The 144,179-nt window shown below is 37.0% G+C and overlaps 2 protein-coding genes and 1 long non-coding RNA gene across 7 annotated transcripts; 2 read left to right on the forward strand and 1 right to left on the reverse strand.

Moving 5' to 3' along the window:
• Positions 1–6,152: 6,152 nt before the first annotated feature.
• Positions 6,153–39,803, reverse strand: LOC134527660 (uncharacterized). Its single transcript, XR_010074240.1, has 2 exons — positions 39,548–39,803; positions 6,153–17,691 (listed from the first exon to the last, which is right to left on the reverse strand). It is a non-coding gene; the product is annotated as an uncharacterized LOC134527660 (long non-coding RNA).
• A 12-nt stretch (positions 39,804–39,815) lies between these two features.
• LOC134527659 (zinc finger MYM-type protein 1-like) lies at positions 39,816–82,978 on the forward strand. 5 transcript variants are annotated; one of them, XR_010074239.1, is made up of 3 exons: positions 39,816–40,221; positions 73,339–73,537; positions 73,698–82,978. XR_010074239.1 is itself a non-coding variant. In XM_063360531.1 (3 exons), the coding sequence occupies exon 1, from the start codon at positions 67,471–67,473 to the stop codon at positions 68,620–68,622; it is 1,152 nt and encodes a 383-aa protein (XP_063216601.1). In that variant the 5' UTR covers positions 62,951–67,470; the 3' UTR covers positions 68,623–73,537; positions 73,698–81,575; positions 82,429–82,978. The 5 variants fall into 5 exon arrangements, 4 of the variants coding, with proteins under 4 accessions (XP_063216601.1, XP_063216602.1, XP_063216600.1 ...); XM_063360531.1 differs by lacking the exon at positions 39,816–40,221 and having other exon boundaries at positions 62,951–73,537; positions 73,698–81,575; positions 82,429–82,978; XM_063360532.1 differs by lacking the exon at positions 39,816–40,221 and having other exon boundaries at positions 62,951–73,537; positions 73,698–75,006; positions 81,416–82,978.
• A 67-nt stretch (positions 82,979–83,045) lies between these two features.
• LOC134527661 (piggyBac transposable element-derived protein 3-like) lies at positions 83,046–87,235 on the forward strand. The gene is made up of 3 exons (XM_063360533.1): positions 83,046–83,892; positions 84,234–84,375; positions 84,552–87,235. The coding sequence occupies exons 2-3, from the start codon at positions 84,234–84,236 to the stop codon at positions 86,177–86,179; spliced, it is 1,770 nt and encodes a 589-aa protein (XP_063216603.1). The 5' UTR covers positions 83,046–83,892; the 3' UTR covers positions 86,180–87,235.
• The last annotated feature ends 56,944 nt before the right edge of the window (positions 87,236–144,179 follow it).

Here is a 144,179-nt window from a genome sequence, read left to right on the forward strand (position 1 = left end):
CAATATGTCTCTCTTCCGCATCTATGATCGTTTTCCATTGAAAGTTTTTGTGTCATTTTGGTCATATTACCGTGGTCACTGGATAAACGTATAAAATGCCGAAAGTTGTGTTTTCGAAAGAGCTGAAGGATTTTACGTAATCAGTAAAGAAAAAGGCATCATGATGTGCAAGTTCTGTAATGTGCAAGTCGACTGGCATATAAAATACACGTGTGAAAACACTGTAAATTTCGAGCATCGCACAAGGTGAACAAAGCATCGGGTTCTGGAACTAAGCGTCAAGTTACTCTAGAACCATATATTTCACGAATGAAAATTATTACATCCAGACGTACGCCTACTCAGTCTCCGTCGTCGCACACGTTCCTACGAGACGTAGAAGGCCATAAAACGGCAAAAATGACATTATTTTGCCGACCGCAAATGCGTCTGGTGACGCAATCGTCGATAGGCCTTAACTCAATCTTCGTTCCTTTCTCTGAATCGGCCAAACGCAGTCCAGAAAAATAGCGTCACTTCCATATTAGCCAATCAAATCATAACTTTCAAAATGTTAATTGTTGTATTTGGGCGTCCTAGCCGAGGCGACTATTTATTTTCGTAGTTGTCACGGCAATGCACGAAAATAAATGCCGGCCAAGAGTGCCAACATATACATGAACAAATACCGCACACGCAGTTGAGGCGGTGAAAAAGTAAACAAAAAAAAAAACAATACTCTGTACTGTTGAATAAGTACAGTGTTTTGGTGGGGACTAGTTTGCAGGAAACATATAATAGCTGATTTTCAGAGATAGGTAGTCAAAATGGACTTGAGCCACTAACGTTTATGATCAGTTTCCGATTTTTTTGTATGTAATCTTGAGAATTTTAATTACAAATGCAGCGTGCTAAATTTTAGATGTGAATGTACTTCAAAATATTGTTTTTGACAAATTTCGACCAAATAAAACAATTATTCCATCAAACATATACATGTGTATAAAATTATAATGACGAAATAGTTATTTTTTCTAACTAAACTATTTTTTTTTTCACCGAAATTTGGCACCGAAATAACTCTTTTTATTCACCGAAATGGGCCTTTTTTATTTACCATTTTTCATTGGCCCTACTCATCAGTGTGAAGAAAATTGACTTAGGATTTTGTACTAGAAATGCTTTGAAAAATTGCGAAGGCACTAAAGAACTGGAATTTTACAGTTCCGTAAAGACTGCCCGGCAAGTGCCCTTGGTATGTTGCAGAAGTTAATGGAACGGTCACCTCTTCCGTACAAGCTTACCGGAGCAATTTCTTTTCTTGATCCAGGCGTAATTGCACAAAGCACTTCGGTTGCTGAAGGGTGACTCACATTGTGCCTTGAAATAATGGTGGGAAACAACTGGTTGTCAGGCACTATAGCTGACAAAATTCAGCAAGAGTACAAGAAATTATGCTCATTACCTACTGTCATATCAGCAGTAAGATAGTATGACAGGAGTACTACACGACTAGATCACTTTTGGACAAATACTTTGCAGTATGCTGGGCAGCTATCGGGAAACCTCATATCTTTAGTTAAGATGATTTTAATCATGTCTCATGGAAATGCTTTCTTGGAGAGGGGTTTTTCAATTAATTCTGTATATATTTTGAAAAACCAATCTGAAGAAAGTCTTGTTGCACTTCGGCAAGTTCACGATGCAGTGACTGTGGCTGGAGGTGTTTCTTCAGTGAAAGTCACTAAAAGTTTAATACATACCACTCAAAATGCACATGCTCGCTATGTCGAATGTTTGGAAAAGAGAAACGATGAAGAAAAACAGCAGAAACGTGCAGTTGAAGAGAGGAAGATGTTAGAAGTGAAAAAAGCCAAGTTACTTAATGAAACAATGAAGGAAGTAGCACTAATTGAGGATCAGTTAAAGTCACTGAGTAGTTGACCGTTGATATTTTCATTTATGTGATTCTGGCTACAAATGTATAATATTGTAGTATTGTAAAGCCCTCCAATTAAATTAGTTTGTTTAAGTACATTTTTGTGAATACAGGTCGTTATTACGTGTGCAGTGTAAGTGGACACACAGAGAATGTCATGTGTTTTCTAATCAGTTTCTATTAGTTTATTTCTATGACAACATTGACTTTATGTAACATAATTGGGAACTGATTAGGTGCATATTCAATATTTTTAACTAGCAACCTGACTCAAGTTTGTGATTACGGTATATTGACTAAATCTACATGAAATTTTTATATATGGATTTTATTAGTAAAGGAGAAAAACTTCCAGATGCAGCTAAATGTTCCAAGATGTGGGAGTTAACTTTCTGCAAGTGCTACCAGAATTTACATTGGATAAAAAACATAACCTACTGGTGAGTACAATAAAGTTGATGTTTATCCACTTTTTTCCTCAGTTATGTCGTTTCAATTTTTCATTAATTTTAAGTTATAAACAATTTTCTTTTTAAATACAGAAATTTAACTAGATGACATGCATAAACTGAGACAATTATTGTAACGAAAACAAGTTTGCAATTTAATATTGAAAACCTGGAAACCACGTAAGCTTATAGAGTGGCCATCCTGAATATCTACCTCCTGGTAAGCCATTGAGATGCTGTCTATCAGCAACAAGTCCACATCTAGAATACTGGTTGGAAGAAACAAAGAGCAAAGTTCACAATTGGCAATTTTGCAAAGATCCTGCAGCGGAAAGCGTCTAAAGAAAAAAACCACAGATAATCCACCACCTTTGAAGCCTGCTAAGACACACAATACTCTCTCTCGCCCTACATCCCAGTGGGTTTGGATAACTTCCATTAATGCTGTTATATACATTTGGAAAGTAGTGTCTGAAGCAGGCTTTTCATATTTGCAAGTACGAGCTCTAAATCAGGATCCGCTTGAAAATCTTTTTGGTTTGATAAGTTTCTACTGTGGTGCAAACAGTAATCCCACGTTTATGCAATTTGCTTCTGCTTTGAAGACTGCTATTGTCAATGGTATGGCATTTAAAAGTTTTTCTGGCAATTGCCTATCATATGATGATAGTATTTTGAGCGATTTTCGTGGTTTTTTATCGAACAAACCTCAGAAAGACAAAAACATCTCATGTAATGAACTGAAAGAGTCTGTACATTAACATGATGTCACAGATAGAATTGAACAAGCTGTTGAAACTGGTGATGCATCAATTCTTCCTTCAGCATATGCTGCAGGTTTCATACTGTGGAAAACAAATAATAACAGTACAAAGTACCTAATTACTTCATGTTAAATCATTTATTTTTGTTATGATTATAGCTTTAATGAATAGTGAATGGAAGAACTTCAAAATAATTGTGTGTGTAAAATAGTCTCTTTTTTTTAACAAATAAATATGCTAACAATAACAATTCACTTTGAATTTCTAACAAAAAAGTGTCCTTTCCGTAGCTATATACTGTCTTGTTTTCCATGTGGAGGTTTATATTTTCTTAATTTAGCACAGCAATCCCTATGAGAAGTATGCATCTAAATTTTTTAACTTTGTATGTACTATCTATTATGTGCAAAGTCAAAAGCAGACCATTTCATTTGATAGTCCGTTGTTCCAAATTATTTAACTTTACAAACAAATTTGGTGTGTCCGTTCCGAAATAAGACATTTAGTGATATAGTTATTTCAAGTATTGATTTGGTAATGAGGTTTCACTAGTTTTTTTCTGCCTCATCTGTTCTCGAATATTTGAGTTAGTAATACTTGCTGCTTTGCAGACCTTGTAAGATGTTTTAAAACAAGAATTTCTACTACACCTCTTACAAATACACAGTTAAAATGTTTATGTTTTAATGAGTTTAGCACAAGTAGGTACACTCTCTGGCACAGGCCTGCCAATAGAAGCATACACAATTTAGAGTTGTGTATTTCCAAAACCGGCCATCTCCACAAATTCCATGGTAACCCAAAGTGAATAAGGAGCAGTTAATTACAAAAGTGGCCATATTCATTTAATAAACCGTCTTGCAATCCCTGGTTTAGTTCCACAACCGGCCATGTGTTACAATATATTAGTTCCAAAACCGGCCATGTGATATTTTCGCCAATTACAGTAAAACCCTGTTAAGAAGTTTTTCAAGGGACTGGATGCTTAAAACTTCTTGAAAGGGAAAACTTCTTAAAAGCGAAAAGTAATTTCCAACGTAAAAATCGATTTCACTCAAATGACATGTACTGTATTCACACAAAAATACACTTTCTATCATTCGCATGCTGGTATAACGGAATAACTAATAACATATTTTATATCAGTAAATTGAATTATTAAAACTGTATTTAATTTAATAAGCACATTAAAATTAGTATTATCAAAACACTAGCAAAAAAAGCAATAACTAACATTTATTGTTTTAAAAAATATACGCAAATAATTCAAAGAAAGTAATAGCTGGCAGTTTATGGTTTACTTTGTTTTCGTCACCTGACTTGAATTGGAAAATTGGTGTACTGATGGAACAGCCTTTAGTCCCTGATTGGTCGTGCGGCGTGCGGCACAGGTTTCGAAGATCGTTGGCATTTCTCATTCGTCAGTTAAGCAACGAATGGGGAAAATGTTCTGCAGGTGGAACAGCCTCTCAGTCCAAACAAACGAGGCATATGATTCGTCGAAATACACACAAGTAATAGCGTGTGGCGTGCGGCGCAGGTTTCGACGATCGTGCACGTTTCTCATTTGTCACTCGAAACGGCGCACAGATAGAACAGCGTGCGGCGCAGGTTTTTCGACGGTCTTGTTCTGTTAAAATAACTACCGTATTGGCCCGAATATAAGGCGACCTGCAGTTTCAAGAGGCCAAACAAATGTAAAAATAATTTTGTTATAAATTAATGTGAAAATTCATTAGACATACGTTTTGTGTTGATAAATCCTTTTTGCTTTTATGTATACCGCATTTAACTTTCCGTTTCACTTAAGCTACGTATTACTATTTAGTAGTGTGTTAAACGTAACAAAGCAAACAAAGAATGCAGCTTGCCGGAACAAAACAAGTGGCTAGCTGCCATGGTAAAGCATACGGCCATGAATAACTTCTGTGACATGACCGCGAATATTTGTCCATATTACTCTCTGACAGAGTCTCTGTCCTATGAATTTTAAAGAATAATCTATGATAATTATGTTGTTTGAAAGTTTTTACATAAATAAAGAGTGGATTACTGTGAAATTATTAAAATAGCTTTTGAAGCAACGTACCAAATTCCTGTAAATATGGCGTCTTTGTGCGTGTTCGGCAATGTTCGTTTTACAACAAAGAAATATTGTGGAAAGACAGTTGGCAGCTGTGAATTTCCAAACATTACATCCGAAATGTTCTTAACATTTTCTGTTTGTAAACATAAACAATCGTTCTGAAAATAGCTGTGATATATTAGTACAAATATTTCCGTTAAAAATCTGAAATTAAATTACCGTAAATGTTAACACGCGATTGTACACAAAGTACAAATATTAATTTTGTAATAAAAGGTTGCCATTTTGAGATGCTTCAACATTCACATTTTTACACAAGAACAAATATTTTAGTTTTCAACTTTAAACAATTGTGAATTACTGCAATATTGGGTGGATTTATCGTTTTCCCCGTGTGAGGTAACAATGTTTTAGTTAATATAAAAAATCGTGAACATTTTGTTTAGCAATGTTTCTACTGTAGCTTTCAGCTTGGAACTAATGTTTGCGGTGCTGACGTCTTGGGTGCGAAAATAAGGCGTCTTCCAATTTTCGCATCTCTCGTTTATGTAAAAATGGCCGCCTTATATTCGGACCAATACAGAATTAAACGTTTGGAAAAATGTAAATTTTTAAAATTAACCTTAAAAATTGTTCAAAAGCTTAAAGATAAACGATATTTTATTTTTTTCCCACAAACGCTGAACGTTATATGCAAGAAGCATATATAAAGACAAACGTTATGAAAGGGAAATATTAACATAGGGATATATGGAAGTGATCAAGGGAATAATTTTTTTAACTTAATAAACGGGAAAACGTGTTGCGCGGGAACGTTTTCAGCGAGTTTTACTGTAGTTCCAAAACCGGCCGAGTGATTTGCGCCACTGTCGTATTGTCTCAGCAAAGTCGCAGTTGCATACCAGTAAGTTATAGCTATATTATCTATGGAGTGATTGTTTTTTTTTTTTATTTAATATTTGTTGCATGCCTACCTACAGCGTATGGCCTTGGGTGGTAGGCATGATACAAACAACACAGATACATACAGACAGAACAAAAAATTACAAAATACAAGACAACAAAACAAAGCGATACACACAACATGCAACATTTAACAATTAGTAAATAATTTCTTTGCAAATTTTATAATGTAGGAAATAAGAATAACACAAAAAAAAAAACTAACTTGAAACAATATGATTATTAACCACAAGAAAAAATAATTAAGTTAGGAATAGTTGAATTTTTTTTAATTTTATTTTGCTATCTAATTCAGGAAATAACCTTGCATATTTATTGTAATATTTAGTTATTCCGTTTAATAGATCATTTGTTTTACTTAACGTACAAATTAAAGATTGACTACGACGATTGAAAGTAGGTATTGTGAAGAAAATAGTTACAATTAATTGTATTTTTGTAACAAATGTGTACAAATAATGCATCTAATATTTCTCTTCTTAATTGTAAGGAACCAAGAAGGGAGTGTAAATATACATTTAGATTAATGTTACTTTTTAGGTTTATAATTTTGATCAGTTTGAATTGTATTTTATCCAATTTGTCACTATCTGATTTATTAATGTTATTCCAAATCAAAGAACCATATTCAAATTTAGATCTCACCAAGGATATATAAAGACTAAGTGTTGAATCTAAATTAGATGCATTTAATGTGATATATTTAATCAATGCTAACATTTTATTAGCATTTGATCTAAGTGTTTCAATATGATTGTGAAAGAATAATTTTGAATCTAGCAAAATACAGTTTGATTTTGCAATAGTACGATTGTCTAGTTTATATTCAAATACAATAGGATGATATTTTCTTGAGAAGGTTATTGTGGTGGTTTTACTGTAGTTAAAGTTTAACAAGATTAGTCTTACACCATGCAACAACAGACGAAATGTCGTGTTGAAGTAAGTGACAGTCATTTAATGAAGTAATTTTTCTATATATTTTTAGGTCATCTGCAAATAGCAGACCAACAGAATAATTTAGTGCTTTGGTTATATCATCAATAAAAATGTTGAAAAGAAGGGGAGAAAGGGTACCACCTTGAGGTACTCCAGAGTTTGCCATATGTAAATCAGATTTAGTTTTATTAATAGAAACAAATTATTTCCTATCTTTCAGATAGCTGCCAAACCATTTGATATATTTGTCGCTCAATCCCATAGTGGATAATTTGCTGAGTAATATCTGATGGTTTACTGTGTCAAAAGCCTTTGCTAAATCAAAATAGCATGCATCCACTTGGCCTCGGGTTATCACTTCAGAATAAATTGGATTTATGAAAGTTATCAGATTGGTAGTAGTACATATGCCAATTCTGAAACCATGCTGACAGTCAGATAGTTTATTTTTGAGATTAAAATCAAGGTGCTTAAATATTATTTTATCAAAAACTTTAGCAAATCCATTTAAAAGAGAAATAGGCCTATAATTTGTGACATTAAATTTACTACCTTTTATATGTATAGGAATGACCTTGGCAGTTTACCATATATTAGGGTAGATGCTGTTTTTAATACTGCTATTGAATATAAACTGAAGGATAGGAACAAGAACCAGAGAGCATCCTTTTATTATGAAATTAGTAATACTATCTGGACCTGTTGACATAGTAGATTTCAAGTATTTGATCCCCCAAGGTAAAATACTCTCAGTAATAGTGGACATAGGAATGGAGCAAGCAGTATTATCAGATATCAAAGGAGTGCTGTTATTGGCTGGAGTTACATATACGCTAGAAAAATAGTTCGCAAATGTGTCATTAGTAACAGTATCATTGACCTTGAGAGAGCATAGCTGATTGTATCCTTCTTTCATGATTTTTATGTAACGCCAAAATTTTTGTCTCTTGAAATGAGATATTTAGCCTCTTTACGTTTCTGTGAAAATAGAGCATAGTAATAAGGATTCATGTTTCTTTTGTATAATTTATGAAAATGTTTATTATGTTTTAGTGTTCGTATAAGTTGCTTTGAGTACCAATGCGGGTAACTATAAGTAGTTTTCACAGTGACAGGAATGTAACTCATAATATATTGATTAACTGTAGTAGTTAGAATGTCTACCATAATATTCACGTCAGTAGTGTTATATAATATAGACCAATCATGATTTTTAATAGCATTATACAAACTTAAGTAGTCTCCTTTTTAATATTTTATAAAGGTTGAAGATGTATTTTCTTTTCTGATTGTTAGAATTATTTCAATATTAACAATAAGAGCCGAATGGAATGTGTCTTATTTAATTAATGACTCTAAGGCTTTACTAACCACACAATGCTGTAAATTAGAAAAACATAGGTCCAAAAGGTAGATAGGAGGCTGAGTGACGTTACATTGGGACAAACCCAAACCTGAGATAAAGTGGAACACAGCTTTAGCTTTGGATGTCATACCAATAGGATTTACATTTTTTGAATGTAAGTTGGACCAGTCAACACCAGGCACATTAAAGTCACCAAGAATAAGGATATTATCTTGACATGTGGTAAACCAACTTCGTTACCAGGAAAATGTTATAAATAGGAACATTGCATTAGCATTACACTGTATTCAATTCAGAATGATGCAACATACTATTTGTTGTTTAGTACCACCTACATCTCCATAAGGTGCAAATTTTCTGGAATGGTGAAAATCAAGAAAAAAAATTAAATGTACAATAAACTCCCTATTATCCGCACATGTTACAATAAACTCCCTATTATCCGCACATGTTACAATAAACTCCCTATTATCCGCACATGTTACAATAAACTCCCTATTATCCGCACATGTTACAATAAACTCCCTATTATCCGCACATGTTACAATAAACTCCCTATTATCCGCACATGTTACAAAAAATACAGCACATATGTAAATCTGTATTTTATTACAAGTGAGTAAATTTGAACTCTACTGACAAGTGTATTGTGTGCAGTATACAGTAAAACGCCACATGCCTTCTCGAAACTCACGCAGCAAGTACCAAGCACTTTTATGTTTACATTACTGAAATGTATTATAACTTTTACTGTACAAAAATATTTAGATTTTTAAGTTGAAATTAATGTTTCCTTTTTTGTTTCTCATTTTTTGCTGTTTTTCAGATTATCCGCGATTTTCACTATCCATGATGGCCCTACAACTTAATTTTGTGGATAATCGGGAGTGTACTGTATTAGTAAAAATTTATTTCTGAATACTATTGTAACCCATTGGACTTACCAACATTTTTTTACAATCTGTCAAGGTAACTGTTTTCCTATGTACTAAGTGTTTTCATAGTAGATTTTAAAATACAGGAAAATAATTATCATGGAGTCCCATACAATGCAAATATAATGAATAGTGGCGAATGCTTCACAGCTAAGGGAATAGTTTTGCATATTGCTATAAACTAATTTTGTAGGGAATAACACCTGAAAATTTTTAATTATATGCTATGTTAATGCCAGCACTCTTTCTATTAATTATATTGTAAAATGGGAAGGGGTATAGATAATTGATCTGAAGGCTTATTTTTCTAACAAAACAAACACACAAAGTTAGGTTGTAAAGCATTTTAAAATTTCATTATTGGATTTCTGCCTTTGTGTAAGAGGTACGTTTTAGGTATAGCAAGAAACGTTTTTTAGATTTAGCTTCAAAATTTATTAGAAATTTGACAATTTAACAATATTTTTTTTTTTTTTTAATTTTTTCTTTAAGTTCAAGTATTTGAAAAGCCTGCCAAGTGCGCGGTTGCTCGACGTAGCTACAAAAGTAGCCGCTATAATGTGCCCAAGATGGCGAATGTTACAAAAACTTCAGATGATGGTTCACTGATGGCAGCACATTTTCGATGTTGCTGCAAGGACAATAAAATAACATTTAGTTACCGCTCTTTATCCTTGTATGCTCCTTGCCTTGACCGTAGCAGGAGTATTTCCACGGCGCGTTGTACGTTACTTTTAAATACATCTGTCGCGAGTGAGCATAATTAATGTGTCATGGTATACAAGTGTTCTGTTCCACAATGTCGTGGAGATTATGAAGGTGGTCCGAAAGTTTCACATCTTCACATTTCCCAACAGTGAAAATAGTAAAAATGCGTGGTTAAAAACATTTCCACAGGAACACTTTATACCCACAAAATATTCCAGGGTAAGTTGTGCATTAACTCTTTCCAGTATTTATTTGCCTATAGTGCTAATATTCAGTTAGGGATTTTGCCATTTGTTAATCCGTGTTTTAATCACTCTGGTTTAAAATTTTTTAAAACATACAACATGTTTAGACAAATGAAATTACATCAAAATAGTATACAGCAATAAGCATGGTTTTGTACCATAATCATCCGCATAGTAAGATTATTCTTTAAAACGCACTTAATAAGTAATAATAAATAATATTACGCCATGTCCAAAACTGCATATTTTGTATAAAATGTAATGTGCCCAATTTTCAATAAAATAATTTGGAAACACATTTTAGGGTTTATTATTACATATTTTGTGTCTAGAGATGTAAATAAATTTAAGTCATCTCAAAACTCACGCTGTGTAATTTATAACTTTCAGAAACACGCGAAGATATTGTAATATGTTTAAAAACAAATAATTGCTTGTAATGGTCGCAAGAAATATTAAAAATAATTGGTAAATATTGCAATTAGCTTATATACTACTCATAATTAGAAAAAGATAATTTTTTGACATTTGTTGTAATAAGTCTATTTTGAAACATTTATAAACTTTGTTCTTTTGTATATTTGTAGATGTATGGAAATGTTTACTGACAACGGCCGAGTTTAATTACACTTAATAAAATTTCTACATAAAAATTAACCATTTCGATCACGGCCTAAAAGTACCAAGCATTAACACTGAATTCGTAGGTGTTTATAAAGTGGTTATGTTTTTGTTCTAATGAAAAAGCTCTCTATTGATAACAATACTATTGCCCATATGCATAAAATTTTTCTGAGTTGGATATTAGCATAGACATTTTATATAAAAAGACAGCAGAAACAGGCTGCACAAATACATTTCGTCATGCCAAATTCATCACTGTATCTTAATATAAGCTACATAATTTGCTATTTTATACACCTGAGTTATAATTCATGTCAAGTTAAACTACACTCCATGAAATCGTTCTAATTGTAGGAGCTGTCAAAAGTATACTACACACCCAGCATATCAATTAAACATGTGCAATGAGAAGCATTGAAGTTACTTTTAATTTGTTTGTTCTCAATTCCCTTCTTACATGTATATTATTTGTATCGGTATATTGTTTACCGATGTTGCTTTTGTCAAGAAATACAGCACTAAAATTTTTCTCCTGTGTGTGTGTGTGTCAAGAAAACTATTTTGTCATTTATATAAAAGACTTTTAAAATGTTTATAAATACAACTTTGTATAGAGTATACCAATACATCTACTGCAGTGTGTATATAATAATAATATTCTCTGCTGATTTAAGTGAATGTAGTTAACTTTTGTTAGCAATTATCATAATAGTCGTGCTTAATAAAATTTTGTTTACAAAATGTTATTTTTTATGAATATAGAACGGAACTGCGCAAATATTCTGAATAAAAAGTCATAGACATATAGCTTTTCTTATTTCAAATTCAGCATAAATTGTATACACCCAACAATTTTAGTAGTGTGTGTGTGGCTGTTTTTTAAAGAGTTCTGCATGTAATACATTCGCATGTAGTACAATGAAGCACTTCACTAGAGTTTTCCCTCAACAATACCACATTAAAGCAATTGTTTTACACTTGGCAACACTGCTTTGTACTCTACTACAACTGTTGCACAGATATAATTGGGGAAATTGTTTCACTTCTAAGCTACACTACAGTTATTACAATTAACCTAGTAACTTTGACAAATCAATCAATCACAGATAATGTACTACTAATTTTTAATTGACATGTTATGAAAAACTATCCACTGCATATGATGTAATTACTTCTACAGTCGGGAACACAGCAATGTAGGGCCTCTATCTCCTGAATCCACATCGATGTGCAACTTCAAATTTCACAATCCTAACAAACACCTGATGCACTAGGATGCATCGGAGGAATAATGCACTCAAATTTTTCTCGCTATAGACAAGTCTGGCGGTGTCGTGACACGTTCCCTAATGCATTCCTGACACAAAATGCTGTAAAAGATGTCCAGACGTTGCACACAGGTCTGATAACTGTTGCACATAAGTTTCCATGGACATCATATTGCAAAACTTAAACTCGTCGTAACATAACATTGCGATCCTAGCAGGCTGGTGAGCTTCTCAATAAAAACCTATGTATGATGCTTGGCCATCCCTCATACCTGCTCCAAGACCTTTGCCACTTCACATTAAGTTATCTTAACGTTACATGACGTTGATAGAAACAATAGGCAAGTTTCCTTGTGTGCAATGCCAGAGTCTGTGTATGTGTGTGTCTGTGTAAGTCCAAGAAGCTCGAACGTGATGAAAAGTATGATGTTATAAGCTTGACGCAAGTGTCAAGATGCAAAGCGCAACATGTTGTGCTTAAATGTCAATATCATATGTTGCATAAGAATTGCGAGCGACCATCGTTCGTCATACCCTCTCGGACAGCGAGATTACGGCGATGTAGCATGTAGGTACGTTCGGGAAGACCGTAGACCGGTTGCTCCGCAATTTCACAATGTTAAGATGCAGTTACGTTATTAATTAGTAAATTTTGTTTGTTGTTAGGTATTAAATTAAATGGCATGCCTAAAACAACAGCACCATGGGAAAAATGAAAAACATGTTATTAACGATAAATATTGTGGCATTTCGTATTTAAGTTAGGTATATCCCTACATGTGAAAATATTAATTGGTAGCTGCGATATCATGGGGAATATTTTTGTAAATTCTAATTGAATTTGCGTCACAATTATTTAATTAAATATACATAATAGCACACTTATCCGTATTTCCTTAGCGATATACCATACTTGGATGAGGATAAGCGATATTCTGGAATTTACCCTACCAACGCCCCGATAGCGCGCACTTTCTGCCTACTAAAACTCGGTGCCAACGATATGCTGTTGTACCGCGATGATGCACCTTCTAATGCAACTGCACCGTTCGAGAGTAACGATCTCGCCTGACTGACTCGAGTGGCTGAGCCGCGAGGGTGAAACTGGCCTTTCTGCACAATGTCGCCAAGTCGTTACGTGCATTGCGGCATGTTCTTCAACGGGCCACAGCCACGGATGATAGGCCGGCGAAAAATGCATGATTTTTTCTGCAACGATAGCGCAGTCAGTGCCCACTTGATTCTATTGTGTTTTACCGAGAGCTCTATTCATCGCCGGATAGTCACGTGTAGAGCGCTCTTATTGATAGCTCCGTATAATAGCACGAGGTCTCTAGGTTGCCTGTGAGCTAGTATCTCAATAAGTTCAACAAACAAATTAACGTATTAACATTTCAACGGTCAAAACAACTTATGAGTTACGAGCACGTCATGTGCGAGTTTACTGCGTAATCCAGATACAATTACTATTCTATGTCATTTAGTAATGAGGTATAGATGTGGAAGATACTCAATTGACATCAAGAGTCGAGGAAAAAATATTAGAATTGGTATTTAACGTTTTAACAATTTCGCAACGCATGACGTAATTATACATACCGATTATTATTGTTCCATGATAACAATTTGTGGTTTTATTTTATTTAAGGATTATTACCTAATTAGTATTTCCCTCAAGTGCATCATTCTATATTAATTTTAGTAAATATTGTGTTGTCCTGTAATTGGGAGGAAAGCTATATAAAGTCCCAAATCACCCTATGAAAAGCACTAGCTATCCGATAGCGGCTGTGTTTCAAGTACCTCTGAAGCAACAGTGTGAACCAGTGACTCAGTGTCCACTGTTCTACTTTTCATGTAAGTACTCCTTAATATTTTTATTCTTTTCTCAATTTTTATTTTGTATGTTCTAGGGACCGAGGTTCTGTTTTACAGCTGAAAAGTACATTTTCGTTTTTTTCATTTGCAGTTCGTGGACGTTGTGAAGTATCTTGCGAAATGAAGACTCTGAGGGTCCTGATGGTGTTGGTGGCGTGGAGCATTAGCAATGTCAAGGCGAGGCCCGATGTGACATTCATGAACGCCCATCATTCGATGGACGTGAGTATCTCTGTTCCGACAAACCCAGTTGGAACCTCTGAGCAATAGTGTTAATGTTAATTTTTTGTCTTTAGTACACGGACCCCACCAGGTCGCGTGCACAGGAGGAGATGGTGGAAACTTCTCCCGAAGAACAACTGCATCATGGGTATCAGAATTGGCAACCCCAGGAGCAAGATTCTCAATGATTATTGGAAATGTTAATTGTCCATTAACAATTTTTTTTTTTCATGTAATCGCCACCATCTATGAAGGCTATCGTTTATCTTGATTTTACTGAAATATTTTCGTTATGTATCGCTGGATTAATATCTTATACATTGTCTTTTTACTTTGTACGGGGAATTGTATACGTTTTAGAAGATAATCATGTCTTAGTTAAAATGCTTGACCGTTTCAGCTTCACCTTATAGTTTCTAAGCAGTCAATATTCATTATCGCCGCAAATACTTATCGTACAACGACCTACCTCATTTTATTAGTTTGTCATTTATAGTTTGTATGTCTTAGCTTATAGTTTCTAGAGTTAAAACATGGCATTGTAGTTTGTAATAGTGTGTCTTAGTTTATAGGTTCTACGGTAAGAACACATCAAAATATGTACTAGCTTCTAAATTTACAATTAACAGAGTAACAAAACGTGTCTTAGCTTATAATTTTAACGGTACATCGTAACATCATAGTTTGTAAGTGTGTGTCTTAGTTTATAGTTTTTAGCCTCACAGCACAACCACAAAGATTGTAATAGTCTGTCTTAGTTTGTAATTAAAAAAAAATAAAAAAAAAGGTATATGATAACTGTAGGTTAATTTTTCTATTTTCATGCTTATGTATCATGTATGTATGCTTAAGAACAATGCAACGCTTTATTCTTTTTGCCAATAAAAAAATCACCCACAATTTGATGTTTTTAATTTGAGATCAAAAGAGGTCACGCGATAATCCCGTAGAATAGGTAACGAGCTAACGAGCGCGCGTAACTAGCTGCGCTTAGGGCATACATTAGATGTTGGCTAGTCTGGCTGCACATGCAAAGTGCATACAGATGTGCATACAGATGTGCATACAGATGTGCAACAGAATGCACGTTGCGACTGGTCCGAGCGTTACAACGTTCGAATTGGTCCAAAGTGAAAGCCACGGCGTTAAGACGTTTGCATCAGAGCTCTTAGAGCTCTTAGACCTCTAAGTTTGAAAATACCAATCATCGATACCCCAAACGCTTAACTTTGAAGTTATAAGCAGCACATTCTTGTGTGACTGACTGTATATGCACAGCCAACATAATGATACACCAGGTTGCATATCTATGTCATATGTTCTTCGTGTTGAGTAATAAATAAAAGAATGTCTGCTTACGGGAATGCAGCTTACAAAATTGTTTCAATAGAATTTAAATAGGAAAGGATACCAACAATAAAAAATGTGAAAATGAATGGAAGAGCAATATTAGGTGGGAATCATGCTAGAAGGCCTGATAAAACTTAGCGTGTTACTCGTCCGTGTAAATAATAACTCAAAATATGTAACCGGTAATTTACCACAAACATCGCATATAAAAAGATACAATTTATTTTGTAGGTTTGCGGTCCATTTTTAGAGTCCTGAAGTACTGTGAGAACCAGTATACTTTGATGAGAAATCTGGGACAACTCTGACAGCACCTTTGGAAAGACCAAAACTGAAAGATGGTGCAGTTCCGTCAGTGTTTCCCAATTGCCCCTCCTATTTATCATCGGACTTGCAGTCAGTTCGTGATTCGCCAAGGAAGAAGCAGCAGCAGTCTAACGTTCTACTGCTGAAAGTTTACAAACCTATGCTTATTATGAAAGTAAACATGTGTGTAGTACTTATGACGAATTAGTTTTACTATGAAAAAGTGCTAAGACATAAGTTTTTGGTATCTTGTCAATCGTCCAGATAAACTCGCATAAGTCCACATCAGCTTTAAAGATGCTCCAGTTTTGATATATACTGTTACCATCAAAAGTGATATGACTTTAACATGATATTATCAAGGAGTGCAGTTAAAAAAATCTCTCAGTTAAATTTTTCATTGAAAGTGAACAACATAAACATAATCACAGATGTCCTAACAACAGTTGAAAATCTTCACCATGGTCAGTGTAAAGTAAGTAACAAATACGCAGTGGTGAAATCATTACTTGACACTATTAACAGTGATTATGAACACCAGAAGTTTGTTAACCTTTTATCTACCCAGTTAGAGTGATCCAGCAGCCGAAAATTGGACTTGTTTGTATTTGCATCACTTGTTTCTATAATTTCATCTCATACATAGAAGTTCATTAGAAGTTCAGGCAACATCATTCTTCAACATCTCAATACAATACGCATATTATGTTAATCCTTTAAATCTGGTCCAGAAACAGAGCAGTTGGAAGAAATTTTTTGTTCTATTTGAAAAATAAGGTATCTCAGCTTACACCCCAAGAACGTCATGTTGTTTTATGTTAAATGAAATCCATATTAAGCAGATTCTAGATTACAATGAGTGGAAACATAGTAGGTTCTAGCTTTAATTCTGAAAATGCTGCTTCCAGTGCCCACGTGATCATGGTTCAAAGTCTTTTTTCATCATATAAGGATGTTGTACACATACTTCCTGTGAACAGTCTTACAGGAGAAATCCTTCATAATGTACTAAGGAAGGTGATCGTAGGTCTTTAAACAGTTCATTTGAAGGTTGTGTGTGTAATTACAGACAACAACAGCATTAACAGGAAAGCAATGTCAATGTTTTCATGCCCACCAAAACTTAGCATAGTTTATCCACACACCAGTGACCCAACACGACTATTGTTTTATATCATTGATCTTGTACATATCCTTAATTGCATAAGAAATAACTGGCTGAATCAAAAAAAGAATGGTGTATGCATCACTTTCCTGAGCTTTGATGAGTCATCAGAAATGTTTACAGCTTCTATTGAAACTCTGAGAGAACTCTACAAATTGGAATGTGACAAGTGTTGTCGAAGTTTGGCTATGAGCTGTCACTCAAGGCCTTGTGGCCTTCCAATTTGGAGAGACAAAATGTCAAACCTGTTACACAAGTGTTCAGTGAGTTTGTTATTGAAGCTCTTAGTGAACTGGAAAACAAACATAATCTGCAACACTGTGAAGGTACCGCAAAGTTTATTGGCATAATCCTAACATGGTGGAAAATTGTAAACACCAAAACACCATTCAAAGGTGTTCAGCTAAAAGACGAAATGCAAGAGCCCCTACGAAGAGCAGCATACCTGAGAATATTTCTATGTAGTCTTGACAGATGGGCAGCCATTTCATTGAAATCTGGAACACTGAGTAAAGAAACACATGCAGCTGTTAAGTATTTAACATATGGTCTTCTGGAGGTAACTGTTCAAACTGATGTTCTAGAAGCTCGGTTTGGCTTATACAGACAGTTAGCAGGGTGTCAGTATAATGTGTCAGTGAGGCAGGTTTTTGAGGTAGAAAAGAAGTTGCAAATGTTAACTGTTTTGCAACAGAAACTGAAGTGTCTAGTCAATGTAAGTGAGCCTGTAACAAATGATAACTGTTCGGAAAGTGTAGAGAACAATGATGTTAAACTGTTTCTTGGTATAACCGTGATCAGTAGTGATATTTTTTGAAGTCAATGAAGACTTTCTGGTTATTGTGCTAATGTAGTTCAAAAGGAACTGCAATGTCAGTCATTTAAAGAATTTCTTGTAACAGATAAGTCAATGGACAGTGATCTTATATATAAGTTGATACATAATCTTGATAGCGGTGGCCGCCTTTATCCACAGAATATTGCCATTGGAGGAGTCACATACACTTACATTGTTGTTCACAAATTGACTAGCACAGAGTACGAAAACCAATTTCTGAAAACAACAAATCAAAGACATGTAGTTTCTTCACTCTCACAGCTGAACCTTAATGCTAAAGAGTGTTTTGGATGGGAAGTATGTGAAAATGGACATAAATCACACAAAATTAGGGCACTTGTTTTAAGGTCATCTGCAAATGCATTGTTGAACAATTATTGTAAAAATAAAAACAATGGAAATAAAACAAAAGGTAATTCAAGGAAACTAGCAACTCTACAGAAAAATTAAAATTAAAAAAAGGTTGTAGGTAAAATGGACAAACCTTTTAATGCAACATTCATTGACATACAGCACACAAACATTTATTGGTGTTCCAAAATTAAAAAAATGCTTTAAATTTGTTTGAAATTGAGTTGTGTAGACGTTCAGTGTGTACGAAAGAGCAAAAAGATGAGCTTTGTGTGAATGTTGTAAATATATTAAAAAATGTTACTTGCTATTGACACATTTATAAACTTTTAAGTGTTAGCTGTGCACATGTTGCTTTAGCTACAAACTACATATACGGTGTTATTTTGATTAATTTAATAGTGTCCTTTCTCACTATCTACATCATGTAATTTGCATACAAACTTAATAGTGACATTTAAGCTCAGCCAATGAGGGGTTTTTAGACGAAAATGGTGGGACGGTAAGAAAGTACTTAAGGGCCTCATTTGGACTAATTATGAAGTCAGCATTCTAAACGTTCTAATATATATTATAATTAGTAAAGGAAGTGGGAGGGTAGAGATGGACATGTTTTTTTGCTTTTTCACTTATATATCATAATATCAAAATGTATCATAAACGAAATTGAAAAGCGTTACATATTTACAAGAATATTAGGGTTTTTTTTGTATGTGAAATAGTTTAAGAATTATTCGCTTGGCAGTGTTGTTAACTGAAAAAGGGTATGTATTTTTTATTTACATTACCTTTTATTTTCTTTGAGAATAAAAAAACTGCTTGCATAAGAAGTTGCAGATAGTTAAATTTACTTTACATTGAGTGAATTCAGAAGTTAGAAAAATTTAATACAATGTTGTGAAAATTCCCACACATATTTGTTTGTTCTCTGGTAAAGTGTTAGTGTACTAATTGTAATGTAAGATAACTCTTGCGGTTTCTATATCCAGAATTACATTGTAGTTTACCTTATCTTCTGCTCCTGTACACATTGTATATCATACATGGTTTTGTTAACAAGTTCATTGTGTCAGTCGAACAAAGTATTTGTGTATTATTTACTTGTAACAAAAATATGTTTAAATTAAATTGGTTTCGTGCAAATGAAATGGGACACCAGAAAAGAAACTGTACCTGCCTGATGTTCATAACACAAACAGCACAAAATAAAAAGGTTGGTATGTTTTCACGTGTTTAAAGATAAATGAATCTTTATTTTGAAACTTATAAGCATTGTTAATTTTATCTAGCCCCTAAATATAGTGATGTTTATTCACAGAAAATTCATGATTACATCTTGAGAGTAATTATTATTAAAGCAATTAAATTACAAAAAAAAAACTTTAGACTTATTGTAAATTTCAATAAGACTTGCTTATAATTCGTTTTATTTTCCGGTTCTCATTTGACATAATGTTCTTTCCTGAAGTAAAACCATTTTCAAATGCCTGTAGAGCATAATAATCATACAAAGAAATTATGTGGAGTGGAACGAAGAGAGGAGATTTAGGTGAATTTTAACAACAGTTGCCCTGAAAGTCAGTAGACAATTAATAATGAGGAGGGAGAGGCAACAGCTCCGATGGCAACTATGGAACGGGCGGTAAAATCACTGTGTTAAGGATAGGCCCCTCAGAGGGGGTGTAGGAGAAGAGGCTATGCTATTCATATCCCAGGGGGAAGGGGAACCCCTGAGAGTGGAGGAGTTAGGAGGCTAAGTTATTCTCAGTCTAGAGGCGGCCATTTTGTTTCCTAGCAACAGGTGGTTGCTTGGGGTGGGTGTGTCACCACGTGGAGTTATCTTTGGCAAGGAGCATCGTCTTCTGGGTGGCGTCTGCTGTGGTTCATTCTTAAGGAGCTACGAGGCGATGCTGTGTAGCGCTGAAGTTATTTTTACTAATAATAAAAACTTTGAGGCAGAGGCTGGGATTTTATTCAGGGGACGTGAGCTCAGTTATTTTAATAATGCTCTTTTTTTTTTTTTTCAGAATATTTTTATTTTCGCATCTACGTCTTCGAGATTTTTTTTTCCATGTTTGTTGAAAAAACTGCATTCTGAGTTAATACTTAAGTTATTATTGATGATTCTGTGATATTTGTGTCGTTTTGTATATTTGCGATCGCTGAACGTTAGCGTACTGTAGACATTTAGGATGACCGGGAATAAAAGTAATTTTGTAGACTTGCCTCTACTTGACCTGCCAAATGAAAATTACTGTAGTATCTTGCTCGGTGATTGACTATTGTCAGACCACATAAATGATTTTGCGTCGATTTTTAACAAAACCATTAGGCATGTGATGTTACCAGTTGACAGCATCTTTGCATTGGAACCCGCAGCAATTCTACCAATACGAGATGGACACATTCAGATTTTATTTAATTCTGAAAGAATAAATTTGGGTCATTATATTACCGTACATTTTGATGGAAAGAGTATTCACGTCTACGACCACTTGAATGAAAACTTTTTAAAAAATTCAGCGACTTCTTGCTTGAACCGTTTGTACCCTGCTAACACTCAAATCGTATTTCATAAAGTTCAGGGGCAACACAATACGATAGACTGTGAGGTTTATGCTGTAGCATTTGCTACGTCTTTGGGATACGGTGTTCAACCCGAAACAGAGACTTATGCATAAAGGTAATGTGATGAGGCAGCACCTTGCTAAGATTCTCAGCACTCAGCAACTGTCACTCTTTCCTACAGTGCCGCACTTACAGCTTATTGCTGCAAAATCATTTGCTGAAGTAACTAAGATGCCACAACGTATTCTCAAGGGTATTGCGTACGGACAGAAAATAACTGTAATTAGCCAGCACCACCATCGCCATGACATACCCGCACATAGTCTGTCCGACCATTCGTATTACAAAAAAAGTCAGTCTTGCAAGGATTCGTCAGCCAGCGCTACCAATAATCACTTTCAACCACCGCAAAGACAAGAGAAACGTAGAGTTAATAACACTATAACTAGAAGTACTGAAAATAGAGAGTTTAGTTTAAAACTTCGAAACTATTTCTCTCCCCTATCTAGCGCAAAAGTTGATGTCAGTTCTAGTTAGAATGACATGGACATCAGTAATGAATGTGTAACTCAGAACCGTAAGAAGCCGGGGGAAAAAAATAGATTAGCAGTAAGAGTCAGTGAAATATTGCCCTTGATAGAAAAATATGGAGTTATTTCTTCGAATGTGCGTGATTTCACGTGACCAATTTTAGCAGATTTACATATTAAATGTACATCCAATAATATAAGATACGTGGCCAAATTATGCAACAACATTCTCGCGCGTAGATAGTTTCATAATTCTGCCGATTTGCTTATAAACCAAATGGGATCTGATCTCCCAGCGTCAGATGATTCAACATTGCCACCCCACCATACTGATGTGTACATACAGTGTTTTTCGAGTAACAGTTGTAATTTACAGCATGTTTGTTCATTTTCTTTGGAATCTGATTATACAACCATGTCACAAAAAACACTGCGAGGAAAAATACAAAAATTGTTCAAGTCCAATTTAAATTTGTCTTGCGTTGTTGTTTTGTCCGTGATTCAACCATTCGGAACATCGTGTTTCCATGTGTACGGATACTGTGCACGGACACAGCTATCGGCTTCACGTAAATCATTCAAAGTTGAAGTAAATATCATTGACAGCAAAATTATTTTTAAAACTACCATTGCAGGGATTTGCCAGTGTAACGTCGTAGGGACTAAACACATTAGTAAATACAGCACACATGAAGGTAACTTCTTGTTACAAGGAGAGAAAGTCATTGACGGGGGAAATAAAGGTGAGCTAAATAAAGAATTCCTTCGGGACGAGATTGAAGACGGTATGTTACATAAGTTGAAAAAAACTTCGTTCTTCATTTTAAAAGTTTTTAAAAAAAATGGCTACTCCAGCTAGTTAGGCTACGCTGTGTGCAAATATTCCACCAAGCAGCGTGTATGCAAAACTTTCAAGTTCGATGTCAGCATGCCTGATGGGAACATTGAAGTAGACATAGTATGGGTTGTGTTACAGAAAACCACACCGGAGATCACGTTGCGTTCACACAATTGCGGGGAATAAAGAGTAAACAAGTTAAAGAAATTTTGCGGCATGCAACCACTAAACAACTAATGATGGAGCAGATCCGTTCCGTGTCTAGCGCTGGACTTACAGGCAGAAATATGGAAGATATTAAGACTAAGTGTTCTGAAACAAGCTCGGTACGAAATGATAACAGAGAACGATTTGCACCACGATGATGAAATGGATATGCTCTTGCTTTTCCGTTCACAGCCAACAGTTGCCGAACGATACATTCTGCTGTTCCGCGTTCAGTTTACAGTTTATCTAATGAGCATTGCACAGTTGGACGTTTTGAAGCAACATATTTCTGAAGTAAATCTGGTAGTTTGGGAGTGCGTCGTTTGCCCTGCAGGCGTTTGCCCTAAACGCATTTTCGAAGCATATTCTCGCATTCCTCATTCCAAACAGGCGTTTGCCCTAAAAGCGTTTGCCCTACAGGCGTTTGTCCTAAAGTCGTTTGCCCTACAGGCGTTTGACCTAAAGGCGTTTGCACAAAATGTTTGATAATCACATTCGGACCAAGCTCCGGCATTTGCCCTAAAGGCGTTTGCCCTAAAAGAAGTTTTTCGACAGTCGTTTGCCCTACAGGCGTTTGCACTAAAAGTTTGCGAATTTTCAATAATCCGAAAATGAATGCTTGCCGGCGTTTGCCCTACAGTTGTTTGCCCTACAGGCATTTGCCCTAAAGTCGTTTGCCCTACGAATCTTTTCGAAGATAGATGTCGTTACGTGTGTCGCCCCTGTTGACAAATGTTGGAACCATTCTCCAAATGAGTACAAAGTACAAAATTCACAAATTAGATGGCAGCACATACGGTTTGCTTTCCCAACGTTGAAGTCTAAGAATGCAGCTGGTAATTGAACCTTACAACAGATGGTGCGCCAATCTTAGTGACTGGATTGTATTTTTTAAATCATTTTTTAACAGAGAGGTTGATGATGTAATATTTTCCAATATGGGGGGGGGGGGGTTAACTAGCGAACGAATTAACTTAATTTAATATTGCTGCTATATATAAAAACAAGCGTTAACAAAATGAGCTTACAAAATTTTATTATCCTTGCCTGCTGGAATTTTCACTTAAAGTCGTGTTAAAAACGATGACCCTAAAATAATTTAAGGCAGAAGATTTTACATATGCATTTATAAAAACAATTTCAGTGTTTAAAAGTTACTGCTAAAATAGCCTCCGAGACCTTCATGCCTATTTTCAATTTTTATATACCATGTGTCCAACAGAATCTGTCGATTTATTAATATGTTTGTAGAATGTGGTGAAAATACTTCCATTGAGAGTGTGCATATTTTGCTAATTCGCCCAGAATTTTAGTTAATATATTTTTTAAAAAAAATTAGTTTCAAAATTGCTATGATCTTGTTTTTAAACACTGAATCAACTTCTCTATATTTTTTTGTAAGTGAAGCAAAATAAATATTTAAAAAAAATAATTCACCGAATTACATAATTTTCAATATAAACCGTTGCAATTTTAGTTAATTACATATTTGTTACATGCCCACAGTCTTACGACTTTAACAGTGGGCACGATATATATATATATATATATACACTAGCTGCAGTACCCGGCTTTGCCCGGGCTGAACACCGGGTGATATATTGTCCGCGAAATACAGCAAAATGGATAGCGATATGTCTAGTGTGTTGGACATTAAGAAATGACACATAATTACTGTTTGTGTATATGTGACCTATGATTTTCTTTTTACCCATGGCGATCGGTTGAAAGGTTTAGAAGTTAATGCGCTACAGCGCCATCAGCGGCGAGTTACAAAAAAAATGGATAGCATAAAAACCTTCTTCATGATAAAAACACTTCGATGTGCCAACTTTCATGACGATCGGTCAAACGGTGTAAGAGTTTATGGACGTCATACATACCAAAATCCAATTATATATATTCTTATATTTCGAAATTTTGGGGCTTTCACTTTTGCGGAAAGTGGATGTTCAGGACCTCGAATGGTTTGGAACACTCCAAACCGAAAGATAATAGGTTTTCGAAAGTTTGGGAAATTTTTTTATTATTGGGTATTAGACTCCTTGTGGGGAGAGGGTAGTTTGAGGACCCCGAATGGCTCGGAAACACTCCAAATAGTAAAAAAGTATACTTAAATTTAAGAAATTTTTGAAATTTTTCGTAATTTTGGGGTTTTGCACTTCCCCCCCCCCCCCCACCCCCTCCCGCAAAATTGGGTGCGAAGTCGACTTTGGGTAAAAGTTCCACCATGCCCCGGACACTTTAGTTCGTAATGAATTAATTGTAATACAATTTCCTCCAATTTTTCGAAATTTTGTGGCTTTCACTTTTGTGGAAAAGGGGGGGGGGGGGGGGGGGGGGGGGGGGTGGAGGTTCAGGATCTCGAATGTTTCGGAACACTCCATCTCGAAAGAATAGATATTTGAAATTCCCTAAAATTATCGAAATTTTGGGGCTTTTTCCCAGAGGGATCGGGGGGTTTGAGGACCCTGAATGGCTCGAAAACGCTTAAAATCGAAAGAGAAAGATTTTTAAAAAATTTTAAACTTTCGAAATTTTGGGGCTTTAACCACCTGGGGGGGGGGGGGGGGGAGATGTGGTGATTTTGAGGACCCCGAATGGCTCGGAAACACTTCAAATCGAAAGAGATATAAAGGAAAACTTATTACCTACCTATGAATAATTTTCTAAATAAATTAATAAATAACTCTATGTTTAAGAATTTACGTACATACATAATATTAAACTTCAAAATATACACACCAAACAAAACTAAGGATGTTTGTGAAACTATTTTTTATTTGTCATAATGTTTAAAACATTTGTAGGATTTGTTTATATGTAAAACTGTGATGGCCATATTCCGCTTATCCAAAGGAGTATAGAAATTAATAGAGATATCACTCCATGTACACACCACAAATCTTTGAATTAAGTAAAAAATGGTTGTCTATAAAGTCGGTTTACGGACGATAGTTTAACGTGACAACGTCATAACAAAACATTGATGAAATGATTGATCCAGAAGAAAAGGAAATATCATATTCGGCCTGAGACTGAGCCGTAATAGGTTTTTGCAACCAAACCATTTAGGCATTAAAAATGTTATATTCTTTGAGAAATAATTTTTTTTTAATTTTTTTATCTTTTGTATGATAAAATCTACCTCTGCATACTTTTATGAATAAAATTGAATCATTTTTATTGAATTATCACTATTTTGTATGGATACAAAGTAGTGAAATGAAATGTACAATTTAATTAATAAATTTACTTTTATTTGCAATCATTATTCAAATATATTTATTACTTTTGAAATGTTACGTGCACCGTATTTATTTTTCAAGTTCAAAAAAAAAATTCTAACACCTGCCGGAATTCGAACCAACAACCTTAAAATTAGAAAATAGCGCCGCTGACCGCTCATCCACGAAGCCGTATTTAGTAATTGATAGTTTCAGATGTTATATATACCTTTATAAATATTTGTTCATGGTAGGGGAATAATATTATTTCGTTTTAAAACCTCGATTTTATAACAAATACGCATCCCAAATACACCAAACTTATTTATAAGGTGTTACAATATTTTTTAAAAAATTGTGCAAAAGATTCCGGTTGTAATTTGAATTATTGTGTGTAACTGTAAAGCACCATTGTTGGTTCAAAACGTATTTGAATATTCAACATTACTTTTAAATAACCGTACCGATTGTGCTGAAAATCGGTGGACGATCGTTAAATTACATAATATTAATAATTCAAACGACGAAAATATGATTGAAAAGTCAAATCGATGGTCATTCCAATCGAGTGGAAGAGAGATGCCACGCATACGTACAATGAGCATGAAGAGAGATGCCACGCATGCGTACAATGAGCAAACAGGAACATCCGTAGTGGGACATCCGTAGTGGGACACTTTTTCGTGCGTGCAGCCGGCGTTCATCGATTTATTAGACGTTGTCACGTCAAAAAACATAGTCCAAAATGAAACAAAAAGTATAAATAACAACTAATTTGTCAAAAAAATTTATTCAACTGGAATGACAATGTTAACATCCACCTGAAATTTAATAGAAGTAGGTAAGAATATATATAGATAATCCCCGGCATGCGTTGCAATGCCTCAATAAATTTTTTAATTTTTTAAACGTATACTAAGAATCTCTCTTTATCTCTCTAATTCTCTATCTCTCTATCTATCTTTCTATTTATATCTCAATCTCTCTATATATCTTTCTACATATATATATTCTATATATCTTTATAGCGGACCCGACAGACATTGTCCTGCCCAAATGTACTTTTTGTGGGATATGGATATGGCGGTAAGTATTTCTACGCTGGACATTTTGTATCTTCTCATTATACATACCCCTCCTCTTGGGCGCGCCACTGCCGTTACCAAAAACCTTTCCCATGTTTACGCAGAAGGCAACAACAATGCAAAAGCCCGTTGCTATGGAGGCTAATTATCAACAATGCTTAGTTTTTTTGCTTTTAAAGCGTGTTTTTTTTAGTTTTTTCTTAACTCAGAATCAAGATAAAATATCCAATTGTGAATCTAAACCATCCTCGAATCCCCGTGAACTCACACAAAAAATTTCATCAAAATCGGTCCAGCCGTCTAGGAGGAGTTCAGTGACATACACACGCACACAAGAAATATATATATAAAGATATATATATTCAGTATTTGGTTAAATGTACGCAATAGGTTTATCCAACCCGACTTACTAGCCTTGGTCGGCAAATATGTTGGCTGTTTTCTCTGTTAGAACTCTGGGTATCTTGTTTATGGAGTAATGAATTCTTTCTTCACTTCTGCTAATGAAATTTTAATACCCACTTTTATACCCATGGGTATAATAGAATATAAAGCAGAAATTGGGCGCCGTGTGGGGCGGGCTTACAGGACAGCAAACCATAACAAAAACTGTTAGCATAACAATCATGTATCAAAAATAGTATTGGTTGTGCACGCGCAGTTCATCTCCATAAATTAAGTTTGTACGCGACTATAATTTTTTTTCTCCTCAGATCGTTTTTAGGTAGATTTTGCAGAGTGACTTACAGAAAATTTCACGATATTTTCTCCGATCTAGGTCCTATGAATTTCAGAATTTCTAATTGAGGTAAATATGAATGTCTATGTATTGTTGGATTGGATTTATATCCCATACATATTGTTGAGCCAACAATTAATTTGCAATTTATTGTTACATTGGATATTCTAGAAATATTCATAAGATTTTACATAGTTATTGAAACTTATGGAATTTTTCAGAAAGTTTATTTTTATATTGGTAGGCCGCACGGCGAAATCTACCTTTCCGACTGGCTGCCATCGGGGATTTTTCATTTATAATTATGGGATATATGATTTCACACTATTATGCACACAGACGCTTCATATCTAAAACAATCTTGTTCAAACAAAAGGTTTTTAATTTTTTTAATAAGACATTTTTTTTGTGACAGATATCTCAAAGAAAACAAAAACAGTAATCCGGCAGAATTCTATACGAGCCTCGTTGCCAAATTTAATGGACGCAAAATAATAAATTACCTACACACAGACACAGCGAGGCTCTTTTCAGCGTAAATGTTACATGGCAGGACAAGATTCAAAAAAGGTTTAGCTTGTGAGAAGAGTCCTTTCAAAAAAATGTCAGGTAGGAGCCCTGGTTCAATAAACAAGAAAGGCATTTGTAAAAAGATTCGACACGGCACAACTCGGTGTAAACTGGCTTACCAAGAAGATAGTCGGTTGAAACTAAAACGGCGTGAACTCCAATCGACTAAACCAAATGTTGACTATGGATCCTCATCAGGGCAAGTTACTGATGTACAAGGGTGTGATCTTCCTGAAAATGAACTATTAAGTAAGTGTGAACATTACATCGCGTCACTGCAAGTCACTTTGGAAGAAGGAAGGAATATTGTGGAACAAAAAATATGCATACAATCCCGCAAGGAAAGTCGTTCTGTGTGTGGTGGGCTAAAGTCACATTATTATTACTGAGAAATACCATTACGTATCTTATTTATTTTATTTTGGGAATATAAGTGGAATCCACTATGGAAATATGGGAAATATTATGGATATATTTAAATATATATTATATTACGGATATAGCTTATTTTAAGAATCATGCCAACCAATGACTATTATCGGCCAACTCTTATAACTGAACGTCAAAATGATCTAACACAAACATTACAAACTAAATGCAAATTATGGAAAACCCAGAACAAAACGAACTGGAATAGGTACTTCTTCATTGTGTACTTCAGCTGTATGTTGTGTATACATTCCAGAATAAAATAGTATGAACAATATGTAGGAGTTTAACCGCATTAGTACTATTATGCTAATGAACAGCTAGCATTCGCATTATTTACCTATATGCTCGTAATATTTTAAGTAATCATAGCGTAATGCGCGTCTGACAGCTGAAATTGAAATAAGAAAAGCCCCGGAAAAAATGTTGAACCTTTTCCCAGCGATATTTTTGTTAAATCTCGAATACTGTTTTTTTATTATACGATTTTTTTTGGTCGAAGACCTTACATCACCTAATGTTCCGAAATATTTTACAGAAAAAATATTCGATAACATTGAACTTAGCGCAGGGAACCATCTGTTGGTAAATCTAGGAAGTTCATACCACATGAATTCCCACCAAACCTCGATATAGGCTTACATAAGTGCCATCTAGCGACGGTTTTGTAAACTTTGCATTCAGAGGGAAAACATTTATTTAGGTACTGCTCCCTGCGGATGAAATATAAACTACAAGAACACTGTTTGAATCGATACATAATTGAAAAAACCTACATTTCCCAAAATAACCTAAACTTCGTTTACCCTAAAGTCATTTGCCCTACAGGCGTTTGCCCTAAAGGCATTTGCCCTACAGACGTTTGCCCTACAGGCATTTGCCCTAAAGGCGTTTGCACAAAATGTTTGATAATCCCATTTGGACCAAGCTCCGGCATTTGCCCTAAAGGCATTTGCCCTAAAATAAGTTTTTCGACAGTCGTTTGCCCTACAGGCATTTGCCCTACAGGCGTCTGCCCTAAAAGTTTGCGTGGTTTCGTTAATCCAAAACATAAGTGCTTGCCGGCGTTTGCCCTACAGTCATTTGCACTAAACGGCATTTGCCCTAAAGTCGTTTGCCCTACAGGCATTTGCCCTACGTTTAGGGCAAACGCCTGTAGGGCAAACGATGTGTACCCGGTAGTTTTACATTTCGATTCAACGGGGGCTGTTGTGCGAAGTACTCCGTCGGGAGAAACGATATTTTACTACGCCGGCGTAGTAAACATCAAATCTAGTATCCTTCTTATTTTTGAAATGTTGACTTGCCAACATAATTTCAACAACATAGCAGCATTTCTATATAAATCTTTATATATATATTTCTTGTGTGCGTGTGTATGTCACTGAACTCCTCCTAGACGGCTGGGCCGATTTTGATGAAATTTTTTGTGTGAGTTCACGGGGATTCGAGGATGGTTTAGATTCACAATTGGATATTTTATCTCGATTCTGACTTAAGAAAAAACTAAAAAAACACGCTTTAAAAGCAAAAAAACTAAGCATTGTTGATAATTAGCCTCCATGGCAATGGGCTTTTGCATTGTTGTTGCCTTCTGCGTAACCATGGGAAAGGTTTTTGGTAACAGCAGTGGCGTGCCCAAGAGGAGGGGTATGTATAATGAGAAGATACAAAACGTCCAGCGTAGAAATACTTACCGCCATATCCATATCTCACAAAAAGTACATTTGGGCAGGACAATGTCTGTCGGGTCCGCTAGAAAGATATATAGAGATATATATGTAGAAAGATATATAGAGAGATAGAGATATAAATAGAAAAATAGAGAGATATACATAGAGAGATAGAGAATTAGAGAGATAAAGAGAGATGCTTAGTATACGTTTAAAAAATTGATTGAGGCATTGCAACGCATGCCGGGCATTATCTAGTTCTATATAAATAAATAAGTACCTGAAGAGTTGGCCTATCTTGGGGTGTGTTGTAGATTGGAGTTGGGCCTTAATTAAGGGATTCCTGTCAGCTTGGAACGTAATGGATCTACCTAGTTACCTTACTTTCACGTTTCAATATTTACACGGAAAAGTAGATAAAATCGAAGTGAAACCGGTCACATTTATACATTCCTGCGGTAGTCACTTCATGAAAATGGTCTCTCGAGCTTTCCACAGAATGTCGAAAAAAAAGAAGCTGAAACATTTCGTAATGAAAGCCATGGCCACCCTTGTCATGGTATCTGATCTTAGTAACATGTTGCGTATACACCAATCCCTCACTTAGCACGACTAATTCGTTCCTAAAAATGTTCGTGTTAATCTAAATCGCGTATTCTGAAGCATTAGTCCCCATAAATATAAGGCTAAATTATTTAATGTGTTCCAAGATGTGTAGGGAAGTAATCTTTACATAATATACATGCGTAGAATAATACTTGAAAATGCATATGTCATATCATTTATCTTTTTAAGCCTACCACCGAATACGTTAGATAAAGAAAACATGGCACAGTGTAAAGGGAGATAAGTGGTAACATATTTACCGTCAGTCAGCAGGTTGGCTTGCCCGCCCAGGCGTGACCTTCAACACGCGCGCGCGTCTGTCTGCCTGCTGTTGCAAGCAGCTGGATCCTTTGTTATTACGTTTAAAACTTAACAAAATTAAAACACTTTTATGAAATTAAGAACCGGTTTTATGTAACTTTAAAACACACAGCCATATGTAAACATTTAATTTGTTATGCACACCTCTTATAAAAGCGGCTATGTAAACAAATCAGTTAACAGATAAACAGATTTAGATTTTCACTAGAGCACAAACATAACATTAAAATACGGGTACACTCCCTATTTAACGCGGTTGTCGGGGGACATAACTTTTACCCGCGTTGTTACATAACCGCGATGTTGTGTTCTAATAGGTCGGCAAGCACGCACAGTATAGACGGCCCGCCTTTGTGCGGACTTTGCATCCGCAGTTTCCACTAAACACGGGTGAAAAAATAAAAATAATAAATTTTAAAGATAAATATTAAATGTTGAATTGTTTTTATTTTTCTGCGTGCCGCGCACAGTTTGTCGCACGGCCTACGAGCGCGTCACATGCCGCCATACACATGTGCGGCACACAAGCTGCTGCCAGTCTCGTGGTGTTAGCCACAGTATCTGCTTCGTCAGTGTCCGTAACAAAGTAAGTGCAGTGTGTGCGGTTACACACGATTCTGTGGTCAAAGTCTTCTAAAAAGAAAGGCCGTAGTGATACTTCAAACCGAATATGAATCGCAAAGTACCGAGTTTGATTGACAAAATAAAAATTCTAGATTTACTTACAGATAGCTTGTCTTTTGTAGAAGCAGGCCGCAGATACAGGAAAAAAACGATTCTAGCATTCGTACAATAAAAAATAAAGAATCGTCTATCGTGTCAAGTGGTTAAACTTTATTATCCATGCTTACATTAAATTATAAATGGTCACATGTGGGAAACAAAAATTGCGCTTTTTAATTTTAGCGCAATCAGTGACGCCGTATTAAAAACCGTGTTAAACTTTGTCTTTACTTATTTCACCAAACGCTGTGTCGAGTTGCTGAGTGTGTATGGCTCGGATCGGCAAGTGTTATATTCCCCAGCCTCTGTTTAAAGGTCGGGAGACCGCTACACATGAACATTTCCGGGACTTGTTTACTACCTCACGGCAAAAGTGGTACAGTATGGTTCACGTAAATATTGGACCACTGGGAATTCCTGGGCAAAGATTAAAAATACGCTAGCCGATTTACTTTACTATTTAATGTTAAAACATTATACCAAAGTAAAAATATGAACTTGTATAATACAATGAATTACCCAATAATATTACGTCTGTAGGTTTAAGTTGTAACAAAACATTTATATACAGATGTCCAGTAAAGTACCAATTAAGATTCTGGAGTGGAATTTTAAACACCGGACTACCTGATTTTGCCTTGTACGCAGCGACGCTGCTCAGTCAAGTGACTCATGCTCTGCCTGTGTGCTGCGTGAACACATTCCCTCCCCCACTCCCCCTCTAGTTTCTGCCCGCTCTAATCTCTACCTCTCTCCATGTTCTCGGCTAGCCTCTCCCTACCCAGCGCTTGCCGATAACCAAGCCTATCCAACATCAATCCCTAGCCGAGTCACGCTGGACAATGTCGCTGGATGGTGGGCTTTATCAGGTCCCCTGTCCGATGCTTCATTTGTGAGATAAAGCGACGTTAAGAACTAGTGTTTCAGAAAATATCACTGGGCTGGATTGGACCATAATTTGAAAACCCTACAAGATAGAGGAATAATGTACGGAGATATCTTGTTTAAAATTTTACTGCGGACATTTTCTACGCCTAGGCTTTTTTCTGCCCGATGCTTAGTTTGTTAGTTACAACGCAAAATTATCCTAATTGGCTGTCAACCATTTATTCCATTATTATTATTCATTTCTGACTGGGGGACATGGTTTGACCCGCGATATACCCGATTCTGCGATCAATCGGGGCGCGATATACCGGGAGTTTACTGTATGTACAATATGTACATATACAAAACATAAAAGTTAGTTAAATATTTTCTGGGGTGAAATTAACACTATCATCTTGCTTTTTTAAAAAAAACGTATCCAATTTCATCTGCTTTGGTTTCTGTACGGTACGGCCTGGTCTGCAGCCGGGCATCAACGGTAGGGCCTGGTCTGCGGCCGGGCATCAACGGTACGGCCCGGTGTTTGTTTATCTGCGTGCGCATCTCTTTCCCCTCGCATTCCAAACCACTCTTCCCCCCTCGAATTCCATACCTGACGTCGCGTCGTTTCAGAGATTTTTTTTAGCCTGTGGCGATTTCGTGCTAACTGAAATTTACAGACGTGCTATTCGAGACTAGGGCAGTAAAATTTACATCGTGCTAACTGAATTCGCATTAATTGAAGACGTGCTATGCGAGGGATTGGTGTATTCCGTCTTTTAATGTTGGTACTTAAATCCCAATATGTAACCGCTGAAGTCCTTTCAGCTATTCAAAATATATTTGCTAATGCATCATACTCCGTTGATGTTGATACAGGCGAAGAGATTGGTGATTTCAACTATGTGGATGCTGATACACTTACAGGAACGGTTTACTTTGACAGTCCGTTTTACAAAATATTTAGTAACGAATGTGACAAGATAGAAAAAACTCTTGAATCGGAATGTAATAGTCACTTTGAGAACACAAGTAACTAATTCTGTTGCCCTGAATTTGCTGACTATATAACAAAACATTACATCATACCTGCCAACTTGGCAAGGACACCATCAGTAAGATTTGAATAAAACACTAAATTTTGGCGTAAATCCAACGCGATGATTCAATCAGTGTTACTCAAATCTGTTCCCCAAGTCCAAAAACATTCTAAACGCAACAATATATAATGCATGCATATCTAATAAGTACTACTTAATACCTAAATGGCCGATTAAAATGCTACACATTACAAAGAAAATTAAAACAAACCATAGTTTAATGCTAATAGATTAAAATAAAGGTAACTTACCCAAAAAAAATGTATTCCACTGCACAGATTACATAGGTACTATTGTAATTTTGAAAAAGTCAAATGGTATATACACAATTTAAAAATTAAAGTATGTGGAGTCTAAATCGCTCACTTCTATACACTGGAATTCTGCAGACATTTTGCAGTGGCCTGCTTAGCCCTCTTCAAAAATTCATGGTTAAAAACTTGTTTGTAGCAAATCTTTTGGTTATATCTTTTCAAAATTGTAATGTCCTGTACTGTTGTGTTGCTCATTGAAGATCTAAATTCTGTTTTTTTTTTGTTTTTTTTCCCCCAATGCTGAACATTTTATTGCATTCAGCATTGCTGTGTGGAACAAGAAGAATGGCCAGCATCACATGGGAAATTTTGTCATATTTTAGTTTTCCATCAGCACAAAGTATTTTTCCAACTTCGGTCCAAATGGAATCAATCCTTTCATACTTGCTTATGACTTCAAAGAGATCTTCAATCTGTAGGGCTGAAAACTGTTTCTGCAACTCATCCATTGCCTGATCCATGGTTTCACCATCCTTGACTGGTAAAATGACAGGAAACAAATTAGTGAAATATTTCAGAGTTGAAAACTTTGCTTCTCCAATGTTACATATTTGGGCTATTTTTGCATTAATAACCACTTCACTCTTGAAGGGATATTTGTGTATAACATAGTCACTTGCCAAACAGAAATATTTCCTCACCGCTGAAAAAAAAAATATTTTTTTGTCCTCATCTGACAACCAATCACCAACTCACTGACAGACTTCTGATTGGTGGGAGTGTGATAATCTACTGCCAACAATTCTACACCTTTGAAGGCACCACCAACAACAAATCTTAAAAAAAGATTCCTCAAAAATTCTTGCAACAGATCTAGTACCAAGTGTATTTGTGGACTTGAAGACTGGAGAGTTGTGTTCAGTTTATCAAATAGGAGTATCACATTCAACAAAAACAAACTGAATGATTTATTCAAAGGTGAAGAAAGAAACATAAAAATTTTCTCTTCCTGACTTAGCACAGATCGGTTGCTCTTCAAAACAGAACTGCTGCTTTCTACTCTTGCTTTTTTTACAGTAACAGTGTAATGGTTACCATTTTTTCTTTTGCCAGCTCCCTTGTCGGTATTGATGGTTGATGTGCATGGCAGTTTCCTTTGAATATTGTAGGAGGATAGCGAACTTGTTGATGGTTGTGGATGTGATGTGACGACTTCTTTGAAAAAACTTGCAAGAGGTTCTCATTGTTCAACAACCCTGGCCAAGCTGGTTCCTAAATATAACCATCTTGTGCACACATGTTTAAGTATTTTGTGGGTTTCTTTGTCATGAAGTTTCTGGAATTCACAGAGCCTTTCTTTCCTTTTTGAGCTCTTTTCCAAAAAAAAATATGTCAACAAGTGTATCGTCAATACTAACTGGCAAACTTCTGGAAGCCTTTTCTGCAGCTAAATTTATACAGCCAACTGCCACTAAATTTGGCTGTTTTTCTTTTAATACAAGAACCACCCCGTTCTTGTGTCCAACCATAACCGCCGCATTGTCAGAACAAAGGACTAGACAGTTCTGAAAGGGCACATTCAACTTTTCGAGTTCTGTCAATAAAAGCTGGCCAGTATTTCTGCCAGTTGAAGCACCTTGTAAAGATGGAATAGCCAACACAGTACTTACAATTGAACCACACGAAGAGTCACAATATGTTACTACAAGAGGGTACAACTTATTATTTGTAACATTGTTCCCATCTGTTGACAAAGAAAATGGTCCACCTTGCCAATGCTTAACAACAGTGGTAGTCCTGCTGGATGCCATTTCTTTGACTATCGCAGAGGTCTTCATGCGCCCGCAACTATACTTTTTCGCCATGTCGGAATCTGGGAAGATTTTTCCGAACAAACTTCCCGCGTGATCTGCTACGCTAAAGGGAATATTATGTTCTATTTAAAAAAAACTGGCTAAATAGCATTCCGCTTCGATCACATCCGTGTCACTCGTACGGCTCGTTGAAAAAAAAAACTTTTGGTTTCTTTGTTATTATCAGCAGATTTCACATTATTAACATGTTTCAAAGACTTCACGTCATTGGAAACATCGTTTTTCCTGCCATGCGAAACATTTATGTCACAACGGCACACGATGCAAAATGCGTGGTTCTGGTCTTTTTCACTTTTGGTTATGCATGGGAACAGTTCCGAATAGGCCGACCTAAACACCTGTCCATACAGTTTTTTATTCTTCGTGGACATTACGATGGCATAAAAAACATCACCAAGTTCTAACTATCTTCACACGCAACCATTTAACTAAAAAATACGTACAGAACAATACCCAACAGCAATAGAAACAGCACACACCGCCATTTCCGTCATGGAACTAGAAGTCGAAATCATGGAAATAAATTTTGTTTGTATTCCGGGGATAAAAAACGGAAATTATACACTACTCGCAGGAATTGTACATCTTTCTAGTTGGTGAAGTCGATTTTTCTGTCCCGTATTTTTCACCTTTTCTTGTTTACGAGACAGAATACGCACGGAATACGCTGCCATAATGAAAAACAAACGAAACGTACTCCAAAACTGAAAAAAAAGGTCGTAAATTTAAAAAGCGTAAGATATTGATTATTTCCGTACAACCGTAAAATAAATTATTTTCCGTACAAATTACGGAAAAACCGTAAAAGTTGGCAGGTCTGAATACATGACATTCGTTCCTTTATGGTCTGCTCTGATCCCTAATGAGCAATATCTAAGTCCATTGCGTTTCAGTAATGCGGTGGTTGAAAACTGGATGGGAGAGCTTAAATCAGATGTTCTTGAACATACTTTACAGAATAAACCTGGTCGTTTCATAGCGAAGGTCAGAGAGTGTATCATGGCGAAATGTAAAACTCACCAGTACAGCATACCTAAAGTGTCTCTGAAACGTACACGCGTCAATAAAAAGGTTCCGGAATGGTAGATGAAGCCGACGATCCCGATGTTGAGGAACATTGGTCAAAGCGTTGTAAGAATCCCACTACGTATTTTGAAAGAGCGTTCAACAATATAGCTGTAAGAGAAACTCAGAATTAAACTTTAGATCAACTAAATGTCAGTTCCCAAAGAAGATTTCCTGAAAGACATAGATCGGAAATAATCCTAAGAGTGGAGGTGATTCTGAAGTTCTCGCGAACCTTCGATCTACTAAATCATTCTTTTCCATTACCATTGAATTAGCACTTCCTTCTTTAAGAAATTAAGTAGATAGAAATACATGTTCTACAAATGGTGAATACGAAGTAGTTTCAGATATAAAAAATGTTTTGGCATCAGATGAGCATAACAATATTTTGGCACTTGATCAAGCTGTGGTAACCTATACACAACCTTGCGAAGAAATTGTGAATTTTCAGAACGAAACTGTTAATTCTTCCGGCAGTTCAAGAACTTACTCAGGTGACACGCGGCCATTATCATGCTATATCTACCGTGTCGCTTCGAATATACAGGATAACGGGCTGATAGCAATACCAGAATATTACGTAGCAGAAATAGGAAGGGTTTATTTAGTAGCATACTTTACAAACGACACCGTCGGTAAACTGATTGCCCACAAATTGTAGAGCAGATCGTACAGAACACTCTTTGAAAGAAGATGGTTAACAAACTACGTAATATAAATATCATTACTTGCCATTTTGAAACTTTCAGGTCGTAAATATGTTCTCTTAGATTGTGATGTTACTAGAATTATGTTCGGAATAGACTTAAGCTTCCCAAAAAGTAAAATCTTACAGGAAACTAATTTCTGTTCAATTAATGTTATTTTAATGCCACACAACGTTGATGGAAATCACTGGATTCTAATAGTTGCCCATGTAAACACAAAATCATTGCAGGTTTATGATTCGCTGCATAGGAAAATATACAATAGGAAAGTGCTAAATTCATTTTTGTCATTCATTCGGTCAAATGACAATAACGGCTTGTTTGACACAACCAAGTGGCGGATAGGAGATGAACTTGACCACCCAGCTCAGAAAGATAGTAGTAGCTGTGGAGTGTTTGTTATTTATTACGTGGAAAATATCACCGAAAAAGCATTCAGTAAACCACTTGATGTCCCAAGTTATAGGAAATATTTACAGGTTTTAATCATCCAACAATCTCAGGAAGTCTTAAATGTATGTTTCTTTTGTGGAGAAGGTGAGACTGGCTCTAGTTGGATCCAGTGTGACGTGTGTGAGCGTTGGGTACATATTGAAACTTGCATTGGAGTAAATACTAATACCGTAGACATTAACTCACAGTACATGTGTGAACTGTGTATTAAATATTTGTTCAAGAAAACTTATCGTCCCATAACTGAAGGAAAATGTTTACCCTTCATTGATTAAATTTTTTTTCCACTATTTGGAGAAGTTTGAAATTGGTTCAACAATTAAACTCAATAAAGAATTAATTATAATAAAAAATTAACTATGGTTACTTTTTTAATTCATTTACCATGATATAAAATGCACAAAAAAAACAATGCATCAATTTAAATACTGCAATTTCTCTGTTTGGTGTAGTAAGCCCCTATACAAATGGCAATGCGTGTATCCAGGGTATTATAATATTTATTGGTCCATCGGGACCCTAATAAAGAATAAGAACATACTTTAAACAATGGCATTTCCCTGTTTAGTGTAGTAAGCCCCTATACGAAAAGCAATGCGTGCATCAAGTGTACTATAAAGAACATACTTTAATTGATGTAATTTCTCTGTTTGGTGTAGTAATCCCCTATACCAATGGCAATGCCATGGTTGCTACAGAAATAGAATCTTAGAATTCCCTGACTTTTCCCTGTTTTCCAGAAATTTAAGAGAATAATGTTTTTAGCAGAGGGTTTGATATGCTGAAACTGTGACTACTTGAGCCAATTCTCCTTAAAAGTAGTTTTCTTCGACATCTCTAAGCTAAAAAAAAAAAGTACATATTAATATTTTCAGGTTAGGTTAAAAAATTGTTTATGAATTCTTAAAAAAATATTACTACACAAATACAAAAACTATTACAAATTCACACCTAGCAATATAACGGGCCTACTTAGAGAATTACAATAGCAGCATTACAACATGCAATACTCTTACATTATTACAATGTTAACTAACGATTCTGGGGAAAAACATGTTCAGTTATGCATATTTTTTATACACAATGTAAGTGTCACGCAACAAAACTCACGGATTATAACGGTTAAAAAAAAGTAATTAAAAATAGTTAGAAAAAATGCAAAAACATAACCGCACACAAAAGCCACGTGTTTTCGTATCAGCTTGGTAGTTTTCAAAATGAGAATTGGTACCGCTTCTTTATCAAAATGCACTTAATTTTCTTATGATCGCATCAAAAACTAACTTCACCTGAAACAACGCCTTTAAATTCACGGAATAAGCTTTGTACTCACATTATTCCACGTGAAAATAGCCTTTAAAAGATAAACGACGCCATGCCCGTTCTGTAGTTCTTGCATGGAACGGAACAAAACACAAAGTCTCAAGGGCAAATTAAAAAGGATCAAAACACGAACAAATGAAGGCCGTGTTCGCTAGTGCACAATCGAGTGCCTGGATTGGCCAGAAGTTATGGTGGGTGGTTGTAACAGCCTATTGCAACGGACAAATGTAGACCAAGTAAAAAAAAAGTTGCAGTTGCCGTTTGCCTTAAGCAGCAGCCTTTTAGCGGAGTCGTTCGGTAGCAATACGAGCGCATCAAAACAAAGCTTTGTTTGAATTATAAGCAACTTTAAAATCTCCAAAATTCGTAGAATTTTCCCCGACATTTCCCGGAATTCCCTGACCATTTTAATTTCCTTGACATTTCCCGGTTTTCCCGGTTTTCTAGTCCTGTAGCAACCATGCAATGCGTGTATCAAGTGTACTATAAAGAACATACTTTAAATGATGTAATTTCTCTGTTTGGTGTAGTAATTCCCTATACGAATGGCAATGCGTGTATGAAGTGTACTATATTATTTTTTGGTCCATCATGGCTCTAATAAAAATAATAATCATAACTATCATTACTATTTTAGTCTTCTGTGAAAGTTAATTACAGTAATGCAAATGTGTGAGAGATGAAGTAAGTGGTATCACATTTTATTTGTCAACGAAATCATTTGTATAATTGGAATATATTTGGCAGACAGCTATTTTTTTACAACTATTTTCTTTTTGCTAAATGTTACTGACGGAGAAATAGTTTTGTTTGACGACCCTCGGTGGCCCGGCCAATCAGCGCGCTGTCTTGTGGTGTCTTGTATACCGCAGACATGCATTAATGTGAATTATCATTACGAACGTTAATGCTGGTGGCCTCAATGTGTTCTAGTCCATATATAGTTACCGGGTGGTGGTGAATTCAGTGTTTAGTTAGAATGGCTGTACCGCCGTGGAGTACGGGGCGATCTGTTCTGTATATTGTATAACTGCATATGTGGTTTAATAAAAGTTTCGGAAATGAAAGCGACATTGATTCCGTAGACAAAAAGGAACTGTTCGAGTTCGTAGGTTTTATTTTGGAGGCCGTTTGCATTGAAGATTAGAACCGGTAAAGACTTCCTTGGGTTCTGTGCCATATTAAGCTGTTGCGAGATTCATAATTGTGGATAGTAAAATAATCTGTCGCTTTGACACGTCGGGATCAGCTCGGATGGCGGCGTAGTGAGGTGACAGTGTTGCTATGAGCTGGGAGAAATTGCAGAGTTTCAGAATTTCGGCCAGCTCGAATAGATCACCTACGGTGTTACCCTCTATTCGGTCCTGCGCCGGAGTGTGAGTGGTGCGTGGTTCTCTAACAGCTTCCGAGTATTTTCTTCCCGGTTGTGTCAGCTCGATAGTTGTTGTTTGCGGCCGTAGCTGTGGCTTGTTGACCACCTGAGCACGCGGCTGTGCTTGAGTGGGGCGGGTGGAGGGGAATTCCACCTGGCTGTGCGTGGATGGCGCTTGTTGTTGTGTCTGTGCCTGTGTCTGCACGGCTTGTCTTTGCGTCCTACTCGCCACCATTTTTATGAATACTGGACACTGCCTCCCAAGCGATTGGCTCCGGTCACGTGAGATTTTGGTCCGCAAGGCTTTCTTCCCCCTGACCTGCTGGAACTCGGTGTCGTCGTCGGCTCGTTCACACTTGGCGTTTGCCTGTTGTGTCTCCATGGCCTGTTCGGTCTGTGTTGTGTTCGCCATCCCTGTCCCTGATGCGGTTCGCGGGCTATCCAACCTGCCGGGTCGCCTAAAACCTAAAGCAGTGGTGGCTGTCAAACTCTGATATGAATAGGGGCTGGCCGCCGTTTCCTCATATGCTCGGCCGGGAGCGTGTGACAGCCATACCGGGAACTATTACGTTCCCATAACTCGCTGTGTGGTCGCCAATATAAATAGTGCAACCCCGTCACTTTGATCGAATCATTGGAAACGTCGGCGGGGCGCGATGTGTGCGATTTTAAGATTAAAGGTGGCTCACGGTCCAGACGAAGTAAAATAGCTGTCGCATGTTGCTTGGCTCTATTTTTAATAGTGTAGGTGTCAGGCGGGGGGAGGTCACCCTTTCCCCTCAGTTAGTTGGCTAACTGATGCATGAGAGTGTCATGATGTCTGTATTTAGAGGCGTGTGGAGTGTGCGCAAAAATGGCCTACTTAATTTCGTTGTGTGAGTGTAGTGTATAGCTCCAAGGCCGCACATACCCGGCTGACCAAGCAGGCATATCATCGTGTAAGTTTACCGATGTGTAGGAGAAATTACATAGATTAGTAAACACCTGGCCGCCTTAAGGACCGAACTATTGCGTTCCAATATAGTTCGGTCAAAGTTAGGCTAAACCAGTATTGCTGTAGCTAGCCCCCAGGCTGTTGTCATCTAAACCTGAAAAATAGAGACTGAAATTAGTAAATGAATGTCATCCTATTCTATTATTGTTCGAGCAGAGAGATGCCCTCGTCCAGTGTTTTTTTTTTTTTTTTTTTTTTTAATTCAAAAACCCATGCCTTCCGAAACGCGGCCGGCACTGGAGGTGAAGCCTGCCAGGCGGGTCTCGCCCTTCAGGCATAGGGAGTCAGCCCTAACACACAGGCAGTGAACCTCTACGTGGGTCAAAACCTACACCTGCATGCTTCGGACCATTTCGAATTAGCAAGAAAATGAAAAGTTACATTAATGAATTAATTAAAATTGGCTGGGGAAAACAACTAGCAAGGACTAGTGGAGGAGGTGGGGGAAGGAAAGATTTGGTAATTAAAGGAATTTGGGCCTGCGGTCGAGTTGTCGCTGGTTTATAATTAGAGCCCCGCTGGGTCAAAGGTAGTGTTGACGCAATAAAATAGAGCCCCGCTGGGCCAAAGGTAGTGTTGACGCAATAAAATAGAGCCCCGCTGGGCCAAAAGTAGTGTTGACGCAATATTTACGAGTCCTGGGCATGTCAATCATTGGCTAGTCCAATGTTGATTATTTGCACCGCAGGACGTAGACAGGCACATCGGGGCCAGAGAGAAACGTCTGCTATGTTTGCTAAGTTGCCCTGCGTACATGGGATGTGTGGATTCTAGTATAACCTGGCTTAGGCAAGTCGCGGTTTTTTAAACTGTCGCTGTGCAGCTGGGTCGTAGTCCGGAAGTGAATTCATATAAGTATTGGCATGTTCAGGGAGCTGGCCATAAAAAGACCTGTTTTGCCGTTTTATATAATCCTTTACATACTCTACTTTGAGTAGCTGGTGTACTTCTAGTGTGCTGGTGTACCAGCCGCAATCTGCAATGGCTCTAAGAAATTTATTTTGAGTGACCTGTACTTTATCGATATGACATTTTGCTGCATAGCCCCAGATTTCGCAAGCATATAATAATTGAGGGCGAACTATTTGTAAATACAGCTGTAATTTTTTCTTTCTAGGAAATTGGGGGGCCTTAAACATTGAGTATAGGCTGAGCAAAGTGCCTCGCGCAAACTGTGTCACCTTAGTGGTGTGAACTTTCCAGGTGAGCCTGGTATCTAGAGTTAAACCTAAATATCTAGCCGATTTAACAAATGGTATGGCTTGATTAAAAATTTTTAATTCGCGGTCGGGGCGGTGTATTTTTTAGTTAAAATTATAGTTGTGGACTTGGCTCCATTTATTTTAATGCGCCAGCGAGTGTACGAATAGGGGCTGGAAAAATGAGGGTATTTATCAGAGAATGGACCACATCTTGCTCAGCCAATGGCAGACAAGCTGTCTACCCATTGGCTGTGCACCATGGAGTTAAAGCGGATTGGTTATGGTAGGTTGAGTATTGGCTATTGTTTTGTGCTGCAGGGATGTTTCTCTCTTAACCAAAGGGATCCACATATTTTTTAATTCAATGCTCTGCTGGTTGAAAATATTTTTATTGCTAATAATGTAGGCTGATTCTTTGATTTTCCTTTTTATTTTATCGGGTTCCTGTATGAGTGGTTGGAGTCTTCCCAGAGAATTTTGTGACTATTTTCCTATGTATGTTCAGCAAGTCTAGATTTTAAGGTTTCACCCATCTTGCAGTTGTTTTTGTGTTCTGTGGGCACATTCACAGGGGATCTGATACACACAGTTGTGGGTTTGTAATTTTTCTGTGGCTAGTTTAACCTTGGTAACAATACTTTTAATAGTAGATTAAGAACGGAATGATGTTTTAAGTCCATATTTGTTTCCCAGGCGTCTTATTTTTTCTGAAAGCCCTTGAACATACGGAATGACTAGAGTTCCGGCCGGTTTCTCAGTTTCTGTGGATTTGAGTGTAATGTTGAAAGTGTTATATGAAATCCAACATTATATACGTAAAAGTCTTTTAAATTAAGTTTCTTCATATTTATTAGTTTTTAAATGGTATGTATTTAGTTGTCTACAACAATCTATTGGGTCGCTAGAGCCATTGGAGCGTCGCAATGTGTACTTCTCTGGGCTTCAAGCTAAAGTCATTTGGGTTGGAGTGCTTTAATCACAGACAAAAATGATATTAAAAATAAAGATAAAAATCGCTAGTAAATTCCTCCAATTAACTAATGTAAGTAGATGCAAAAGTTTATTTCATTTTATTACAATACATCAGAATGAAAATATTTACCTAAGATAAAAAAACACAAACCTTTATGGGTGCTATGAAAACTATAAATTTTTTGTTTCTAATAGACCATGTAGCCTGGATAAAAAATAGATTACGTCACTGAAGTGATAGAATAAGTCAATAAATATCATATTACATTTATTTGTTGAATAGTATTGGTATTAATTTTAAATTCTTTACTTAGTTTTCTAAATCTGTTTTTTCAGTCTTCACTAAAGCTTTTTTTTTTTAATTTACGAACTGAAAACATGCTCTCAAATAATGACATCCTGCCTCATCTGCAATGTGACGTCATGTGTCAGATGCCTAGAGTTATTACTTTAAAGTTCATTAGTGTTTCTATTTTCCCATTTCAAACAGAATTTAGTCAAATAAAAAATAAAAGCTTAAATTGTTCTTTATGAGAAGGAAAGCTTACCCAATTTTTTTAGATAAATATATACATAACTGTTAAACTTGGTATTTTGGGGTGTTCCTGTTGACAAGTTCTAACAAATATGTTTATTGCAACTTTATGGAGCCATTATAACTGAAGAAAAAATATTAGATTATTATCTTATTTGCGATAATTTAACTGATATATGTTAAATCTAATAAACGTAACATATCTGCAGCAATTCCTTAAAAAAATCTTGGGAACTCTGAAACTTGGCCATCAAGGCCGCGTGCAACGCTCGTTGTGCCGGCTTGCTGCGACCAGAGCACCGCCGTAGGACAGTACACACGCAGACGATTAGGCTATTATAGCGATTCAACTAATTGCGCTAGACTATTATAGTTATACCGCCTTAAAGCTGAATGAATAAGCAAAAACACCTACACAGAAGATTTTCATGTTGGACCCTTGATTTGTATGTAAATCATACTTTTATTTGAATGAATGTTTTTAAAAAAACATAATCATTAACGTTATCGACTTTGTTTTATCTTTAGTATTCAACATTGAAATTTTTTTTAACGTGAAGGTGTTGAATAGCATTTCTAGATTATTTTTATGCACTTACGGAGAGTCTACGTTATTAACTGCGTGAACGCGAATCATTTTAATGGACTGCTGTAAGTCTCTACCTTCTAGGACTTAACTGCACGTTTTCGGTGATACGCACAAGGTCTACAGCGGTAAACTTTCGGTATGTTATTAAGCATAGTTGATTCTAACAATGTGCAGAAATTCAGCTTTGGACAAATATTTCACAGATTTGTGCTTCTTTTGGTATTTCCTAGACAAGGGCCTGGGCAGAGCGACACACCCCGCGCATGCCGTGAGTAAACGTCCACGGTTCACGCATCAACTCCCCTTCGGCAAACTGCCCACCTCAGGTGATCCCCAAAGGTCGCAGGGCACTCCCGGCCGACAGCACACGCGAGCGAAGCTAGCGATTGTTCACACGACGACAACGAGGCAGAGGCTATAGGGAAGTTAGCTTCCCGGGTGTAGCCATCAAGTCGGGCGTCTATTATAGATGCGCTGACACTTTTACAGCCTGAGTGTCTTAGCAGACAGGAAACCTTTCTTTACACTTTGGCAAGGTCAGGTCGTTGCAGCTCGTCGTAAACCCTCGGAGCAGCTCCACAACACGTCCTCTTCCAATGGCAGCGCAGATGGAAACTTTTCCACCCCTTGCAGTATTTGTAAGACCTATCAAATTCGTATATACACAAATTTTGTATGCAATAAATAATAAAATTTATAATAGTGGTTCAAATATAATGAAATAATTAAATATATTAAAACATTTGGCGGGTGAAGCTATTGCCTGCAAGGAAAACTCGGCGCGCGATCTTGTTGCTGTCCGTCGGCATTAAAAGTGTCGGCCCAGTCAAAAATTCTGGACAGTATATATTTTGTTAAGTAAGGTTACAGCTTTCATTTGGTACATGGCTGATGTTTGGCCTATACTTGGTATGAGTCATGGAGTCGTTTTAATATAATGAAAGTTTTTGAAATATGTACCTTGTTTGACCATAAATAATTTAAAAAATACTATTAAAAATACTAATTTTTTTAAGTTAAATAACAAGACTTACATCTTGCGATAAGGACCTCGTAGTTGGATTTTTATATTTCAGTTTTTGAACGGAGTAGTTAAATGGTTGTTTCAAGGCCTGTAATGGGCGGGTGAAGCTATTGCCTGCAAGGAAAACTGGGCGTGTGATCTTGTTGCTGTCCGTCGACATTAAAAGTGTCAGCCCAGACAAAAATTCTGGACAGTATATATTTTGTTAAGTAAGGTTACAGCTTTCATTTGGTACATGGCTGATGTTTGGCCTATACTTGGTATGAGTCATGGAGTCGTTTTAATATAATGAAAGTTTTTTAAATATGTACCTTGTTTGACCACAAATAATTTTAAAAATACTAATTTTTTTAGTTGAACAACAAGTCTTACATCTTGCGTTTAGGACCTCGTAGTTGGATTTTTATATTTAAGTTTTTTAACGGAGTAGTAAAATGGTTGTTTGAAGGCCTGTAATGGGCGGGTGAAGCTATTGCCTGTAAGGAAAACTGGGCGTGTGATCTTGTTGCTGTCCGTCGACATTAAAAGTGTCAGCCCAGACAAAAATTCTGGACAGTATATTTTCTTAAGTAAGGTTACAGCTTTCATTTGGTATATGGCTGATTTGCGGAATGTCTTTCTAAATCAATGTCAATAACTGCACCTCAGTTTATTGCATCCCAGGTGTGGTGTTCAAACACCAAGTCACAAGGCTGACGCTGGACAATCAGCAATAAACTGTTCACTTTGGTTGTTTAAAAAACGTCACCGAAGGCATATGCTCTTTTAAGAACAATCTTTTCTCTTCCAAGCAAGAGAATATTAGTTAAACTACTAAATAAAATTCCATTTCTTGTTGGAATTGACCAACGCATATTTGCTTCTCTGAAAAAGAAACTATGCTCTGTTTAAGAAAGTGATCATTTGTGTGTGCTCATGTTTGATGAGATTTCAATTCGTGAACATCTTGAGTACAGCACTAATTCTGATAGGATTGTTGGGTTTGAAGATTTAGGTATTTTGGGCCGCAAAGAAAAAATTGCAAACCATATTGAAAGATTTGAAAGGCTACTGGAAACAACCAGTGGCATTTTTTTTCACTATAGGTGGAACACCAGCTACAAAGATAGTTACAGTGCTGAAACAAGTAATTACAGCATGTCTGGCGGCCGGCTTGAATGTTGTAGCAACTGTTTGTGACATGGCAGCTAGTAATGTTAGTGCATTGAAAAGTATGGGTGTGTCAACAGAGAAGCCTTACTTTATTTTCAATTAATTGAAAATTGTAACAATTTTTGACCCCCCACATCTGCTGAAGTGTTTGCGGAACATGTTGTTCAAACACAATGTAGAGGTGAAAGTGAACATTGGTGCAAGTAATGTGATTGGGACTGCAAAGTGGCAACACATATTGGATGCCTACGACATTGACAGCAAGCAGGCATTCTTTAACCTGTTACATAAGTTGACCAAGGAACCCTTACACCCTACAGGCTTTAAAGCCATGAAAGTTTCTTATGCTGCCCAACTGTTAAGCCACACAGTTGCTGCAACTATTGAGTGCCTAGTTGCAAATGGTGAATGTTCAGATATTTGTTTTTATTCACATCTTTCAGTTTAGTGCAATTACATGCAAGTGTCTTAATTATGAAGTGAAGTTGTGTACTGTCTACAAGCAGGCTTCAGCAACCAGGTGTGGGTTCAACACCCTGTTATGATAATTTTCAACTCCTGTCTTAGTGGTTTATGTTAACATAATTTGTAATTGGAATAATATTTTAGTTAATTAGCTGTCCCCTCAATTTTATTGCTGAACCTAATTGCAAAAATACCTAGAATGTTTTTTTCTGGTTCCTTTAAAACGTATCAGTTCAGTATGAAGAATCATATTTCGATAACCATTTTTCCAAAGTAGTTTGAGTAATTTTATTAGGGTAAATATTATTGAAGGAAATATACGAATTTAAAACTCTAGCAAGTGCTTATGGAAGGAAACACATAAATTTAAAATTCTGAAAATTGTGTTAGTGGTAAATGCCTACTAATATTCCTTATGATATCCCTGATTCAGTGTTTTCAAATTGAAATACGATTTTTAAAAAAAAGCCATCAGGGGAGTGGAGTATGAAGAACAGGGAAATTGTGGGGTAAATATGTAGTACCACATCAGAAGCATGGTTTTTCTATATCATCTAGTGTGTTTAACAAAGGAACGGAAAACAAATTATAGTAGAAAATAATCTTGGCTATGCTATATTCAAATTATTACAATCCTCAAAATCGTAATGTAGCTAATGTAACAAACTTCCTTTTCTATCATTTGCCACTTGAAAGGCAAGAAAAAAATATTAACCTTATAATAAACCTGTTAAAAATTTTAAAATTAATAACAAATTGCTTGTGCCACAGTTGACACAATTGCAAAATTCTTAATAGAACATGGTGTAATAGTGACAGAAATATAAACACACAAGCAGAAAGTTCAAAAGTTTCAAAGGTAGTGGAAATATTTACATTAGAAAGCCTCAAATAGGAGTTAAATAAGGAATATTGGCTGTCACTTTAAATCTTCATTTTAATGTGTTTCCTTACATGAGCACCTACTCTAGTAAACAACTAAATTAAGCCAGTGTGGACGTATAGAATTATTGTCACATTAGGTCAATTAGATTTGGGGATAAGAGCAGACTACTGTCACTCATGGCATCAGTATGGTGTAGGTGTAGTGTTCATCTATTTCATATCCACCACTGGATTACTTACATCAGTGTTTTCATTACTTAATATACACAAATTGGTTTTGTACATAATTACCCAGGGTGACATGCCCTATGTAATGACTAATAAAACGTTTAGTATAACATAATAATGTTTCACGTCTTACAATAGCAATACACAAGTACTGGATATGAAGAAATAAAACAATTATTAATTTGAAATGAAAAATGGTTGGGTACAATGCCCATCTTTGCCTCCCTCTTCGCTCCTCCTCTGTAAATTGTGGACGATGTGAAGTTCCAGTTTAAAGTTAAATGTTTATGGTTTCATGTAGTCTTGGTGTAAATTATTCAGCTGCATAGTAAATAGTTCACACTTGAGCCTATGAGAGGAAAAGTGGTGTAAGTCATTTTTTTTTAAATCTAGTTTTGTGTTGCTATGGATTCCTTAAAGGTCATTCTATTATATGGAACACTGGTGTAAATCAAAATTACCGCTTGGGACGAAACAGTAGCCTCCTGTGGTTCATAACAAGTAGCATCGTGTACTTGAACACTTGCGTAACAGAGTTACTCACAATACTGATCATGTAATTATGTTTAGTGACAGTTGTGTAGGACAGAACCGTAACATCAAATCAATTGACCACAAGTTCATGACAAGCGGCCATTCGTTCTTACCAAACGATGCTGATTTCGGAGTCATTGAAACGATTTCCAAAGGTAAAGTTAAGAATGTCCCTCAAGACTGGTATGATGTCATAGTAAAATCTAAATGTAAAAAGCCCTATTGCCTTAAAGTAATGGAGCAGAAGGATATTCTATCAACAGCTAATTTGGAAAAAGTCATCACAAGAAGAAGAAAAAACACATTAGGTCATAAAGTCTCATGGCTCAAAATACAGTGGCTGCGGAAGAACGGTTCAAAATTCTCTATAAGGAAACCTTGAATGAAGATATGTATTTTGACACAATTGATGTCACTGCTGCAAAGAAAGGAAGAAGAATAGCACATCTTGGGAACATCCAGTTGGAACCTCTGTACTCTCGACGGCGACCATTGACATCAGTAAAGAAACAGGATATGTTAGATCTACTACCGTACATTCCACCTGTTAATCATGCTTTGTTTACCAGTCTGAATAATAATTGTGATACAGACAATAACATAACAGCTGCTGAGGACAATCCTATTATAGACAGGCAATCAGAGTCAGAATCTCATGGTGAATGAGGTGTCTAGCCATATATTTTAACAGACTTTTTATTGTTTTACCTCATCAAAATCCTAAAAAAGGTTTTTGCATTTTTCTTGTAAATTGTAAGTATAATACATAAAAAGTAAATTGTAATAAATTAATTTGCTCCACTCAGCATTTTAATTTTTTTAATATGTTGTTATCCATTTACAGTCAAAGGAAACGTGGTCTAAGTCATACCTAGAACATAAAAGTAACAAAATTGGTTAGAAAAAAGGTTGTAGTTAACTATTTAATACTTTTGGAAACATTAAAGAAACAAATTATGGTTAAAAAAGGTTGTACTAAATATTTAATAGTTAGCTTCACCCATTTTCAACCTTAATTTGTTTAAGTATTGGTTTATTTATGGCCCTCTGATTTACAATATTAGTCCTAGTAAACCTTTTTGTTTCTTAAAAATGAATAATATTGACTTACACCACTTTTCCTCTCATAGGCTCACTTGTCAATTTGCTTTGCAGGTGCCATGCCATCAGAAGCTCTATACACCACGCATATGGTGGGCTTCACAAACAAATTGTTTGATAGTGTGAATGGAAGCAGCAGTAAGCCAGCAGGTGCCCAGGGCATAAAGTGCCAGGTCACAAGAAAGAGAGAAAACCTTCACTTAGAGAGTTTTGGGATACGGCAATAAATGAAATTGATAGTTGGAAGTTTGAAAGGTCGTATAATAGCTTGCATTGCAGCAACACAATAAAACAGAGAACATTTTTTCGTCCATCGTGTCAGGATGGTTGAATCATTACACTTGGAGCCATGAAAGATCTGTGGAGCTACCTAAAAGATAAAAATGTTCAATATCTTAAGGTGAGGTCTTTGAATCAAGATTCTATTCAACATTTATTTGGTTTGGTTCGTATGCAGTGTAGATCCAACACCAAACCTACAGATTCAAAATTTGTGGCTGCTTTGAAGTCTTGCATGATAAATGGTCTGGCATTAGAAAAGTTTAAAGGTCACAACTGTGAAACACATGATACTTCTACGAAGGTTTTGTTGGATAATTTACACAGTTTTCTGTCACCCAAAGAGTGCACCACATTAAATGTATCTGCACCTATTGCAGATATGTTACAGAAAAGTCAGGGTAAGGATGATGAAATTGTAGCAGGAGTTGGTATTTTATCAGTGTCATATGTGAGTGGTTTTATTGCTAGTAAACTACTAATCGGAAATCAATGTACCAAACTGCAAAAATTCTCTGTGTACAACAGAGCCTCTTGAGTACATACATTCTGCAATTACTTTTAGGGAGTATTCAGAGCGTAAACGTGGTTTGACATATCCATCAGAACAGTTGGTGGAAACTGTTGCAAAAGCTGTAAATTAAGTTGATGATTTGTTGCCCAAAGTTGCTCACAGAGATGATGTAAAAGAAATAGTTGTTAATATTATCAAGGAGCACATAAATTTTGTATGGCTCCCAGAAAACTGTAAGAAACATGGTGAAAAATTGTGTGACAGAATTTGTGATGGGGTTTGTAAAATATCACTTCCATGGTGGTGTAAAAAGAGAAACAGAGAAATTACTAGAAATGTTAGTGATCACAATGGAAAAGCTAGGAAATTAAAAATTTTGCAACACAATTGAGTCTTCCTAGTCACATTTGTTAGTTATAAAAACATTGCTTGCATTGCAAATTTTATTCTTGAAGATAGGAATATTTCTGTGGTTAATGTTCAGAACATCAGCATAATTCAAATATCACCATATATTAAATTGTGTAATTTGTGTTGGTACATCTTATGGTAATATGTTACATTAGAAAACACGTACATAATGAACTCAGTTTGAATGTGTTCTTACTATCAAGTGAAACTACTATGAAGTGAAAGGTTGGTTAGGTTAGGTCAGCTACATTTTAAATGCTTTGGCATTGTGATAGGAAAACAATATTGGCCAAAAAATAGCATTTTTGTTTGGTTTATAGTCTTAATTTCAAAATACCATTTTAAAATTTTATTCATTTTTAGGAAAGCCACATTTGTAATGTTTTAGCAATTCCAAACATATATTATGTGTTGACCAAAGATTAGTGTTGTCTAAAACAAGTACTAAATCCTTACAATAATTTCTGCTGCCACCAGCTGACTAAAAGACATGGTTTACGTTAATGATATTATTAGTTACGGTTCTCACAAAGTAATTTAGAGTTGATGGAGGTTTTGCATTTCAAGTCTTATCTTATTTTACTTTATTATTATTTAATATTTTGCAAATTATAGTACTATCCCATAAACTTAAGCACTGTTCACAAGGATTGATATTTAATTTTTTGTGTCTCTTATATGATTATTTAAAGATGCTGAACAGCAAGATAGGTATTGTAAATTACAATTAAAATATTACAGCAGTGCATATGTACGTGATAACTCAGAAGTCATAATCACAATATAGTGTTAATTTAATTTTACTAGGCATATGAATACTTAATACTTTGAAAAAATTTACAGTAGATGTGAATTGTACAAATTGAATACCTATGTAACATCCCACAATATCAGAGTGAAACACTTATTAATCCTACAGGTATGTTGCAAGCAACTCTCACTTTGTATCTGCTTTTTTAGTATTTTAGAACATGAGAATCATTATTCTATGTTTATTGTGTGAAATAGGTTAGGAAAGATTCATGTTTCAAATTAATTTTAAATGTTGTACCATTAAAAATCTATTTGTAAAGCCGGGGTTGTATTAGTTATTAGAAGCCATCACAACATACATTTGCCATTGCTTCAAATGATATATGTGTGTGTGTGAGAGAAAAAACATGTTTTTCATAATTTAGTAATAACAGAATGGTGGATACTTTAGAGCAATAAATGAAATAACTAACTATAAGCTAGTGCTTTTGAAGCAGCTATTTTGATTTAATAATACTTCTTCAAATGCAAAGTATTTGCATACCCTTGTATTTTGGCTGTTTTTGTTATGTTTATGCACATTGTATTTTTATTTTTTTAGAATACATACATTTATATTTCTACTATATCATGTAAACCAGGATGAGTAACAACTTATTTCATAGGCCTGTGCGAAGCTTCAACTTTGCGAATCGAATCGAATCGAAGCTTGTTTCGATATTCGATTCGGCTTCACCAGTATTTTGTTATTCATTTCATTTGAAGCTTCGAATGTGATACGAAGCTTATTTAAAAAAAAAAAAAAGTCGGTAAATACAGTCGTGCGAGAAAGTGCTACCTCAGTGAGTCCCAATACAGCCTTAGGGCCGAATGCACAGATACCACTAGAAATTGAATGGTAACTTGTACTTCATTTAGTGAAGAATTCGAAGTTAACTAAATCTCGTATGTTTGAAATATTTTAGTGGTAGCCGCGCTAGGCTGAACGAAGTAGTGTGTGGAAGCTTACTAAATAACGAATGCGAATAAGCCCGAATTAAGTGACGTCAGGTTATGACGTCACAAACTCGGCCAATAGGAAACACGTATTTTGTGAGCGTTTAATCCACTGTGTATATAAAGTAAACATAGTGTTATCCACATGGTTGAATAGCAATGGATCATTCAATGGATCGTACGGCAAGGCAATTTTCCGATAGATTCTCTGCTAATAAAAAATCAATTTTATTTTCATTAGTAGAAAAAAAAGGCAAAAATAGTGGAAGCCAAGAAAACGGATTTTAAAAACGTCGCCGAAAAGCGTAAAGCGTGGCAGGAAATCGAGAATGACTTCAATTTTTATTTAGAAGTTACAACGGTTAGTATTATATCACCAAAATGAATGTCTTCTTTGTATTGTTATGTTTCCATTTGCTATATTGCTGTAGTGCCTTCCATTTCATTGTGTGTGTGTGTGTGTGTATATATATATATATACACACACACACACACACACATATATATATATATATATGCCTACCTACATATAAACACACATACATAATCTCTCTCGTTAATCAGAAGTTAATAATGTATTTTATTATTGCTTAATTCAATGTGCTTCATTGAATGCAGTGAAATCGCAGTGTTAAATTTGTTATAATGTATTACTACGAAGTGTGTTGGAAAATTTTCATTAGTATCTGCATTCTTTAGATTTTGTATTTTTCCTCCCTCACACAGAATTATCAATATAAGGCATTTATTTGTAATGACATTTGAGCCATTTGATATGAATAACATGATTAGATTGTCAGAACTGTTAAGAAAAATTTTTTAATAGCTACAATATTTATCTCAGTTCACATCAATTTTTGATGGATAATACTATTACATTGCATTCTACATAAATTAATAAATTATATTCTTTCAGATATTCATGTATATTTTTGCAACATTATTGAATCTAAAATAAAACTGCATGTAGGAAATGTTATCAGAACTTGTTGCATGTCTAGTTTTTAAAAATATTTATTGCTTTGTTGCAGGGTACTGCATCCCAACTTAAAAAATGCTGGGAAACCGAAAAAATGAAGAGGAACTAGCTCCTTGCTGCCAACACATGGCAACGGGTGGAGGTCCATTTGTACAGGAACCCTTGACGAATCCCAAATTGGAAGTCGCATTAGCTGGAACACATCATTTTATTGTGGATGGTGGAGACCACGATATGGTTGTTTCCGCAGACAGTGTAAATAATGCTACTCAATAACAGGCTGTCATCGCACTGGACCACGATTACAAGCTGCCTATGTCAGAAACCATGTCTGAAGATGTGTCTCATGAGGTTTATGGCACACACATGCAGAAGGATGCTCCCATTTATTCACACTCTAATAAGGCACATACTCGTCCTGAGGTTGCACTGCAGCATCGCCACCAGAAACTTTACGGGATGGAGAAAAGGGAAGTAGAGCATCATAAGCTGTTAATTCTAGAACAAAAACTTAGCATTTGGGCAGCACGAACGGCAGCAAGATATGCCAAAGAGCTACACGAGCTAACCAAGAAACATCGCGAGGAAGAGCACCAGTTGCGAATGAAACTACTGAACTCTGGAAATGGCAATCGACGGTAAAATTGTATACATTCTATGGTAGGTAATTAACTATTTTCAAATTGTAGAATTTTTAATTATTAAGTTGCGTGTTAGGTTCACATTACTAAATTGTAATTTTGGTTACATTATTTTAACAATCATTTTTCAGGGATACTTCTTTCACTTACTGCAAAAGGACTGAACACTGGACAATTATGCTATCACACTCTCTCACCTTGTGATCATGGATACACAGCCTTTTGAATTAAAATTGTTAAGACTTTATTCAATGCAGTATAATATTTGTTGATGTATTTACTATGCATCACTTTCCCATTAAGATTGTTAACGATTATAAATATGTCAACAATACTCTAAAAATAATTTGAATGTATCTTTGTTTGTTAATGACATTGCACAGTTATTTAGCAGAATATATATCATGAACACATAAAGAATCTTAGTAAAATGTAGTGAAAAATCTGAATAGAAAAATATGTGATTTTTGAGGTTATACTGCCACCATACAGTGTTACTAGATATTGATGAATATTATGTTCACTATGTTGTAGGTGCCGAAAGAAATGTTTCATCAGAGTGTCGCCAGATCGTCAGATGAATATTCTTTCTCACTTTTCATCATTCCATACTAAAGATGAACAAGACATTTACCTACAAGGTCTTGTCATGTCGATTCCTATAAAACGTCGGCGCCTGAATCATCCTGAAGTTACACACTTATCTCACATAAGTTTGTTTAAAGTTTAACGTCTTAACTGACAGTCTGAAAGTGGAGGTGAGTAGAAAATCCTTCGTTAGTATGCATGGTGTCGGAGAGAAAAGGGTTCGCAGACTCAAGCATTTACTAATCTAAGGTAAATCTCCACATGATCGAAGAGGCCAACATGTTAAAAAATGTGTTGCTACAGAAGAGCGACAAAATATTCACAATCACATTTCAACATTTCCTGTAAAACAAAGTCACTATGCATCACATGATTATTCTTATTTGAATCCAGCTTTGACTGTTAAAATCATGTATAACTTATACAAAGAGAAACATCCCGATTCAAAAACTAAATACAATTCTACCTAAAATTTTTCAATGAAAACATCAACCTGTCGTTTGGTAGTCCACAGATAGACACTTGCAGTGTTTGTGAGGAACTCATGGTTAAAATAAAGAGCCCCACATTAAATGATGTTGCTAAAAGGGTTGCAAGGGCAGAGTTACAAGTGACTTGATGTAAGTTTTTGGACATACGCCATTGCTAAGAACTTTTTCTGTTGAAGAAAAACTAATAAATAAAATAAATAAATAAAAATACTCAAAAAAAGACAAAAAACACACAAAACTAAGCAAACAATTGCTGTTGTCGACAAGGATATGAACACCACAAAATATTCCGAAACAGGAATATGGTCAGCAAACAAAGAAAAACAAAGAAAAATGTACTAAGAGAACGAAAAAATCCCCACAAATGATGACAACACAAAAATATTGAAACCCAAAATAATTCAGCACAACAGTTGAAGCGAGACAAAAAACATGACAAAACGAAAAGACAAACAAATACAATAGTTTTACCTAAACAGAAACAAGCGACGTTTCGGGAACTAGTGCCGAAATTTCATTGTTCAAATGTGATTTTTGGCAATCGCATCTATCAGTCCATCACGAATCTTGTCCAAAAGAGGTCTCTACAGTGCAAAGAGAAGCAAAAAGATAAATTAGCCAAACTGACGAGTATGATGAATACAAAAACACATCCCACAACACAGAACATCAACACTGTCGTTAATTCATCTTCAAGAAAGCTGTCCAATAGCGAGGAAAATGTTTTACAAAAAGGCCTCAATTTCAGCATTGCTCCACGACACATTCCTGCACTTGACATAGTTTCATCTGTTGAGAGTGCAATATACAAACTTCCTGCCGCCAAACAAGATGAATTTCGTTGGAATGTACGTACAGCAATCACTTCAGCTGGCCCACCTAAACCGAATTTGCCGCCTGATGAACTCAAGGCCATCAAAACTCTGAAATCCGACCATACCATTGTAATCCTCCCAGCCGATAAGGGTCGTGCTACAGTCATACTTGACAAACCAGACTATGAGCAAAAAATTACTGATTTGATCACCACAGATCAATATACAAAACTGGTAAAAGACCCCACAGCCAGCATTGAAAGAAAAGTGTACCAAACTCTAAAAAAACATCAGAATCATATCCCAGAAAAAACTAGATCAGAACTGACACCACACAGCAGTAAAGCACCCCACATTTACGGTCTTCCAAAGATTCATAAAACCGACATGCCTCTGCGCCCGATCATCAGTTGTTGTAATTCCCCATGCCAGAAACTATCAAAATATCTCCTGAAAATTGTTGAGCCACTAGCAGGACAGACAGATACATTTGTCAAAGATTCTAATCATTTTATTTCTATAGTCAAAACACTGAAAATAGAAAACAACGATACCCTGGTGAGTTTTGATGTCCAAAGCCTCTTCACTAATGTGCCAGTAGCCGAAACACTCAGCATTGTCAAGGCCAAATTGGAAGCTGATCCAACCCTAAAGGACAGAACTATAATACCAATCCCATCCATCATGGAAATGATTACCCTCTGTGTCACCACAACATATTTCCAGTTCAAGGATATTTTCTACAAACAGACCGATGGCATGGCAATGGGCTCTTCTCTTTCACCATTTATGGCCAATATATTTATGGAAAACTTTGAGCAAGAAGCACTTAGCAAAAGTAATAGCCATCCTAAAATCTGGCTCCGTTATGTGGATGATACCTTCACTGTCTGGCAACATGGACCTGAAACTTTGGAGGAATTTGTGAACCACCTCAACTCTCTGAGGCCATCAATAAAATTCACATATGAAAAAGAAACCAAAGGTAGCATTCCTTTCCTGGATGTACTAGTCAGCAGAAAAAACAACAGCCTGGAAACAAAAGTATACAGGAAACCTACGCACACAGGCCAATACCTTAATTTTGCATCCAACCATCCCAAAACAACAAAAACTGGCATAATTCACACACTAACCAACCGAGCTGAGATTATTTGTTCTGATGAGAAATCTATTGCGGTTGAACACAATCATATAAAAAAAGAACTCATAGCCAATGGTTACCCTGTCAACACCATCAAACAGCATTTGAAATCCAACAAAACACTCAAATCCACAGAAAATGAGAAACCTGCAGGAACCCTAGTTATTCCATATGTTCAAGGGCTTTCAGAAAAAATAAGACGCCTAGGAAATAAATATGGACTTCAAACAGCATTCCGTTCTAAATCTACTATTAAAAGTATTGTTACCAAGGTGAAACCAGCCACAGAAAAATTACAAACTCACAACTGTGTGTATCAAATCCCCTGTGAATGTGGCCACATGTACATAGGTGAAACTGGCAGAGCTCTATCCACCCGAATCAAAGAACACAAAAACAACTGCAGGAAGGGTGAAACCCTAAAATCCAGACTTGCTGAACATACATGGGAAAATAGCCATAAAATTCTCTGGGAAGACTCCACACCACTCATACAGGAATCCGATAAAATAAAAAGGAAAATCAAAGAATCAGCCTTCATTATTAGCAATAGAAATATTTTCAGCCAGCAGAGCATTGAATTAAAAAATATGTGGATCCCTTTGATAAAGAGAGAAACATCCCTGCAGCACAAAACAATAGCCAATACTCAACCCACCATAACCAATCCGCTTTAACTACATGGTGCACAGCCAATGGGGAGACAGCTCGTCTGTCATTGGCTGAGCAAGATGTAGCCCTTTCTCTGATAAATACCCTCATTTTCCAGCCCCTTCTCAGTCGCACCTGTGTTTCCGTACCATGTGCGTCTCTGCCTGAGGACGGGAGCAGATAGCAGTTCCCGAAACGTCGCTTGTTTCTGTTTAGGTAAAACTATTGTATTTGTTTGTCTTTTCGTTTTGTCATGTTTTTTGTCTCGCTTCAACTGTTGTGCTGAATTATTTTGGGTTTCAATATTTTTGTGTTGTCATCATTTGTGGGGATTTTTTCGTTCTCTTAGTACATTTTTCTTTGTTTTTCTTTATTTGCTGACCATATTCCTGTTTCGGAATATTTTGTGGTGTTCATATCCTTGTCGACAACAGCAATTGTTTGCTTAGTTTTGTGTGTTTTTTGTCTTTTTTTGAGTATTTTTATTTATTTATTTTATTTATTAGTTTTTCTTCAACAGAAAAAGTTCTTAGCAATGGCGTATGTCCAAAAACTTACATCAAGTCATGCACTCCCATTGCACAAATCTTTTAAAGATAGAGTTATAAGTGCATCAACACCGCGCTTCAAAATTTCATATTGTAATGAAACAAACAGAGATGTTATGCCATTAACGTGATGAAGTGCAGGGATTTTGTTTTGAATATATATGCAGAATCTTCCACAGCCCCATATACCGGTTCAAGACATATTTTATCTACGTCAACTGTGGGTTAACGTGTTTTGTATTCATGACATTAAGACTAAAAGAGCAGTGTTGTACATGTACCATAAAGGCCAAGCTAAAAAATGTGCGAACGAGGTGTGCTCTTTTCTTAATCACTACATCAAGGAGTACGAACCAGCAGGTATTAAAATTTTGCATCTTTAATCAGATGCATGTGCAGGACAGAATAGAAACCATTCCATGATACAATTTCCAAACGCACTAACAGATACTGGACGATTTGAAGAAATTGATCACAGATTGCCTGTTTGTGGACACTCCTATTTGCCTTGTGACAGGGACTTTGACATAATGAAACGTATGATTCGTAAGAGAGACAGAATCTACACTCCAATGGAATATGTTGAATGCATTGTTAATTCCACAAACCAACAGCTATTCACAGTTCACATGATCAACACTGAAGAGGTGCTAGATTTTAATCAATGGTGGCCCGAATTCTATAAAAAAGGTGGGCTATCTCTTGAATCACTTGGAAGAGGTGTACTTCATCATTTGAAGGTTTCATTTGCACCTGCTAGTTATGCAGAATTTGTGTACAAAGCAAGAATGTGATCTGACTAGGGTTACTGATACCATAATACTGTAAAAGATAAAGTGTGACTTATTTTGATATTTCAAGGGTTACTGATAGTATTCTTTGGTAGGAAATGTTTTATTTTGTTGCTACAATTAAGTACTTGTGTGTGTCATTGTGAAACAATGAAAATTAAAATTTACTTTGTTTTTATTCATTTCTAAACAGTCCTTATTTCACACATTTTAAACCATTCCCAAAATTTTCATTACTTACTTTAAATGCTGTAATGTTGACTTAACTATGTAAATGCACCTATATATCGCACGAAAATACCAAACATGTGAGTTATGGAAAATGGGGCATCGCAAAACAGTTTTTTTTGTTTATCTCAAAACCATATTTTTGGAGGAGAGGCTTTTTAGTAATGACTGTTTCAATTGAAAAGTGGAAAACTGTTAGCGAGATCTGCCACGAAAACAATGAGTGGTGAGAGTTAGGTTACAGCCTCCCTTGTAATTGTAATGATTAAAGGACTACTTGATGTTTATGATACACTTTTAAAGAAAAACTTCCACACAAAGTAAATAATGTATCGAAACTTCAAAGTGGCATAAAGATCATATACGCCAATTATGAAAATAGTAATACTCTGGCAGTTTGTACTATTTTAGAACCCCAGCTAAAAATTTATGGGTTTTCACAAGAAGCGGCAGTTGAAAATGCAAAGAAGATTGTAACCAACATACTGGTACAGAATAAAATTAAAAAACAAAATGTGGACAATACATCAACAAATATTCAGCAAAGTGAAGGGCCGGTGAATGAATTTTCCATCTGGGCGTCATTTGACAAAACTGTGTCAGCAGTGAGACTAACAGGTACACCAACTTCAAAAGCACTTATTGAAATGCAACGCTATCTTGAAGAGTCAGTTATTACAAGAAACTGTAACCCTTTGTTGTGGTGGCATGAAGATCAATTTGTCTACCCAAACTTGGCAGTTATTGTAAAAGAAAAATTTTGCATTCCAGCGACAAGTGTGCCTTGTGAAAGACTGTTTTCGAAAGCTGGATATCTTTTACAAGATCGTCGTATGCGCCTTTCCACAAGAAGAGTAAGCAAAATTATGTTCATTAACACAAATATTAGTGTGTTAAGCAACAATTAGAAGTGCTACTTGTTGTTGCTTGTTAGTTTATTTGAATTAATTGCACATTTGTACCTAGTATTTGAAATGTTATAGTTTAATTTATGTATGTGTTTATCTAAATGTGCAATATGTGTGTTGTTTTATGTTTTGCACATTAAAACAAAGCAATGTTTATAAAGTAGGTAGAGATTTTAGAAAAATAATTTATTCAAATATATAAGTTCCGACATGGAGTTGAAATAATCATGGCCTTAATTTAACTAAAAACTTGTTTAACTTTGACATTATTATTTGTAATTCATAATTAAAATTTTTTTAATAATTATAGTGTAACATAATCTCCTAATAATTGTATATTTTTAAATATGTGACATACAACATGTAATCATTTATAAACCAAATTAGTTCATAGTTTATTGGAATTATTAACTATGCATTTTTACAAATGAAATAAATTTATATATTATATGTAAATATTTTTAAATAAAACATTTTTATTAAAAAATAACATTAATCATCACATTTTTTAATAATACTCAACACACGAAAAATGGGCAATATCCTACTTCACTGAATTAACAGTGTTTGTTTGGCTTTTTTTTTTAATTTCGACAATAACATTTAGTTCAGATCCATAAATGATTTTGAACAGAGTAACTGGACACACCAGTGTCGCATACCTCGCCGAAAAAGTACTCGTGTGTCACGTGTCGCTACTGCGGCAAGTCACCATTAATTTCCCGGCGCCGTTACTCTTAGCGACACGCGCCACAGCGACACGCATCGCGGCGACACGCGCCACAGCGACACGCATCGCGGCGACACGCGCCACAGCGACACGCATCGCGGCGACACGCGCCACAGCGACACGCATCGCGGCGACACGCGCCACAGCGACACGCATCGCGGCGACACGCGCCACAGCGACACGCATCGCGGCGACACGCGCCACAGCGACACGCATCGCGGCGACACGCGCCACAGCGACACGCATCGCGGCGACACGCGCCACAGCGACACGCATCGCGGCGACACGCGCCACAGCGACACGCATCGCGGCGACACGCGCCACAGCGACACGCATCGCGGCGACACGCGCCACAGCGACACGCATCGCGGCGACACGTGACCCGCGACACGCATCGCGGCGACACGTGACCCGCGACACGCATCGCGGCGACACGTGACCCGCGACACGCATCGCGGCGACACGTGACCCGCGACACGCATCGCGGCGACACGTGACCCGCGACACGCATCGCGGCGACACGTGACCCGCGACACGCATCGCGGCGACACGCATCGCGGCGACACGTGACCCGCGACACGCATCGCGGCGACCCGGGACACGCGACACGCATCGCGGCGACACGCGACACGCATCGCGGCGACCCGCGACACGCATCGCGGCGACTGGGACACGCGACACGCATCGCGGCGACCCGGGACACGCGACACGCATCGCGGCGACCGGCGACCCGCATCGCGGCGACCGGCGACCCGCATCGCGGCGACACGTGACCCGCATCGCGGCGACACGTCACCCGTGACACGCATCGCGGCGACACGTCACCCGCCAACCGCATTGCAAGGAAGCGTGAAGAGACGTGACCAGGGGGGGGGGGGGGGGTTTACCTTTATATAGGAGAGGTGACACCTATGTGCAGTTACAGGCCCGTCCACTTGGCAGCATCACAGTCGCCGTTTTCTACCAATCAAATCATCGAGCCCCAACGCCATTATATATGCGAACGTGTTTCGTAAAAATGAGGTTAATTGGTCGTGATGTATTCTTATCAAGGAATATAGGAGTAGAATTATAATTGAGTTATGATTTTAGAAAGTTAAGCTGAAGATAATTCACAGAGGTTCACAGTTAGAATTAGGAATGGCACGAAAAAAGGTTTTTTGTGTTCCGGGCTGTGAAGATACGGACTCGTATAGACACAGGATACCTAATCTGATTGTATATATAAAATATGGCTCAACAGAATGACTGTCTCTTATAATGAAGGGTAGCCTTCTAAAGTGAAAACCTGCAAAAAATTTCAGTAATGTTAGTTGATATATCATTAAATACTCAGAAATGTTGTTCCTCCACTATAAAAAACACTGAAAAATGAATGTAGCATTTTGCTAGTGTACGGTCAGTTGTTAAGTTAGCTAATGAAAATCAAATTAATTGTCTTTTGTGTTTTAAAATGTTAAATTGTAGGTGTGTTTCGTAAAAATTACATTTAGGTACTGTCATGTAAGGTGTGTGATTTGATTGAATTGATAGGCCCGTATTTTAAAAATTTAGATATTATTAATATTATACACTGTAGGATATATAATATATGTAGTCAACTATCTGTTGTATAATTTTTACATTTGTTTTTTGTTTTTTCATATGAGAGACTTCTTGTGGGCTGGGTGTGAAATTCTTCAAAGATGTGACACCAAAGGCAAGTGCTTTGTACAATCATGCTTCAAGCCTAAAGAGAAAAACTATGCAGATGTGACGGAGGACCAGGCGTTTCAGATCACGTGGTAGTTTAGCTGAAACGTTCAGTAAAACAAATGGTTGGAATGATCTCATTAACAAGACAGATAAGAACACTTACAATTTCATATGCAACCAACTTTTGAATTGCAAACGAAAGCCGAAAGGAAGGCGTTTCACACTGGAAGACAAAATATTTGCTCTCTCTCTGTTTAATTAAAGTCCTAAGGGGTACAAATTGTTGGCAAGATATTTTTCGCTACCCTCTAAACAAGTGTTGCGCTCACTCCTAGGAAGATTGCCATATCTACCCGGTATAAACAAATCCATTTTCAAACATCTGGAAAAAGTGGTTGCTGGAATGACTGAGCGAGATAAATTTTGTGTTCTCATGTTTGATGAGGTAAAACTTTAGGCCCATGTGTCTTACAATGAGAAACTAGATTTAATAGAGGGTTTCGAAAATTATGGATTGGGAGATCAACGGTGTAAATTTGCAGATCATGCATTAGTTTTTATGCTGCGTGGAATTAGTGGTAAATGGAAACATCCAGTTGCATTTATGTTTAGTGAAGCCACCACTGACACTATAACACTAGTTAAATGTATCAAAGATGTAATTTCTGCAGTTCAAAATACTGGGTTGAAAATTTTGGCAACCAAGTGTGATCAGGCAACGACAAATGAAGCTGGCATGATGAAGAAAACAAGTATTTTGGGTTCTTGATCAATGGTGTGGAAATCATTGCATTATTTGATCCGCCTCACCTTCTAAAGGGCATCAGGAATAATCTTTTAGTAAAAAAATCTGAATTTTGTGTGGAAGAAAGGAAAGCAGTTGGCATCGTGGAAATACATAGAACAGTTTTACGATTTGGACTGTGTTAAAGACCACGACCTAAGGACTTGCCCAAAGCTGACTTATGAGCATGTTAAGATTCGTGTAATTCAGGGGCGTATTCTCCATGAATGCAATGCATGCAGTGCATGCTCTAAATGAAACTAATATTTTATGGGCATTGTGGCATTGATCACTATCTCGCTGTTTAGTTCTGTAATTGTTTTTTGCTTAAGTTATTCCCTTTTCTTTATAGCTAATCTTGTTCCGTTCACGATTTGTGCGACGTGTGGCAAACAAATGCATTAGCGCTACCTACTGACTACAGCGTGAATGATACTTGTAATAGTTCCTCAGATTGTCGCGGTACGGCGCTGTGGTGTTCTCAACAGCCACTCTACAGATGTGACGTCACTACCAACTCTCGCGAAGACGGGGTCGCATGCATGCACTAGTTGCTTCTGCATTCACTGATCAGTAACAAAGCGCGGCCGCGAACGAGTCCATTTAGTGTCTGTTTAGTCAGGTTTTTTTTTTAATTAAATGTTTGGGTTAGAATTATATAACATTCGTAGACACATTTAGTTGTAATTCAACTCTTAATTTTACTATTTTTCCTTTTCACTGCAATCTTAACGCGTGCGGCGTGGGTGCTTGTCGCAGCTTGTGTTAAGCTTATGTGTCACGTGGGAGGTTGCAGGTGCTTGAAGGTGACATTTTATTCAGCATGAACAGAAGTAGATTGTATGATGGTTAGTGATTTAGTGATAAGTTTACAATTAAGTTTGTTGTAAAATTGTAGTTTTGCAAGATGAATAACTGTAAAAATGACGTCGTAGAGACTATTTTTAATAAACCTTATCAATCATGTTCATTTGATGAAAAGTTAGAAATCGTTAAAAACGGGCGCCCCACGCCAGCGCTTAGCAATCTAAAAACAGATAACAAAACTAAAAATTTTGTACGGACATTTAATCCTGAGCTTTATAACAAAATTGTGTGGTTATGTGGCAGTGAAACATTAACAAAACTCTTCTGTTGGCCATGTTTGTTGCTTGCAAATGAAAAATCACCCTGGAACAGTAAAGACCGGGGTTATTCAGATCTTAATAATTTGCACACAGCAATTTCAAGGCATGAAAAGTCAGTCTCTCATCATGGTTGCTACAGAAATAGAATCTTAGAATTCCCTGACTTTTCCCTGTTTTCCAGAAATTTAAGAGAAAAATTCCCTGACTTTCTTATGAAGTACATACCATAAATATTAACGTGCATATGATTAAAAGTAATATAAAAATTTCAACATGAGGTAAAATAAAGTTTTTTTATTGTGTTATTTTGACGGCAGAATTGTGAATATGTTTTTTTCCTTCGACATGGCTGGTGAGAACTCTTCGGCCCATATTGCTGAGTTGAATACTTTTGTAGCACAAAGTGCAGTATGCAGAATTTATGTTTTTAGCAGAGGGTTTGATATGCTGAAACTGTGACTCCTTGAACCAATTATCCTTAAAAGTAGTTTTCTTCGACATCTCTAAGCTAAAAAAAAGTACATATTAATATTTTCAGGATAGGTTAAAAAGTTATTGTTTATGAATTCTTAAAAAAATATTACTACACAAATACAAAAACTATTACAAATTCACACCTAGTAATATAATGGGCCTACTTAGAGAATTACAATAGCAGCATTACAACATGCAATACTCTTACATTATTACAATGTTAACTAACGATTCTGGGGAAAAACATGTTCAGTTATGCATATTTTTTATACACAATGTAAATGTCACGCAACAAAACTCACGGATTATAACGGTTGAAAAAAAAAGTAATTAAAAAAATAGTTAGAAAAAATGCAAAAACATAACCGCACACAAAAGCCACGTGTTTTTGCATCAGCTTGGTAGTTTTCAAAATGAGAATTGGTATTGCTTCTTTATCAAAATGCACTTTATTTTCTTATGATCGCATCAAAAACTAACTTCACCTGAAACAACGCCTTTAAATTCACGGAATAAGCTTTGTACTCACATTATTCCACGTGAAAATAGCCTTCAAAAGATAAACGACGCCATACCCGTTCTGTAGTTCACTGCATGGAACGGAACAAAACACAAAGTCTCAAGGGCAAATTAAAAAGGATCAAAACACGAACAAATGAAGGCCGGGTTCGCTAGTGAACAAACGAGTGCCTGGATTGGCCAGAAGTTATGGTGGGTGGTTCTAACAGCCTATTGCAAGGGACAATCGTAGACCAAGTAAAAAAAAAGTTGCAGTTGCCGTGTGCCTTAAGCAGCAGCCTTTTAGCGGAGTCGTTCGGTAGCAATACGAGCGCATCAAAACAAAGCTTTGTTTGAATAATAAGCAACTTTAAAATCTCCAGAATTCGTAGAATTTTCCCTGACATTTCCCGGAATTCCCTGACCATTTTAATTTCCCTGACATTTCCCGGTTTTCCCGGTTTTCTAGTCCTGTAGCAACCATGCTCATATACATGCGTGGATATCACTCGGTACATTCAGCAAAAGTAGGGTTGACTTGCAACTGGATTCACAGAAACGTGCAAGCATTTTAAAACACAATGAAACTGTAAAACAGAATCGGGAAATACTGAAGAGACTGACTGCAGCTACATGCTTTTTAGGGCAACAGGAACTGTCATTTCGAGGACACAGGGAAAACAGTGATTTTAACAATCGAGGCAATTATGTAGAGCTAGTTCATTTGTTGGCTGAGTTTAACGACAAATTGAGAGTCCACTTGTCTACAAGCTCTGTGTTCACTGGATTATCACCAATAATTCAAAATGATTTAATTCAAAGTATCAATGATGTAATGATTTCGGAAATAAAAAATGAGATTAAAGAAGCAACGTTTGTTGCTATTTTGCTTGACGAAACATGTGATGTAACAAATTTTTCACAGCTATCAAAAGTGTTAAGATATGTGTACAAAGGGGAAGTATACGAAAGGTTCGTAGGCTTTCATGATGTCAGTGGAGACAGGTCAGCAGAGGCACTAGCAAAACTTGCAATAGACACTCTTGAAGTATTTCAATGTAAGGACAAACTGGTCGTGCAGACGTATGATGGTGCGGCGGTCATGGCCGGACATTTGAATGGTGTGCAGGCAAAAGTTAGAGAAGTGATTCCTCATGCTGTATTTGTACATTGTTATGCCCACAAGTTGAATTTGGTGTTATCGCAAGCAGTTTCATGTATAAGTGCATGTAGAGTGTTTTTTGCTAACCTTAGCGGCTTTGTAAGTTTTTTGGTTCATTCCTCAAAAAGAACCAATTTATTAGACACTATAGTGCAGAAGAGATTTCCTAAACTTGCACCGACAAGATGGAGTTATTCAAGTCGCTTAGTTCAGACTGTCGCTGATCATAAAGTAGAACTTGAAGAACTGTACGAGCACATTTTAGAAAATCCGGAAGACTGGAACACAACTGCTATTAACGAAGCTCGTGGATTTCTTATGATGTTAAGGGATTTTCAGTTCAACTTCTTGTTGTGTGTATTTGGAGAGTTATTTTCGTTGACAGATGTTACATTTAACATTGTGCAGTCAAAATACTTGGACATTACATTTTGCAGCAAAGAAGTTGAAGCTCTGAAGGATAAGCTAAACACAAAGAGAAATTGCGGTTTTGATAAAATATGGTTGAAAACTGAAACCGTATCTGACTGTGAGCCTGCAAGGAAGAAAAGAAAAGGAAACTGCTCAGAAGCCACTGTAAAGGACGATTTTAGGAGGATGTACCTTGAGATTTTGGACACAGTAATCATGCAGCTGAATATTCGGTTTCAATCGTTGCATGATTTGAAGTTCATTGAGATGTTTGATTCAAAAAAAATCTCAACATTCTCAGATGTTTTCCCCGAGGAGGCATTTCAAAAATTACGGACACTCTATGGAAAATTTTTTGATATTGTTAGGCTGAAATCTGAATTGAGTGCTATGTTTACATCTAAACAAGTTTGAGGGAAAGACAGTGCAAGAAATGCACCATTTCCTGTATAAAAATGAACTCCAAAGTGGACTTCCAGAACTCTATAAACTGTGTGTAATGGTTTCAACTATTCCTGCTACATCGTCATCCGTAGAACGTTCGTTTTCTGCACTAAGACGAATAAAATCATTCACAAGAAATGCGCAAGGACAAAGTCGTTTGTCTATACTCTTTATCATGTCCATAGAAAAATATCTGTTGGTGCAGATGAAAGCCCGCAACTCGTTTTTCGACGAAGTCACGGAGCAGTTCTGCAGGAAAAACCTTAGAGCCGAGTTCCATTATAAGTAAATACATGGTGAGTGACAATTTGATATCTTTGTTAATTCTTCTCTCTAAGTTTATCACAAAAAATTTAATGTTGTTACTACTTTTATGTTTATTTATTTTTTTAAAAAACTGCCTAAACAGCACCATTTTGCTCCCTGAAAACCAAAATTTTCCGGGAGAGGGCCCCCGGACCACCCTTCTTCCGCGGGGGGGGGGTTTGGATCTATTCTATATTGCATGCGTTACCAAATTTGTCAGGATACGCCCCTGGTGTAATTAAGAAGATGAAAGTGAGCACATGTGCCCAGGTCCTCAGTCAAAGAGTCTCATCAACAATGAGAATGCTTGCTACTTGGGGTGAGTCTAGAAAATTTTATATTGTAAGGTCTTTGGTGCACCTAGTGGGTCGTCCGTGTAGCCCCACCCGGTAGCTGCCTGCATGCCATTGGCTAGTGGTCGCCCGCGCGACGCAAAACTGTGGCGTCGGCGAGGTGCCGGGGGGAGTCGGGAGCAGGCAGCCACTGAGAGAGGACGGACCTGGGCTCATGAGGCCTCGCTCGCGGGTGGACCCACAGTCACACGACACGTGGTGTTTGTGTTTAGGAGTAATCCTAATAAATGGGTTCAAAAGTACGTAATGCGCGTTATTATTAACTCGCCTTTGGTAATTCCCGATAAACGTCACACCCCCCTCCCCTTGTCTGTTGGGGGCGGGCGGTACACCAGGGGCGGTAGCACTGTGCCGAGGCACAGTGACCAGGACCCGTCAACGGCATCGAAGATCAACCATTACAATATATCTTTAGCCTTTATATTTTTGTCTGCTTTGTTGTGTAAGAGTTATGTTTTGTTTTTGATTCAAACTTTTAGTTTTGTAGGTTACATATTATTACTAGGATATTTGGAATGCATTTTACTGATGACAAGTACGCCTATTGTTAGTCACATGAGTATATCTGTGTAGGGCAAGAAAGTGATGCCATAACACCTAAAACAGAAAGCTATGATGCTTTGGTTTTTGTTACTGACTTATTTCAAAATTCTGAATGAGAAACTACGCACTACCATTTTCAATTGTATTTATGTTATATTTATATTTGTTTAACACATGTTGAGGAATATTATAATCACAACAATTTTTTGACATTTAAAATGATGCTCATTTTCTTAGTGTAAGGCTAACAAGTTCATTCTCGGTACGTTAGTTTAAGGAATGGCTCTAGGATATGAAATAATTTATTGGTCCTGAAGTATAGTCTTTTGCAAATCTTATCAAAATAACAATTATTTTAGGAAACTGTGTTAAAGTATTTTGGGATAATATATGAAAGTTTGATAATGTAAACATTGTGAATGTATCAACTAAGATGATACATTCACAATATTTACATTATAAAACTTCTACATGATTTTACTCATTACACAGTTTTCTAAAATAATTTTTAATTTTGTTAATGTTTCTGACTAGTTGTATTTCAGGGCAAGACTAAATTATAAGAAAATGTGCAAGTCCTTGTATATAAAGTGCTCTTTATTGCATTTCCATTATCACTGGCATCATTTTCTTGTTGTAGACCCTACTACATGCAGTTATTTTTATAATATAATTTTGTTAGGATATGTTTCAAATGATTTATATTAACATGCTCAATAAGATGTATGGTTTTTGATGTCTTATCATTAATTGTATATTTTGATTGCATTTGGCCAGACAGCCACTATTGGCTATCTTATATGTTTATTTCATTTTGAAAGCTCATCTTTCTATAATTGCCGTCCAAACGAGAGGCCGACTTCAGGTAGTCGGTGGGAACTAAGGTGTTTGTGTATTAAAAAAAAAAAATACATTCAACAGGGATTATGAAGGTAGTTTCCAATAAGAGAAAATTTAAATTCAAGTTTTACTTAAGCCCAGAGCATAATTAAGTTACACAATACACAATAACAAACTTAAAGACTACATGCTCGTGATTACCAAAATGAGAGAAGAAGAAGGAATAAATCCCTGACGGCTGCTTATATTGAATCGGCGCGGCACAGCGCGGATGCGCCAACCCCGAGAGGGGAGGCGAGGAGAAACAAAACACAACACTAAGAGGGGGAAGGATGCGCCGACGCCCGCAGTGAAGCGCGAAGTTTGAAGGCAGCGGACCTGACTGCTGCAATTTCAATAATGATATTTGGGCGGAAGGTGTGGTTATTTATCCTTTTGTGTACTTTGGGGTTTTACGTATGAAACTGACAATCTGCATGACAGTTTTACTCGTCCACCTTTATGTGACATGTAACTTCTATAATTTTGTAATTTGCCATATTATTTAATTTTTATTTTTGCAGGACGAGATGATTGTAATTTGCCCAAAGAAGCTGTAGACACTGCAGATTTACTTCTGTTTATGAACCAACTCTTCGACAGTATCAACGGGGTTCCTATTCACCCAGTAAAAGGAAAATCCTTAAGATGTTCAGTATCTGACACATCACCACATCTCAAGTTCTGGCGAGAAGCTGATTCTATCTGACACATCACCACATCTCAAGTTCTGGCGAGAAGCTGATTCTGTTTTGAAGTCATTTGTTTTCATTGACAGTCGAGGTAAGCACAGCTCTCCACCTTCTTTTCGCAACTGGATAACAACATTGATCGGCCTTGTGATTGTTTGGGGTAAACTAAAGACTCGTGGCTTCAGGTCCATGGTGCCTAGAATCTTCAATCAAGATCCAATGGAATTTCCTCTATAAGAAGCCATGGCATCAGGAATGTAATGCCTACATGTGCGGGATTTGTCTCTTCATTCCAGAGTATTTTGATAAATAATTTTACGACAACTCATTCTATCCACGCCAACTGTGCTAGAGATGACACACTGGGGTCACTGGACACACTTAAAGACTTCATCACTGGTCATGTTAACCATACAATTACAAACAGCAAGCCAGATTGTTTTACCCCATATTGGACATTGCTAACGATGAAATGGAAAACATAATTCTCTTTCCACTGCCACTCAGGCTTATGTCAGTGGATACCTAGCCAGGAAAGTCTTCAGGAAGTGTAAGGATTGTGAAATCTGTCGGAATATTTTATTCAGCAATGGACCAGGACCTGGCAGCGAAGTGATTGAAGCTAGGATGTATACAGCAAAGACTTTGTGCTATTCGAACACTGCTTTTTCTAAAATTGGTCTCATTGTCGCTAAAGTAGTTTCTCAGTATCTACCCATACTGTGCAGTAGAGCTAATGTCAAAATTCACTTTTGACTGTTATTTTAACAGAATTTGACTGTTATTTTAACATGCAGTGAACATGATTTGTGTAAGTATGTGCTAGATCTGGCTCTCCGTTTGCACATACATAATTATTGCAAAATAATTAATAGAATACTGATTGGCAAGCTGACCAATGTGGTTATTAAGGGAGACTAAATTAAACAAGCAGCTCAGCGTAAATACAGGAAAACTGTGAAGAGCAAGCACCTAAAGAAGTGAGAATGGTATAAAACATTATTAAACTTCACTAGCGAATAAATGTATTGGTGGTTAGTGTGAAGGCGAGCACTTAAGAAAAGCCTGCCTCATAATTTAAGCAAATTTCCTATATGCGTACAGTACCCCTTAGGTTAGTAAGTTCTGCACTCCTAGTCAGTAAAATGTGTATAAGATTATGAACTTGTTTGCATATAGCCAAACATATACTTTAGTAACTTTTATATTTTAGTTATCTAATGCTTAGATGAAGAATAATCATTGGAAGTCTTGTGATTTACATGCTAACTTTCAATGTAATTATGTACATATGTATTTGTGTAAGTATAGTTATCTATATATGTTTTTCTTTAATTTAAAATAATATACAACTTTTCATCTACTGTGGAATTTCCATACAGCATTTGTACTGGGAATATGCATTTTATAGGAAATTTTGTAACATAGATATTGAGTGTTTCCTTTTGAGTGATATTGTAGAAAAATGTCACTGTTTTATAGCTGGTTTCTGTATTTTGTTGTAGACTATGTGAATAGTTCTGTGTGTGGTATTGATTTTTGAATTTCTAATGAGTGCATACTAATTTGACTCTTACTATAAATATTTTTGGTGTAAACAATCATCCCATGTTATGGGAAAAGTCATACCCTTGTGTGGTACAGGTGCACATAATAAGTTATTATCTTTGTTTATGACATAATCTAGTTATTAATTTAATTAGTTACAAAATGGCTCCGATTTCAGCTTTAGCTTTAGTGTAGTTTACCATGTGATAAGGTTATGTTAAATATTACTAAATATTACTGTGTGAATGGTTGGTAAGGTTATATGGTAGGGTCATAATCTGGAGATTCATTATTACTGTAGTGAGTATTTTGCTACTTTAATACTGAACCTACCTAATTAATGTTTGGAATATTTTGTTATTCAGGACTCCAAACTAAAATGTTCAGCAGTCTCAGAATGTAAGCTAGAGACGATGGAAAGACTCAATGTGGGATCCAGAAGATCAACTACACTTCCAGTTGAGGAAACTGATATCGAAAATACATCTGCTGATGTTGGAGAAACATCAACCAGTGAAGCTAATCTGCACCAGTTACAACCCATGCAGCCTCTTGGGTGTAATGGTGAGTTCGATAATCTTGCATAAATATAGGCCATGTCTGAATTCACCTTTCTAGACGAATATATAAACAAATTATTAATATCATAAAGTAAAGCCTAAAGCACTTCATATACAAAATGGAGAAGTATTGTAAATAATATAGTATTTTGTTTGTTTTAAAGGAGGGACAACACTGTGTTCGTCATCAGACTGTGACATTTTCCGACGACAGTGATGCAGATAGAACGTGGAAACCAGATAGAACGTGGAAACCAGATAGAACGTGGAAACCAGATGAAACTGCAATGACTGAAGAGCTTGATGATACACTTTATAACACTGATGGTGCTGTACTATGTCATTCAGAAGGTAACTACATAGTTTTAAAATATTGTGCACCATTGTAGATTATAAATTGTGGCTGGATTTTATTGTGCTGTATTCTCTGGTTTTCTTTTAAGCACCATTTGCTGCAAAGTCCAAAGTACTTTTTTGGTAATCATACAAATAGCTGCAATTATAGGTTGCTTAAAATATTAAGTCGAAAGTTTAAAATTTTACTATCCATATAAATGCCAAAGTTATAAAGAATAATATCACAATGTAAATAATTTACATAATTAATCGTTTTTCTTGTTTGCTTCCAGAATATACCAACACTACAAGTGCTACAACAGTTGTATTGCAAATTTCAAACCCTGATTAAAAGAATGAAGATGGAGCAAGTATCAAAGGTCGGAAAAGGAAATTGCAGAAAAGCCAATGGAGGAGAGAAGTGGCCACATCAAAAAGAAATAAAGGCGAAGCTTACATAGATGCAAAGGGAACACACATTAATGCACGGTCAATTAAATCTGGCTGTGAAGGGAAATGTCGCTATCAATGCAAACAAATTCAAGATCAAAAACAATCTCAAATCTTCGAAAAATATTGGAGTATTGGAGACGTTAATAGACAGCGACAGTATGTAGCCAGTTACATAAGCTTGTCACAACCACAGTATAGGCGGGTTAAAGAAGGAACTACAAGAAATGTGAATTACGAGTATTACTTTAAAGTAGATGAGATGAAATACCGTGTTTGTAAAACATTCTTCATGGATACTCTGAATGCCGGGGATAAAATGATTCGAAATACTATGAAGAAAACTTGCAATGGTGTTGTTGTAGAAGACATGCGTGGTAAACACAGTAATGATCCTACAATTAGAGAGGACATCAGGACACACATTAATTCCATTCCACGAATTGAGTCTCATTACCTACGAAAGCAAACATCTAGGGAATTTATCAGTGGTGGGAAAACATTAGCTGATCTACATAGAGATTATGTGAAAATGTGTCAGGGACATGGAAGAAGCCATGGGACGTATGCCGCTTACAGAAACATTTTCTTGACAGACTTCAACATCAGTTTCTTTGTCCCTAAGAAAAGATCAGTGTGCTTTCTGTGAGAAAGTGAAAAATGCAGAGGATAAGAAAATATTGGCAAGTAAGTACAAAGGCCATAGAAATGAAATAGAGTTGAGCCGAAAAGAAAAAGCTAGGGATTCAGAACTTTCAAAACAGGGTAAATGTGTTCCTGCTTGCTTCAATTTACAAGCAGTACTTCCGACACCTTGTGGTGACGTTTCTGCTTTTTATTATAAGCAACATTTACCTGTTCTGAACTTTACTATTTATGACATGGGAAGGAATACTGGACATTGCTACGTATGGCATGAGGGTGCTGGCAAAAAAGGCCCTATTACAATTTATGCAAAATTACTGTGATAAAGATGATGTTTGTTTTTACTCGGAAAATTGTGCAGTCAAAACAAAAACAAATACATTGTTGCCTTGTACATGTATGCTGTTCCATTTATAATATTGCAAGTATTACACACAAGTATTTAGTGACTGGGCACACACAGAATGAGGGCGATCACTTACATTCTCTGATAGAAAAACAGAAAAAGCTTGTGTTTGAAAGTGGTCCCATTTCTGTACCTTCACAATGGATAACTGTCATCCAAATGGCCAAAAAGAAAGGTGATCCATTGAAAGTAACTGAGATGGATACCCAAGATTTCAAAGATTTCAAAATGTTCTCAAAGTTCTACGGAACCAACTTTTCAGAGAATACTGACAAGGATAAAATTTCTTGGCTTAGTATAAGGAAGTAAAGGTAGAAAAATAAAAGCCTTTCCAGTTTTCCTGCAAGACAAGTTTTGAAGGAACGTCTAATATTGTCCTCACTAGAAAAGTGACAAGAGGCAGACCTTTAATACCAAACCTGAGCTGTGTATACACCTCCCCACCAGGCATTAATGAGGCAAAAAAAGGACCTATTATCTCTCTGTGAAAAAGGAATTATAAAAGGCCATCATCAGTCATTTTACAGCAATCTAGCAGTAGTATCATCAAATGATAAGTGAAGTGTTGACCCATCTGATTCAGAATAGACCATTTTGTTAACATGTTCCAAATACCTTTTCAGTGAAAACTAGATTTTTATTTTCATTTTTCCTCTTGTAATAATGCTTTGAAAGAAGATTACTAATGAAAAACCATGCATGGTCGCAATTTGTTAATAAAGTAATACATAGGCCTACTTAAAAAACCAACAAAAACGAGTAAGAGTAAGTAGGTGTAAAAGGTCTAATGTGCACAGAGATGTTTTTGTTTGAATGCTAATAATATAAATTGAAATTATTTGTAAATAAGTCACACAGAGTTATTCATAGTGAATGATAATGTTAACCCATAAAATTTGAACATAATAGGTAGATACATAAAATATCCATAAACATAGATTTATGTGTACACTCATGTGTCTATAGTTAATGTTTTTTTTTTCAATAAGGCCGTAAGTGCTAAAAAAAATTAACATTAAGGCCTAAGCACTTGTTATAATTAACCGTACAAGCAGTATTATATTTTATATGGAAATAAAAAAACTGTGCACCAATATTATATTATGATTTTTTATAGCATTTTTAAACTTTAAACTCTTTTTCCCACAATTTATATTTTAGCACATGTGGCCCTATTGTATTCAACGTGTGATTTATCAATGCCAATATTAATTTTACTTGTGTTGAGTTTATGTGGCTTGGTTTAAAAATACATCTAGAGCAATCAACTAATTAAACATTATGCAATTGTTTGGTTTAAATAATATTTGAAAGTTCTGCTGAAAAAAATACAAAGGTTGCAGCACATCAGTGTCTTTTATGATGCAGCAAAAATGCAGTGTGTTTTAACACAATTTTATTATTTTGTTTTTTATTGCCTCTACTTTAACTCTACAACTTATTAAAAATAATTATTTTCCTCGAAACTTAAGTTATCCAATAAATTATATTTTACTCAGACTGTCCACTTAAAAAAAAAAAACTTTTCCACAAGCTACACATAACATTTAAATCTATGTGAAGCAATATGTCTTCAGATGTAGTTACATCCTCAAACTTAACAAAAATGAATTGTATGCGGTCAATAAAATTATACTGTATTTTTAATTGTTTTCTACATTAAAACCAATTTTAAGAATTGTCTTAGAAATATTAAGCCAGTCACCATAAGATACTGTAAAACAACCACTTTACAGAGAAATATGTTATGTTATGGTGCTTGAATAAATAACGAAGTATAACTTACATGGTATGTGCATCATATGATACTGTACACAACAATGGAGCATTGTTAAAAATAATTTCATTTACTTAATTATGTTTTATATTTTGCAGATATGGTATAGCCATGTGGCGTACAAGTAAAATATATTTAATCATGTTTGTCAGCAAATAAAATGACAAGATCGCATATTCGTTCCTGATCATACATAACAATTACAAATTTCTGTAATATTGCTATCATTCCTGACCATCAACCAAGATTCAAAAAGGAATACAAACGATTTATTATTCTGATTTAATATATTAAAATTATCACACACACACACCTAAACACACACACGCGCACAGAGAGAGAGAGAGAGAGAGAGATAATGAGGCAATGTAAACAACTTTCTGAGAAGTTTTTCTTCTGAATTTTATTTGAAAAATTTAAAGCAGCATACAGTTTTTATGATTGTTTAAAAATTCCTAATCAGAGGTGAATTGTAATGTGATATGTGATAATTATTCATTTATGATACCACATAGGGCATATATTTAGATTTTTTTAGTAATCTTTGTTTTTGTAAAAGTATAACATCTTGTCAGGATATTGCTGACGTTGACGAGATAGAAGTTGAAAACTCTGGCAGCCGTACATGTTTACGTAGCCCTGCAAATATAGCAAGCACCAGCTCATCCATGCAAGAGGACACTTGTACAAGTTCATCTTCCAAAATAAGTGATGAAACTGATAGCAGTGTCGTTATCCTAAAGAAGAAGCAAACTACTTTCACAGATTATCTGAAACGAAGATCAAGGCGGAGTGAAAGACGCAGCCATCACACAAGTTTTGACATACATGATCTGTAAGGATAATCTTCCTCTTTCTACTGTGGACAAAACTGGTTTTCAAAAATTTATGAAAATTGTATGTCTTCTTTACAAGATTCCATCCCGACCCACAATCACCAGATTACTGGAAAATCAGTACTTTTCTATCAAGCAAATTATAATAAGTAAATTAGCAACAGCTAAGTATGTTGCCATCACGGCTGACATGTGTACAGTACTGAATTCTACTAGAAGTTTCCTTGTGATAACCGCACACTTTGTCGATGAGTCTGATTCCACTTTCCAATGTGTTTGCCTAGGATCAATTCAAATGACCCAGAGTCACACCGGCGAGCACATTGCAGAAGAGCTAGAAAAGTCAACAAAACTGTTTGGGATAGAAATAGTAAGATAGTGTCAATTACCACAGATGGAGCTTCGAACATGGCAAAGATGTTAGCAGGAGCACACCTGGAAGTGGTCTCTGAAGTCATTCAGGTTCTTAAGCAATTTAAAGAAGCCACAAGAAAAATATCTGGTAATAAATATATCACAGGGAACACTGTTCTGCCAATTGTACACTGTATAAATGAATCGTTGAAGGAAATAAAATCCAAGACCAAGACAACCATTGCAACAAACCTTATAGTGCAACTCCAAGATGGAATTCAAAAATGTCTTTTGCCTTTAGAAAACAATGTTTTGCTTTGCATTTCCACAATTCTCGACCCCCTTTTAAAAGACTGTATACTTTTACGCCTGTTGCTAATGCAGCTGCAATAACAAAGCTGTGCCAAGACATTAAAGATGAGACACTCAGGCTAGGTATAACCTCTGTGGAAGCCGATGAAGGTAATCTGTTACCATATCAACACCAGCTGACAAAAGATTCTATTTGGGACAAGCATGAAGAGAGAATTAAAAAATTGTGAGACCTCGATTGTAGACTCACAGTCACAAGGTGCAGTCCCTTTTAATTTCAAACTATATTTTAGTACCTCTTGTATTCAAAGAAACAGTGAACCTGTCAAATTTTGGACAAGCAGGATAACAAGTACACCTGCTCTGGCCAATACAGCACATAAGTACTTGACGGTTGTAGGTTCGTCAGTTGCCTCAGAAAGAGCTGTCTCAGCTTTGAATCCTGTTTTGAGTGAAAGACGAAGCCGTCTGACTTCAGAGCATGTAAACGAAAGATTGTTTTTGGCATGTGTTGATGACAAATATTGGTGAAAGTTAACTTATGTGTTAAGGAGAGTTATGATTTAACACACTTTTATTAGGTTCGTAGTTAAATTTGTACAAACAAGTTGTAACCATGTGTTCTTAATTAATTTGATTGCAAACACAATTTGGAATTATACAGTACATCTCAATCTAGATTGCCGGTCATGTTTAATCAATATTGCAAATTGTGTCACTTTAGTGTTGTTTTAAACCATGTAATGTGCTGTAAACAATCTATTGTACTTGCAGTGTCATAAATGGTTAAGACCTTTTTGTGTTTAATGTGGTGTTATCGAACTAGTAAGGTTTTTAATATTAAATGAGCACGAAACTTAAAAATGAAGGTTCATCCCCCAAAAAAATTATTTGACCTCGTTTTTAAATTCATGGGACAGTTTTGTGTATTTTGTAGGGTATACTATTCACGTTGTACTATGAAAATAATGATATTGTACTTAGAGTGTTCATATAAAACCTCAGTAGATTTGTACACTCGTACCTATAGTCAAACTGTTATGTACTTTTTTTATTCTCGGCAGTCTTTCTTGTTTAGATTACTATATATATAACATACATAGATACATACAGTAGCAATTACTTTTACCCGAGTTTACTCTCGCCAAGTTGTAATTTTATTTTCTGCAGTCAGTTAATGTTTTAGTGTACCTCTATTTCAATGAAGAAAAAAAGCACCAGTTACATAAAATAATAGAAGAACAAAAGCAGCCAGTCCACCATTTATGTGATTTTCCATTATTCATCAAACATTAGGATAGCAATTTGATGCATTGTTATTACTATTTTTAAAAAATAATAATCAGAAATGATTGTAAATGTTATTTTTTTTGCTAGGCAACACAGTATGTATTTTTGCTGACTATTGTAACCTAAAATAGTTTTGTAACCATGTATATACTTTGGGTACTTCACTCAACTGCTATAAAAAAGGCATTTTTATTAAAAATATATCATCAATCAGAAATTATATTAAAATCATTTATTATAGCACCAACTGAATATGACAAAGTTAGTTTCACTGTCGAACTGCTATAAAAAAGGCATTTTTATTAAAAATATATCATCAATCAGAAATTATATTAAAATCATTTATTATAGCACCAACTGAATATGACAAAGTTAGTTTCACTGTCCAAATATTTTGATTTCACCTGTATGTAAAACATCGATTCTTACTTTAGTCATCCAAGATCAAGAATTTATTATTTTTGGAAATTACTGAATAAGGCCGGTATTCCACTGTAAAGTATTTTATAAAACGTCTTTGAACAAGATACTTTGATAGTGTAATAGGCCATCTTTCGTAAATTATTACATTTATAAAATTTATTTTATAAAAAGTAATGGGTTGGCATTACATTTTATAAAAGCAGTTATCCAGTTAACTGTTAAGATCGTGTCACGGTTGTGAATTTTCTAAATGGCCACACAGCCCACAAATAAGTATTCTTAGAGTGTGGACACAACGACAAAGTTTATTTCTTAGTGCAAATGTTTCATGAAATGCTACACAATGCAAAGTACGAAGACTACTAAAATAGAAATAAAAATATGTTATAAACACAGTTAAACCTGGTTGTACTATCCTAGACGTAAAAAAAATTCAATTAAATGTGGTTAAAAAGTGTAACTGTTTAATGAACACTTAATACCCTTTACACTACAATGAAATGTTAGATGAAATTCTGATAAACGGGATACTTCTTTGACATATATCTTTTACATTGTGTACATAAAGCCTAAAACTTTTATAAAATAATCACTCTTCAAATATTTTATTAAAATATGAAAAATATATTTTATAACATATGTGTTATAAAATATTTGACAGTGGAATACCAGCCTAAAACTGAGGAATACTGTATTATTTGTGCATTTATTTTTGCAGTAGAAAAAAAAGGATATCGTAAAATATTAACGTCGATATATCGTAATATCGATTATTTTTCCAAAATATTCATGTTGAATATTTGAATAGTTTTATAAGTAATCTCTATCCTAAACTGTGTCCGAAGGACACTCGTTTCTGATCGGTCCACGTGACCCTCTGACGTCATGCGTCAAGTGGGCGAAAGTCCGAACCTACCTGGTCCGAAGACATTCGTCAATTTGAACTTTTTGTCTCAGCCTGTGTACTTCGGACACAAAAACAGAACAGAACACTCACGATATTTGAATTTCCGGTTACCGTTTGAAACGTGGTGTTTGTTTTTGTTATTGAAGGAAACGGAAGGTGTTGTAAGTCAAGAAGAGCAAGACGACATTTTAATTAGTGCTGCCCGATTGCGACCTGCGCTTTTCAACGTAAAATATGCAAACTTCAAGAATCTTAGGTTTAAAGAGAATGGTTGGAGTTCTTTGGGTGAAGTTGTTGGGTTGAGCGGTAAGTACCGTTTCGCAGGTTATGTTTTTATATTTGTGTCAATGTGAGTAGGCCTCAGGAACCAGCATATAAACTGAAAAAATAAATCTTGCTGTAGGCAAATTAATTGATCCTTAATCAAGTTGTATCTGAGCAGTAATTATCAGTTTACAAGATTTTACAGCATTTTGTGGTAGCAGAGTAGATGTAAATAATAGTTCATACTATAAATGAATTGAAATGTTTCCCTTCTATTTATATCAAAATAAAAGGTTACAAAATGAAAAAAAATTAGTTAATTAATATTAAGGTAATGCCTCAAAATTATGAAACTCCCCACTACCGAAGGTGAAATTAACCATATGCGATAATTTGCTTCAAAAAAATTTGTACCAACACTACCATTAATTATTAATTTTAAAACTGCCTGATGTTTATTTAATATTAGGTCAACTTAAACTAACCTAGGTAGCTACCAAATTCAAAATTATTAGGCTGTGTTAGGTGAATGTAGTACTTTGCATCAATTTAATTGGGAATTCCACATATTTAAACAGTTAAGATTCTGTATTTGATCCATATTGGCTGTAAGTTATTCGCAATTTATAGGCTCCTAACCTAGAATGTTGTTTTGACACCAACTTAAAAAGTGATGTTAGTTGGGTGTAACTGAAATAATTGAAGATTCTGCTTCGACATCTTTCTTGAGAAATTCGTGGCTGACATTTAACATTGTATGTTTGGTGCTTGACTGAGTTAAAAACTTTTACCAAAAAATTAAAATGCTTATAATTTTTCTATTTGTTATGGGGTAAATAAATGTGTGAATACAGTTTTATTCGTACTGTAATTCGGCTGGTACTAATTTTTGCAGGTGAAGCAGCAAAACGTAGGTGGCTGAACTTAAAAGACAACTTCACGAAGTACCACAGACAAAAGCAGTCAGAAGCACGTTCTGGCTCTGCACGTCTATCAGAAGAAATGTATCCTCCACAGTACCAAAACATGCTGTGATACCTAAAACATTCTGTTGTGAAGAGAAGGTATGTGCATTTCTGACATAAACATAACACTAACCAGAAAGAAGATGAAATAAGAATTTATCTCAGTGAACCGCGTTTCCCAAGAAGTGACGATCCACTGGGTTGGTGGAGAAATCAAGGAAGTAAAAAATATCCAAACTTGTCTGTTGTAGCTGCAAAATATTTAGGGATTCCTGCCACTCAAGTGAGTTCTGAACGAATGTTTTCAGTGGCAGGTAGTGTTGTTACCAGTAGAAGGGAATGCCTTCTCCCTCAACATGTTGAACATTTGGTGTTTTTGAAGGCAAATTTAAAATGACATTTGATATGTTTAACAATAATAACAAATAATAACAAATCTTTAGATAGTTCATTTTTTTTTACTTAATTGCCTAAAAAACAAAGCACACTTGTAGTTCTAATGTAACTGCATAAAAAATGTTTTGCTTTATTCATTGTAATTTTTAGAATTCAATTTTTTCTTATTACTTTGCTTTGTTACTATTAAAAATATAATACAGATAAAACTTTGAATCAAAGCCTTACTATTACCTATTAATCCAGTAATTAATAATTTAAGTGTAATATTGCCTTGTCAAGAAATATATTTGCAATTTGATTCTGCTTCGCAAATATTTTTAGTATTCGATTCAATATTCGCTTCGCATCCAAAAACACTATTCGCACAGGCCTAGTATTTCAGCACTGTCGCTGATGGGATTATTATATTATTAGCCGATGTCAGGGTCTGCACTAAATGATGCTTCAAAATGTAGCCAATAAGCACACATGATAAATAAATTTACAGTATCCAATATAACTTCACACACATATGGCCATAAAGTATCTAGTCATTATTTTTTAAAACATTATTGTGGTGGGACAGAAGAAACAAATGCCTGTCTTTACAAGTTGTTCTTACTTTAGTTACCATCCTGGATACCACTATTTTAATTTGAATGATAACAATGTTTGATTAAAACTATACATTTTTTTTCTATTACCATCAGAATTCAGGATGGACCTGCAGGCACTCAGTTTTTAATTTTGGTTTTGTTTGAGGAATTAACCTCTTAATGCCCAGGGTGCCATATGTGGCACTAACTATAAAATGTTTTTCAATAATGCTTTTTTCTACAATTTTGCTGTCTTTGGGTTGTTGGCCTATCTGTGGAATGTTGCTCTTTGGAATACAAGTATAAGACACACTCTGCTGGTGAAAACTGGAACCATGTAGTTTGTTTTGTTTATAGGTCTGCCATTTTTGCTACACAGCTGTGATTCTCAAGTTTCAAAGCTTGTACATAATTATATTGGTGAGTAAAACTATCTATAAAATCACAACTTGTTTTTTGGTTCATAAATAAGGTGCTTATATATTAGCAGCTATAAAAATTACATTTCTTTACATAAATTCAGACAATATTAGGTTTGTGCCATATGTGGGCCTCTGGGTAGTTGTATATAACTATTTGCTTTTAGGTTAGTTTTGAAGGAAACTTTTCCTACAAAACATTGAGTTCGTAAAAGTGGTTTGATGTTTCTATAAATTACAGTTGGTTATATAAATTGGATTGGGCAGTTTATGTAGGTTATGTATGGGAAAAAATCCTACAGAACACAAAGTTTTTGATTGTTGTTTATTTCATTATTTCAGATGGAGAGGATAAGAAAAATAAACAAAGACACTGTTATTGTGCCTCCTGAATGCAGCGACGATAGTGTTGCAGATGACACTGACGAAGATCCCGACTACAGTCCAAATGAGAATAGGCGTCGTATATATTCGTCTAATAATGGTAAACACTTACTTTTGTAGTCCATTCACTGTAACTTTACACTTGTGAAAGATCAGTTTGATCAAAGGCGTATGAAGTTATCATGTATGGACTGTATTTATTTGTTTCTTGTCGTCAAAGTAAATTTGTATTTGATCAAAAAACTATAATTGAATAATTATGTATAATTGTTTCAGGATTCTCTTCTACTAGTGAGACAGAAACTTCTGAAGATGAAGACAACCCAACGCCAGCCAAGGATAATAAATGTTACAGAGTACCATCAGTATGGCATGATGTTCCAGAAAATATGAGTGAAACACCAATTCCTCTTTGGAATAAGAAACCAGAAGAATATTTGATTTCATCGCCAGTAGATTACTTCAGGTATTTTTTCGATGTGGAGGTTATTGATAAAATAGTAACTCAAAGCAACTTGTACTGTGTCCAAAATGATGTAAACAAATCCCTAAATACAGTGGCACAAGAAATAGAACAATTCATCGGCACTTGTGCATACATGAGTATTTACAGTTTACCTCGAAGTAGGCTTTTCTGGGGAAGAAGAACTCGTGTTGAGAAAGTAGCAGATGTAATGTCTAGGAACAGGTGGGAAGAGTTGAAGTCCAACTTGCATTTCAATGACAACAGCCAGTGTCCTTCAGTTACTGATCCTAACCGAGAGCGTTTGTTCAAAATAAGGCCACTAATTGATTCCCTTCAAGACAGATTCAAGCAAATACCCATTGAAGAGCAAATGCTCTGCATAGACGAGCGAATCGTCCCATTCAAAGGAAAATCGTATTTGAAACAATACAACCCTAATAAACCACATAAATGGGGGTATAAGATATTTGTGTTGTGCAATAGCAAGGGTCTTGTACATAACTTCGAAGTCTACACAGGTTGTATCACACCTGCTGAAGATATGCCAGATGTAGGAAAAAGCTCAAACGTTGTTTTGCAGTTGATTCAGCACATTGTTTGTGATGAGAACTATTTATTCTACTTTGATAATTGGTATTCCTCGCCTGCACTATTAGTTTCCCTTGCCAATTTGGGATTTGCAGCTTTAGGCACAATACGTACAAATCGTTTTCCAGGCCTGGAGTTTTCTTCAGACAAAGAGATGAAAAAAAGGGGAAGGGGAGCTGTAGAAGAAAAGGAAGCACAGATTGATGGTGTCCCAATCAGGGCCATCAAGTGGTATGACAATAAAGGTGTTACTTTGGCCACAACATTTGACAGTTGTCATCCCCTTCAAACAGTACAGAGGCTGCAAAAAAAGGACAAGACCACAGTTGATGTAAAGTGCCCTCAAGCTATAACCACTTATAACAAATTTATGGGTGGTGTTGATTTGATTGATGGGTTGATCAGCTATTATCGGATAAAGATAAGGTCAAAGAAATATTATCTTCGATTCTTTTTCCATTTTGTGGACATGGCTATGGTTTCATCTTGGCTTATGTATAAGAGGGACTGCGAGAAAGAAGGTTTAAGTGGGAATATCATCATGGATCTTCTCAGATTCAAGACTGAAGTTGCAGAATCTCTTTGCAGACAAGGAAAGGATGTGGTCAAGAAAAGAAGGCCTTCTACTTCGAGCACCAGCATTGAAAGAGAGCACGAAGCTAAAATGCATCGAGGTCCCACAAAATCAATACCTTCTCCATTGGTTCGGCTAGATGCAGTAGGGCATTGGCCACTATTTACTGATGATCGCCAACGATGCCGCCACCCAATGTGTAAAGACAAGTCTTTCATAAAGTGTAAAAAGTGTAATTTACATTTATGTTTGAAAAAAAAAAAACGGTTATGTTGATTTTCACATGTAAATGTGGAAAGTAGTGGGTTGCATGGACTTATGTTTCACTCAAATTGACTTTTTAATTGTTACTATTGCATCCCATTGTGCCACATCTGGCACATACCTAAATCTGTAATTATTTGTCAATATAAAAAATATGTAATATACTGAAATGTTTGTAAATATGTTAAAAAGAACATAAATCCGAATATAAACTTTTTTTCAGCTTTAAAAATGTTTTTGGGCATTAAGAGGTTAACTCAGAACCAATTTATACATACATATATTTTTTATTGTACAGGCTTCGTCGAAAAAGTAATAGGACTAATTTTCTTCCGGCGCGACTGTACTTCGCAGCGTGCGCGCACCGACTGGATTCGGTAGAGGGGGTTCCTAGCTAACGAACGAGCGGCTGGTCAGTTGTCTCCGAGCAGCTGAAGAGTCAGGACAGGCTTTTTCGCGTGACGTGTTTCTGTTAGTGGTGCAAGCCAAAAATGCAGCTTTCGTTAAAGCAGAGGTACGCGATTAAATTCTGTGTGAAACTCGGTAAATCTGCGACAGAGACGTTTGATATGATCAAGCAGGCTTACCCAGATGATGCTTTAGCAAGAAGTGGTGTGTTTCGATGGCACAAGGCCTTTTCGGAGGGCCGGGAAGAGGTCGCCGATGAAGACCGTGCTGGAAGACCTTCGACTTCGACAAACCCCGACAATGTGACTCGTTTGTGCAAAGTTTTGAACTCAGACCGTCTACTGAGTATTCGTTTAATTGCCCAGATGTTAAATTTACCAAAATCTGTGGTTCATGACATTGTGACGGAGCATTTGAACATGTGCAAGTTGTGCGCGAAGATGGTCCCAAAAGTGCTCACTGACGACCAGAAATTGCCTTTCTTGTGAACAGCTACCTGACCAAGGCCGGCATCGCAACGCTTCCGCAGCCGGCCTACAGCCCAGATGTGGCCTCCCCGGACTTCTTATTGTTTCCTCACTTGAAAAGGCCGATGAAAGGCGAGCATTTTGAGACGACAGAGGGGATCCAAGCAGCTTGCACCGCGGCTCTCAAGGCTATTCCGGAGAATGCCTTCCGTGACGCCTTCAATGCTTGGAAATCGCGGTGGCAGCGCTGCATCGACGCAGAAGGAGCCTACTTTAAAAGTTCCAATGATTGTGTACCTAACAGTGATGGGAGTAGACGAGTGCTTCCTGGTGGGAAGTGGTGTTCCCGCCGACACAATCAGCACCGCAGACGCCGCTTCGCACGTAGTCGTGAGGCAGGGCGGCTGGATGCAGGAGCAGCAACAGCTGCAGACGTCACCTGCAGTGCCAGGTGCCGTGCTGTCTGGTACTGCATCATTACCACACGCCCGACCCCACCGACGCTTGGTGAACCAGGCCAGGTTTGTTGGTCGTTTTGAGGACAGACGCAAGGAGTCGACTTCAGATGAGACACATGGCAAGGGATCAAATCCATCTGAATAGGGAAGGCGTGGGAATCCTGACGCAGGTGATGATAGACGGATTAAGAGCGGGTAACATGGGGCAGGGAAACGGGGTAGGGGGGAGGTCAAAGGTAGGGTGCAGCTAGTAGGAAGGAATGAAGTGAGAAAGGTGGGGGGGAGGGGGGAGGCAGGGGAAATAATCAAGAAGGGATGGAGAGAGGGAGGGAAAGACAAAAGCAGGAAGGGGAGGGGAGGGTGCATATAGAAACAGGAGAAGAGGGTAGGAAAAAAAGGGAGAGAGTAAATATAATGGTTGTTAACTGCAGGAGTATCCTAAACAAAGTGGACAAGTTCTGGACAGTGGTTGAGCTCTATGGGGCAGATATAGTGGGGGCAGATATAGTGGTGGCAGTAGAGACATGGCTGGATGAGGATGTTGCAGACAACGAAATAAGGAGAGGGAGTTACATAGTTTTCAGAAGGGATAGAAACAGGAGAGGGGGTGGGATAATGGTTCTTGTTCGGGGGGAGTTAGATGCAGAAGTAAAGTGGATGGGAGAAAAGGAAGAAATACTTCATTTGGAGATCTCCGGGAAGAAGAGGAAAATGCAGCTGTTTGCGGTGAACAGGCCGCCGGGTGATGGGGGTACAGAGGTGGAGGCGGTACTCGAAAGGCTTGATAGGCTGAAGGAGGACAGCATGGTAGTTGTAGCAGGTGACCTCAACCTTCCAGGGGTCAAATGGCAGTGTGGTAAGGAACTGGTGGGGCCACTGGGACAACGGAGGGCAACTAAACTGGTGAACATGGGGTTACAACAGGTGGTGGTAGAGGAAACTAGGATGGGTGGGGGAGCTGGCGGTTCAATATTGGATGTAGTGCTGGTAAGACCCGAGGAGCTAGCCACTCACTCTAAAGTGGTGGATGGGATAAGCGATCACAATATTCCCGTTGTGGAGATTTGCCTGGACAAGAAGGTCATGAAAGGAAGCAGCAGGCAAATATGGTTGTATGGGAGGGCAGTACAGACAAGGGTGGAGGAGTTTCTGGAAGAGAGATTCGACCAATGGAGCATAGGCATCGATGTGCAGGAACTGTGGAAGGATTTCAAAAAGGTGGTGGGAGATGCTCAAGAGCAATACGTACCTAAAAAGAGGATTAATGTGGGAGGGTACCCACCTTATTATGGAAGGGAAATTCGGAAACTCAAGAGGAAGGGTAGACTGTTATATGCGCTGGGGAAAAAGGAAGGAAAGAAGACTGTAACAGAGGAGCTGAAAGAAATAGGAAAGCAACTGAATAGAGAGATAAAGAAGGCGAAGGAGGCCTATTTCGGGGACCTGATGGTACAGGGGACAAAAGGCAACTGGCAAAAGCTATACGAGTTTGTTAGAAGCACGAAGGGCACAGGGACAGGGCTACCAATTTTGAGGAATCAGGAAGGTGAAATTGCAGCGGGATCCAAGGAAAAGGCAAACTTGGCCATGCAGTACATGTCAGTGTTCGAGAAGGGAAAACAGTGGGAAAGGAAACATGCTGAGCATAGTACAGGGCGACACGAGAAACGGCTGGAGATCAGGAAGGAAGAAATTGAGAAAGTAGTGAAAAGGTTAGACAGCAGGAAAGCCATAGGTAAGGATGGCATAGGGAATGGGATGATAAAGCTGGGGGGGCAAGCCATGGTGAAGTACCTGGAGCTGCTATTCAGTAGATCGCTGCAGGAGGGCAAGTTGCCGCAAGAATGGAAGGAGGTGGTGGTGGTACCAATATACAAGAAGGGGGGTAGCAAAGAGGACCCAGCCAGCTATAGACCAGTTAGTATCACGTCGGCAGTAGGCAAGGTAATGGAGAGGTTAGCGCACAGGCATGTAGTAGGGGAGCTGGACGGTAGAAAGTGGATTGACAGGAGACAGAATGGATTTCGAAGGGGATATTCATGTGAAACTCAGCTGGCTGGACTGTTGGAGGAGGTAGATAATGGTCTACAGATTGATGCCTGTTTCATCGATTTTGAAAAAGCATTCGATAAAGTTCCTCACGAAAAAATGATGAAAAAAGTGGAGGGAGCTATAAGTGACAGGAGGGTGGTGGGTTGGATTGGTGACTTCATAAGCAACCGGACACAGAGGGTACGTGTGGAGGAGGAGTTATCGGAGGAAGGAAGGGTTACGTCAGGGGTGCCGCAGGGCAGTGTGCTTGGCCCACTTCTCTTCACCATAATGATGAATGATATAGGAGAGATGATACAAGGGCATATTAGGCTTTTTGCAGACGACTGCGTGGTTTACATGGATGCGGAGAGAAATGGGTTACAGGAGGATCTGGAAAGGCTGGAAGAATGGGTGGAAAATAATGGTATGAAAATAAATGTGGGAAAGACGAAAGTGGTCAGGTTTACCAGGAAGAGGAAGATTGTCAGGAGGGAATATCGCTGGAGGGGAGACGTGATAAGTGAGGCCGACAGCTATAAATATCTAGGGGTGGTGCTGCAGGGTAACCTGGGGTGGGGGGAGCATGTAGACAAGGTAGTGAAGAAGAGCAGACAGGCACTGGGCATGCTGGGACGAGTGCTCAGGGGGGGAAGCAGCAGCATACGTGACAAGGCCTATAAAACTATGGTCCGCCCCTTGCTGGAGTATGCCGCAGCAGTGTGGGACCCATACACGGCAGTTCTTGAGAGGGAGCTGGAGGGGGTGCAGAGGAGAGCAGCTAGATGGGTGAAGGGCAAGTGGAGGAGAACGGACAGAGAAGGGAAGGGGGAGTGCAGTACCACAGAGATGATGATAGGAATGAGATGGGAGAGCTTAAAGGATAGAAGACAGAAGGAGAGATTGGTCAAGATGTACCAGGTGCTGAGTGGAGTGGGAGGATGGGGAGAGCTGGGGGGAAAAGTTAAAATGGGAATGCCTAGAAGTAGGAAGGAAAATACTAGGAAGGTTTTCAAAGAGAGGAGGAGAACAGAAAGGGGAAAAAATGCGATGGTCGTGAGGACAGTAGGGGAATGGAATAGGCTGGAGGAGGAGTGTGTGGCAGCTGGGAGTGTGGACCAGTTCAGAAGGAGAGTGAGGGGGAAGTAGGGAGAATGCTTGCCACCGAGCACTTTGTACCCAATCGCAGCTATATATTTAAATTAAATTAAAAATTGAAATTAAAATTAAATTAACACAACAACGGATAATGTTACCAAAGACGCCCATAACGAGTTTGTAAAACGCAGTGATAAACTCTAGAAGGTATCGGGACCACGATTTTGAACCGCTACTATGACTCAAAAAGATTGATTGTCATAGAATCCACTGCAACTGCTTGTGGTATTTTGATTTTGTGCCATCTATTTTACGTCTCTGGCTATAGGTAATGTACAAGGCCACTAAACAAAAGACAGAACAAAAGACGAAACGTAAATAAACGTGTAGGAAAAATGTATTTTTTATTGTTCGAGGCAATGAGATTATTAAACTTAACGAAATATCTGTAATCATGATATGACGGAGTTAGATGAATTTTGTAATATATACAAATATTACCGTATTTCATCCTAAAATGTGTAACAAAATATTACACGGTAAAAACCTACTTAATTACGTCGGGACGTAGATAATCGGCAAAGTAATCGTTAAGATAATCGCCGATTACGATTCATCGGTATTTGCATCGGTGCACCACTACCACAGACAGTCGTTAGACTTGGGTGGTGGCACAATAATTATACATGGACAAGCATAAGGTTATCACCGCAAACATACGGACTCCTTCCCCGGCGGTAGGTAATTTTTTTCATATTTGTGTAAACATTCTCATGTAATTTTTTATTACTATTTAATCTTACATACTCGTGTGTGGACTTTTAATTCAGCGTTATACGTATTTTTTTTCTAATTTGTGTAAACATTCCCATTTTGTAATTTTTTATTACTATTTAATGTGATATTCTCTTGTGTGGCCTCGTAATTCTGCGTAAATAGTGCTAATGTAGTGTAAACCGTTGAAGCGTGGGGATCGCCGCTTCCTTCAAACACAGCGCGTCTGCGGGGGCGGCGGCTCGTCGTCCCCTGCTTCCTTCCCCCTCCTAGTGTATGCCTACTTGCTTCTCCCTCTCCTCCTCCCTTCGGCACATGCACGCTGCGCAGCACATGTTATAAAAACAGACGTTTTCAATTTATTCGGACTTGTTCTTCGTGTATCAACTAGCTCGTCTGATCTCGTTTAGTCTCTTTTGAGAGCTCGAGTAATTGTTAGCCAGCATGTAGTCAGTTAGTTAGACTTTAACTTTGTACAACGTGCGCGACCTCGGGGGAAAGAAAATGTAAGTTGGAGTAAGGCGGTGGCCCTTGCCATAATGTAAACGTTTGATGAATTTTGTGTGTTTTGTATAAATTCCTTTTTGATCGCCACCTGGAAAATTTCTTTTGGATTTCATGTAACTTGATTTCATTTAACTTCAATTGTTTGTAACTGTTCTCCCCTGAGTCGTCGACGTACGTAAAACATATCATAAATTTTCATTTTTAGATAATGTAACTTACTTTTGTAACGCACATAATGCGCATAAGGCAGTGGGTTTTCCCTGCATTTTGGCAATCTTGTAATTTGGCAGTTTCAATGCGTCTACCTTAATGGCCCTTAATGGGACCGGGCATGTTTTGTACTACGTTGCGCCGGCGTAAAATCTCACCTTTTGTAGCCTTAATAATGGCTCGTTCACAGTTTGGTTTGTTTGTTACATTTTACTAACATTTTCATTGTTTAAAAATTGTTGTTGTGTTACAAATACCCGTTCGCAATCCTTGCCATGCTATGGCGTCCCACCCCGTCCTTATGCCTGTAGGCATTACACCGTCACTATGTTTACAGTTTTCTTTTTCTTTTTTTCTTTTTTTTATGAGATTATGAGTGCAAAATTGATGTAATGTATTTAAAATGTTTTATGTTAAAAAAAGAGTAAGAGGATGATGTGAATAGAGAGCCTCAAATCTAATTAATAATGCTATTGCAAAGCTATTTTATCTATGCATTTATAAAACCATTACTATATTTTAGCGCGGTTTAAATTCTCGTTATTCCTACTTGCAAAAGTCTGTGGATTTTCAATTCCAGCTTTGGTTAATTCATCTATGGTTGCTATAAACAGGTATTCGTTCGATAGTGGTTTTTCAAATATGGATGTTTTAAAAGCAAATAAAATAAGAAAAATTATCTGGAGAGGAAGATACGTACTGAGCGAGGGTCTTATTTATCTTTACATTTTCGTTCAGCTCACAAGAAGAGACTACAGCGGAGTTCCGTTATTTTGATAGACGTCAAGTTGGGTTCATGAAATTCTGCATTAATTTGACGGAATTATGGACTTTCCGAACTTCAAGAATGAACTTACTCTTCGGTTGATATTTACATTCCTGACCATCCTGGGTTCGAATCTTCGTACTTTCCATCCCTGAAGGACGATGGTCGGTGCCCTCAGTCGCTGTCACAAGAATTCTGAGGCCTGAGTTCCTGACACAACCATGACAACCATACATCTAAGGTTCCATGTTGTCTACGTCGCTGAGATCGTTTCACAATTATAAAGACTTTTCAATATCAGAGAAGAATGCTGGACTGCCGTCATCTAATTTTACAACTAGAACAGTTGTATTCGTAGTTTTCAGCTGGTCGAAACGTCCTTGTCTCTGGTTACCGCAATCCAGATGTCCAGTGCTGCAGAGTTTAAAGTGTCTACGAACTGAACTAGACGTAAGGTTACGTGAATTACTAGTATGAAATACCTTTACTTAGATTTTTGGCTCTCTAGGAATATATTTCCGCATACAGATAACTATCACTGATCTAGTATATATGTTATTGAGACTATTTGATCACCTAAATAGATGTCATTTAAGTTTGCTTGTTCTTTTAAGTCAAGATAATAAAACTAATATTTTGGAAGGTATAACTAGTTACGTCAAATTCCTAACCTTTGGCATTTTTTAAAAATATACATTTGATAAATCGGATTCATAATTGAATATTTAGTTTATGATTCACGCTACACTTCCTTACTACACATTTTAGATACATGTCTTGTAAGCGGAAACAAATTAGCCAGGAACAAATGAGTGTAATAACTTGGATAAAGCAATATTAATAAGAGGAATCATAATCAATTGTTTATTTCTGTAGAAACACCATATATATAAAATTAGGAGCCCAATGTCAATAAGTAAATATCCCACGTTCTAAAGTAGTGAGGTGGATTTTCAATTTGCTATTAAATCTCAATATATTGTTTTAAAAAATGTGTTGTAACACTCCTACGTGTACAGTAACAGTATTTTGAATTCTTTCAATAATGAGGGTTGTAATTCTGATATGCTTAGCAGGATAATTTGTTTGTTAAAAATTATTTAACTAGTAAATATATGTATGTATGATGTGTGGTTTGAAGAGTGGCTATCAAATAAAACTGTATATAAAAGAATTTATATATATTGTTATTATTTGAATACCAGCCTGATCATAGTGTTTGAGTTAAAACTAAAAAGTGCCCAGATGCCGCCATGGTGGGTGCATGCTCTGGGAGACATCAGTCTGGTCAGTCTGGGGGGTAGGGATAAAAATAACCAGACACGCCATGCTAAGGCGAGAGCGCTTGCAGTGTAAAAAAAATAATATACTGGCTGCCATATTGAAAATGCATTTTCATATATGTGTGTGGTAGTGGTGGGATTCAAAACAGTCTCTGATCAGTCGCGGTTACTGCCTGACTGCCTACACTGCCTGCACTCCCTATTTAAGAATGCAACACTAGCAGTCAGCTACCAAAATGTTAATATTGGAGAGAACATTCCTGAAAGATAATGATGCTTTTAAGAGTCTGAAAGCTGACTTGCTTACATCTCTTGAATGGAGGTTAGGTAACAGTGAATTTGCGCATTGCTATGCAATGGTGACAATTTTGGACCCACGTTTTAAGACTAAAAGTTTTTGTTTGGAATGATGCTATCACATCTGTGAAGGAGTACATTATATCACAGATGAAAACTATTGAAACCATAAAACTCAAACACAGCAGTTTCAACTAGCAGCAGCACCACAACCAACAGCCGTCAGAATAATATGTATTCTAAACTATTAGGAAATGCAACCAATGTTCACCAAGAATGTTTCAGTGCATAAGATGAACTAAATACTTACTTGAATGAACCTCTTCTTTCATCAGTGTTTGATGTGCCAGCCTATTGGAAAAAATCAAGTTTTCCGAAGCTAAAGTTCGTAAAATGCTATCTAGCCATTCCACTAGCAACTGTTCATTCTGAACGCTTATTCAGCACAGCAGGGCTAATATACGACAAGAAACGCAATAGGTTTATCCTGAGAAAGTTCAGAAAATTGTTTTTCTTAACAAAAATATCAAGACTGTGAATTTTGTCTACTGAATATTCAGTTTTCTCTTTGAATAACATTGTTAAAATCAGAACTGTTGTTAATGTTTTAATGAACTTGCAATTCAAACGTTGGAACATTATAAACATACTAGCGGACCCAACAGATGTAGTTCTGTTCAAACGTTTTAAATTCAAAAATTTACAGGAAATTTTCCTGAATCTAATTGCAGCACCATCTGCCGGGTCGAACTGAAATAAAATTAAAATATTTTAGAATACTCAATAACGCGATCACAGCGCTTCCTACCGGATCTAATGTAAAACATTCAAAGTTCCACAAAAATATAAAATAAATAAATTTAAAAATTTTATTTATAGGATTAATTTGTGAATTTAAACCATTCTTGAATCCACCTGAACACACACTTTAAAGTGGACCCAACAGACGTTGTCATGTTCAAATTTTGTAAATCCAAAAATTATAATTTTTTTTTAAATAAATTATAAACTAAAAAAATAAAACTTCAATTTTAAATATACTTTAAACTATAATTACTATGAGTAAATTTTATTTTATAACTGTTATAATTTATTTTACAAAACTTATATTTTTATTTTCAAAGAGGCATTCAATGTTGCATAGAATAAAATGAGAACTGACAATTTAAATTGTAGGTTAATTTGATTGGTATTGAATGCACGTGTATACATCATTAAAATCACGAAAAAACATTTAAAATACTCACTTCAATACTGCACCTCATAAATTTGTACAATGTATATTTTTAATAACACTTTAAAATGTTATTTTGATAAATAATATAATATTTTCAATAAGCAATTCTATTTATTTTTTAATGTAATAACAACAATTCATAGAATCCACCCAAAGATTAACAATAACACATAAATAGATACACAACACACACACATATATACACTGTGAACCTAAACCATCCAAAGATCAACAACAATTTATAAATAAAAAATTAATTAAATAAACATTTTCCAGTAGACTGAATTGTGAATATAAACCATTCTCGAATACACCTGAAGACACACAAAAAATTTCATTAAAATCAGTCCAGCCATTTAGGAGTTTAGTGACATACACACGCACAGAAGAAATATAAAGATCATTGAAGTCACAATTGTGATTCATGTTCAGAAGTTTTTTATTGTAGCAATTGAGATGTATGGATTGCAAACGGTTTGAAAATTAAACTATTTGAAATTAGCCTACATGTAAATCCATAGGAATGCATTTCTCGTTTCTATGTCAAAAGTACATTTAAGAATTGAAAGCATTACCTTTTTTAACTTTTACATTATTATTTAATAGTAATGATGTTAGAATCTACCAAATTTGTGCTAGAAAATTAGGGTACAGTAACTTAAAAGAGTACGAATATTCTTTTTAAAATTATGTAAGTTCTACAAAATGTTAATAAATCTGTGCAGCGAAAAAAATTTAATGCAATTATATTTTTGAAACACAAACATCCTTTTTTCTGAGTACATTATTCTGTTGAACATAATCATTTAAAAAATTTAAGGAATATGAATAGATTCTAAGAATCAACCCTTTAGTTTAGGAATTGGCCCAACACGAGCTCAAAGCGAAGCTTGAAATGTGTTCTTCTACACAATGGGAACAAATATGGTTCAATACCAATTGCTCACTCAACGACAATGAAATAAACATAGCACCATAGTTTGGTCTTGGAGAAGATAAGGTATCGTAACCATCAATGGTTTAAAAACGTAAACTTTCTCCTCGGACAGCAAAGTGGCCACACAAAATATCATTGTTTCTTGTGCCTCTGGGATAGCATAGACAAAACACACCACTGGGTTAGACAAGAGTGGCCTACGAGAGAAGACATTGTTGTTGGAGAAAAAAAAACAGTAACAAACCCTTAGTTGAACGAGAGAAAATCATCTTTCCTTCGCTGCATATCAAGCTGGGCCTTTTCTTGATAAGGACAGATCATGCTTTGGATTTATAGGGGAAAAAATGCCTCACTTGAGTAAGGAAAAAATTAAAGCAGGAATATTTAACGGCCCAGAAATAAGAAAATTCACTAAGGACCAAGCCTTCGTTAATTCAATGAATGTGGCTGAGCGAAAATCCTGGACTTCATTTGTTGCAGTTGTTGAAAATTTTATGAGGCAACGAAAAGCAGAAAACCATATTTAACTGGCAAACGATATGGTGCAACATAAGCATTAAGCGGCACTTACAGCCACCTGGACCATTTTCCTGAAAATTTAGGAAAGCCGTGAGGGGCAAAGTGAAAGATATAGTAACCTTTCCAACTGTTTACAGTTATGTTGTTAATATTTTGATTATTATTGTAAAGAGGACAACCATAGTTTGCCATACAGACCACACTTAATTGCCAGATACAACACATTTTAACCTCAGGATCTTCTAAGTATTATTCCTTGGAATTTTTATTCATTTGCCTTAGTTCAGTACACTTACATGCTGATATTCATTTCTTTATTTCACTATGCAGTTAATTTTTTTTGCTGATTGCCCAATAGCTCTTTGGTTGCTAGGGACAAAAAAGTTAATAGTTGGAAGGAAAAAGAGAAGAGAGACCATCACCATATTGCAGAGGAAAGACGTTTCTCGGGCTGGGGCGAACCAAAGCCTTGGTTGACGCCCGAGAAATCGAAGAATCGCGTCATCCGCGGTCGTCTGTTAAATAGTATTCTCCAGACCACTGTTTGGGAGAATAGTTTGAGACGGCACAAGTCTTGGAGTATCGGCGATCTAGTGCCAACTTCCGCGTCGGTCCCGTCCGCCCTCGTAGTGGTTCCTGATGACTGATGCAGCACCACCTACAATCTGTCACTACACTTGGTGAGACCGATCCTAATTGAACAGAGTTTTTAGGACGTGAGGGAAGCTGGATCTTCTACCAGACCTCCGGCTGTACCAGAACTTCAGTAGTTCGCCACTTTCAGCTTACCCTTCCAACGTTCCAGTGTCGCGGTAGACCACCTGGTGGTCCAGAGAAGAAAGAAGCAAGCCTCCGACAGCTTGTAGCTATACTCGGCATGGTAGTTGATGTATTCCTGTGACCCCGTTAACATTTCTTTACAAACATACAGGTCTGGCAAATAATATATCATTCACTTTAATGTCTTTGGTTAATCCTCTGGCTCCAATCAACGTGAATTTCATATTCACAGTGATTTCACATCAAACAGTTAAGACCATATTAAAAACACATTTTTCCAGCTATTTATATTATTATTTTATTCATGCTATTTTTTATTACTTTTAAAACAGACCTGGTTACAGTTAACGTAATTGTTCACACTTTACACATCATACAACACTACCAACTTACTTTTGAATGATTACTCTCTCAGCTGGAACACATTGCAGTGACGTGTTAGCTGGACTAACAGGATAATTACACCAGCAGCAGTGTTCCTGATCGCTACTGGAGAGAGAGGAAGCGACAAAAACCTTGAGAATATAAATATTTTATGATAATAATTATTGGCAGTGTAGACTTTCACTGTGACATCTACACCGTAAAACCGTAAAACCCCACAACCACCCCGAAAGTCCCCACAATTTCATCAAGATATTAAAATTATGGAGGACCGCTATCAAGAAAGATGGGTTACGCATATGATGGCAGGTTATTTCTGGAGTTTAAAAAGGGACTGTTCCAAGATATATCTCAGAAGTTTACCAAAAAGAGGCTTCCAAAGTGTTGAGTGACTAGGTTCCATCAATTACTTGGTACTACATTTTATATATTGTCACAGTTCGAAATTTTGCAGGGTTTTTGAAATCAAATTTGGGGACTTTACTGATGGGACTGTGGGCTGGCTGCTCTGTTCACTCATCAGTGGTAACGAGTTGCTTAGTTCATGATGCCGTTCGAGTTATGGCTCACTCTGGCGGAGGCTATGCCTCTCTTCAGTGGTAACGAGTCCATTAGATTGTAATGTGTTCAAGTTTAAGCTCACTCAGGCGGAGGCTATGCCTCTCGTCAGTGGACACGAGTTGTTAGAGTCATAGTTTGAAAAAATGTTTGTTCGAGTTTTCAAGGGCAGGAGAGGCCCCTATGTTAGTATTAAAGTAAGGGATCAAAAAATGTTCTGCTTATTTAAAAAAGTGAGTATTGAATTATCTTTTCTTAATTTTAATAATATTTTTTTTTTTTTATGCTACTAAGTTAACACATTAGGAAAAAATTGGGAAGAGTTTGGTGAAGCTCTCTGTCTCTCTTTTCGTTATGTTTTAATCACAATCTGTAAATTTTCTTTAAGACTGATTTTGCTTCTTTAAGTATAAAAAATAGAATGTAATGTCCTTTTCATTCAGTATCTATTAAGTTATTTTTAAAAATTTCCTTTAGTTCATCTCTCACCAGACATCCCGTACGGGATCCTAGGTACATTAAAGTATTTTATTAAGTTAAGAGGAATTGTGACTAATGCCTTTCGCAAAATTATAAGTTGATGCCAAGCGAGTATGTTCTCCGAGTTAACTGTTTTTCCACCAATGAAGATAAAGAAAACGCGTTATAGTTTTCGATGGATTTAATTTGACATTTGATGGAATATTTATTAGACTATTTTATTTGTTTAAGATTGTAAACGCACGTGACATTTGGTGGAGTTGGCCGGATAGGTTCTATTTCTGGAGAGGGATGAGATTTAAATGTTTTTTTATTAAGTGTAGTTTCAATAACGTATAGAAAGTTAACAAGTGTTTACTTGAGGGTTAAGATTTTGAGTTGGAGTGGAGGAAGTATTTGAGATTTTTTATATAGTAACAGGAGTTAATTTACAGTTGGTTTACTTGTAAGGATAAGGTTTTACGTGATAAGTTGTTTTATTGGAGATTTATCGTGGATCATTACGTGAGGAGAATGCATTTGTTAAAAAAAAGAATGGGTGCAGAATACAGAAGTTATTTATTTTAAAGAGTCTATGGGAGATTACGTTCATTTTGAAGTTAAAACAACGGGATATAGGTAGTTATAAAGTTAAATTTACGGTTTGTTATTTAATTAAAGTTAATTTTAAGATCGTCGGTTAAGAGAGTTATAATTTTAAATAAAATTGTTTCGTAAAGAGGATTTTCAAGTCGAGGGAAAAGATAGACGTTAAAAAGGATTTAAGAGAAAAAGAGATTTATGGTACAAGGGAATAGTAATGTTGTTTTTTAATAAGAAAATGTTGAGAGTTTATTTCAAAACGACACGTTCGTGGACACGGCTGCAGAGTGTACTTGTGATGGGGAGGTCATATGACCTAGCACGGAACGGAAAAACCGACAAGCGATGGTTAGTGGACCTGACAGAATTCGGTGACATCACAGGCTCATACCGAGACGTAGAAAGGCTGTGACCTTTATTTTGGAACAGCTGTACGGTAACTTAGCGATAAGGAAATAGACTGTTGTTTATTAATTTAAATTAAAGTTTGTTTCAGGAGAAGAGGAACTTTCAGTATATAAGTGTTTTATTTTAAGAGTTTTATGATGTCTAGGCTAGAAGTGTATCGTTGTAAGGCATAGGGCAGGTATGCCCTATGTGTAACATCTGATAGAACCAAAAATAATAGCAAACATCTGTTCTTGAATTCAAGAAGATTGGGAATACAGAAGTGTGCACTCTCATGAAATGTAAGTTATTTGTTATTAAAAAAAATTAACATAAATTAGAAATGCCTTTATATGCAACAACACCTTTACTTCCCGTATGCATTTTGTCAAACATAAAAATTTTTGTTTGTTTTAATTTTTGACAGACATAGGTATGAAATATTAAACTGAAATAAAAATTATTCTCTGATATTAGTCACACTAGATACAACTAGAATAGTATTGCAAACCCCTTTTGGCCAGGTGATCTTGTGTGTAAAGCACATCCTACCAGCAAAAGGTTAGACATGAGAATGGCTAAATTGTCTTTCCGCTGGTCAGGTCCCTACCGGATCCAGCGTTTTCTCACTCCTGTTACGGCTTGTCTAGTTAATCCTGACACTAGAGTTTACGTAACTAGAGCTCAAATCGCTCACTTGGAAGAGATATTATGCCCAGCATTGAGTTTAATGCCCATGTTTTAGGATCTGCAGATCCTAACCTTGTGTCCTCTCGTTTTTTTGTTTCTTTTAGGCCTTTGACTTTTGATCGTGGACTGATCACCCACTTGTCCTATTCTTGGAGTCCTTTGAAACTAATGTTTTGGTTGTTTAGTTATAAGAAGAGACATTAATTTTTCGCGAGCACAAATTTTTCGCGTTAACTCGCTAATTTGGTACCAAACCACGTATTTATTACTTTCACCGACAACTGCAAGAAATCAATCACTTTACGCGAAAACAGATACAAAATTTTGTTTTCTGGGATTCTTTATTACTTCTGCCAAGAACATCAATATGCAAAGTCTCATAACATTGTTTATTTTCGGTGTAACGCTGTTTGCAGATAAAGTACTTACAATTATTTACTCAGATTTTGAAGTTTGTTGTTCCAGATTAATTTATTTTCATGCTGGAAAAAAATCTAATAACCTTTATTGTGGTCTGAATTTTATGTGTAAGTCCACACAGTGAGTCAACAAACAAAATTACGAAAACGAAACACTGTGCGACCTGTGGAAACTGGAAGCCATCTTGAAAAAAAAGTTCAGTTCAGTAGTACCAATAGAAGAGAAGCAAACCGACTGAATTTCTGACTTGTTTATATCCGTCGATTTACGTTGCGAACCAGAGCTTTAATAGTTATTTAACACAGCTGTATATTAATTAATGTGTTTTGAATTTACATCACGTCGGTTTCTACAAATTTACGATACTTTGAAAATCAACATTTATTAGTGTTTGTATTTACATATTCTTTTATGCTCGTGCTCGTCAATGAGAACGTTCATTACCCTCCGCGTAGAACCCGTGACTTGATATTGACAAAATAAAGAAAACTTGTTCCTCGTTCCCCTGTTTTGTTGAAGTATTTTTATTAAATACATGTGATGTGACGGTGAAATGATTGACTAGGCCTACGTTAAATGTAACCGCTGTAAGTAAACATTCAAAGTGTGTTGGTGATATTAAACTTAATTTCGAACTTCGGTGGTTGGCCAAAAATGTCTAACTAAAACGTTTGTGCAGCAGACAGGACTTTTCAGTACAAAAAGGATGGTTTTTATTGCCTAGAAAAAAAAACCATAATGTGTAAATTCTGTAATTGTCAAGTGTCAAGGAAAAAGAATATATTCAGTAGAAAAACATCTAAAATCAGCTAAACATGCGAGTAGTGAAAGCGAACGTGATAAAAAACGTTCTTAGCTCCAGACGTCAATTGCAACATGTTTCAGTAGTGCTGAAAAGCAGAAACAGACAGTTGAGTATTTGGGAAAAAGAGTCACCGAGACATTTCTTAGTGCTAACATACCCCTTGAAAAGCTTGAAAATGAACATTTGCAACATTTCTTTAATGAATTTATTGAAGGAAGTGGTGATATTCCCTGTGTGACGGTTTTGCGAGAAAAATATTTGCCTGCCCTACAAGAAGAGAGAGTTACTTCAATGAAGAATGTGTACTGTGACGAGACAACAGATGCAACAGTGCATTTTTGTGGTTTTATTTAGAATTATCGAAGCTACTGACTCTCTTGAAGTTGTTGTGGCTGATGTTCACAACCTTGAAAGGGCAGATTCTAAAAGTTGTTCCAGAGCAATTTTAGAATCTCTTAAAAAATATGAAGTCGAATATGATGACATTGTGGCCCTAGTATCTGATTCTGCAAGATATATGGACAAAAGTTTTTAAACTCTAAAAAATATTTTGTCAGACCATGTTCTGATTATTCAGTGCTGGGCATATAAGTTGAGTGTGTGATAAATATCCTAGCCAAGCACTTACCTCAGCTGCAAAATGCTACATCGAAGGTTAAATCTGCTTTCATGAATACTAGGAAGCAAAAGCATCTTTTCAGAGTATTCCTTGATGAGAAGTATCCAGGCCAAAACATTTCTCTCTTTCCAATGCCAATCATAACTCCGTGGTCATCATGGTTCAATTATGTGTGCTATATAGCAGACAATCTCCATACAATTGTGGAGTTCATTAAAACTGAAGTTGTCAGCACAAGGTGTTGAGTGCATGTTGGCAGCTTCTGAAGAAGAAATCTTGTGCACTGAGATAGAGGCAGTGTTTGTCAAAGAAGCTTGTAGATCTCATTAAAAATATGGAAGGAGCTTCCTATCAATGCAGTCATGCTCTTCATGGTGACATTCGCAAGATATAAAAAGTGTTGGAACTTGCTGAATCTGGTCATTTGGGTCCGAAAACGACAGAAAAACTTGGAATGTGTGGAAAAGTAGTCACTGAAGGGAAAGTGACAGCCACGTTGACCGCATCTGCTTCTCATGGACACAAAAAAATGCTTGCTTTAAAAGCAAGTGATCCATCATCCAAATTTTTCAGGGATATTAGTGTTTTCAATCCTAGTGAAATTGTATCCATAAATATAACTGTGGATGTGTGTAAACGATTGAAACATTTGCTGTTTTTCACAGAACTTGATGACCATACAATACTGAAGGGTTTCAAAGAGTTGCAGGTACTGCTAAAAAAAACAGTTAGTTGAGGATGGGAAAGTGGACACAGTTGCAGTTCTTATTGCTCTTTCAGCCAATCATTCAGACTTTGCTAAGGCTGCCCTCAAGACAGTATGGTTGCCTTGTGCAAATGTTGATTGTGAGAGGTTTTTTCCTTCATACAAAAATGTACTTAGTGATAAACGCCACAATTTGAAACAAGAAAACCTTGACTTGTTAAGCAAGGTTTACTTTGAGAAAAGGAGCACACAGTGATGTACAGAGGCAAATCAACACTGTATCCGTACCAAGTGGAAGTTATTAACTTGGCTCTTTTGTACTAAGTTACTCAAGTACTAAGTACTAAGTTATTCAATTTTACAGTGATTTTTTATATTACCTGCAGTTATGGTAACATGAAAAAGGTCTTTAATGCAATGATTTTAAGACGTGTAAGTGCTTTTAACTTTGTTGAATGTGAGTAGGTTTTCTAATGATTTTTTTTTAAATTTGTTATAGGTTATAGTGTTATATTGTTATATTTATATATCTTTAAGTTTTGTTCTTTAATCCTATTAGCATGAATAATGCAGTAAAAAACATTGTGGTTTTTTATTATTAAAAACATGTTTGGCCGTGAATTTGAAAACACCGAAAACATGCCACCAACTTGTATGAACGAAAGTACCGCTTTTTAATGTTTACAAACACCGACAAATTCATGTCTCTAGTTATAAGGTTAGGAAATATCAAAAATAAGTTAAAAACAACATGGTACTAATGTTTCAGTTTTGTTGCAACAAATTATATTGGTATATAATGTAATATGTAATTAATATTTTTGTGCAAATGAAGGTAAATTAACTTAGTTACAGGTTTGGGGGTTTTTCTTGGGCATTGTTTTATAAGGTTTTTTTTTTTTACTGCGCATTGACTGTCTGCTCGTTGTCTGATTTCATATTTTAGTGCACCTGTATCCCCTTTTCGCTCTGCTCCGAGTCCTTACGGCCCTACAACATGTTCGAGGTGTGGTGTCTTCTTTTATGAACCTACACTTTTGTTTCGCGGCAATATCACGGTAAACCCTCTCAACACTGGTGTATTGTTTGAAAAAGATTATTCTTTGTTATTCTCAGACAACTTTTATTCCATCATTCTAAATTTTGACTTGCTATAACTATAAAAACAAAGTAAAGAGTTGGAAGAAGCTTTGATCATTTCATTATAGTAAACAATGAGCATCATAAAGAAAATTATTCTTGGAGTGAAAACTTTGCTTTTGGTATTCATCAACTCAAAGATAGTTTTGCCACACATAAATCAGAGACTATGGCATTAACTTCCTTGTTGCCTCAGGATCGTTCCTGAACAAAACATAGTTTTTTTGACTTTGGGGGAACATCTTGAATACTGTGTTTGGAATGCTTGATAACGACGATTTTGTCAATTTGGAAGTATCGAGTAATCAAAATAAAATGTCGGCCAGTGTGTTGAATTATATGATCTTTGTGAATGAGCTAGAAGAAAGAGTGGGTAAAAACTGAACGTTTGAAGAATTTAGCTAAACTTTATTTAGACAACTACAAAGCCTTTTATAAGCTTTTAAACACTTCTATTCATGATAGTTGGATACAAAAATGTTGATAAACTGGCATATTGACTTGAACACCCTTTAATTTCGGATCAGTGAAGCTCTGTCTATTGCACGAGTCGAACTTTCAGAAATGAGACAAACCATCAAAAGTAGTGTACACAACAAATTAAGTTCAGTCTTGTTTTGACTTTTATCAGTATTCTGGACAAAATTCACCATTTAATCACTCTACCTCCATACATGCTTGCTACTGTTTTGTTTGACAATCTATATATGTTCTACGGTCTCAGCTCGGTCCAAGCTGTAATTATTAATTGTTCATTAAAGTTTATTATCAATGTGACTAGCTAATAAGGACAGCACGTTTGAGTCATACCGTATCTTTGCCTTTCCATTTTTCTTTCACAGACTTAATCATTATCTGGTACTCAAAGTTCATGATACTCTGTTAGTGCTGACAGAAATCTGTTTGCTCCAATTAATTCCAACCTACTGTCTGGCTGTAGAAAACACGGAATTACTGTGTGTCCCTCTGTTTTTTCTTTTTTTTTATTCTCACGTTAATTAATCTTTTCTTGGCAAACCCTATTTCGAATTTTGTATTAATTCTTTAGTTTCTTTACAACTTTCATTCTTTCTGAAAACTAATTCCTTTTGGATCTTTGAAAGTAACACATCCATTGATGTTACCTTTTTATGTCAAATTATGACTGAGTCTTTTTCACCTTACACCATACCTATAATTGGTAGTGGATACATCAGCAATGCATCTCATTGTGACATTGTAAGCCTGTTTTTTAAGATGTTTGGTTCTGTTAGTTCATCCTTACTTTTATATGTGTCTTTACCTACCATTCATGTCCTAGATTTCATTTTAATTTAAGTCAGATAGCCTTTTCTCTATTCCCTTATTTGACCTCGAATAACTCTCTTGTTAAGGATATTATTAACCTTTTAGTATCACAACCCAGTGGTGTTCCTTTCCATGATGATAATCTTTTAAGTACCCACAAGCATGTTAAATCCAGTTCCTACCTTAACTTAGTTGCCATAGCCATATCTTGCCTTGTGTTCCTTATCCTTATTCTCAGCCTTGTTCTATGGTTCACGTTACAGTCTAAAGTGACCACTACTCCTATTCCTTCTTCTTCTATACCTGCACGTACTATCTAGATTCTCTTAGCTTTATTCTCCACTGAGAGGAAATGGTATCTTGTTTGATTTCATAATGGTACTTTTATTGGGATGTTACCCTAGTGAGGGGTTATCTTAGTTTTAGTTTGTGTACTATTGCCATCTGCCAGCTGTGATGTCCTTTGAGGGAGGGAATGTGTGCTTTTGCCCTTTGCGGTGTGGCATGTACTCAATGTATTATTCCTTTTTTTTTTGTTGGCAAACTGGACATCGTGTAGGCTCAATTTTGTGAAAATAATTTCTTTATGTTATGGTTAGAAGACCTTATTGTTATTAAGGTTGTCTGAATAGATATCTATTTATATCTCAATGTAAATTTGTGAAGTTTATTATTAACCTAACGTGAAGTGCCTCTAGAGTTATACACACACACACACACATATATATATATACACACATATATATATATATACATATATATATGGGTGATTGCCAAAAAAAGGGGTAGAAACTATGTCCTGATTTTACGATGTCAAAATCAAAAACATTTCCTGATAAAATTACCTACAGTAGTAGTTAATTATGTAAGGAATTGCATGAATCCTATATTTTATTAAAATAATAGTAGTTACTTGAGAACACATGAGAAAAACGTTTTGATTGTCCACTCCGTTGCCTGTCACCTATATAATATTTCAAAGTGTATTGAATTTTATTTAAAATATGTGAAGCTATAGAGTAACTTTCTTATTTTTATTGATAATACTGAATATTAGATATTATCATATGAAAATTTCAATACTTCCATTTTATAACAATGGTAACACACAAATAAAATCAATTGTCCCCCAGTATATATTGGTAACACCATTGACCAAGCTACCAAGTTATTTGTCTGCCACTAGATAGCAGCACTGATGCCATAAAGCAGCTGGAAGTTCAAATGGAAGCCATATTACTGTTTTAGTATGGTTTGTTGGATATGCTGTTGTGATTTAGCTAGCTATTATACTTTATGTTTGTGACTTTGACCCTCTGTTATATAGTCATTCCACACTGTGGACATTAAAAATTAAGTGAAGTCAATTTTTTTAAACAGTTCCTTCCAGAATTCAGTATTTATTTGCATATTAAACTTAAAATAGTTACAGGTTTTCTAACCTCAAAATTCAGAGCATATGATGTTAAAATCTAAAAGTTTGTCCACAATTTTATTTATTAATTTTAACTCTAAAATTGTGTTGCAGGTAGATAAATAACCCATCCAGGTGGAGAAAAGTACACAATGGCAATGAAAGTACAGTTAGTTAAGCACAAAGGTACACACTCAAAATTCAATCTAAACTTAACTAAAAATGGACAAACAAGAATGCAAAAGTAAAAATCAAGGAAAAATTTCTTTGGTAGAACGGAGACGGGAAATGAAAAAAATATCCATGAGAAAGGCTAGAGAGAAAGAAAGAAATGAGCCAATCAAATATGAAGAAGTGAAGGCAAAAGAAAGGAAGCGTTATCACAAGAGAAAGCAGTTGATTAATAAATTGCCTGGCAGACAACAAAGAGCAATGAGAAAGAAATGGGGGATTCAAAAAACGAGACAAATAGAGTATTTGAAGAAAAGCAAAGAATTTGAAGGAAATTTGAGAGATAGCACCCTTCCAGATTCACCTGTATGTCCACTGAACGTATTGCCCTCTACTAGTAGAATAGAATGTGGCAAAAAAAAAGGCTAATCAGTATAGAGAAAAACTTAAGAACGATAAGAAGTAGTTTGAAGGAGAAAACAGACTGAAACAAAGACTTGAAAAATACAAGAAAAGACTTAAAAGATTTAGAGACACATCAAAAAATGTAGCTGATGATACACCGAGAAAACGAGTTACAAAATTACTTTCAGATGGAAAAACTACAAAAGATGAAATAACTCAAAGAATCATTTTTGGGGAAGTAGTGAAAGAACAAATACTAGATAGTTTCAAGAAACTTGGATCAGTGTCTAAGAAAAAAACAGTTCTGAGTGTTCTAACAGGAAAGATGGTCAAACAGTATAGGTATCTTGTCAGTAAGGTCAATAACCTCAAATAAATTGAATAGAAGTCCACATGTTAAGTTTTATGGCTCGACACTTAAAAGTAGAGGAATCACTATCCGTAAGACAGAACACACAGTCCAATAATTTTTGGAAACTGATCTTGCAAGTAGACTATGCTCTGGCAAAAAGGAAACAATAAAAATAAATAAAATAAGAAAACAGAAACGTTACCTGGATTATACTTTAAAGCACCTAGTTACAGGAAAGAAAATACAAGGTTTAGAAATATCAGTTACAGGAAATTTTGTAGGTACAAACCTTTTTTTATACTGTACCCAAAAGTTTCTGACAGGGAAACCTGTCTCTGTAAAATGCATGAGAATATGATTCTACTTACTGGCAAAGCACATACAGAGGGCCTTATCTTGGAGAATTCTCTGGACAATCTTCTTAAAAAACTTTGTTGTGATTCCAGCAAAAGGGAATGTCTTGAAAGAACCTGCTGTGTGTGCTCTGTGGGAACAGTTAACCTTGCAACATCATTCACTGATGGCGAAACAAGTTATCAGAAATGGGTAACAAAATAAAATCCCAGCATTGGTTAAAGGAAAAGAAAGACTTGTGCAAAAAACAATTAAGTGTACCATAGTTAAAACAAAAAAAAATTTTATTTGAACTTGTGAATGATAGGATCCCCATATACATGCAGCATACTTCAAATATTTATCACCAATACAGACAGATCAAAAGTGTGAAAGAAAATCTTCCTGGAGATGTGCTGTTTCATATGGATTTCAGTGAGAACTTTGAGTGCAAATACTTCACAGCACCTCAAGCATCACACTTTGGAGCCTCAAAAACTCAAGTTTCTATCCATACTGATGTGTTATATAGCTATGGAAAGGAACCTCAGTGCATTGGAACCTTTTCTGATTGTAACAGACATGATCCAGCTACAGTTATAGCTCATCTCAAACCTTGTACTGAAATTGAAAGAACAATATATATGGTATGTTGGCACTGTCCGAGCCAACCGGTTGCAAGGAGCTGAAAAGGAACTGAAACCAGTGAAATTATTGCAGAAAGAAGGAAAAGGAAGTGTTTCTATTTGCACATCCAATTAAGGTATCAGTTACTCGTTGGATAGATAATTCTGCTGTACGTGTTGTTTCTTCATTTGCTGGAAAGGAACCAGAAAGTACTGCCCAGCGTTTCAGTAGAAAAGAAAAAAGATTTATTGAAGTTCAGCGTCCATACAGTGTTGAGTGTTACAACAAGCATATGGGTGGTGTCGACCTCATGGACTCTCTTGTAGCATTGTACCAAAATTATGTCAGAAACAGGAGATGGTACATGCGTATATTTATCACATGTTGAATGTAACTGTTGTAAATGCGTGGATTTTGTGGAAATGGGAACAAAACAAAAGTATAGACCTTGAATTCAAAAGTCGAATAGCTACTGGACTCATTTATCATGGGAAAGCAGAAATGGGGAAAAAGAAGCGGGGGCGTCCATCTGATGAAAGTCAAGAACCGATGAAAAAGAGAGCTAGTCATTCTGTACCAAAAGAACTGTGACTTGATGGTGGACAGCACTACCCAGAAAAATCAACTGAAACACATGCAAATTGATGTCGTGACAACCAGTGCAAGAGCAAGACAAGATTTGTGTTTGGTACTTGCAAGTTCCAGTTTGTCCTCAGTGTATGCAAAGATTTCATAGCAAATAAACAAAAGCATTAGACAAAATATTACAGTTTTGCCTAGGGTTTCACAGTTCTAAACTTTATAAGCATTGTAATGTTATAAATTGTACTTGTGTATTTAAGTGACATTTTGAAAGCTCTGATAATAATACAGGGATAAAAGATACAGGTATATTTTTGTATAGATAGTGTTTTTTTATGTGGACTTAATGTAAAACCTTATAATAATGTTATTTGAATATTTTTGGCAGTAAAGCATAATGTCATCAAGTGAGGACACTATAATTTTGGAGGTTTATGGCAGTAATGCACAATGTCCTCAAATGAGGACAGCATAAAATAAGATTTAAAAAAACAGTAATTTTAGTTCAGTGCCAGTTTTTGGAACAAAAAATCCCTTTTAAGATTAGTTTTGAGTAAATTGATTTTTTTACAACAAGTTGTAGAATTGTATGCATGAGAGGGTTAACCTTGATGAAAAAGCACATTTAATATACTATAGGCCTATAAATGAATAAATCCAAATGAAAAAAAAATTTATGGTTCAATTAATGTTTGATCACTCAATCAGTTTGCTTTTAACATTTCATCCTCCTGCTTAAATGTATATAATGTAATACAGTGAAACCCTGATTATCCGTTTTCCAATGGACCATGAGTAAAAAACGGATAATCCAGGAAAACCTACAATGTGGGAACACACTCTAAAGTTACCAAATGCACAATGTATGTACTATTGCAAAAACTTTCAGTGAATCAGTTAGGTATTTCCATAAACTGAAACCAGCAGCACACTGTATATACACTATCAATATTGGAAAATTATACTTCCTTAATTTTTTTAAATGAACAAAACAAAATAAACTTCAAATTTGTATGTTTTAAGCAAGTAATTACGTATGTATTATTCAAAATTTAAAAGGTACATACTCACCACATATTATAAGATGCACACTTCTTTCTTATTTATAATGCAGAGAAATTATAAGATGAGTTTTTATGCAGCAAAATATTTTTGGTGTTGGTAATCACAAGTTTGTTACTATTAATACAATGTACAATAAGAAATACACTTATTTAAATCAAATAAAAGGGGGAAATAATGTACAAATGAACTGTAATTAACACAAGTCTCACATCCTCCTTGACACTTATTTTTTAGTGAAGAAGTCTTGTATTTTTGTTTGCTTGGTATCAGAACTTCTTTTAAGACTGAACAGCAAGGTTTGCATCATTGAAATTCTGTCTTCTTCCAAATCTCCGAGCTTCTGTGCAAAGCAAAATGCCTTCACTTTGTCGAAAGCAGCTAGTGCTTTCGGGAATGAGGGTACCTCTTCTCCATCATCTTCATTTGCTTCTTCTTCACTTTCTTCCTTTTGTCCTTGAGCATCGCTACACAACATCTCAATGCTCACCTCACCACACGTAGCAAGATCATCGTCCAGACTGCAGTAGGTTTCGAAGCCAACATCTTCACCCAGCTTTTCCCAATCTTTTTCGAACTCCTTGTCACTCTCCGTCACAATTTCATCAACTGGTGAAATTACCTTTCCAACGCCACATTTCTGGAAGCAGTGGGAAATTGTTGTCGCTGTTATGTTTATCCACGAAACTGACAAATAGTGGATGGCCTGGAACACTTTGATTTTCAATGGTTTACCTGACTTCTCCTCTCTGGCATCTAGCAGACCTACTGCCTTCCGCACAAACATTTTTCTGTATTGTTGCTTGAAGCACTTAATTACTCCTGCATCCAATGGCTGCAACACACTAGTGCAGTTTGCAGGGTAGAAGACTACTCGCACATTTCGTAAAAAAGACATGTCCTTCGGGTGAGCTGCGCAGTTGTCCACAAACAGAATGATTTTGCGACAGTAAGTGCCCATGCTGGAGTCTAGTTCACACAAAAATGATCTAAAAATATCAGCAGTTACCCATGCCTTTTTATTGGCGTGGTATGTAACTGGCAGTGTTTTAACATTTTTAAAACACCTTGGCTTTGCTGATTTTCCCACTACAAAGGGTTTCCTTTTGTCACTTCCATCACTATTTGCACATAACAACACAGTTATTCTTTCTTTTGATTGCTTTCCTCCATGGCAAGATTCACCTTTTAATGAAAGGGTTTTGTCGGGGAGACAGTTGAAGAACAGCCCTGTCTCATCAGCATTGTAGATGTCCCTTGGAGAATATCCATCTAATAACTGTGGAAGTTGTTCCAGCCACTGCTCAGTAGTATCTTTATTTACTACAGCACTTTCTCCAGACAATTGTTTGTAGGCAAGCCCATGTCGTTCCTTGAATCTACAAATCCACCCATTGGAAGCTGTGAAGTTTTCAACTCCAAGTCGTAAAGCTATTTGAAGAGCTTTTTCTTTGATCAGTGTGCCATCCACTGGGATGTTTGATGCCCGAACTTGCTGGAACCAAGAAAACAAAACTTTCTCAAGCTCACTGTATTTCGACTGTCTTGCCATTTTCCATTTTTTTGAAGACTGGCCGAACTGACTTGCTTGTTTCCGAATCTCATTTCTTCTAGCAAAGATAGAATTAAGAGTCGATGGAGGAATACCATAGCGCTTTGCCAAATCAACCCGTTTTTCGCCTGGATTTTTTTCAACGGCATTTATAATTTCTAAACGCTCTTTAATGGTTTTAACCTCTTTTGTAGGCCGATACATATCAATGAACCTTTACAAATTTCACACGTGCATTAGAGTTAAATGCGTAAAGCTAATTTACCGTAAACAAAGAAAATCTCGCGCATATACGGCCGGCCACGGAAATGCTAGGATGAACAATTTCGTCTATGTTTCTCGCAGGATTTCACTGTCGCTAAATAGAAACGTGTTTACGTTGGGCTAGTATGTACAGTATATCAACCACGGTTATATTGTTGTGTCGATTATCGCACAAAGCAAGAACTATCGTGCGAGCGTTAGCTTTCATCTGTTGTTTTATCGAAGTTGGTGAACCTGTTAGCAACAGCGTCATGCTCACTTTATTCGTTTTCTTTTAGTAATGGCCGCCATATGTAAATATTGGTATTGCGTGTCGTGTAGACACGCGTAAACTGGAATATTTCTCGAGAATTTGAATGTGAAATCGGTAAAAAGCCTGTAAAGTTCAACCCGTTAAACCGGGTTAAAAAATATTCGTAAACGATGGAAACGGGATTTTTTTTAACATTGTTCTTGCGGGATTTTTTCGGGACCAAGGACATTGAACAATAAAACCGGGAAATTCTACAATGCGGGAACGAATAAACGAGGTTTCACTGTATATTATATCATCTAAATGTTTAATGTAGGATAATCTCTTATAAGATATAAGTCACACGTTGTCCAGTATGTGGGACTCTAAAGAGCTACTGTTTTTTTTTTGTGCACTTCAACAAGTTGTCTGGAATTGTTTAATCTATGACTGTTAATTTTTGAGAGCTGACATGTGCCTGGTTTTATTTATTTATTTTTGATAAGTTATTCACTTTGAATTTTCCGACTGAAGTGCGTAAAAATGACAAGTTATTTTTTTTACAATCTACAGTGGCTATCACTTTAAAAAAAGTGTAGTGTAGGTATTTTTATTCTCAATATTGCTAAACTTCCCGATGAAAAAAAAATTCTGCTTTGGAGGATGCATGGATTTACACTGCATTCAAATTCAAGTACATGTTCATACCACTATGTATCACTCATCAAATATTAAGGGGAAGCTTTTAAAAAATTTTGGGACCCAGCTAAATAAACCACAAAATTTCTATAAAAAGTGGCATAAGACCTATATCTCTACAAATGGCCAAAGATACGAAAAGGAAAGCTGGTGATTAGTGAGTTTCTGGGCAAAAGATGTGTTTCAAGAGTAGGATGAAGTTATTCCATGAACAAGAGTTTAAAATTCACAGAATAATTCTAACGAAGAGGAAGGCTTAGACCCTCACAGACTTACACCTACTAAGGAAGACCTTAGTGACACTACATCATTTGAAAAGGATATTTGAATTTAAGCATGAATACTCTGGATGTATCACCCTTAAAACTAACAGGGCTTTCAAAGTGTTCAAAATTAGAGTATGGTAAAAGAAAGCTGAAGTCAAAAGTAAAGTGAAATCAAAAGTATCAGCAGTTTTGTAGCTACCAGAATATGAATTGCAGTTTAAAGGAAGTAATGATGAAGATTTACCTGAAGAGTCAGTTATTAGTTATTTCTAAGCAGTCAAATTAAAGAAAAATTAATATATACAACATCCATAAGGGAGAAGTTACACATTTTATTAGTTGCATCTAATTCCTAGTCACAAAAGAATATTTCAACCAAATTCAAAGTTTTTGAGTATACAGCAAGAAAATCACGCCAGCTGGTGAAAGAAAAAGGAATTCTTTCATATCCTGAGCCTTTGTAAGGTCGAAAAATTTCTGCTGGAGTTGTTGAAAAAGTTACCAATTTTTATTAAAAAGATGAAAACAGCCAGATGCCAAAGATAAGGTAAGTGAACACAAAAATGTTTATGAATAGAAGTGCCTAATACTCTGCAATCTTATGGAACTACACACAGCATACAGAGAGAAATTTTCTTGTGATAAAAGTAGGATTTTCTAAATTCTGTAAGCTGCGGCCGAAATGGTGTGTCACAGTTGGTCGGCCAGGTACATATGCAGTCTGTGTTTGCTTAATACACCAGAATCTAATCCTTCTTTTAAGTGATATGAATTTAGAAAAATCCAAGTTAAAGTACCTTATTTACTGGTATATGATAATGAAAACCATTATTGCACATTAAGAATATGTCCTAACTGTCCAAATTCTCAAAAAATACAAGAATACGTTTACTAACTTTGATGATGACAAAATTCAGTTTTCACTATGGGTAACTTCTGATCGCAGCCATTTACAAATGTTGGTCCTTCCTGTATGTGAGTTTATTGATCTTTTGAAGAAACTGGCGCCAGTAATACCACACTCATTCATCTCTAAACAGCAGTCAAAATATGTAAAACCGAGGAAAGAAAACATTCAGCCAAATGAAATACTAGTTTTCATGAACTTTGCAGGAAACTATTCTTTGTTATTCAAGACGAAATTCAGTCATAGCATTGGGTGCGTTCTGCTTGCACATTACATCCAGTAATTATGTATGTCAGAAAGAATGGAGAAATATGTAATATGTCTTTGTGCTTTATCTCAGATTACCTAAACCATGCTGTTCTCTTTGTATATGAGGTTCAAAGAAGATTGAGCTTACTAATTGGACGTAGTTATGCAATAAGGAACCAACCACCAATTATTGAATATTTGGTTTTTCTTTTTAAAATGTTCCTGAAATTGTGTAGTATAATATACAAAATAAATCCAACTCCAGCAAGCAGCCTGCTGCCATCTATTGGCCAACGAACCAAACGCCAACTCGTGAATCTGTTCTATGTATTGTGCAACTAGGAACCAACTACGTTTACTGCAATTTTCAATACAGATCCAAGGGATTATGATGAAGGATAGAGGCAAGATGGCGGGCAAGTAATGTGATGTGGAATTGAGCTCTGCAGAAATGGTGGAATTATAGGAGTACAAAGGAGTTGAGAAGGGAGTATACTAAGATAGCAGCGTAACATTATATATTTTGTATCAATGTAGATAAGAATTAAGGGTTTTAGTGTTTAATCTTTTGCATAAGGAGGTAGTAGTGTTGTGTTGATTTGCGGTCGCCACGTGGCCGTTTAATTAGAGTAGAAATAAGATCTAAGGTGTAGGATTATCTGTTGGTTATTACAGTAGGATTATATATTATTTAAGTTATTTGGGTAATAGGTTAGTGTAGAATAGTGAATTGTGACAAAATGGGTAGGGTGAAATGTAAGTCGAAGCTTAAATGTGTGGGTTGTAAAAAGGTGTGGAAAGATGGAGAGAGTGGTGTACGGTGTGACAAATGCGAAGGCTGGGTCCATACGGAGTGTGCAGGACTAGAGGAGGGGGAGCTGGGTAGTCTGGGGCAGGAGTGGATGTGTAAGGATTGTGACAAGGATAACAAGGGTTCAGGAAGTGTAGTGGCAATGGCAAGAAGCAGTGGTAGCCAGGAGATGGTAGGTGGGGTGTCAGGAACTCAGAGGGAAGGAGGGAATGTAGATGTGGGTAAGGACTGGGCACTCAATTTCATTGGTGATATTCTGGGAGGAAAGATTGTTGAGGGTCTGAGTGGGACAAGGAGGGAAGTCGATTTGGAAGAAGGATTAGGTGAGGTGTTGTACAGGAAGGAGATGGAAATAAAACATAGATTAGAGAGGGTAGAGGAAGAAGTAAAAAGGGAGGATGGGTTGAGAAGTGTGTTAGTAAGGGTCGAAAGGCTGGAGTGCGAGCTGAAGAGGACAAAGGAGGAAGTTGAGAAGGAAAGGCAGATGAGAAAGGAGGCAGATGTGGAGGTAGATAGGCTGCGCAGGAGGGTGGAGGAGCTGGAAGGGAGGGAGAAAGTAAGGACTCAAGCTGTTAAGGCCACATATGCAGAGGCATGTACTGGGGAAGTTCAGGAAACAGGTGTCAGGTTGCAGAATGAAGGGGTAGCAAGGAGGGTGCGGGAGGAGGCCGGCAGTAAGGCTGTGGGTACAAGCAACGTAGATGTGAACAGGCATGAAGAGGGCAGGGATACGAAAAGGGGTACAATAGTTAGACAGGAGCCCGAAGTGATTTTCCTGGGCAGCTCTATTGTGAAGGGGGTAGAATTGCAGGGGGTGGGGAAAGGAAGTATATATAAAGCTGCGTTTGGGGGTGCAAAGATTAGGAACTTGGGGGAGAGGGTAGGCTGCATGAAAGGAAGCAGTAAAGTTAAGGTGGTGGTTGTTCATGTAGGGGGAAATGATGTGGCTGGTAGAGTGGTGGGGAGGGAAGTAGAGGAGGATATGAGGGGGCTAGTGGGCAAGGTGAAGGAGAAGTTCCCTGTAGCCAGAGTTGTGGTCAGTGGGGTACTAGTAAGGAGGGGTATAAACTATGTCAAGGCTGCGGCGGTCAGCGAGGTGTATGAGAGGGTGTGTAGGGACTTGGGAGCCATGTTGGTAGATAGCAGGAAATGGGTGGGGCAGGACTGTGTGGGCAGGGATCAGGTTCACCTAACAGAGAGGGGAAAATGGATGCTAGGAGACCTGCTAGGAAGGGAGACTTCTGGCCATTTGGAAAAGGCAAGGTTTGAGCAGCAGGGAAGAAGATAGCAACTAGATAGTGAGGAAGGTGGAGAGAAGGGGGGTGATTGTGAATATAGTGCTGATAGCAATGCTAGGGAGGAGGTGACAGCTAAAGTCAACAAAACTCAGATTGGTTGGACGGGGAGCGAGGAAGGAGGAAAGAGGGGGGTGGAGTTGGATAGGGCTGCAAGAGTGCTGGAAATCGGGGTTCTAAGGGGAAGGGGCACTCGTATCAGGGCGGAAGGGACAGAGGCGCAAGGGGGAAAATGCCAATATGTAAAAGTCGCAGTTATAAACTGTAGAAGTATATATAAGAAGGTGGAGGAGTTCTGGGGCAGGGTGGAAGCCTATGGGGCGGATATCATTGTAGCGGTGGAGACATGGTTGGACGAGGAAATTAGAGATGGGGAACTGAAGAGAGCACACTTTGAAATATTTAGAAGGGACAGAAACAGGAATGGAGGAGGGGTAATGGTGTGCATGCGAGAGGGACTCTGTGGTAGGGTTGTATGGGTTGGGGGGAGAGCGGAGTTATTGGAGATGCAGTTCCAGGTAGGAGAGAAAAATGTACGGCTGATTGCGGTGTACCGGCCACCAGGGCAAGGGGATGAAGCCATACGGGAGGTGCAGGACAGGTTGGACATGCTAGGGGAAGGCAAGTGGGTGATAGTGGCGGGGGATCTGAACATGCCAGGGGTGGCATGGGAAAAGGGGCCGGAGGGGATGGGGTCAAGGGAACAGAGATGGGCATCTCAACTGGCAAACAGAGGACTGGAGCAGGTGGTGACTGAAAGCACCAGAAAAGGTGCCAGGAGAGGAGAGCAGGATGACGGGAACCTGTTGGATGTGGTACTTGTGAGACCAATGAAGGCGGTCAGGGGAAGTGTGGTAATGGAGGGCATCAGTGACCACAGGATCCCAGTAGTGGAGTTAGACGTGGGCTGGAGGGAGAAAAGGGTAAGGAGGGGAAACGTGGTAAACTGTTGGGGTAAGGCTGATAGAGTGGGGGCAGAGGCATTCCTGAAGGGGGAATACAGTAGATGGGTAGATATAGAGGACCTCGAAGGTAGATGGGCTGCCTTAAGAAATATTCTGCTGCAGATGGCTACACGTTTTGTACCTCAGAGGAGGGTAGGCCAAGGAGGTGACCCTCCCTACTATGGAAGGGAGTTGAAAGTGTTGAAAAGGAAATGTAGGAGGCTGCATGCGAGGGCAAGGAAGCTTGGGGGAGAGGAGATAGAGGCGGAAATGAAGGCGCTTGGGAAGGAACTAGGGAGGAAATCGCGGGAAGCAAGGGATGCTTACATGGAACAGCTGATGGGGGAAGGGGGGACGGTAAATGGGACGGAGCTCTACAGATACATAAGAAGAGTGAAGGGTGAGGAGGGAATAGGGGTTCTCAGAGGAGGAGGGGGGCAGGAATATACAGAGGACAGGGAAAAGGCAGACTTACTGCAGGAGCAATATCTGGCAGTATTTACAAAGGGGGAGGCATGGGAGGGTAAAGAGGACGACAGTTTAATGGGCAGGAAGGCCTTTGAGCTGCGACTGACAGATGTAATTAAGGTGATCAGGAGGTTGAAAGGGAGAAAGGCAGCTGGGCCAGATGGTATAGGGAATAGTCATTTGAAGTTGGGTGATAGGGAGATTGGGAAGTACCTGTTGGAGGTTTTCAAGCAGTCTCTGGAGGAGGGGAAACTACCAATGGAATGGAAGGAGGCAGTGGTAGTTCCCATCTACAAGGGGGGAAATGATAAGGTGGAGCCAGGAAGTTACAGGCCGGTCAGTTTGACGTCCTGTGTAGGAAAAGTGATGGAGAGGTTGGTAGGAAGGTACGTAAAGGGGGAAATGGAAGATCTGGGGTGGGTGGATAACAGGCAGCATGGATTCAGGATGGGGTTTTCATGCGAGACCCAGATGGCTGGGCTGTTGGAAGACCTGGTGGAAGCGGTGGACGGGGGGAAGCAGATAGATGCAATCTTTATAGATTTTGAAAAGGTGTTTGATAAGGTCCCCCATAGGAGGTTAATGGAAAAGGTTGAGTTGCTGGTGAGGGATGGAAGGGTGGTAAACTGGGTGGGTGATTTCCTGAGGAATAGAAGACAAAGAGTGAGAGTGGGTGAGGAAAGCTCCGAGGAGGGGGAAGTGACGTCGGGGGTGCCACAGGGGAGTGTGCTGGGGCCTCTGTTGTTCACAATTATGATAAACGATCTGGGGGAGGGCATGAAAGCCAGATGGAGGCTATTTGCAGATGACTGTGTAGTGTATGAGGTTGTGGGGGAAGGGGGATGTTTAGCAGAGGACTTGATAAGGTTGGAGCAATGGACGGAGAAAAATGGAATGTCCTTGAATGTTGGTAAGACAAAAGTTGTCAGATTTACAAAGAGGAGGAAAGTCACACGAAATGTATATTACTGGAAGGGGCAGGAGATAAGAGAGGCAGCAGGATATAAGTACCTGGGGGTGACACTGAAAAATGAACTAGGATGGGCGGAGCACATAGAGGGGGTGGTCAGGAGGGGAAGGCAGGCGCTGGGGTTGCTTGGTAGGACCCTGCAGGGAGCTGGGAGGAGGACAAAGGAGAAGGCATACTCCACATTGGTCAGGCCAATGTTGGAGTATGCGGCGGCGGTCTGGGACCCCTACCTGGTGACTGAGGTGAAGGAGCTGGAAGGGGTGCAGCGCAGAGCGGCTAGGTGGGTGATGGGAATGTGGAGAAGGAGGGAGGGGCAGGATGGGAAACTGCATAGCCCAATGGAAATGATTAAGGAGTTGGGGTGGGAAACGTTACAGAGGAGAAGAAGAGTGGAAAGGTTGGTCAGGATGTTCAAGGTGCTGAAGGGGGAAGGGGGATGGGGGCAATTGGGAAGCAAAGTACATAGAGGGGAGTACAGAGGACGAAGAGACCACAGATGTAAGCTCCAGAGGGTGTGGAGGCGGACAGAGAGAGGGCGGAACACCTTCCTGGTGAGGACGGGGAGGGAGTGGAATGGGCTGGGGGAGGAAATGGTGGAGGTCAGGGATGGGAGGGAGCTGAGGAGAAAGCTGATGGAGGGGGGGGGAGAGGGGAGTGAGTGGGAGTTCTTGCCACCGGGTGAAAGCCCAATTGCAGGTTAATAAGTAATAATAAGTAAGTAATATATGCCAGTGCAGAAGGAAATGTAGCGAGAAAATTAGCATAGATGAAAGACAAAAGATTTTTCAACAGTTTTTGGATACTGGTGATTACAATCTCCAAAATGGTATAATAGGTAAAATGATTCGACAGTCTGAAGTCGTTCGCCGCAGAGGAAATGATGACACAAAACGCACTTATAGCAGAATATATACAATAAACAATGTTGTTGTGTGTAGGGACTTATTTTGTCAAACGTTGAGAATTTCTACAAAGAGAGTGAAATACTTCCATGAAGAAATCCCGATCCACAGGGCAAGATATTCTAGACAAAAGACGCAACAATGGTGGGCAAAACAAGATAACAGATCAGCAAGAACAGGATATTATCTAAAATATTGGTAAATTCCCGACATATATAAGTCACTACAACAGAAACAACACAAGTACTAAATACATTGCTACAGACTTAACTGTTACCAAGATGTATCATCTATATAAAGATAAATACAGCAATGCTGTATCCTTTTCAAAATACCAGCAAGTTTTCCTTCAAAACTTTAATCTAAGAAGGAAAAAAGTACAAAAAAGATACTTGCAACGTTTGTGATAGATTTAATGCTGAAGTTCATTCAACTAATGGCACATTACAAATTCAGAACATCACAAATGAACACAATAGACATTTACATAAAGCAGACCAAGAGCAGAAATTTATGAAATCAGACATGACTAGAGGCAAAGCAGAAGTAGAGGTTGAGACAATTACATTTAATTTGGAGAAGACCTTGCCATTGCCACGCATACCAAGCAACATCATTTTTACAAACGCCAGATCTAGTTATACAATTGCACAATTCACACGGGCAAACGTAATGAAGCACAATGCTATATCTTACTTGAGGGGGTTGCTGGGCGCACAGCTCAAGAGGTAGGATCATGCCTTAGGAAACACATTCTCAATACAGTTCATAATGGTGTGAAGGAATTGATATTATGGTCTGACTCGTGTGGTGGCCAAAATAGAAACATTAATCTCGTGCTGTTAATGAAAACAATTCTGGAAGAGCAGGAGAGCCTGCAGTCCATAACACACAAGTACCTCATTCCAGGCCATTCTTTTTTGCCGAATGACAGTGACTTTGGTGACATCAAATGTGCCCTAAAAATGCAGCAGAGACTTTACACTAAAGATGATTACATCGAAGTAATAAAGAGAGCCAAAAGGAAGAATCCACTCAAGGTTCACAAGATGGACAAAAATGATTTTGTAGATACTAGACAGCTTGAAAACAAAATTGTCAACAGAAAACAAGACATAAAGGGAGAGAAAATCAATTGGTTTCACACACGTCAAATCAGGATAACGAAAGATAGGCCATTTCTCCACACACATGAACACAGGATTTGACGAAAACTTTTTAGAAGTGAACATACAAAGGAGACATCCTGGTCGCCCAAAAACAGCTGCGAATCTTGCATCATTGTTGGTACCTCTATGGCCAAACGGGAAACCAATTTCTCAGCCAAAATTAGATGATATAAAGTCCACAATGAATCTGATTCCTGGTGATGCCAAATTTTTCTACAGAACCCTAACTTCCGATCCCAGTATAACTGATGATGTTGATGGCATTGATGGTCCATTAGACTTCACGTTTGAGAACTTAATCTTTCAAGGGAACCAAGTTTACTGATAAGTATTTTTGTGATATAAAACTTACAAATTGTATTTAAATTTGTAGGCATATCCCTCAACAAGCTTTGTACCTACTACAAAGCAATGCCAAATTCTGGGATTTTTAATGTTACTTTTGAATAATGATACATTCAAAGTTTATATTTTCTCTGACATTCATATCCTGTATAGCAAGCAATGGGAACTAGGTAAATTACATAGGTATAATAATGTTACTCATACAGTGTATTTTTTATTTGTAGTTAGTATTGTTAGTATTTGCGAGAACATATTGGTTAAGTGAATTTATGCTGTTCTCTAGGAAAGCTCCATGCTTTAGTGACCTCATAGTGTGTTTCATATGTGAAACATCAACATTGAGTCAGTAATGTTAACTAGTTATCTGAAGTGGTATTAATATAAAACTGTGTTTATTGGAACATTTCTTAATAAAGATCACGCTATAAACGATTCAGGTAAGATTTTGAACTGAACTGACTGGTTATGGAAAAGTGAAAACAAGTCAAGTGTCATGGCATCCTTTTAATGTTATGTGAGCAAAATGTAAGTATATTTCTGTTTACATTGTATGTCAATGTAATTTTTGTATGTACGACTTAATCTATTAACCTGCTGAACTAAAATACAACATTTTGTATGAACACATAATGGAACCAACTTTGTTTTCACTTCATTGATATAAGCAAAATGGAACCAACTCCCATTTAGGCCCATAAAAACTACAAGGATAGAAAATTGGTTAATTAGATACAATTACATTGAAATTTAACAAATATTGAATATACTGACGTATGTTTTGTACTGCCAATATGTTTGCAGAATTTTAATTGCAGACATTTGTCAAAGTTGGTGTTACTCGAAACCGTGTTTTGGTGATTGGTTCCTTATTGCATAACTACGTCCAATTCATTAATAATTCCTTAACATTAATCAATTGGAGTATATCACAGATGGTAGTGCAGTACAATACAAGAATTTTAAAAGTTTTGTTACCCTCTGCTATCACTTGGAATATTTTGATTTAAAAGCTTTATGGACATTTCCCACAACAAGTCATGGTAAAACTTCTTCTGATGGTGTTGGAAAATGTATTAAAAGGACACTATTTAGAGTAAGCTTGCAAAGACTGTATAGCGATCAAATTTCGACAACTGTGCAGAAGTTACAGTTTTGCAATGAATACTTTACTAAAATTAAGTTTCAGCTGATCACCAGTACTGATAGGGTGGAAGTTCAGTGGAATGAATGGGTCAGAAAAGAAGACGAATATGAGAAAAAAACTGCAACTCCTCTATATGGCCAAAAAATATATATAAAGTAAAAGAAATGATAAAAGAAAATAAGAAGGATAATATAACCTTTCTGGAAATAAAGTTCTGTGAAGAAATGATGAGATTCAAAAGACACATTTACAATATCCGGCAGTATCATGCTTACAGAACATGTCTAGATAACAGGGTTGGGTTTTTCCCGTACAAAAGCTACATTTCCCATCCCAGTGGGAAAAACTGGTAAATTCTGGGAAAAACTGGTAAATACCGGGTAAAACTGGTAAACACCCTACAATTAAAAATATGTATGTCTTATTTGCCATATTGTATATTATTTTCATATTTATTAACATTACTGATTTTTATTGATGAAAAAATAGAAAAGTATGCTTCGTAAATTTATTTTGCAGTATTTTAGAACATTATTTGTGGAATTCGAAACATTCTGGCACTTACATTCGGCACATGCATAAAACTTGTAATGATTGTACTTTTAACCACCAAAATTAGTGAGAGGTACATATTTATTTTTTGTGCCTTGCAATAAGCACCATGTACCCTGGAATAAGCACCATGTGCCCTGGAATGAGCACTATGTGCCCTGGAAGGAGCATTGGTCTGGAATGTACAGCCATGTTATGTTCATTAGCTGCAGTGATAAGGTATTAGTTTCACAAGTGGAAGATAAAAATGCCTAAAACTTCAACCAAAGGAAAAGGGGGAAGACCACTCAATTCTGTTTGGAGTCATTTCAACCAAAGTGAAGATGCAAGTGGCAAGTTAATAGTTAAGTGTAAAGCATGCAATCAAGTAGTAAGTGCAAAACCTGACAGAATGGGAAAGCATATTTCACAAACTTGTCCTGAACTTAAAAAAAAATTCATACCAATTCTTGTTCTCAAGCTAGTAGATTCCAGTGTGGCAGCAAATAGTGATTGTGATGAAAATTATCCAAGACCTTTAACCGCTAACAGACCTACAAGCACAATTTCTACTACAGGTGTAAAACATTCAGTCGACAAATTCCAGCTTCTGTAAGTGACTTTGTAATACACACGTCAGCTGCAAAAAAAAAAAAAGAACCTGATGTCAAAGTAACAAGATTTTTTTATGCATGTAACATTCCATTTTCAACAGTAGAGAACAAAAATTTCACTGATGGGCCATGCCAAATCATCCAGGCCATGAACCCACCCGTCTCAGAATTTGATGAAACTTGGTGTACTTTATCTATGTATCATTTTATGAACACAAATAAATTTTTATAACATTTAGTCCAACCGTTTTTGAGCTACAGGCACTTAAGACATTTTTCTACAGGATGGTGGAAAAAAACTAGTGGGCTTTCGAGTTTAAATTTCTTTGATGAGGTAAAACCCTCAACTTTTACAATTTTTTGGTACTGTGTAACTATAATTTCAAATACAGGCCTAAAACATTGGCGCGCAACATTGGCGTTTAATTTTTACACTTACATTTAACAAAACTTAACAATGAATAAATTATTTTAATAGGCTCACTTGTGTAATTGCCAAGAGAAAATTACAATTAAAATCAATGCAAATTCACACCACTACATGTGTGACGACAGTACTAACAAAACAACAAGAATTGTGAATCAATCAGGAAGTTTCAAAGGATTACAATTTAGGTTATTATCCATGTGTGTCTCAATTTAATAGATTATTCATCAGAAAACCATGTAGTTCCTTAAAACAATTATTTTAAATTATTGTAAAGTGATTATTTTTATGGAAGGTAAATACTGTAGAATAAATTTACATCATGAATCTGATACACATTTTCAATGTAATTATTTTTACTGTTTATTGTAAAATGTCTAACAGAAGAGAATATAATTACAGACAAACAAGCAGGAATAATTTCTTGGCTATTGCTTCATTTGTAACCTTATACATTTGAGATGTGTCAGAGCTGCAGTTTGCTGAAACATTATATTTGAATATAGGCCATATCAGGTCTGAACAAGTCTATGAATGGTGACTAAAGACCTGAAAAAAGGAAGGTTAGTTTTTCTCAAAAGGGGTGTTATTTTTCACAAAATTTGCAACAAAAAGCGAGGTTATTTTGTTTTAATGTGCACTTTTATTTCACCTGCGGAAAGCAAACGTATAAACAAGTGATTAGAGGAGAGGGACAGTTCGAGCAGTAACAATCCAAGTATCCGTGAAGAGGAAGGGAGAAGGCTCCGGAACAGCTACATTACAGCTCCTCACCCCTCCCCCCCCCCCCTTCTGATCATTTTCAAGGAAATTCTGAATTGTAATCCCATAGGATGTCATATGTCACGCCCGAAGACATTTCAAAGGCAGTATAAACACTGCAGTCAAAACAGGCATAAGTAACGCAGTTTCGAGGCACGGTGTGAAGTTTTTAAACTAAGCTGTTCCTACCCTCCCTGATATTTTTAAAGAAAAATAACAGCGGTCCAAACAGGCATAAGTAGCGCAGTTTCAAGGCATGGCGGCATGTACTTTTTCAACTAAGCTGTTCCTACCCTCCCTACTGTTTCAAAGAAGGAAGAGATATGCAGGTTTCTTCCTGCACAATTAATTTTCCAGTCTGCAGTCTAGTGATGAGTGTGTCAAGTCAACTAGCCTAGTGCTGTATTGTGTATGACTGCACTTAAGTTCTTTATTATAATTTTCTTGTGGAAAGTGCATCAGTAACACTATGGTTTATATAGTGTAAACATTATTTTAAATATTATACATTCTCTAAACTTCATTGGTTTTGTGTGTGATAACAATGGCAGCTGGAACTACCGTATTTACTAAAATATAAGGCTCTCTTTTTTCCCAAAATTTTTATTTCAAAACATTTGGGGGCCTTAAATTAAATCTGTCAGTCAAAAATAATGTAAAAAACTTTAATAATGTTTTATTTTCGGGTGATAAAATCCACATTTTGTGGTATTTTATTTTGATTAAATATCTGTAACTACACTTGTAAAAACAGTCGGCAGGTTTTCTCTGGGATGTCCAATTTTCCAAGGCCTTGTATATAGGTGCAACACCCTACACACATTAATTCTCCATAGGCATTCGAAACCATATGTTACAAGCCAGCCAAAACACTCCACTCATTAATAAGCCTTTATATGTCAACATCACGTAAACATCATTGTGCAGGAATGTGAAAATACCACGTTTGCGGCTCGACCATACTCTTATCTCTCTCTTCCTCCCCGGCAACACGCAGTTTGAAAGTTAATGCTGACACTGACTACACGCAGAGAATAAGAGTTACTAGTGTGTATTCTAGGTACGGTATCTGCAATTTTTCCAGAGATTTAATGGACATGAAAGAAAAACGAAACTCGTATCCAGCAAGCTTTAAAAGAAAGGTTATGCTCTATGCTCAGCAGAATGGTAATCATGCCGCTGAACGTGAATTTGACATCAGCAGAACTTGTATTAGACGGTGGAGGCAACAGCAAGATGCTATATTCAAGTGCACTGCATCTAGGAAAAATTTTTCAGAACCACGTCGTGGCAGGTACGAAGAACTTGAAAATGAATTGCTAGCATACGTGTTAGAGCATCGCAACAAGGGTTTGCCTATTACAACAGAAATGATACAACGGAAAGCTTCCCAACTGGCACGTGATAGAGAAATCCCGCACACACAATTTAAAGCTCGCAGAGGCTGGGTTACACGCTTCATGTGGCGTAAAGGGCTTTCTTTACGACGTAAAATAACAATATGTCAGAAGTTGCAAACAGACTTCGACAAGAAGCTGTCTGACTAACAGAAGTATGTGATACAACTGAGAAAATGCACAGATTATTTAATGGGGCAGATTGGTAATGCAGACAAAACTCCTATTTATTTTGATATGCCAAGTGCATGTACGGTAAATCAGAAAGGAGCACGTCAGATTATTGTTTGCACGACTGGCCACGAAAAACAAAGAGTTACTGTAATGCTTGCCGTGACTGTAGATGGCAGGAAACTACCACTTAATATTTAAAAGGAAAACTCTGCCAAGAAACGAAAAATTTCCAAAAGATGTGGTAAGAGCTCAAGCACAAGGTTGGATGACGAATGAACTAATGATTGACTGGATAAAATGTGTGTGGTTACGTCGGTCTGGAGCATTGTTAAACCTCCCTTCTATCCTTGCACTTGATGCATTTCGTGGCCATTTGACTGATGATGTACGAGAAACATTGAAACGAAACAGAACTGAACTGAACTCATTGTGATTCCAGGAGGTAAGACGTCAATTTTACAGCCACTGGATGTTTCAATAAATAAGCCATTCAAGACACACGTCGCAAAGCAGTACGAAGAATGGCTTGAAAAAAACCAATATTCAACAACACCAACAGGGAAGATAAAAAGGGCAACATGTTCTACTGCCGCTGGTTGGGTGTCAGGTGCATGGAAATCTGTTTCTGAGGACATAGTATCAAAATCATTCAAGAAATGTTGCCTGAGTAATTCATTGGATGGTTCCGAGGACTGCAAGCTGTGGGAAGAAAGTGACAGGGACAATCAGGATTACTGCGAGAGTTCTGAATCTGATTCATCAGTGGACAGTTCAGCAAGTGAAAGTGACAGCGAGAAAACATAACAATGTACAAGTGTTTTTCAAATCAGATTTTTAATAGCAACTTAACATAAGTGGTAAAACAGAACCAAGATGTGTGCATGTTCTGTAGGTTTACTACTTTTTTTCTTATTCATGAAAACGATGAGTTGTTCATTGTGAAAGCTGTTGAAAAATGTGTAACAATGTAACAAATTTATGTAACATTCTTCAAGCACAATACTTTTTTTATTGCACGTGTTTACATCTAGCTGAGCGTAGGCTGAAAGATATTCACCAACACATCCACGTCTATTATACTGATAATGTAGTGTCGACAGTGGTGGTTGATTATCAAACAGTGTGGGCGGCATTTCGACTCTTCTACCGTTCTGTCCTTTGTAGCCACCACACGGATATCTTATCGGTCGCCAGGGGAATGTAAGAGGGTGGGGGAGAGGGGGTGTTGGAATGCAGAGGGATTGAGGTCACCGTGGCGTTGCCAGCTGATCGACTTGCGCAGTTGCCATATTTGTATGCCAGCCACCAGTCGCTTTGCTGGTCGCTCGTCGCTCACACTGTTGCCTGGCTCACATTTTTCTCTTGCAATGTTAAATATTATTTGTTGGTTACAAACTGTTTTAATACACAAGAGTGCGTACTTTTTTGCATAAGTCTTTACTAAATAATATGTACACATCGTAACGCAGACGGCTGGCACACACGGACAGACAGTGCAGCAGCGGCAGCAGGCGGGCGCCCACTTCTATACAAGTTAGATTCCAGTGATGCCATGTTGCTGCACGTTGCCACTGATACATGCTTTCCAGCTATTATACAAAGTTAGCAAATATGTGTTGTAAATATTGATACTTGTTTATCTAGTGATTTTTCTCAAATTATATATATACCTACATACGTATAGGTTTGCACTTCAGATAGGGGCCTTACAATTGCAGGCAAACTTTTTTCAAATTTTAAAATTTTGAAATTTGGGGGGGGGGGGGGGGGGCCTTAGATACACGGGGGCCTTATATTCGAGTAAATACGGTAATTGTGTGCCGTTAAAGTGTACAGTGGGAGTTTCTTTAACATCTTGCTGTGATAGTACTACATATACAATGAAGAAAGCTTTATTAAATATTTCAAATTTGCCACAAGAGCAATAAGAACTTTTGCAGTGGCGAACAGGTTTAATTTTTCAAGAAACCGAAGTAATATGCTGCCATCATCTGTGTTCATTTCTAACATACTTTGAAAACAATCAGAAATCCTTTTAACAGACATTCGACTCCTATTAGAAACAAGAAAAACTTACGAAAGATTTCCTTAACAAAAGCGAAGGATTTGGAAAAAAGTAAAGGCATCCACTTAATCCCTGGCCATTTACTACATAGTAATTGTAGAAAAGCATTAACTGAAGAAGCTGAGGCAAAAGAAGAGAGTAGGGAAATATCAGAAACAGAACAGGAAGATGACTTACAATTGGCTTCAAGGTTAGTGCAAAAGGATAAACTTAATGAATCCTTTAACTCTTTGAAGGGTGCGGGTCACCTCAACTAACCACCAATATGATACTGTTTTATGGGTGGTGGTTACTGTAGCTAACCACAAAAATAAAGTCGTTATGTGGGCGGTGGTTACTTCCTCTAACCACATTATTTTCGTGTGCTCCCTTTTACGGGTCGCGGCGATTCTCTCTAACCACACGTTGTAGTTGTCCTGCGACCCAACAGATGGCAGGAACAGTACCGCGCCACATTTATATGTCCTGTTTATTACTCGAGCCACCACTTTACTCAGACTCGCCATTGTTTCTTGCGTTGCTACGTATTATAGTGCTTTTTACTAGGAATTTTACTATTATATGTGTGGTAAGTGTTTGCTTTTATATTTAATGTGTTTATATAAATGTTTTAATAGTATTTGGGCACTTACAAATGTTCGTTTCTATTCCAGACAGCGTATTTGCATGTGGTTAGTGCTGCTAACCACTGCCCTCCCAGAACTTCAGCATAAATAACAGATCTAATATGCCTCGGCAAAAAGGTTTATCGGAGGATGAAATTTACCGTTTACTGTTTGAAGAAATACCTTCAGAAGAAGATAGTGTCATAGACTCCGATGACAGTTCATCTGATCCTACTTACATAAATAAGAATTTGAACAAAGAAAAAGTTTTCAACACAGTGTCAAGCAGCAGTGAATCTGAACAAAGTGACAGTGATGTGCCAAATGTTTCTAAAGTACTCTCTCGTACAGCTTCATCCAGCTTCGCAGTTACATGGACCCAAGATACTCGTGTTCTTCCAGTGCCTCCCTTCACAAAAGAAAGTGGTGTAGCAGCAAGAATAAAGAACAAAGCAAATATCAAGCCATTGGACCTCTTTTGTGAGTATTTTGATGAAACGCTTATCAACCATATTGTATTTCAGACAAACCTTTATGCTACCCAAACAGGAAAACAATTTGTCCCTACTGATGCATGTGAAATCAGGACATTTATTGGGATAAATTTATACATGGGCATAACCAAAAAACCAAGCTATAGAGACTATTGGAGTTCTGAACCTGACCTCGGTGAGAATTACATTTCTAAACTAATGACTGTGAAAAGATTTAGCTTCCTTTTGAGCCATCTGCATCTAAATGACAACACCGTAGCTCCAGACAGAAATAGTGTAAGCTATGACAAATTATACAAGCTTCGGCCTTTGCTGGATCATCTTTCGAAAAAATTTTTTGAATGTTACCAACCTCACCAGAAACTGGCAGTTGATGAGTCGATGGTAAAGTTCAAGGGGCGGTCGTCCCTCAAGCAGTATATGCGAGATAAGCCTATAAAACGGGGCTATAAGTCATGGATGTTGTGCGATGAGTCATCCTACAATTTGAAGTTTGACATTTACACAGGAAAGACATTAGGGGCAACAGAAGTAGGGTTAGGTGCAAAAGTTGTTCAAAATTTGTTAAGTGGTCTCGAAGGTTGTCATCACATTGTTTTCATGGACAATTATTTTTCTTCTTATGATCTGTTCAGCAACCTGAAGTCAAAAAGTGAAATATATGCGTGTGGAACAATAAACCCTAGAAGAAAACACCTACCTGCACTGAAGGATGAGAAACAACTTGAAAGGGGTGAATTTGATTGTCGTGTTAGTGAAGATGGAGTGGCTGTGTACAGATGGAAGGACAACAAGGCAGTGAACTTGATTTCAACATGCCATGATCCACTGGATGTTTCTTCTGTCAACCGCAAAATGAAAGATGGAACTGTAACAACCATCAAGTGCCCTCAGGTTTTGAAAGACTACAACTCACACATGAATTTTGTCGATAACTTTGATAGACTCAAATCAGATTATGCGATCAACAGGAAAAGTAAGAAGTGGTGGATGAGGTTGTTTTTTCATTTCATCGACTGTTGTGTTACGAACGCATTTATAATGCACAAGGAACTTCCTGTAGAACAATTTACAAACAAAGATTTTCGTCGGGAGGTTTACAAAGGGTTGCTAGCTCCAAGAATAGTTGCTGTGATAGCATCCACTCCATCTGGAAGCAAAGGAATGTCTCCAGTCGCAATCAAGACACATAAACCATTTGTAGACAAGAGTATTCGCCATGAAAGCAGCGGGCACCAACCGGTTCATTCAACATCAAGGAGATGTGCAGTCTGCAGTTCTAGGAAGAAACCAGTTCGTACTGTGTGGATGTGCACTGTATGTAAAGTGCCCCTATGCCTTAGAGCAGGAAAGGAATGTTTTAGAAGTTATCACAGTAAATAGCTTAACTGTTATGGAAGGATAAAGTTACTTGGAAAAGTGTTGGTTATAAACAAAACATTACTGTACTGTTTGTTACATTTGATTGCCTAGTGGGGCTGTGGTTAGTTGTCTAACCACTTTTCATGATCATAGATTATGATTGTTTACAAGTTATTTTAAGAATGTTTCACAGTAGTATACATAAAAAGTAATAAATATTTAAATATAAGTCAGTTGAAATTAATTCGTGAATTTTTTTTTCTCTGCCCCTGTCAGGTATTTTTTTGCTCGCCATTTCCGCCCTTCACAGGTATTTTTTCGATCAAAATTTCTGCCCTTCAAAGAGTTAAAGTACTGGATGTAACACCCATAAAACTTAAATCAGTTCCCTCACATTCAAAATCAGGGTACATTGCAAGAAAGGTAAAGCAAGTAAGCACTTGCTTACAGGAAAAACTGGAACATGTAATGCAGGCAAAAGAGTGAGACAAGGGTTTAATTTGTGATAAAACATGCCACACAGTTTCAAAACAGATAGGAAAAATTCTGAAGATCTTGAAAAGTTGATTAACTTCATGGAGGAGAAATTAGGAACTAATTTGAGTAATAGGTAAAAAATTCAAATACAGTAAACTCTTGATTATCCGTGTTAATTGGGACCTTCCGATGCTCGGATAATTGAATGCCCATAAAAAAAAACCGGATAATCCGTTTCACCACTTAAAAATGGTGTATTTACTGGCAAAAGAGTGTCTCTTCAGTAGAATTCTATGAGTACAAGCAAAGGCTTTGTATACCGTGTCCCAGCTTATTGGACAGTAAACAATACTGGCACTGTGTTGCCGCCATCCTTCTCCTGTCCCCTTTATTGCTACGGGAGGGAGAGCGGCGGCAATCCCAACTCAGCATCTCCCTCCACCCTTTTAACGACCTAAACCAAACATACAAAGCATTGTCAACATCTGCGTGGGTAGATGTTTTCATGCTTTTACGTTTAGAAGGCCCTGCCACACTGTCTGATCTACTAGCAAACTGCAAAAGCTTTTCCTTCACTTTTATTAATGTCTCGCACGGTTTGGATTCCAATTCATGTTCCTGTGCTAATTTCGCGGCAGTTTCTCCATTTTTTAACCTGTCCACAACTTCTAACTTCTCTGCTATTGTCAGCACTTTACGCGTTTCCTTTTACCAGACATGATTACAAAAACAAATGTGCCTGGGAGAACTGATGTAAATAACTGCGTGAAAAATGCCTCTTCCAGCCGTCAGGAGTGTGGTAAGGTAAAAGAGGTAGAGGGACTTCTTTTTTTTTTTTTTAGCATGGCGGGGCGCTGTGAAAAGAACGCTTGAAAAGAAAATGAAAAAAGGGGGGAGGGGGGTGAATTGAGCCGGAAGCAGCAGTCAAGGCATTCCTTTTTGGTTCAAAGTGTGACAAATTGACGGATGAAGTGTCGGTGGGGGGGTAGGGGGGAACGAGGGTCTGAAGGGTCAGGTAAATAGCTTTCTGACACAGCAGTAAAAAAAAAAAAAAAAGCGCAGCGCAGTCACGGCGTAGCTACACCCCGTCATTTTTTTACAACTTAATAAAAATTTCAAGCACGGATAACCCGAAAACCGGATAATCCGGGCCCGGATAATCGAGAGTTTATTGTATTGACAATTGCACCAACATCATGGTAACGTAAGGATGTAGCAGAAAAATTCCATGTTTCTGAATACATGGTGAGAAAAGCACGTATACTGGCTGAGAAAAAAGGAATTTTCGCAATCCCTGAACCAAAGGAAGGAAGAAAAATTACTCTAGAAATCATCACTTCCGTGGAAAATTTCTATCAAGATGATGAGTATTCATATATGCTTCCAGGTGCAAAAGACAAAATTAGTATTACAAAGAATGAATACAAACAGAAAAGAGACTTATCTTACGTAACCTCGATGAATTGTACAACACATTCAAACAAAAAAATCCAGATATGAAGGTAGGTTTTTCTAAATTTTGCACACTTCGACCCAAGTGGTGTTTTCGCTGGGTCACCAGGCATCCATGTTGTGTATGTGTGTGTACAATACACCAAAATATGGAGCTTCTTGCTATTGCTATGAAACTTCATCCCAAGTAGGATGTACATGCTATTGTGTACATGCTATGATGGACATGGTTGTATGTAGCAGAAGTAGGAGGGAATGTATGCTAAGACGATGTGACAGATGTCCAGACAAAAATAATTTAACCACATATTTGAAAGAAATTTTTGAAGCATATGATGATGACGATGAAATTAAATATTTTCAGTGGGTTAGTGATGGCCATATGAAACTCCAAAATATTATGATCCCTCTTAACGAGTTCATTGACCTTACAATCAAAAAGTTAGATGCTCTCATTCCTCATTCTTTCATTTCAAAAAGTCAGACTACTTATGTAAAGCACAGAAAAGAAAATCTTGGTTGTGATGAAGCTTTAATTTTCATGGACTTTGCAGAAAATTATAATTTCACATTACAAAATGAGGTCCAGTCATATCATTGGAACCATTTAAGCTGCACTCTCCACCCAGTAGTTATTTACTCAAAAAATGAAGATCAAAACCTTAAAGAAACATCATGTTTTCTCTCAGATGACTTCAATGATGATGTTTCATTTGTCTACACTGTTCAAGATAAAGTTGCTCGATTCGTAAAAAGTAGGCTACCTTCAGTGAAATTTGTCGAGTACATTACAGACGGTTGCAGTGCCCAGTACAAAAACTTTAAAAGTATGATTAATTTGTGCTATCATCTTGGAGATTTTGGGCTTGAAGCATGTTGGACATTTAATGCTATTAGTCATGGAAAAAGAGCATGTGATGGAATAGGGGGTTCTGTGAAAAGAACAGTTACAAGAAGAAATCTGCAAAGTCTACTAAATGACCAAATAACAACTGTTGAGCATATGTTTATCTTTTGCAGGAGTCAGTTCTTAAGCATTTCTTTCTTTTTCCTTGGTGAAGAAGAAATCAAAAGATGCAGAGTATTACTTGAAAAACGCTTTGCAACTGGGAAAACAATTACTGAAACGAGGAGCTATCATTTTCAAACCAGTATCAGCAAATGAAATAATAGAAAAGAAAACAAGTCTGGACTCAGAAATTTTCCTCAGATACAAAATATTCACAGCAGATAATCCAGTGCCCACCGAAGAGTTGCTAAAACTTCAGTGTTATGTTGCTTGTGTTTATGAACGAAAATGGTGGATTGGTGTAGTTCAAGAGATAAATGAAGAGGAAGGAGATTATAACATTCAATTCATGCATCCTCATGCACCTAGTAAAACATTTTTTTTGGCCAGAAAAAATGGACAAATGTTATGTGCGCCCTGAACACATCTTGTGTGTGATTGAACCTCCGGAAACCACAACAATGCAAGGACGACACTACACACTCGACGCACCACAACAAAGCTGATGACCCCGGACATAACAGGCCAACTCAGGGCTCGAGAGCTTCTAATGTAATTTCAAAAGTATTTATACATTCTTACTAACATAACCGCAATGTATTTTTAAAAGGTTCATTTCAAGAAAAAAAAAAAAACCAAAATCATCCTACATTAAACCATCTTGTTTCAAAAGCCAGACGGTAAATGTAAACATGAAACACGACGCCATTTCCCAACGAATAAAGTTAGCAGGAATGCCAACGACTACTGTATTTTTGATGAACGGTTGCTATCGTTTACAAAACCAGTTAAAATTAACTGTTTCAAATAGTTTATTCAATGATAACCTTTTAATATACTCGTTTTGAGTATTGAAGTTAATCAAGGAGTTTTTCCTGTCATATGTTTGAAGTACAACGAAATTGATTTCCCATGCTATACATTTTTTTATCCTAATTTTTCCATTGTGGTAACCGAAAGGAAAAACAATAAATAACAATTATTAAATATTATTATATATGAAATAAAAATTCATGTTCTCAATAACTCTTAAAAACACTACGTGAATTTTTTTTTTTTGTGGTTTCATTCACAGAAAATATCTTGTATAAACTAAATATATGAAAACCCGCCATTGTTCATTCGTGTTGGCCAAGTATCGGCATCCATTGCCTTAAGGTTAAAGTGTTAAAACGTACTACATGGATAGGCTTAACCTTCAGTTTTGGTAAAAAACATTAAGACGTGTTTATTATTTTAAATAAAATTAATTCTGGTTAATCAACATAATGGATGCCTGGCAAAGTGGAGGAGAATCAAGTTCGAATAGTTTAAAACGTAGCGAACCAAATACTTCAAAGACTAATTTAATATGGGACTACATCATAATAAACAAGCAGACGGCAGAATGCAAAACGTGCCACTGAATTCTGAAAACTCCAACAGATAACCTATTTTAAATTATACTTGATGCATTATTGAACACGTTTTTTGTAACTCATAAGTAGAATGCAACATTAAATCACTTCATGTATTTATGGGTAGTAATAATAATAATAAAATAATAATGATGATGAAATAATGATTGTAAAACATGTTTGGAAATGAAAGTATTTCTTCTTAAGGGGGGAAAAAGTTTTTTTTTGCTTAGTTTGCCCATATTTATTCATTCGTTTTTTATCTTAGGTACTACAACCACTCTGATCAACCACCTATCTGCAAGACACAAAAAGGAATATGCCCTTTACACCAATGAGCAGAGTAAGATCACTGATGGTCAGCCTAAAAAGAAAAAGTTTTCCGAAGAAAGCAAAGGAACAATCACATCATACTTGATGCCAAAGTGGACAGCCAGTTCAAAAGAAGCACAATCAGTTACTCATAAGATCGCAAAATTTGTAGTTTCTGGTTTACATCCATACAGTATCGTTGAGGAAGATGGATTTCGGCACATAATTAAAGATGCTTATCAACGATATACTGTACCTTCCCGTACAACATTCTCAAGAAATGTGGTGCCAAGTTTATTTCAGTCAACCAGAGCAGAATTGAAGAGAGAACTTCTTGAAGACAGGGGTAAAAATGTGCAGTCATTTTCCTTGACCACTGATTTTTGAAGTTCTAGGGTAAATGAAAGTTATGCCTCCTTAACAGGACATTATGTTGACGCCGCTGTCGGTGCACCCTCTGAGAGCACAGGCCGCTATGTGTCCTCAACACCTGAGTCAGTGCTAGTGCGACGAACAAGCCCGCGCGTGTGTCTTAGTGCAGCGCCTCGAAAGGTGTGACGTCAGTCACGGCCATTTAAACGCTCAAAGCGCCCGGCCGGGTGTGGCAATGCGCATCAGGTATCTAGTGCACATGTAAATCATTTAACAAACAGAAACTAAAACTTTTAATAAGTATAAATATTGTCTTTAATTAATTAATGGTTGTGTCAAATATTTCCGCTCACAAAACTGGCCAGCATCGCCTTCCCGCGCTCCATCGTTTTTCCCGCGGGTTTTCCTCCCCTCCCTGGCCCGGTTGCCAGGGAGAGAAGCCAGTCGCCATCCAGCACTCACCAGGGCAACAGCCCCGCGCACGGGGAGCATCCAGTTTTCGCGCCCGTTTCCACGTTTAGCATCAATAGGTAATTATCTACGAATCCTCTTTCTACAGCTCCCCGGTCGGCCCTAACCGGCCGTACGATATGTCGTGCGGTCCTTAGATAAAGTGTGCGACCCGACAACGGGTTTTTTAATGTCATATGTAATTCTGTGTTTTAAGGCAGCCCGCCGTGGTGCCTGCGCTTTACGGCCTGCGCTTCACGCCGTAAGTTCTCCCCACGGAGAATTAGAACTTTGCCCACGCAGGGCGGCATTGCGCCAAACGCGTAGCTGAACTTACGAATGCCTCAATCCCTGGGACGTGCAACGGACGTGAACGAGAGACCACGCTGGGTCCCGTCGCGCCTGTTCCCAGTTTAAACGTGGCACACGCCACTGTGAGAACCAGTCTCGCATCACGTGATCATTAGAAGTTCAGGAGCCGAATCCACCGCGAGTCCGGGACGTACTCATAATTATTTAGTGTTAATTGCAGTTTAAGTTTAGTGTGTGTCATCATCACGCCCATGTATAAGTCAGTATTAATTGTAAACCTGCACAGACAATAGCAGATTCACGTAGTAAGCGTATCGCGGACTATCACGTACTAGGCACCAGACTTGCCGCACCACGAGCCGCCGCCACCATATCCCAGGTTAGCCTGCACCCCTCGTTGGAGTAGTCTTCGGAGCACCGTGAGACGTAATCAGTGCCGCCATTCGAGGGCCGTGTAGGCGGAGTGAAGGTTGACGACGATACGGCCAGTCGCGTGCCAGTGCCTTGTGTGACGTTCTGTAACGTGTGCTGCCATAATAAAACAATCAAAGTCACGTGTGTATTTCACTAATACGGCGTCCTGGGAGGCCATAACAGCCCGGGGGGCCCTTTGTCGACACGTCCCTGCCTGCAGCCATGAGGCCAGGAACCCCGCCCTTGAGACCAAATTTCCTTTCTATCGCTTTAATTAACATAATTTCAGGACAGGCAGCGGGGACGACGTCAATGTTACATGTGAATTCGAGTTGAAATAAAAAATGCTTAATTGATCTTACATGTCAGAATCCCACACTGCAGAGAACATCAAGGTTATGCTCACAAGTCTTTTTACTGAGTGGGAGATTCCTCAGACTGTGCCTGTGTATGCACACAACATCCGTGCTGCAGTAAATTCTATGACATGGAAGTCAGTTCATGTTTTGCTCATTCTTTACAACTCAGCATTCATGATGCAGAAAGTATGACGTCAGGAATCGAGAACATGTGTAAGAAAGCCCGCAATATTGTTGGGCATTACTCAAGAAGCTCCACAGCACGATATTGTCTTCAACAGAAGCAACGTCAGGTGGGATTCGAGTCTGTCCTTGAAGTCATCCAAGATGTGGAAACAAGATGGAACTCCAAGTTTCTAATGCTAAAAAGACTTCTGGTTTTGGAAGAAGCAATTGCAGCTGAGCTTGCATCGGACAGTTTATCAGCTAGTGAATGGAAGCTCATTGGTGGGGTGGTTGAAGTGTTGGAACCAATTGCTCAGGCAACTTAAGAAACAAGTTCCGAACTCTATCCAACATTGGGCCTGGTAATACCACTTTTGCAGGGAATGCATTATGTGTTACGAAACCATATACAACAACACAAGCCTGGAAGTGTCTTTGCACAAAATTTGTGCAAAGCTCTGAAGTCAAGATTTCCCTTGGTAGAGCAAGACAAACTGTACCTTATGGCTACTGCTGTCGATCCAAGATTTAAGCTGGAAGTGATGCCTGAGGAAAGTAAAGTACAGTGAAACCCGGTTATAATGTTTCCGCGTATAATGTTTTCCCGCTTATAATGCCATATTTTTTAAGTCCCGACAATTTCCCAATAAGAGCAATGTATTTATTTCCCGTTTATAATATTTCACGAATTATGCTGTTCCCGCTTATAATGTTTGCTTTCTGAATCCAGTATGTGGCGCAAACGGTTTTATAAATGTAACTATTCCATCCATTATTCAACCAATTAAATATCAACACACAATAATTACGTTTTTGTTTACAGTCTTTATACCATAGATTGTTCAAATAGGTTAGTGTGCATAAACAAACTGGAAGTGTGCCAGAACACTGGCGCTTCCAGTGAGCACTGGCCTTATTAACTAACCCTGTGCACTGTAGCATTCAATATATCGAATACCATACACTCAAATTTGCAGTGTCGTGTCTATTGGCATCTTCACCTAGGGAAACAATAACAAATAGTAAATATTTCCGTTGCTTATTATTCTGTTTTATGATGCATGTTCTTACGTAGTTTTACAATATTGGAGTTTGAAATCCTTTCCGCGATGTCGCAAAAAAACGTAAAGCATTTTCTATTGCCGATAAAGCTGAATTTATTTCAATTGTCGACAGGAATCCACAAAAAACACGTGTTGAAGTGGCAAAGGAACTGAACATAGGCGTTTCCAATCTGAATGCAATCGTCGCTAATCGCGAAAAAATCTTAAAGAACTTTGGTACTGCATCTACTAAGACAAAGAAAATAAGAAACGGGAAGCACAATGAAGTTGACGAAAAACTGTTGGCTTGGTTTAAACAAGTTCGAGCATCGAGTGTACCCATCAGTGGCAGTATGCTGCGCGAGAAGGCTGAAGAAATAGCTTTGAGGTTAGGTTTTGATGACTTCAAAGCTACAAATTGGTGGAGAGATCGTTTCAAGAATCGTGCTATTTGTGGAGTCGGCAAGTGTTGATGAAGGAATGAATTGATGAGTGGAAGACAAAGGTATTGCCTAGCATGCTGGAACAGTATGATGAAAAAAACATCTTCAATTTGGACGAATGTGGTTTGTTTTATAATGTTACCTGAAAAAGCATTTTCTTTCAAAGGTGAGAATTGCAGTGGTGGTAAGCGAAACAAAGAGAGGGTGACTGTTCTTTTAGGGGCAAATATGGATGGAACAAAGAAGCTGCCTCCATTAGTTTTTGGAAAACCATCCAAGCCGAGATGTTTTAATAATGTTCGATAACTGCCATGCAGATACATCAGTAGTAAAAATGCCTGGATGACATGCAAGATTTTCCAAGAGTATGTACAGTTCCTTGATGCTAAAATGGGTGTGAAAAACAGAAAAGTCTTGCTTTTTATAGATCAATGTACTGCACATCCTACAGATATGGTGTTAAGAAACATTAAAGTTGAATTTTTGCCTGCAAACACAACATCTTGTCTTCAACCACTGGATCAAGGCATCATTAATGTGTTCAAGTGTGGCTTCAGGAAGCGGCTTTGTCGAAAAGTACTGCGGTACATTCAAATGGAAAAGCCAATCCAGAAACTCAATTTACTGGAAACAATGCATATGTTGGCGGCTTCATGGGATTCACTTCAGCAAGCTACGATTGCCATCTGTTTCAGAAAGGTTGGATTTTCCAAATCTTCTATGAACTCAGAGGTAAACCTTTCTGAAGAGGAGCATCACACTCCTACAGCCAATGAGTGGGCAATTCTGCAGAGTGCTCTTAATTTTAAATCGACATGCGAAGAATTTGGCAAAGTGGATGATGATGTTCTTTCCTGTGAAACTCAAACTGTTGAAGACATTTGTGCCTCAAATGCTGAAGAAGACATTTGTGCCTCAAATGCTGAAGAAGACAGTGAAGATGAAGAACCTGAACCATATGCAGCTGTACCAACAACTGCTGAAGCATATCAAGCTGCAACTGTATTGAGAAACTTTGTGGGAGCTCAGAGTAACGTACCTGAGAATGTGATGTGCTCCATGTGGAAAATAGAGGACTACTTGGGAAAAGTAGCACTAGCCAGTAGGAAACAGACAAAAATAGATGATTTTATAACTAAATAGTAACTGTAATGAGTGAACATTCAAATGTCAAGGGATTTTGTGTTTTCTTTTCCATTTTTTTATATATGATGTTTGGCAAAAATATTATTTCAGTATTAAATTTCATACTAAGTGCTATAAACTAAAATTAAATTGTTTCACAAATATGATGTACTTTTTTTTTGTGAATGTACAGAGTTTAACAAGTAGGTTAAAAATATAGGAATTCATATTGTGATATATTCCTTTTAACGTGAAATTAATTTACTTAGCTTAATGAGTCCATCAGTAAACATTTAAAATACTATCGAGTGCTAAATTAGTGTTTCCTGCTTATGTTTTTTTTTCTTTTCCCCCCTTGAAAAACATAATAACAGGGTTCTACTGTACTAGCCAAACAATTTCTACAAGAAGAGTTAAGAAAACTGAGAAATAAGGTAAAAACATTGTCTGAACAAGATTCGCAGGTAATGACACCCGATGAGAATGTTACCACACACAAACAAAAACGTGCACAAAGTCCGTATGGGGATGGTTGGAATCCATTCCAATCAAGAAAAAAGAAGTGACTGCCGACACTGAAGTAGAAGATCACGTTGAAAAGTTTATAATCATACCTAAGATTCCCAGATCAAACCCTCTACAGTAGTGGAAAGAAAATTCCCAACTATTTCCTTTCCTCTCTGAAGTGGCGCAGCATTTTTTGGCTATACCAGCTACACAAGTCAGCAGTGAACGAGTATTTTCAACAGGAGGAAATGTCGTCAGCAGCAGACGAGAAGTATTACTTTCCAGCCATGTTGAGGAATTGATTTTCCTTCATGAGAATTTGAAAAAAAGTAGTGCACTCTAGTGAACTGAAGCATGTGAACTGTATTAATAAATCTGAACCTATAGTCCATGAAAGATATTTTTCTTCAATTCAAAATGTGTTCTTGAAGAGTTTTCAAAATAATCTTAGTTTCTCATTGAAGTAGAAAGTAATTGTTTTCTATTAAGAGTTTTTGTTAATGTGAAGACAATGGAAATGCTCTATTTATAATGTTTGTTGATTTTAAATTTTTTAAACCTTTAGAACTGCTCTTTTAGAGTGTATTCAGATAATAATCAACAATCTCGTTACTACTGATTTTGGAGTGGTGGATAACGTTACATAAAAAAATTTGAGAAAATTGTTCAACCATTATTTTTTAACATTGTTAATTTGTTTAGTTTATTTTTAAAATACATTTAAAAATTTCTAAATCTACATTAAAGAATAACATATGGTTGGTTACTGTAGTACTAGTATAACATTTCTTTCCTATAAAGTTTCGTGAAAAACAAATAAATTATCATTTATATATTATTTGAAATAATATATAAATGATTTAGCAGTTAAAACTGTCCCAAAATTTTACTTCATAATTTGTTGATTAAAAGTTTTTTTCAGTGTGGTAACATAAAAATATATATATATTACAACTATTCGACTTCGAAACTATTCGCATTCTATTCGAAAATTTTACTATTCGATTCGAAAATATTCTACCATCAAAATCCACTATTCGCACACCCCTAGTAAAAACACAAATAGTACTCATTTCCGATGTCTGCCAAGAACTTATAAATCTTATAGATACCTTTGAAGGTTCAGACTACCCATTTGCACATATCATTTGGGACAGGCTTCACAGACTCAGTTTGTCGCTAGACAGACAAATGAAAGGATTTTTCCCAGGAGGAACAACTGCACTTTTGTCAGAATGCAAAAATATAGTTAAGCAGGCAAAGATCACAGAGAAGATAAAGAATGCCTGTGCCAAATCTCGCAGGAAACTTGAAGAGCACATGGGTGTGTGTGAAGCAAATAATGTTTATAAGGCGACAGGTGCTCTTTTTAATCCAGTGAAATCTGGACAGTTGATTAAGGTATGTCAACAAAATTTCTATCCATTGATATGATCATTTAAGTTGAATTTTATATAAATTTTAATTAGATAAAGATTAGTAAGATAACTTACATTGTTACAGGTTAATGAAGCAGCTGTTCATGCAATCAAAACACTGTGTCACCATTCAAGTCTCTGGAAAAGGACAAATTTGTTGATGGATATTTATATTTCCATCAGCAGTTAGTCAACCAACTCAAAGAAAATGTCCAAGTTGATGTTCTTCAATTCTTCTGGCAATGCACTCAGAATTTGAAGAATTTTGCAATGCAGCAATGAAGTGTCTTTGGCTGCCAGTAAACAGTGTAGATGCCGAAAGGTTTTTCAGCAGCTACAACCTTGTCCTTACTGACAGAAGGACAAGATTGACGGAAAATAATCTGGAGACATGTGCAATGTTAAAATTTAATTATTGAAACTGTAGACTTGTCATAACTTATAAGTTATAAGCTAAGATAAGTAGTGCTGTAGGCATTAAAAACTTTATTAAGTAGCCATTGTACATATGCTTTAATTATTTACAACAACAAAATCAACAAAAATAAATGTGAGTAAACAATTTTTTTAACTGCTACAAAGTGCTAAAAATCACAAAATGGAAAATGCTATAAAATGCTAAAAATCACATAATAGATGCTATAAATTAAATTTTTAAATGCTCCTTTCATACACCTTTAACCATGGTATATACCACGGATGGGAAAAACGTTGCTAACCCTGTCCTCGCTTGAAGAAGCAGTCTGGCAAGAAAGTGATTTTGGGCGATAACCTTAGTTCACATTTCAATGTGGACGTCTTGAGACAGCATCACATTTCTTTTGTAGCTCTTCCTCCCAACTCAACGCACCTCCTGCAGCCATTGGATGTGGCGTTCTTTCGTCCAATGAAGGTGAAATAGAGGGAAATCCTTAATGACTGCAAAAAAACACCCTATGGGCGACGCTGTGGTACTATACCTAAGCAGGATTTTCCAGGTTTGCTGTCTACAGTGACAAAGAACATCAGCGAAAGGGGTGAAACAAAACTGAAGTCTGGATTCCGCAAATGTGGGATTTCTCCTTTTAAGCCAGAGGAAGTGTTGAATAGATTGTGTGATTCTGTAATGGATAAGCTCCCCAACCACACAGAGAAGCTGCAAGAAAGCTTCGTGGATTTTTTGAAGACAAATCGAGAAGAAACTGTTGGAGCCTAGAAAAAAAAACGCAAACTCGGTTTGATTCTGGGAAGAGGAATCACAGCTGCTGACCTCCAAGGATGTGATGCAGTGGAAGGTGGTACTTCCTCTACAGGGACTGCTGAGAAGGTCCTCCCTACCAAACAAAGGAAGAAT

This window comes from Bacillus rossius, chromosome 1 (genome assembly GCF_032445375.1).
Source record: "Bacillus rossius redtenbacheri isolate Brsri chromosome 1, Brsri_v3, whole genome shotgun sequence".
Taxonomy (NCBI): Eukaryota; Metazoa; Arthropoda; class Insecta; order Phasmatodea; family Bacillidae; genus Bacillus; species Bacillus rossius.

Bases quoted from the DNA above. Each gene is read 5' to 3' on its own strand.
- LOC134527659 (XM_063360529.1), top strand. From the start codon at position 67,471: ATGATTTCGGAAATAAAAAATGAGATTAAAGAAGCAACGTTTGTTGCT.
- LOC134527661 (XM_063360533.1), top strand. From the start codon at position 84,234: ATGGAGAGGATAAGAAAAATAAACAAAGACACTGTTATTGTGCCTCCT. The intron at 84,376-84,551 runs GTAAACACTTAC...TAATTGTTTCAG, and splicing joins TATATATTCGTCTAATAATG to GATTCTCTTCTACTAGTGAG.